Source organism: Cupressus sempervirens, chromosome 11 (genome assembly GCF_028749045.1).
Source record: "Cupressus sempervirens isolate cs-2001-9-10 chromosome 11, ASM2874904v1, whole genome shotgun sequence".
NCBI lineage: Eukaryota > Viridiplantae > Streptophyta > Pinopsida > Cupressales > Cupressaceae > Cupressus > Cupressus sempervirens.
The window spans coordinates 149,044,892-149,189,070 of NC_143128.1; positions in this window are offsets into that span (position 1 = coordinate 149,044,892).

A 144,179-nucleotide genomic window follows, 5' to 3' on the forward strand; every position below is an offset into this window, starting at 1 on the left:
AATTAACCAAAGAAATCAAATAAAGCTGGGAAAACTTAAATAGGGTAACCTTTGTCATCTGTATTGTTGTCTAACCAAGTACAAGCAAGAAATAAAGATATGTGAGGAAGACCAATAAATTGAAAAATACTTGTGATTCCAAAATGGTTGATGATGTTCTAGGTGAAAGTAGTAGCTAACTTTGTAGAATGTAAATCATTCATCCATGACACCCTTTATATAGTAGGCTACAATGATGAGCACAAATGGAAACCAACTCGGTGTCTACTCACAACCCAAGCTCAACAACTCCTATGTTCCCTACTAAGAAGCTCCATGGCCTATGTATACATGTTTGTGGAACAACCTAGAGTGGTTGCCACATAGGTGTTTTCAAACACAACAAGCAGTCATCTTGCATCCCTAAGACACAACTGCAACTATCGATGGGAAAACCAAGTGTACATAGTTGAGAAAAGGTACACCTTTAGCATAAATATATATGTTATCTTTTGTTTTTTAAATGAAAGAAAGAAATCATTATATTAAAATCAAGGTATTGTATAGTATGGAAGAGATAAAATTTACTATTTTTGTTATATATAATTGAGTGTTGAGAATTGTGTCTCCACCTTGCAAGCTTCTTCCATAAAACTCTAGAAATTTAATAGAAAAATCTAGAATTTGTTTGTGGAAGTTTTCCACATGTTTATGAGTTGGAAAAAGGTGTATGTGTTGTTAAAATGTGTCTAGTCTCTAGAACAATGTAGAAGGACTATTTTTAGAGTGTGAACAACTCATTATATGACTTTTAAGGGGGTCTAAACTAGAAGGCAAAATTATGGATGAAAATGGTATTCTTGGAGGTACAAATTACAAGTGGGTAACATGTGGCATGGTTGATTTGCCAATGGTTTTGGCCAATGGTTTTGTAAAACCACAAATGGTTTCCAAGTGGCAAATCACTATAAAAGGAGGGCTAGGGGAGATGTTTGAATCATCAAGTTTTTTTTGCAAGACGTGTGCTAGAAAGAGTATCTTTGAGTCTGAGTCTGAGTTTGAGTCATGGTGATACACTTCTGTAAGAACTTGCATTGAAAGTGTATTTTCATCTTCTAGATTTGAGAATACATTATGCGGGTTTTGGAGGGTGGGGTTTTTCTCCTACATTTTCCCATAGTAATCATTGTTTTATGAGTTCGTTGTTATTTTGATTATATTGTTATGCATTTGTAGATCTGTACAATAGTTGGTTGAATTTGCATAATCATCCCCTCAAAGATTAGTGTAGGAACCGATTTCACACATCTTAGCTTCCTTACAAGTGGTATCAGAGCCTGGACAATTTTAGTTCTATTTGTTGGTACAAGGTTTTTTGAGTTAATCAAGGTTTGAGTGGGAGTTTGTGCATAAGTTTTTTTATTTCTATGTTGTAGGATTGCAAAGATGGCAAGCACATGAGGGAGGATTGATGTAGAGAATTTTTCTAGCATAAACTTTGAGATGAGAAGCTAAAGATGGAAGATCTATTGATTGATCAAGATTTGTGGGATGTGATTGATGAGAAGAAGTTAAGGCCCATAGATCTGACTTTAGCCGCATAGTATGATGTGAGAGACAGAAAAGCTAAAAGTTTCATTAGATTGTGTCTTGTAGATACTATACTGATTAATGTCCATGAAGAACCTACCATGAAGAAGCTTTGGAAGAAGCTAAGAGAGATCTATCAAGGGGTAAAGGTACAAAGTTGTGTTACCTTTTAGGCCGACTTATCAAAATGACTGAATTTGAGTATTTCTATCTAAAATTCAATTTTGTTCAAACATATTATCTAGATAAATTCATTCTAACTAAGTGGTGAATATTTATAATTTTAGAAATTTTTTGCTAGTAATTTGGTTAATAATTTAAGATTTAATGCAACCTAAATTGCTACATTTTTATTAAATTTAATTCTAAAATATTTAAAATCAATCAATAATTTATTTTATTAAAAAAATGAAACTCAAATATTCACCACAATATTTGATACACGATTAGATTTGATTCACCTAAATATATATTACCGAAGAAATTAAAATTAATTCATCAATAGTAATCATAATTATTAGTTACTTTAGGGATATATTACCAATATTTAGTTTGCACCATTGATTTAAAATATAATGTAATTATCCTCAGAATTTCCATGAGATAAAACATGTTTAATTTTGATTTGTAATATTCCATGGCGATTAACAAACTTCCTATTATTAGTGAGATTCCCCAATATTTTCTACTCCAAAATTATGATTCCAAAATAATCACCAATGTAAATAATATTTAAAATTAAAAAATTTAGAGACTCGTTGATAAAAATAATTTGGTTTTTCAAAATAATGAAAGATTCAGCAATAATTTATATCTTTTTTTGGAGGGGGGTTTCTTAAAGTTTACCCTATTATATATGGTCTCACACTTTTCCAATTGGAAATGTCTATTAAATGCATGTTTTATATTAGTTTGTATCCAATTATCAGTGAAATAAAATTATTTCAAAAAACTAACATTTAAATAACTCTGATTCATTTTATGTTTTTTCTTTAATAACATATCAACACCATTTTATAGAGCTCAAAGTCAAGAATATTCTCATATAGAGTTTATGCCTAGTTTTTTTAGATATAGTATATTGTAATTAAAAATTTTCACAAGCACATATTTTTGTTGGAATGTTCAAATGGGAAGAGTACTTCTGAGAAGGGGGGTGAATTAGAAGTACAACACTTTAAACTTTTTTCAACCCTTTAAGCATAAAATTGAAAAGCAAACCTTTAAACATATAAGAAAACATGAAATGAAAGCATGCATCAACACATGACACAAGAGATTTGGTAACCCAGAAACCCTCCAAGAATAAGAAGGTAAAACTAGGGTGGGAATGACACTGTCATGCCCAAAAAGCAAGGGCAAGAGAAAGTAATGATAATTAGGTTCACTAAGGTTTAAAGGTTTGATTCGCAAGAGAAAGTATAGGTTCACTACAATTCATCTTAAGTTATAATCACAAGTAGGAGTAAATCATTAATATTTAAACTCTCGCTATTAAATTGATATTGACATTTGTTTCGTTATTACATTACTTTTACAAGAGTGCATTTAAAATTATTGAATAACAATGTAAATGAATACGAGTCTAATTAATTTGAAATATTAAATCAAAGAACTAATTAAAATAATTGTCATATCTAACCATTCACATAAATATACTTTATTTAACTTTATTCAAATCACAATTTAATATAAATCTATAAATCTATTAGGAATAAAAAATTTCTAAAGATAATAACAATATGTATTAGAAAACATAACATAACTAAAATAAATTTTTAAAAAACTAGATAAATAAATAAAATATTAACACTCCTAACTTATACAACAATTATAAACCAATGTAATTACTAATATATTTAAAACATTTAACATTAAACTTCATAACAAAAATATAATCTAAATTTTAAAATTTTAATTTAAATCTAAACTAACCTAAACATTTAACTACTAACTAACATTATTTAAACAACATTTTCTTTCATACAAAACAAACAACCTTTTTTTTTACTAAATATACTATTTTAAAAAAAAAACTAAATCTAATACTAAGACCATTTATTAATTTAACTAACTTTAATATAAAATTTTATAAAATTTAAAAAGAAAAATAATACTAAAAATTTTAATCTAAAACTATTACTAAACTAAACTTTTCTAACATCATTACTAACCTATACTAACCACCTACTAACTACCCTTAACCTTACACACCTATCCTATCCCCTAACTCCCAACCCCACCTAACACCCCCACACCACCATTCTCCACGTAGGCACACTGTCCCATGCACCCATGTAGACCTAGGGAAGCGGGTGTATGGGCAGCCCCTACTTTCTCCCCCCCTCAAAACTGCTGCCCAACACCCCCCCCCCCCCCCCCAAACTTTTAAAAAAAAATCCCTCTTCCCAATGCAAGCGTCAGTCAGCATGGGATACACAGGGGAGTACGTTGACAAGGGTCAAAATTCAATGCGCCAAAGGCTGGAAGGGACTGCACCTAGGTAAAGGCATGAGTATAGCAATATTCAAAGGTTAAGTGGTTAGCTTAGGGATAAGTTAGGATAGGAGTTATGCTAGAAAGTAAAGTATTTGGAAATTTTAGGATATTTAGGATATTAAAAGAAACTATTTTGATATATTTACTTTTCTAATTTTTGAATTATTAATCCTTTAATAAGTTCAATTATAATTAAAGAATCTTCTAAGATTCTCTGTCAAGGAAAGCACATAAAATTTTATCCCATACAAATTCCAGAGCATTATTGCTCTTGTGAAAACAATTTTTTTTTTAAAGGCCTTATTTTTTTCTAAGTATAAATTTCTTTTGCAAATTATTTTTTTAACAAGGGGGATTTTTTTAAATTTTTTTTAATCTAATAGGACTTACTACATACCTAGTTAAACCAAGAATTTGAATGATCCATTTAAACAACAATGTAAGATTGGTTTTAGTTTTTTCAATAATCACAAAAATGAATCTATGATCCAAACATAACATAAGTTTTTCCTTAACATATTTGAACTCAAAATTTCATAAATAAATAACACCATTTTATCTATTTTTCAATACACATACATATAACTTGAAAATACAATAAAAAACTCATAAAAATGATCATACTCAATCATCATTTTATTGACCACCTGATTCAAAGGCATCGCCGAGAAAGAACCAGTAAGAAAACACGACATTGTTGCCACTACAACAAAGGTTTAAATTACATTTCTACATAGGATTTTAATCCCGAACATAATTGAATTTCATCAATCAATTTAAATTTCCTTCATGGCCCTAATCGAAAGATCCATATCATTATGTGTAGTGCATCATTGAGATTGCGGAGAGAATGAAAACTAACTAGGTGACAAAACAACATATCAAAGAGACAAAATTTGACATTCATTTCCATACTGGGTTTTCACAACCAATATAAAAGTAGAGAGAAGGTAGATTTTTCCAACAGGAGATGTCAAACACAACACCAAAATAGGTACCCAATCAGGGCTATAACTCAAGAACTTTTGTTCTTCCATTCTTACATGCTAAAACTCATACGTGGTTTGTAGTGCCTGCCCCTAGTTCACATTTTGTTATCGTTACTGAAATCTTTTAGAACTAGTTTTATGTTGTTGGTTAGTAGCATTCTTTTGAGATTATTAGATATTGTGCTATGGATTCAGTTTATTATGTGATGAGATTACTTAGACTCTACATTTCATGTATGTATGATGATTATTTTTAGTGTTCACAATTATTGATGACGATTATTACATTGCTTTCAATTATTAATGATGATTAGTAAGATGATTTATTATCATATGTGCTTTCTTATGGATACTTACCCCATACTTGCATGTGTATGGTGTGCGTGTTCGCCTTGCGTGTTTTCTTTTGTATGGCGTGTCTGATGTGGTTAAGGAAGGGAGTCGTAGTCACCTGCTAGTTGGGATCTACATGATGCACCACTTCCTACCATTGTCTGTTTAGTTTAGTATATATTGTGTTTGTACATGCATGATTTTTATGCAGGATGCAGGTACCAGGTATCGACTTCCCTGAATTGCTAGGATGAGCGTACCCTATCACATTATCTCAATGATAAGAGAGGGGAGCTAAATTCTCAAGTTCAAATTCCAACTCTTTGAGCCATTTGTCCTAATTGGAAAATTAGGACAAGTATCTGAGTTGAATACCCACCGAATGTGTCGGATGACATATTTCGTGATTTTTAACCCTTTAGATTTATTTTGTATGATTTGTTCTATGATGGATTTTTCATATTTTATCTTGGAGGTCTATGGTGAATTGTTCATTAATTAAGTCTTAATAAATAGATTTAATTAATAAATTATTTATTTGAAAAAATTAATAAAATATCATGATCTTTGATATTTTGATTATAATTAATTAAATGTGAATTATTGGGAAAAAAAATTAAATAAAAGAAAACTAAAAATTAAAATTAATAATAATTATAAAATAATAATAAAGTAATAAATAAAATAATAATAATAAAAGTTATAAAAAATTAAAATGAAAGTTATAAAATAAAAATAGAGATTATTTAAAAAGTAAATTGGAGTTATAAGCTTGCATGGGAATTAACATGTGTCAACAACACGGGGGTTGGTGCATCAATTAAGCGCAAGGTGTGTACAACTCTATGACTCATCAAAAAAGTTGAAAAAGACCCTTGCTTAGTTGGTGACATCTTTCAGCAATTTTGAAAAGCAGTCCAAAGGTTTCCTGAGAGCTCTTTATATTCAGGTATTCATAGAAGCTTAGAGAGGGGGTGGAGAGCAATTGGAGCATTGGAGGACTCAAGAACTCTGAAGAAGGGAGCTTGCTCTACGGGTTTTACTGAAGAAGAGCGAATTAGCATCAGAATCTGGGTAGATTCTTGTGATTTTTCTTATGCTATTTTCACATCATGCATTCCGGTCTTCTTCGTGTCTTCCATATGTCTTCTGAGGAATTTCATATTTTTATTGTATGCATTTTCAATTTGGACAATTAAATTTATTTGAGAATTTTATATGCATGGATTTAAAAAAAAAAGAAACGGGTTTGGGTTCGAATTAGAATCAAATTGAAATAGATTTGAAAATAGTTTCAAGATTTATGGCCAAATCCATTAGTGAAATTATTGGATAAATTTAGAGAACAATTACCTTTTAAGAAAAAAAATTTAATTCATCACAAATTGTCCTGTCGCTGCCCCTTGGATAGATCCGAACTCAGTTATTCATAACTTTTTATCAGAATCAAATTTATTCGATCGCTCCAGTCATAATCGGCGCAACTTGGCCCTCTCCAACATATTTCAATTTCAGCCTGAACCAACGTTTCATTAGGGAGATATGGCCGTCATACTAGGACTATTTTATTCAAAGACAGATATTTCTCCATTTCCCATAACCAAGAGTTCTTTATGCTTAAACTTCACAAAAATAATATATCAAAGCATGGAATGAATTAAGATATTATTGCAATCTTCCCTTATTAGAATCTTATTAATATGCAATAGTTTTATATGATTTATTATCTAATCTAATTAAATCAAATTTAATTAAGATTAGTTAATAGTAGAAGAAGTGTAATTAATTATTAGTCAATTTAAGTAAATAGATTTTAAGTGAGGGAAAATTAAAACAAAAGAGATACTAATGATTTAGTTGTTATTCATTGATTGGTTCGAATATCAATCATTATAATTGAATATTGAAACTATTAGTGAGTTATTATTTATTAATAATTGTTAAGTTTAACAAATTATTAATGAAAGATAGTATATATAAGTTTATATAATTATTAATTGATTCGATTAAGTTCAATCTAATTGAAATTAGTTAATAATTGAAGTATAGTATTAAGAATTTAGTTGAGATCAAATTAAGGGGGGAAAAATACAATGGAAATGAATTCATGTTATCATGAATGAAATTGTGATTAATGAAGTAGGTAATCATTATACTTAGAATCATCAAAGATTATTTTAGACAAATGATTACCTATTGATTATTGGTAAATTTTATCTGGGGAATGATTCTTAAGGAAGTTATATTTAATTTACTAGTGACATCATTGTTAGCAAAAATAATAAAGAATCTGTTATCGTAGATTTATTTTAACTTGTTATTAGTTATTAAACTATTACTAATCCTAATGTTAATGAAATGGAATATAGTTGATTGATAATTAGTTGAATCAAATGAAGTTTAACTAAATGATTATCAATAATACGAGTTTATCAAAGAAAAGTTAGTTTTCATTGATAGAATGGAAAAGGTGGTCATTATAGATTTATTAATAAAAAATTTCACATAGCTTGTTATTAACAAGTTATTGAACTATTAATATGAATATTTGGATTGTAGATTACTTTTTACGTACAAACTATTATTAGTTATTAGTCAATTGAATTTGTAATTATTAATTGAATTAATTAGATTTAATTAGATTTAATTAATAATCAAGTTATGTAATAGTGTTTTAATTGATATGCTAATATCGATTCCTCTAGCAAAGTTGTGAAGTATTTACATCGAAGTTGATAAGTCGTACTCTCATGACTTGAATAACGACCTTAGATGTTTTAATGGTGAGACTTAATATTATTGAATTGGAAACTATTAGATGTTAATAGGTCATGGATGGTGTACCTATGTTAATTATTTGATTTAATTGATCATTTTAATAAAGTTATAATTCTTCTTAGTTTGATAATTGGTTCTTTTATAAATGAATAATGATCCTTGATTTATGAAAGAGAGTTAATCAATTAGAATATGGGTCTTAGTTAAATAAAGAAAGCAATTTAATTAAAGGTCAGTGATGATCAGTTTAATGAGTAAATAATTATCCTTAATTTATTCTTAGAATAATGCTATTGGGGAACAATTGGGTTGACTTGTAGGTCAAATGATGATAAATTTATACACTTGAAAGTATACTTACAAACGGAAAACTGAAAACCCCTACACATTATTCAACTATGTGAATTTAGTAAACCAAAACATGTGTTTATATCGTGTATTCTTTATGCTTCTTGTTTTGGGTTTTGGGTTGACTAGTGATGACCAGTTCTAAGTTGTTACCAGAGGCTTGGGGGTCATGAGATGTGATGGCATGTTGATTTTATTTGGTCTCAATCTTTATAAGCTCAATGATGGTAATGTGATCATATGCTCTATGAAATGTTTTAAATTACTGATTGTTATTGTTCATCAGTCTTCATGTGTGAAGCTGAGATGTATGTGAATGAGACACTTGAGCTAATCATTTTTGAGTCATTGATCAGTTATCCTTGGATTACTATCTAGTCACCATGATGGGACTGAAATGTTGATTTATTTCTTGATGATGTCATGTTGTGACATGTTTTGACTCAAGCATTTTGGAGTTTTCGATCAGTATGATTTTGAGATACTCTTGGTTGCTTGTTGAGAACCAATGGATATTGTGATCTATTTTGAGATATATTTTGGTTATTGAGAACCAATGATTATTATGATTATCAGTGATGCCTTCAGTTGCCAATAGAGAACTATTGTTGTTATGATTTTCTATGGATGTTTTTTCATATGCTCATGGAGATTTGATGATTCTTATCTTGGAGATTTGATGATTCTTATGGATATTTGATGCTTTTATGCATATTTAATGATTTTATTATGAATTATCTTTTGTGATTTTGAGATTTATGATTCCATGAGCTTAGGGTAGGTAATCTACTTGTAGTGTCGGGAAGTGGCTTGCAATGGGGGTTGGGGCCCTAAGTGGCTGCCAAAGTAACTCATTGTAAGTTTGGTTAATAAGTGATAACATTTACACATTAAATGGAGATTAAATGAACCTAAAAAGATAATTGTTTTGGTTCTCGCCCATGCCTTGAGCGCTTGTATAGGCTAGGATGGGAGTAGTGAGAACACATGGTTGCGACCATGCATTCCGTAGTATGCATCGTCAGTATGAGAGAATACTAGTGGTTGCATGAGATCAGTATGGACCTGTGAAGTTTAGCTAACTACCATGGTAACTTGTACGTGATAATTGCAATGACACTTTTCCACTTGCAGAGTAGATTTCCTACATGTCATTGTGTGCCTCTGGGAATTATATTTCAATTTTGTGTGTGATGGAAACCTTTGAATTAATATACTTTTAGAATTCCTGGACTTATAGAGATTTATGCTTTGTGGATTGATAGCCTATTTGAGACTTGAGATTATCTCCTCAGCACAGTGGGAGTGGACCACTTAGGTTCCACGCAGTCGGGTGGTAGTGTATTTTCCACTCTTATCATTTGAGATCCGTCGGAGACACCGTGGCTGGAGCATTCTTGGTTGGTATTTATCTTCATTATGTTCTTAGAGCATTATGATAGATGATATACCTTATGATGGATGTATTTGCTGGTATGTTTCATATATTGATGATTTGCATATGTTAGATGATGGTATCCTATGCTTTACTTTGCATGTTAGTAGGATGTTTTAGGAGTGACTTTCCTACTATGTTAATACCGATGATCTCTTCGGTGCTTTGGAATGTTACTCACGGAGGAATGGCTAGGATCCACGATGGTCTAATGATGCTATTTACGGTTGGGAGGAACCATGCACTTAGTTATTTATGTTTGTGATATATGGTTATCTTTTGTGATGGATGTTTATATCTTTTGTGATGATGTATCATGTATGATATGTGGTTTCATTTATGTCATTGCATCATGGATTAAAATTAGATGATGATGATGTACTTTATTTACTTGGATGTTTATTCTTTTAAGCTTTTCATACCCTGTGATATGTACAATAGATGATTGAGCTAAACTAAAATATAATTACAAAAGGACACTTGTATATTGTTTAAGTACATTGGATGTATCATTGTTATGGTATGTTAGATGAATAGTTAATTTAGATGTGATACTATGTTAAGGGATCTTTAAAGAATGTAGCATGTTATGTATATATGTTATGTTTATATTCATTTGAATTGTTGCTATTGCTTCCGCAAATGTTATGAATGGTTTTATCTTTCATGTTTAAAAAAAAAAAATTGTTTGACAAACTTAGTAAATTTTTTTGGATCCTTTGGCGGGGCATTACATTTGGTATCAGAGCCCAAGTTTCAACATTGAGAACTCTGGGTATATTGGAATGCTACTAGTTATTAACTAGTTGAATAAAACGAAAACTTAAAACTATCATGTGTATCTTTTTCAAACTAAAAACTTGAAACTAGGTGAGCTGAAACAGAACTTAAAACTGTTACTTGCATATTTTTTATATTTCAACACTTAGCTTTCAAAACTAAAAATTTTACTGAAAATCTAAACGAAGGCAAAACTAAAAATTAAAACTCATTCTAGCTGCAAGACATGTATCTTTTATCTATGTTGTAAGGTAGTAAACCTCTGTTTATCTTTGCAATCATTAAGTTGCTCTTGTTTAGAATGAATTAAGGGATCTATTTTAGTAGTTGTTAAAAGAATGAATGTTGGATCGATATGATTTTTGGTTTACCATTAAACCAGAATCATATTGCTCGAAAGGTGTTGTAATATCTTCAATGGAAACATGTTTCCTTACAGAGGGAAAGGGTTCAATGGGACCCATATAGTGGGTATCTTAGTTTCTCATTCTTGTAAGCTTCCAGGAGTAAGCCTAATCTCAGGGGGGGTGGATGTAGTGTTTGCCCCTAGTTCGCATTTTGTTATCGTTGCTGAACTCTTTTAGAACTAGTTTTATGTTATTAGTTAGCAACATTCTTTTAAGATTATCAGATATTGTGCTATGGATTCAGTTTATTATGTGATGAGATTACTTAGACTCTACATTTCATGTATGTATGATGATTATTTTTAGTGTTCACAATTATTGATGATGATTATTACATTGCTTTCAATTATTAATGATGATTAGTAAGATGATTTATTATCATATGTGCTTTCTTATGGATACTTACCCCATACTTGCATGTGTATGGTGTGCGTGTTTGCCTTGCGTGTTTTCTTTTGTATAGCATGTCTGATGTGGTTAAGGAAGGGAGTCGTAGTCACCTGCTAGTCAGGATCTACACGATGCACCACTTCTTAACATTGTCTGTTTAGTTTAGTATATATTGTGTTTGTACATGCATGATTTTTATGCAGGTTGCAGGTACCGGGTATCGATTTTTTTGAATTGCCAGGATGAGCGTACCCTATCACATTATCTCAATGATAAGAGAGGGGAGATAAATTCTCAAGTTCAAATCTCAACTCTTTGAGCCATTTGTCCCAATTGAAAAATTAGGACAAGTATCTGAGTTGAAAACCCATCGAATGTGTCGGATGACATATTTCGTGATTTTTAACCCTTTAGATTTATTTTTTATGATTTGTTCTATGATGGGTTTTTCATATTTTATCTTAGAGTTCTATGGTGAATTTTTCATTAATTAAGTCTTAATAAATAGATTTAATTAATAAATTATTTATTTGAGAAAATTAATAAAATATCATGATTTTTGATATTTTGATTGCAATTAATTAAATGTGAATTATTGGGGAAAAAGAATTAAATAAAAGAAAACTAGAAATTAAAATTAATAATAATTATAAAATAATAATAAAGTAATAAATAAAATAATAATAATAAAAGTTATAAAAATTTAAAATAAAAGTTATAAAATATAAATAGAGATTATTTAAAAAGTAAATTGGAGTTATAAGCTTGCATGGGAATTAACATGTGTCAACAACATGGGGGTTAGTGCATCAATTAAGCACAAGGTGTCTACAACTCTATGACTCATCAAAAAAGTTGAAAAAGACTCATGCTTAGTTGGTGACACCTTTCAGCGGTTTCAAGAAGCAATCCAAAGATTTCTTGAGAGCTCTTTATATTCAGGCATTCATAGAAGCTTAGGGAGGAGGTGGAGAGAAATTGTAGCATTGGAGGACTCAAGAACTCTGAAGAAGGGAGCTTGCTCTGCGGGTTTTTCTAAAGAAGAGCGAATTAGCATCAGAATCCGGGTAGATTCTTGTGATTTTTCTTATGCTATTTTCGTATCATGCATTCCTATCTTCTTCGTGTCTTCCATGTCTTCTAAGAAATTTCATATTTTTATTGTATGCATTTTCAATTTGGGCAATTAAATTTATTTGAGAATTCTATATGCATGGATTTAAAAAAAAAAGAAATGGGTTTGGGTTTGAATTAGAATCAAATTTAAATAGATTTGAAAATAGTTTCAAGATTTATGGCCAAATCCATTAGTGAAATTATTGGATAAATTTAGAGAACAATTACCTTTTAAGAGAAAATTTTTAATTCATCACAAATTGTCCTGTCGCTGCCCCCTAGATAGACCCGAATTCAGTTATTCATAACTTTTTATCGGGATCGAATTTATTCGATCGCTCTAGTCAGAATTGGCACAACTTGGCCATGTCCAACATATTTCAATTTCAGCCCGATCCAACAATTCATTAGGGAGATATGACCGTCATACTGTGACTGTTTTATTCAAGGACAGATATTTTTCCATTTCTCATAACCAAGAGTTCTTTATGCTTAAACTTCACAAAAATAATATATCAAAGCATGGAATGAATTAAGATATTATTGCAATCTTTCTTTATTAGAATCTTATTAATATGCATTAGTTTTATATGGTAGAAAAAGTGTAATTAATTATTAGTCAATTTAAGTAAATAAATTTTAAGTGAGGAAAAATTTAAAAAAAAGAGATACTAAAGATTTAGTTGTTATTCATTGATTGGTTCGAATATCAATCATTATAATTGAATATTGAAATTTTTAGTGAGTTATTATTTATTAATAATTGTTAAGTTTACCAAATTATTAATGAAAGATAGTATATAAGTTTATATAATTATTAATTGATTCAATTAAATTCAATCTAATTGAGATTAGTTAATAATTGAAGTATAGTATTAAGAATTTAGTTGAGATCAAATTAAGAGGGAAAAAATACAATGGAAATGAATTCATATTATCATGAGTGAAATTGTGATTAATGAAGTTGGTGATCATTATACTTCAAATCATCTTTTTGACAAATGATTACCTATTGATTATTGGTAAATCTTATCCGGACGAGGATTCTTAAGGAAGTTATATTTAATTTACTAGTGACATCATTGTTAGCAAAAATAATAAAGAATCTGTTATCGTAGATTTATTTTAACTTGTTATTAGTTATTAAACTATTACTAATCCTAATGTTAATGAAATGAAATATAGTTGATTGATAATTAGTTGAATCAAATGAGGTTTAACTAAATGATTATTAATAATACGGGTTTGTCAAAGAAAAGTTAGTTTTCATTGATAGAATGGCGAAGGTGGTCATTATAGATTTATTAATAAGATTTCCAACATAGCTTGTTATTAACAAGTTATTGAACTATTAATATGAATATTTGGATTGTAGATGACTTTTTACGTACAAACTATTGTTAGTTATTAGATAACTGAATTTGTAATTATTAATTGAATTAATTAGAGTTAATTAGATTTAATTAATAATCAAGTTATGTAATAGTGCTTTAATTGATATGCTAATATCGATTCCTCTAGCAAAGTTGTGAAGTATTTACATCGAAGTTGATAAGTCGTACTCTCATGACTTGAATAACAACCTTAGATGTTTTAATGGTGAGACTTAGTATTATTGAATTGGAAATTATTAGATGTTAATAGGTCATGGATGGTGTACCTATGTTAATTGTTTGATTTAATTAATCATTTTAATAAAGTTATAATTTTTCTTAGTTTGATAATTGGTTCTTTTATAAATGAATAATGATCCTTGATTTATGAAGGAGAGTTAATCAATTAGAATATGGATCTTAGTTAAATAAAGAAAGAAATTTAATTAAAGGTCAGCAATGATCAGTTTAATGAGTAAATAATTATCCTTAAGTTATTCTTAGAATAATGCTATCGGGGAACAATTGGGTTGACTTGTAGGTCAAATGATGATAACTTTATACACTTGAAAATATACTTGCAAATGGAAAATTGAAAACCCCTACACATTATTCAACTATGTGAATTTAGTAAACCAAAACATGTGTTTGCATCGTGTATTCTTTATGCTTCTTGTTTTGGGTTTTGGGTTGATTAGTGATGACCAATTCTAAGTTGTTACCAGAGGCTTGGGGGTCATGAGATGTGATGGCATGTTGATTTTATTTGGTCTTGATCTTTATAAGCCCAACAATGGTAATGTGATCATATGCTCTATGAAATGTTTGTATTTACTGATTGTTATTGTTCACCAGTCTTCATGTGTGAAGCTGAGATGTATGTGAATGAGACACTTGAGCTAATCATTTTTTAGTAATCGATCAGTTAGCCTTGGATTACTATCTAGTCACTTAGGTTCCACGTGGTTGGGTGGTAGTGTATTTTCCACTCTTATCATTTGAGATCCGTTAGAGACACCATGGCTGGAGCATTCTTGGTTGGTATTTATCTTCATTATGTTCTTGGAGCATTATAATAGATGATATACGTTATGATGGATGTATTTGCTGGTATGTTTCCTATATTGATGATTTGCATATGTTAGATGATGGTATCCTATGCTTTACTTTGCATGTTAGTAGGATGTTTTAGGAGTGACATTCCTACTATGTTAATATCAATGATCTCTTCAGTGCTTTGGAATGTTACGCATGGAGGGATGGCTAGGATCTACAATGGTCTAATGATGCTATTTATGGTTGGGAGGAACCGTGCACTTAGATATTTATGTTTGTGATATATGGTTATCTTTTGTGATGGATGTTTATATCTTTTGTGATGATGCATCATGTATGATATGTGGTTTCATTTATGTCATTGCATCATGGATTAATATTAGATGATAATGATGTACTTTATTTACTGGGATGTTTATTCTTTTAAGCTTTTTGTATCTTGTGATATGTACAGTGGATGATTGAGCTAAACTAAAATATAATTACAAAAGGACACTTGTATATTGTTTAAGTACATTGGATGTATCATTGTTATGGGATGTTAGATGAATAGTTAATTTAGATGTGATACTACGTTAAGGGATCTTTAAAGATTGTAGCCTGTTATGTTTATTTTCATTTGAATTGTTGCTATTGCTTCCGCAAATGTTATGAATGGTTTTATCTTTCATGTTTAAAAAAAAAAATTGTTTGGCAAACTTAGTAAAATTCTTTGGATCCCTTGGCGGGGCATTACATGGTTTGTGCTGACAGGTAGGGGCCCATAACACCCTACCCTCTCTCCCTCTTCTCATCCTGAGAAGAGACTCTACATTGTTGGAGTCCAACTGAATACCTTTCCCAAAATTGGCTACTTTTGCCCTATCTGATCATGAGTAGTGCCAAAACACCCATACAAGAAAACTTAGAAATTCAAGCAAAACATGAAAGAAAAGCATTCAAGAAAAAATGTTTTCAATCCTTCCCAAGCATACCCAGCATACATACAAGAATACCATTGAACAACACAATAACATAAGCATGAACCAAGCATGAAACAACATGAGCAACATGAAGAACATGAACAAAGGAGATTAAAAACTCCTACCTTCACAAAGAGGTTATGGTAAAATGAACAAATTGAGAAGAGCTTTTCCTTCTTTGCCTTCAATCTTCCAAGACTTGTCTCTAAAACTAGAGATTGGGTAACAACCAAAACTACTCAAAAATGTCTCTAAATAAGATCTAAACTCAACCACCTAAAAAAGGAAATAACTTCCCCCACTTGCCTAAAAATCTAGAGGTTTCTAACTCAACTAAACCTAAGGTTAACCTCTAAGTGGAGTTGAGGTTATTCAACCCATGGTAACAACTTTCAATTTTTGTACTAAGAAAAAAATAGACTTTTTGAGTGACCATAAAAGTCAAAAAAAGGGGCTAAGGGGTGGAAAATGCCTCCAACCCATACCCATAACCCTTGGGTATTAAGATTTCATGCTTTAAGGCCTAAGGGATTAATTTGGGACCAACCAAATGCTAAGAATTTTTAGGACTATCTAACAACTCCAAAAAGCATATTAAGTACTAATCAGAATTAGGGATAACTAAACTCGATTAAAAAAAAATTTGTGAAAAGGTCACAAATTTAGTTTGACTTAGGTCCAAAGGTTACATAGTTAACCCTAACTAGCATGCTAGAATTCATATACAATTCACGAGTGTCAAGTGACACTATAAGAACACAATTATGAAACATTAACATTTACTGATCATGAAAAGACACATTCATACATCTCACAATACAATTAAGACATGAACAACAAGGTTTCCACAATGGCACATAGGGTTCAGTTTTGTTCCCTCATTAAGTTCCTCGGCTAAAATATCCTGCACATTCATTGCACACATCAGTAGCTTTAGAAAATCACATGCATATATGAATATACGTATCAGGGAAATCACATAAATTCAAACATACATCTTTCAATTAATCAGGGTTTCTCTTGTTCTACTCATATTCTTAATCATTAAAATTTCATAATCAAAGTGTTAATTTTGCATTCACTTACTTCATCAATATATATATGTTCATAAATCATTAAATGATGAAATCAAATATCTAGAAGTAAAACATCACACAACATGAAATAACATAACATAATATGTTCAGTGTATCTGATAGTGTCTCAATTTATCGAGTCATAAGTATCAAAATAATAAGGTATCAACTATGCTACGAAGGGTTAGGGCAAGGCCTCACAGACACCAACAAAAATTACTGCAGAAATAAATGTTCAACCACTTCTTATGGTCTACCCTATTAAAGGCCTACCCTATTAAAGGCTTTACACCGTGTCAGTAGTGACTTGGTTAGAGGATTTACAAACACTTTACAAGAAGTGTCACCCTATTAAAGGATTTACAATAGGCTGTTAAACCCATCTAATTCAATTGGATTTTCATCACATTCTCCAAATATTTTCCCACCTACTTGTTAAGCTAACCTATTAACATAGGATTTTCATCATCTAATACAATGGTAAGACAGTATTAGAACATTTGACTTGATAGAGTGTAATCTTCAATTGTTGGGTTCAGGTACTAGATCTGCTCTTCCTATTTTGATCCTTGCTTGATCTGACCTCTATATGTGTCCCTTGTTTTGTTCTGATCAACTAGAAATGTAATTGCTTCTCCTTTCACTAAGTCCTTGGCACCCTTGCTAATTGCTTTGTTTTGCAACAATCTCTTGGCAACTTGATAACTTCAACATTATGGTGTCCAAGTCTCCTTATAAAGACATTGTAGACTTAGGATTAGGTATGGATCTATGATCGATATTGAATCTCAAGTTCTCACTCATACCTTTCATTTTTCTCATTGGTTGCATGCCTTCTCCATTTTTCTAATTGGCTGCATATAGATCATATAGGGAATGTAAAAGATTCGGCCTTATCCTTTTTCTCCTTTGAAATCTCTTTATGTTGGCTCCAAAAATGGTTTACATCTGAGTTTGTGAGGGCGCAAACTCATATGTTGATTCTGTGTTACTTGGCACATATTATATTACTGGTGCTCGGTACATGTTGCATTTTTGGATTGCTCGACACCTATTACACTCTGTGTTTCTTGGCACATGAATATTCCTAAATCACTCAGCACATACTACACTCTATCTTGCTTGACATGAACTATGACTTGACAACTGCATACTTCTCAGCATCTATTACTTGCTCGACACCTATTAAGATTCTAACTTGGCAACTACTATAACTCACTTGGCATTCATAGTGTACTCAACATATATGGTGGAATTGGTTAAGTGTGTTGACACTCGAATGTTAAGACCATTCTAAAACTAACAATCTCCCCCTTTGACATGAGTGTCAAAAACACTTAACTATGCATTAATGAACTAATCTAATTGAGTACATTCTTTATTCTTGCTCAACATACATGCAAAATTGCAAAAATTGTTCAAAATTTTCTGAGCAACAATATAGCTTATGACTCCCCCTAAGTTGATTATGCCTAGTCCATTCTTGAAACTGAAATTATGTGTTGATTTGCCTAATTCTCTCTATCCTTTGTCCTATTCCTGTTCCCTATGCCTATATATGGTATCTGATCTATTTTCCACATTCTTGTCGAAATTTTGCATCTCCCCCTCACTTTGTCTTATTTCTTATCTCCCCCTTTTTGGCTATCTACAAACTTTCCACTTTATTATCAAAATGAATGAAAGAATGTAATCAAAATTATCAAAATTTGATATTCTCCATATATTTTCATATATCTCCATATATACATATCTCCCCCTAATGTATATATTTCCCCTTATCTTATTATCTCCCCCTTTTTGATACTAATGTCAAAGGGTTCTAAGAATTAATACCATACTTAGCTAAAAATGGACTATTTATCTCCAAGAGTATCTTCAAAGTTGCATCCCAATTCTCCAATGCAATGTCTAGTGACTTGTGTTGGATTGCTGTCTTTGCAGTGAGGTGCACAAGTCCATCTAAGGTAGAAAGATTTGGATCTTTCTTTAGGACTATATCTATGTATGCTTGCTCCTTGTGGAGGACTTCTAAGTGTGGGGTTATGGAGGATTGGATTTGCATCAATTTTGCCTTTATGTTTGCCTCATCTACTATTAATACAGCTAATTCCCTTTGTGTGTGAAGCATCTATGCAAAATGTTTCTCACTTTGAGCTAGATTTGTTGGAAGTTGCATGCTAGAAATATTGAGATTTCTTTTCAAGCTCATTATTCTTTTGCTAGTCTCTTGTGTGAAGTTGGAAAAATCACATAGTTTGTTGTACAACGAGAAAGTGTTCCTAAGTACAATTTTAATTCTTTCTAGTTTCTTAGCCAATTCAACTTGTGCTAATGCTATATCATTTAATATTTTCTCATTTAATTTTCCATGGAATTTTCTTTCTAACCATTCCATTAATTTTACATTTGTATCATGGTCTACATTAGTCACCTGGTCAACTATATCTGATAGTTGTTCTATTATAGGCCTTGTTTCATCTGGTGACTAAAAGCTAAAGGCATCCATGAAGATGTCCTTTATCTCATTCAATGCTTGCCTATACCCGTATTCTCTTCTCAATACTTCTTGTCTCTTTCTCCTATCTAGTGCACCTTGTATTTCATTTATGTTTTCTATGGTGAGGGTGTTGAACTCATAGGAGGGAATGACGATCTCTTCATCAAGTTCAGGATCTCCATAGTGAAGTATCCTAGCTACCTTCCTAGAGCTCAAGCCTAGTGTTTGAACTTGTATTGATATCATATCAGTGTTGAACTTCTGAAGAGTCTAAGTGGGGGTACCAATTTTTGGTAATTCAACCAATGTTTGTATTGCAACTTGCTCCTCATCTTCTATTTCTTCCTTCTTTTCTTCTGATTTCCTTTTATCACTGACAATTGCTAGGGGTGAACTTGTTGACTATTCTTATTTTCCTATATCTTCCCCTATTGCTACACTCAGCATCTAAAGTGCATCACTTACTACTTTTGGTGGAGATGGTGGTGGAAGTAGTAGGAGTTTAGTAGCATCAAAGGTTGAAGGTGGTTCTTGCGTTTGCACCTTGACTTCTTTGGGATCTACTACTACCTTGTTTAATTCATCAACACTGATCAACATTGGGTTTGTACATAGGTGAGCTTATTGTGTAGATTGATCAAGGATCTTTGAGAGATCCTCTACAATTAAAGGATTGATGTTTTGACATGAAGTGTCAATAACATCCTTTATTTTTATTGTCTCTATAGGTGTGATGGTGGCATGAGGAGGGCTAGGAGGTGGCATTTGTGTGTCTTGCACACTTTGTTCTTCTTGTTCATCTAATGCCTTTTCCTCTCCTTCAGCTGTATTCTTTCTTCCTCCTTATTTACTTCCTCGTCTACTCTTCCTTCCTCACCTTTCTTCTCCTCTTCATCTTTCTTCTCTTCCACTTTCTCTGTTGTCTCTTTTGCTTCTTTTCTCTTTGAGCTAGCCTCTGCCTTATATTCCTTATCAAATGCATCATCAATTTTCTTGTATATTGACTTCCACAATTTTTTGGATTTATTTACAACATCCTCTATCTTATTTTGGAGGATGCAAAATGCACTATATTTTGGAGAAAATTTTCTATTATTCCTTTTATTTGCCTTAGCTATTTGACCTTTAGTCAAGTCTGGTAGCACTCTAGCTAAGGTTAATTCTCTTATCTCCTTTTCCATTTATAAACAAAAATGCCACTTATCTTCAACTATCTTGTATAGCTCCTTAGGCATTGTACTATCTAATTCTAGAGGTGTGTGTTTATATTTGGTCATCATTGCATACACTGATTCCTCTATTTTCTTTTTCTTTTCTTTATTGAGCTTATTAATGTCTATAGTCTTTAAACAATTCAAGTTTTCTTTTCTAATATTTACACATAACTTGTCAATGGAAGACTTGGAGGGATAACTTACCACTCTAAACTGGCTCTTGTCATTTGAATCTGGCTGGGCAACATATTTCCTTATCTTCCTTGGTTCTTCACTAGCCTATTTTGTGGCTTTTTTCTTCTCTTTGGCTTCATCTTTTTCCTTTCGAGTTGTAGCCCTAGTGGGAGCCCTTGTAGCAAGCTTCTTTGTTTTGATTGCAATGGGTTTTGTCTCCTTCTTTTCCTTGGGCTAGGATGCAGGCTAAGTTTTGTCTTTCCTTTTGTTGGCTTTGGCTTTAGTGGGTGTTTCCTTGGCTTCTTCTTCCTCAGCACCTTCTTCATTGTCCTCTCCTAGGCCCTGTTTCAATTCCAATGGCCCTTGCCTTGGTTCATCTTCTTCTTGTTCACTCTCATCTTCATCTTCATATGCTTCTTTTGCTACAGTGCCTACCTCTACTATATCAGCTCCAAATCTTATCTTGAGCTTTCTTATCATTTTGTCCTTCTTCTTCATTGTAGAGGCTATCTTCAAATTTGTTATCACCCTAGATTTGAGAATATCATAAGTCCCAAATTTTTTTGTAGCCTCGTCTATCTCCTTTGCAAATAAAGCAATTATTGTAGCTAAAGCTTGGTCTACATCAAGCTCATATCCAAGTGGCCTAAGTCATAGTCCTTCTTCTTCACTGTGGAGGCTTTCTTCAAATCTGTTACCACCCTCGATTTGACAATATCATAAGTCCCAATTTTTTTTTTAGCCTTATCTATCTCCTTTGCAAGTAAAGCAATGATTGTAGCTAAAGCTTGGTCTACATCAAGCTCATATCCAAGCGGCCTAAGTCATAGTCCTTCTTCTTCATTGTAGAGGCTATCTTCAAATCTATTACCATCTTGGATTTGATAATATCATAAGTCCCAAATTATTTTACAAGCTTGTCTATCTCCTCTGCAAGTAAAGAAATGATTGCAACTAAAGCTTGGTCTACATCAAGCTCATATCCAAGTGGCATAATTCATATTACTCTAGGTACAATGGCCTGGACGTAGGTGTAATCTATGTCAACCAAGAAAAAAATATCATTTACATGTTGCTCAACTAGTGATACTAGTATCCTCATCCTTTGTTTCATGGACTTCTTGAAGTCCTCAAAGTAGCTTGTCATATGAGCATCAAAATTTTCTCCCATTTGCTCAATAAACTCATTGACTTGTGCGACAATTGTCTTGTTAGGATCCCAATTTACCTTTCCAACTGATGGAAATTCTTTCATGACATAGAAAAATATGAAAACCAATACTGATCAAAATTTGCATTGAGCTCCTTTAGATTTCCTTATGGCTCCCAAATTTTCATTAATTTGTTGAAGCATGAGCTCTACTAGATCATAAGTGTGGTCCTTCTTCACAAGTTTGTATGCAACATCTACTGTTGTACATAGCATGCTATTCAATTTGCTTTATTGATAGAATTTTTGAGATATGACTCTCATGGAAAAATCAAGTAGGGGTTCAGTGATTGTGTTAATGGTCATTCCCTTATTGTTCCATTTGGCACCAGTATTTTTCTCTATGGCCTCCCTTTTGTCACTTCTTAGGGCCTGAGGCCGATCTAGGGTTGGGAATATAGTAACCCTATGAACAATTTTATTTGTGATCTTTATTGGCCCTGTTTCTAACCAAAATGGTCCATCATGAATTTGGCTCAACACTATATGAATCCATTTAGTGTTAAATATAATTGGGAAAACTAGGGCTTTAGTTAAACCCTTCTTCTCAACTACTAAGAACTCATCCTTCAATATACCTTTGTCACACAGCTTTTCAAAGGCATTGAAAATTTCTAGGTCACCTATGGCTCCAACCTTACAATCATAACATTTCCTGATGTCTTGGACCATTACTACTTTGTCTAGAATGAATGACAAAGCACTAGTTGGGTCATTTTTATACGTGACCTCAGGAATGGGTTTAAATTATGGTTGCTTAACCTCATTACTGACAAGTTGGACTTCATGACTATCCTTTCCCTTTATGGTTTTAGACCTAGATGCCATCTTGACCAAACTAGGGTTTAATATTTGAATAAACTTTCAAATGTTGTGTAGCTTGGCACTTGATGAAATAACTTTGAATCGAAGAATTTGTGTTGAAATGTTGTTGAGATTGGTGAAAATCGTTGTTAAATCATTGTTTGATTGCCTCTTCACTCTTCCTATTTTTTCTTTGTTTTTGAATGGCTTGAAAATGAGTGATTTTAAACTTTATTAGGCTCAAAACCTAGTATTTATTGCATAGTGCTTACAGTTGTACACTCGGCATCTACTATTTTATGTTTACTCAGTAGCCACTAACATATCTCATTTGGCATCAACTAGACTATCTAGCTTGGCATATACTAGGGTTTCACTCGGCATCCAAGGGTAGCTCAGCATCTTATACAAAATTTTCAATTTTTAACTTGACATCTTTTCTTATGCAAATTTCTTCTTGGCAACACTTCTTTGTTCTTTTGGGCTGATGTATGATACATCTTTATATATATCAGCCCCATGTACCTATCTTTTTTTAATTGGATGAAGTGTGATCACTTGACCTCTTAGGTGAAGTGATCTCTCCATTGGATGTACTTGATCCATCTCTTCTTTGCCATGTCTTTTTCATTTCTTCCCTGATGTGTTCCACATCAACTTTTTCTTTACACTTGTTGACTTCTGACTTGGGTACCTTGGCCTTTTTTGGGTAATACCTGCTGACATGTCCTATCTTCAAGCAACTAAAACTTGTGGTCTGGCTTAACCACCTACTATAATTTCCCTTGAAGTTTTTTCTTATGCAATTCTAAGGAGCATGACCATATTCCTAACAATAGTGGCAACTTTGCCTAGTATTGTAATCCCAATTGTAGTGGTGTGCATAGTTATTTCTTCTTGTGGGCTAATAAGGTGTCCACATAGGCTTTGATCTAAACTCAAAAGATCTATGTTCATACTTTTTGCAATTGTAGTAGTGACCGTCAAATCTTGGTGTCCTAATGGTCTTGGTTCTATAGTCTTGTGTTGAGTGTCCTTGCATGTTACACTTGCGACAATAACTTTTGTTTTTGGATGTATCCTACTGATTAGTCTTTCTACTCCTATAAACATTAGCAGTGTGCCCCTTTTTATTATAGAAATGACAAGTGGTTTTATAGTTCTTACCTTTGTCACTCCTTTTCTCAGCACTCTTTGATGTTTCACCTTCTTCAGTACTAGCGAACCCTAGTCCTGAAGTGTCATTGCTTGATCTTGGTGATTTTAGCAACTGCTCAAAGTGCTTGATGGCTTCACTTGACTTTTTGAAGCTCTCTACTATCTCTTTTTCTCTTTTCAACTCATTTTGCAATTGTTCATTCTGCATTTTCAAGGTAGAGATCTCAATTTCCTTCATGTTTAGCTCATGATGAGCATTCATCATCTAACTAAGTGTATCCAACTACATGTTGGATCTTAGTGAGTTCTGTGGACTTCTCCTCAAGTCTGTTTGCAAGATTTTTTTTGTCATCCTCAAGCATGGATCTATCCTCAATTGCTCTCTTCTTTTGTTTAGTTATTTCACATAGCATCATGGCTTGTGATTCTTGTTCCATTTTAAGAGATCTTATCTCTTCTTCTTGAGCTCTATTTTTCTCCATCAATTATGCTATTGCTGCATCAAGCTCCTTGGAATCTCCATTGGCAAACACTTGTGTGGTGTCAATCTCCTTGTAGTGTATGTTATTTTCAACTATGACTATGTCTTTTCTTCTTTTTAAGGATTTTCTTAGTTCCTCTTTGGATTCATCTACCTTTTGTAGAGTGAGGTGCACATCAATCACTTTATTGTCAATAATCTACCCAAGTTTGAAGACTTTCATCTTTAGACCTTTTCTCTAAGCTGTTAGGCTTCTTCCTTATGAGAACTAGATGCCTTAATACCAATTGTTGGAATGTTAAAATGGGAAGAGTACTTCTGAGAGGGTGTGTGTGGGGGGGGGGGGGGGGTTGTGAATCAAAAGTACAACACTTTTAACCTTTTTCAACCCTTTAAGCATAAAATTAAAAAGTAAATTGTAAACATATAAGCAAACATGAAATGAAAGCATGCATCAACATGTGACACAAGAGATTTGGTAACCTAGAAACCCTCCAAGAATAAGAAGGTAAAACTGGGGTGGGAATGACACTGACAAAAATTACTACAGTAATAAATGTTCAACCACTTATGATGGTCTTCCCTATTAAAGGCTTTACACTATGTCAATAGTGACTTGGTTAGAGGATTTACAAACACTTTACAAGAAGTGTCACCCTATTAAAGGATTTACAATAGGTTGTTGAACCCACCTAATTCAATAGCATTTTCATCACATTCTGCAAAGGTTTTCCCACCTAGCTATTAAGCTAACCTATCAAAATAGGATTTTCATCATCTAATACAATGGTAAGATAGTATTATAACATTTGACCTGATAGAGTGTAATCTTCAATTGTTGAGTTCAGGTACTAGATCTACTGTTCCTATTCTAATCCTTTCTTTATATAATCTCTATATGTGTCCCTTGTTCTATTATGATCAACTAGATATGTAATTGCTACTCTTTTCACTAAGTCCTTGACATCCCTATTGATTGCTTTATTCTGCAACAATCTCTTGGCAACTTGATAACTTCAACAACTTCAACATTATGGTGTCCAAGTCTCCTTATAAAGACATTATGGACATAGGGTTAGGTATGGATCTATGATCCATACTGAATGTCAAATTCTCACTCATACCTTGCATTTTTCTCATTGGTTGCATGTCTTCTCCATTTTTTTCATTGGCTGCATGTAGATCGTATAGGGAATGTAAAAGATTTGTCCTTATCCTTTTTCTCCTTTGAAATCTCTCTATTTCAGCTCCAAAAATGGTTTACATCTGAGTTTGTGAGGGCACAAACTCATATGTTGATTCTTTTTTACTCGACACATATTATATTACTAGTGCTCGGCACATGTTACATTTCTGGATTGCTCGACACTTATTACACTCTATGTTGCTCAACACATGAATATACCCTTGAATCACTCAACACATACTATGCTCTATCTTGCTTGGCATGAATTGTGACTTGACACCTGTATACTGCTCACCATCTATTACTTTCTCAGGACCTAAAGTCACTCGACACCTGTTAAGATTCTGACTCCACAACTACTATAACTCACTCAACATTCATAGTGTACTTGACATATATGGTGGAATTGGTTAAGTGTGTTGACACTCGAATGTCAAGACCATTCTAAGACCAACAATTTTAACACTTTAGATGTCAATTTTAAGAAAGAAAGAAATTAAATGATATAATTTTTTTATAAAAAATAAATGATGTTCTAGAGGAGAGAGTCCGCTTCTAGAATGTATAATTTTTCTTCTAGTTAGAATAGATTTATTTTGAAAAAATGTGGTAGGAGATGAAAACTATCGATTTCAAGTCATTTGAAATTTGAATCATTATAAAAGAAAAATGATAGATCTAAAGTCAATTCGTATTTTTTTATTGTTCTAGCCATATATGTTATCTATGACATATTTTGAGATGAAAGGGAAATAAGTTTATTTCTATATAGTTTTGTGGTGGGAACTAGACACCTAATTTTTAGCATTTTTCAACAACTACAAATTTATCTCTAAACATTAGGAAAATATATCAATACTTATTCCAAATAATTATTAAAACTTATAATCTTAAATTTCATCCATTTTTACACATTTCATTAGTTTACTACATTATTAGATTCTAAAGAATAATACTAGTTTTAGGTCATTGAAGGTGAACAATTATACTTTTGTTAGCCTTTTCCTTTACAAAAGGGTGACATAGGTTTGTGATTTTACCCCAAGAGAAATCACTTGTGAATAGGATTTTCTTGAGGAAGAGGTTGTATTCCTCAAGAATGGAAGAAGGTGGGCAGATTTCTAAGCATCTAGAAAGTTTTAATATGTTGGTGACTCAGTTAACCTCAATTGGGGTGTGGATGGATGAAGAAGAAAGGTGCCAAATATTGCTATTTTCATTGCCAGACTCATGGGACAGCCTTGTCATGGGCATAGGGAGAACTTTAGTTGTCTTAAAAATGGATGACATTGTTGGTTCTCTACTTTCTGAGGAGATGAGAAGGAAGGTCTCTCTGAATGCCAAGGAGGCTTTGAGTGTTTGAGGAAGACCAAAGGAAAGATGCAAGAATGAGAAGTATTATGGCCATTCTAAGTCCAAGAATAAGGGGAGATCAAAATATCATGGTAAGTCCAAGGTGATGTGTTGGAATTATGGCAAACCTAGACACTTCTGAAAGGATTGCAAAGAGAAAAAGAAAAAGAAGAAGAAGAAGTAAGATTATGATTCTGAGTCCAAGAAGGAAGATGGAGATGCTATCATTATAGCCTTAGCCACTCATGTAGGTGACAATGCATGTTTGATGAACTCAGGTGTATCTTTTCACATGACTCCTAATAGAAATTGAATTAGTAAATATGAAAAGTTTGATAGTGGTAAGGTCTATTTGGGTGATAACAAAGTTCTTGATATTGGTGGTCATGGAAGTATTCATGTGAAATTTTCTAATGGTAGAATTAGAAGATTTGATGGTGTCTTGCATATCCCAAGACTAGTGAGGAATTTGTTATCTGTTAGTATACTAATAGATGTGAGTGTGTATGTAGAATTTTCTAAAGCAGGTGTGAAAATGGTGAGAGTATGGCAATAGCAAGAGGAAGTAGATTGGGTACATTGTACCAACTTGATGCATGCATGGTTGAATGCACTAGTAATTCTGATAAGATTTTGAAGAGGACTACTTTGTTGGAGAGGGAGAGGGTTTCTCTTTCAATAGATGGTCATGGTTTCTAGGTATCCAAGGGTGCTCTATCTACTGAATCAAAGTTACCTGCAAGGACGACTATGTTATGGCACGAGAGACTCGGCCACATACATGAGAAAGGTCTACAAATCTTAAAGAATAAAAACCTTGTTGATGGATTGAATGACTACAATCTTGATTTTGATTTTTGTGAGCATTATATCTATGGTAAACAAAATTGTGTTTAGTTTTACTCAAGTTCTCATAAGTCCTCATGTATTTTGGATCTAATCCATTCGAATGTATTTGGTCCAGTTGATGTTTCTTCTATTGGTAGATTAGTTTATTATGTTTCTTTCATTGATGATTTTAGTAGAAGAACATGGGTTTATTTTCTTAAAAGTAAAGTTGAAATTTTCAGTCATTTTAAAGAATTTAAACCAATTGTTTGGTTGTAGAACAGAAAGAAGATAAAGCATTTGAGAACTGATAATGGTGGTGAATATTTCTCCAATGATTTTGACATATGTTGTAAAGATTGTAGTATTAAAAAAGAGAAGACAGCTCTATATTCTCCACAGTAGATGGAGTTGTAGAAAGAATGAACAGGACCTTGATGGAGAAGGTTAGGGGTATGCTAAGTGGAGCTAGACTAGAACAAAATTTTTGGGTGAAAGCTATAGCCACTACCTACTAACTGATAAATAAGTCTCCTACATCATCTGTTGTTGATAAGACACCAATGGAAGGATGGTCAAGCCACAAGCCTTTACTTAGACTTCTGAGAATTTTTGGTTGTGAGACATATACTCATGTGCCAAAGGAGAAGTGCACAAAATTGGACAACAAAGTTGTCAAATGTATCTTCATCAAATATAGTTATGGTGTGAAAGGAAACAAGCTTTTCAATCCTGTTGCACACAATGTATTTTATTCTAGAAGTATTATTTTTAGAGAAACTAAGTCTTCTTCCATTACAATGCAACTAGAATAGATAAAAGAAAAGAAAGATGTGATTCAACTTCTTGCTACACCTAAGACAGTTGAATCTAGGTGTTTAGAAAGGAAATTTGTTGAAGAGAGCTCTACAAGTTCTAAATCATTAGAGGAAGAGGGAGAACCTGAACTTGAACTAGCTCTAGTTCAAAGGTCTAGTAGACAGAGGAAAGCACTAGAAAGGTATGGATATCCTCTTGATGATTGGAGGTGTATATTTTCTCTGAATGCTAATATTGATGAACTGAAATCTGCAGAAGAGGCTTTTGGTATGAATGATTTAGAGTCTTGGAAAATAGCCATGGAAGAAGAGATGACAATGCTTAAGAGGAATGAAACATGGGACCTTGTACCATTGCCTAAAGGACATAAGCATGTTGATTTTAAGTGGATGTTCAAAAGGAAGATGGATTCAAATGGAAGCATTGAGAAGTATAAAGCACAATTCATTGTAAAAGGACATTGCCAGACTGCAAGAGTTGATTATGGTGAATGTTTTTCTCCTCTAGAAAAAATGACATCCATTCAATTTTTACTTTCTGTTGTAGCAGCTTATGATCTAGAAGTTGAGTAGATGGATGTGAAGATAGCTTTCCTTCATGGAGATTTCGAGGAAGAAATTTATATGACATAGCTAGAGCACTTTATGGTGAAAGGTAAAATTCATTTTGTCTATAAATTGAAGAAATCCTTGTATGGGTTAAAAAAAAGTCCAAAGATGTGTTAGTAATAGTTTTATACATATGTACTAAGTTTGGGATTTGTGCAATCCAAAATTGATCAATGTATATACTACAAGTTTGATGGTGATTATTTCTTGGTTATTGCCTTATATGTTGATGACATGTTGTTTACTGGCAATGAAAAGTTTTGATTATAGAATTAAAATCTTAGCTCTTAGCAAAGTTTGAAATCAAAGATCTTGGTGCAGCAAGGTACATTCTGGGAATGGAAATTATAAGAGATAGGAAAAATAGAAAGCTTCGACTAGGACAAAGTAAGTATGTTGGTACTATTCTAAGAAGATTCAATATCCAAGATTTCAGACTATTGAGTGTTTCTATTACTATGGGAACAAATCTTTTTAGCTCAAAGTGTTCTTCATCCCCATTGGAGATGGAATAGATGAGTCAAGTATCGTATCATAGTGTTGTTGGAAGTTTGATGTATGCTATGGTCTTTACAAGACCAAACATTTTCCAAGCAGTGGGACTACTTTCCCATTATATATGTAATCCAGAAAGAGCACATTGGGATGTGGTAAAAAGAGTTTTTAGATACTTGTGGGGTACCTAAGAGTACTCTATATGTTTTTATGGAATAGGATATGATAATTCCCTAGATATTCGAGGCTATGTGGATTCAGACTGGGCCAGTGATGTTGATAGAAGAAGATGCACCAATGTATATGTGTTTACATTATTTGGTGGTGATATCAGTTGGATGTACAAGTGACAAGTTGTAGTCACTTTGTCCACTACAGATGCAAAGTATATGACAGCTACTCATGCCTGTAAGGAAGCTATCTAGCTTAAGAGAATGTGTTCAGATATAGAATTCAAGTAGGGTGCAATGAAAATTTATAGTGATAGTCAGAGTGCAATTAGCCTAGTGAACAACTTGACATTTCATGCCATGACCAATTACATTGATGTATAATATAATTTTGTGAGAGATGTGGTCAAGGATGGCAAGGTGAAGTTGGAAAAGGTGGAAACTTTGGTTAATGTTGCTAATGCATTAACTAAGTCCATGAGCATAGAGAAGTTTAGATGACATTCAAAGTATATGGGCCTCTTAGCCCCTAGCAATAAAGTTCATCAAACTTTGGATCCCCTAACACTTGCAAGGTGTTCAACAAGTGGGAGAATTTTGAGAATTGTGTCTCAACCTTGTAAGATTTTTCCAAAAAACTCTACAATTTTTTTAGAAAATTCTAGAATTTGTTTGTGGAAGTTTTCCACATGTTTATGAGTTGGAAAAAGGTGTATGAGTTGTTAAAAATGTGTCTAGTCTCTAGAAAAATTTAGAAGGGCTATTTTTAGAGTGTAAACAACTCATTATATGAATTTTAAGGGGCTCTAAACCAGAGGACAAAATTATGGATGAAAATGGTATTCTTGGAGTTACAATTACAAGTGGGTAACATATGGCATGGTTGTTTTTACCATGGTTTTGACCCATGGTTTTGTAACACCACAAATAGTTTCCAAGTGGAAATTCACAATAAAGAGGTGGGGGGGGGTTGAATCATCAAGTTTAGTTTGGAAGACTGGTGCTAGAAGGAGCATCTCTAAATTTGAGTCTAAGTTTGAGTTGTGGTGATACACACCTGTAAGAACTTGCATTTCAAGTGTATTGTAATCTTCCAAATTTGAGAATACATTGTTCAAGTTTTGGAGGGTGGGGTTTTCCTCCCAGAAGGGTTTCCCCATGGTAATCATTATGTTATGAGTTCATTTTTTTTTTAAATTATATTGTTATGCATTTTAGATCTTTGCAATAGTTAGTTGAATTTGTATAATCATCCCCTCAAAGATTAGTATAGGAAGCAATTTCGCACACCTTTCTTCATTACATTGAGAAAAGTCATTAATTTATGATTGAGAGAAGATTCTTACATAATTAGGGAAGGCTATTTAATTATTAGATTGAGGGAAGACTAGATCTATATGAATTTATATTAAAACAATCAACCATCTAGATTGACTATTGATAAGTTTTCATAAGAGTAAATTAAAAATGAATTTTAGAATATATATAGGATTGATATTAGATTTAAGGATGGTTGTTATGGTCTAATATATTTAGATTATATCAAAAAATTAAAATATTAGTTAAATATAATATGAGTCATAAATATTATGTTGTCATATTTCTTCAATGCAATGATGATTTCATGTTGATTACAAGGTTTATTCAAAAGCTACTACAATAGTTGAATGTTGTAAGTCATGTTTACTAAGAGATTAATATCCATGTTAACATTAACAATATAACATAATTTTTTCAAGGAGGAAAAAATTCAATATAAAATTTATTTGAAAAGATGTCACCGGTAAAAGAAGTTACATAGGATACATATCTTTTGATATATTTCAACATACTTAGTTAGATAACTTGTACAAACAAGATACCAACATTAGAAGCTAGAAGTAGAGAGCTTAGTGGTCAAATAGTCATTAATTTCAATAGTTTAATTGAGATGTGAATCATTAGTATTTTGTAAAAAAAATAAAAAGAACTAAAGAAATAAAAGTGTGTAATTACTATTTAAAAAAGTATCAAATCCTTTTTATGATTCTTCTAATAAAAATAGACAACTTCTCTATTGAATTAATTGATTTGATAGATTGTTTAAGATATTTCTAAATTAAATTAACTTCCTATAAATAAATGGACCTAAGATTGTTGTTAGATAATTTGAAAGGGACTATCTAATCTCTCAATAAATCAATTATCTATGCATGTTATAAGACACACTAACATGTCATGCCATCCCACATTAAATATGGTAACGGGCAAGATAGAAACAAAAGTTTTGATTTTTTAAATATCTATTTTACTACCCAATTCTAACATAATTTTAAATTCCACTCAAAATTTTAAATAAATATCATTGTTTTCATTTAGTTTTGATGAACCAAAATTAGAAACGGGATAGTCAATGGATGATATAGAGCAATCAGGAAAGCGGGATATAAAATCTTCACAGGAGAGATTGTATGAGTATCTCTGCAATTTCATTGATTTTATTTATTTGATTAGATTTTTTAGATCTCTCCATGTAATCTATTGAATGTGTATTTTCATTTTGAGAAAATTCTTTCTAATGAAAAATAATTGGTTTTGATCACTAAATCTTAGTCGAGGATAGGCTCTTTGCAAGAGGGGGTCACAGATCTATGTTAAGTCAACTTAGAGTTGTGACTATTCACTCAAATGCTCTAATAGGATGGGCTAGAGAAGATGGTTTGATGTATCATTGGGACCCAATGCCATGACTTTGAAAACCTCCAATGTTTCTTTTTTGGACCTAGCTTTCCATTCATGTTTTGTGTGTTGTGGATCATCTACTTTCCTATCATTTTTTTTCTTGACATAGAATGGGCAATTGTGATGAGTCTGGATTCACTATGCATGAATATTTCTTCTGCTAAATATTTTTGAAAAAAAAATTGTAAGAAAATGTTTGGAAATTTTGATATCCATTAAAAAGACAAACCAGAAGAGGGTTGATGCATTTATATATCTTTTTTCTTGATATGCACAATCAAAATTTCTTTTATGATATGTCACTTTCTACTTCTTTAGTGTTTATTTTTAAATATCTGCAAAAAAAATGATAATAAAATTTATATATTTGGCCTTGATTGTGGTTCAAAAAACTTTTAGAGGAAAAATGGTTATTGATGATTGAAAAATCAAGTTTTCTTTTTTCTTTCTTTTGTCTATATTTTATTAATATAATATTATGATATCTTTTTAAAAACAAATAAATCTCACCTATATGTCATTGAATTTATAAAAATAAATAAAAATTATTGTAGGTTACAAAGAAGTAGTGAAGGCCAACAAAATAAATATAGTTTTTTTTTCTTTAGCTTATAAGGATAAAATCTTGTAAAGAATTTACTGAGTGTGGAGTTAAATTAACTTATGCAATTGATGTCAAAATTAACCTATATGGAAAATCTCTCTACTAACAATTTTATTAAAAAAATGAATTTGTTATAGTTTGTTATGCATTCAACCAGTTTATGTCATTTTAATCAAGTTCAAAATGATTAAGGTTCAATCTTAATGAATATAATTATTTGATGTTTTTAATGATAAAGATTCTAAATTGAAAGAGAGATTTAAAAAATTAAAGTGACTCTTTTGGTTGCAGGGAAATTATGTTTCTATCGTAGATTATTTCAACACAATTTTTATGTATCTTATTTTATTAACAAATTAAAACTATGTTTACCAAGTTACTTTGCATTCTTTATTAGATTTTTGACATTTTAGTATAGTTTGTTAAAATATATTTGTGAGAAGTTATGTGATGTCAATAAAAAAATCAATATAATGTTAAATCATTATTCTTCTTTATAGAGACTATGAACTTCTCTATTTCTTTTTCTTATAAATAATTTCAGTTTCTTTTGTTTTAGATTTTAGAAAATAAATAATATTCTTTCAAATTTGTCTATGATTGAACATGTTAAATGTTTATTTGTTGAAAATCATATTTATACATTAAGAATATGTATTTAAATTAATGTATATCAATATTTTCTTTCTCTATATACAACATGTAAAAATATATTAGCATAAAAATACCTCAAATCGCAATACTTATCTGAAGAGCAAATGACATATTTTAAGAGAAATAGATGCTTCAAAAATAATAACTCTTTTTTTAACATTTTTTTTTAATATAAGTATGATATATGTTGAGTGGAGACTTGATTATCTATTTCATTCATATATCTTGGATGTCATTGACAATGTGGAATACACGTGGAACTATGCAATTGTTGCCTTTCTCAAGCTTGATTGGAACCTCTTTAATACATTCTTAGTACGGTTTTCAAGTCCAATGCTTTTAGTTAATATTTTAAGGGGATTGGGAGATATATATTGTAACATGTCTCTATAATAATTTTCTTATTAATAGAAATAGATTGTATCTATTTTGTGATCTCCAAGTTTAAATATGTCTTTTTTCAATGGGTGATTTATATAACTCATCTGTAGATGTGTTGTATATGAAGATTCCTTTGTTTAGTTTTGAAGAATATTTTTATTCATTTTTTTCCTTTGGAATCAATCAATAATTTATTCTCATATTATGCATTAGAATGACATTATACTCATAAGAGGAAGAAAAGATACTTCAACTTTTTTCTTTTTCAATTATGTACTTCTCCTTTTTACTATTCTTCACTAAATAATATAATATAATTCTAAATAATGTTATTCATTCTTTTTTCCATGTTTAGATGCTCACAAAACTACTTTTTTCATGAATGTAATTGTTGACATTTTTTGTCATCATTTATCCCATTATAACAATTGATTAGAGACATCTTTCATAGGATAAGTTTTGTAGTTTTCAACTAGATATAATTGTGCAGTTTTAGGCACTATTGTGTGCACCAAAATTGTGTAGTTTTGTGTGTCAAAGAAGCTATATTGAATGAATATCTTTCTTCTAATTCAAAATTCAGAGGCAAAAAATTGTGTTACATTTTTGTGTCAGTGTAGAATCACACGACTACATTTCAAGAAAATGGACTCCTTGTTGCTATCTCGTAATATTCTATTGTTTCATATGTCAAAGGAACTTCACCAAATGAGTTGGCATATTGAAGGAATAATTTTTTACTCATTCAATACCATGAAGTTTATGCCTTATGATTTTTGATTTTTTGATCTTGCGATGCATGACATCGCAATCATTTTCTCTGGGATATTTTCAGTTTGCAATCTTGCAATGCAAGTTGTTCCCTACGATTGCAGTTCAAAATTACAAAGGGAAATTGAGGTTGTGGTGTTGCACTACAATATGATTTCCAATTTCACAACATCCTAAGAGCTTGTTGAATTAGTTTGTCTTATCGTAGGAAGCCTTTTCACTCATTCGATGTTGCGATGTTATGCATGACAAAGATGTAGCATATTTTTTACATGCATGTCATCGCAGGTCACTGTACAAGAAGGAATTTCATGTTGCAATATTGCACATGTCAAAAATGTTATGCATATTTGGACATTGTTAGAGCTTGTCAAATGCATTTGGGTCATTATAAGAGGCCTTTTTTGCTTATTCGATGTCATGATGTTACACAAGCTAAAACTCTAATGCATTTTCATTTTTGCACACCATCTCATGTCATTTTTTCATGAAAGTATGTTGCAAGATTGCACCAATATTTTCTCTCTTTAGACCCACTTGTGATCATGTGAAAAGTAAAAAATTATGCAAATTTAGGGTGTAATCATGTTGAATGAGAAATAAAATCTTCCTACAATAAGTTGAACTCATTCGATGTTGAAAAACCACTATGTTTTAAAAACCACTATGTTTTTTATTGCCTCAAAGAAATTTTAGCCTGTGATCATGTTGAACAAACAATAAAATCTTCATACCAATAGTCACTCCATTGATGTTGAGCCACAAAATTCAAGAAAATAATTTTAAAATGAGAAAGTAATTGTAATATAAAATAATAACAATTAAACAATAATAATATAATTATAAAAGAAGGACTATCTTTTAAAACTAAGTTATGAATTTTGTGTGTAATGAATTTCCATTAATCAAATTGTATAGGATGTAGTCAAGTCTTCTTTCACTGACAAGGTATTCTTCGTTTACTCTATTTATTATGTCAGAGATGGATGATATGTATGCATAATGGGGTGATCCCACAATAGTGGGTGCCCCCTTTTGACCAATTTTGACACTGAAATCAACATTTTTAAAACAAACCTCACAATTGAGTGACTATATCTCTAAAACTCTAAATAATTTGAAGATGACATAAACTATTGATTTCTATTACTTTGTTCCTAGTAACCATTTTTTTAATTTAAAAAATAAATTATTTAAGTCAAATTTTTCTTCTCCCCTGAGAAGTGGTACATATGAAAAATCATTTTTTTTAAAGAGTGATAGCCTACTTGACAAGCATAACTTTTTTTTCTACAAATGATAATGAGGTAATTATTTTGATGTTAGATTTGTCACATCAATATCTAGAGGATCCATTTCATTTTATTTCATTTGGCTAAATATTGTATAGTTTATGAATTTTTAAAGTGACATCAATCATAATTCAGACATATCTTCATTTTGATAGCATAACTTGAACTCAATGATCATAAATGGAATTTTCCTTTTTCAATAGAAAGCTAACTCAGTAACCTATTTCCTAGAGACTTTTCAAACAAAAATTGACCTAATTTACAATTTTTTTGACAAATGTTTGAAAGTGAAGGAAAATTTAATAAAGAAGATGCAAATTTTGGAAAGTAACAATAATTTTTTGATTTTTTGAAGGCAAAGGCAAGTTTTTGATATTTTGATGGGAAACAAGAAAGGAAGATAAAGCAAACATGCAAGGAACATATCTAATGAAGCGAAACAAAGAAATCTCCATAAAACTTTGGCACATTATCATAGAAATAAACAAGGTATGTATATGTATATATTCATGATCTTGAATTTAATTATGTATCAATCTTATTTATTTTCTAATTTGATTCATTTATAAATGTGTTGCAGACAATCAAGTTGAAGTTGAAGAAAATGTTTAAGGAGGCTCAAAACAAGTAGAAGAAGTACATGTGGGAGAAGGGTCAAGATCACTCCCTATAGATCTCAAAAAATGAATGTTGAAGAAGGTTCAAGCTCACTCCTTACAAAAGTTCAAGTAATGGAAGTCAAATAAGGGTCAGAATCACTCTCTGTAGAATCTCAAACAATGAATGTTGGAGAAGGCTCAAGATTGCTCCCTATAGAAATTCAAGTAATGGAAGTCAAAGAAGGATTGGGATTAGGTGCTCCTACTAGTATGGATGAAATCATAAATATTACACTCAAATTGTAAAGAATGGAATTTTGGATAAAAACTTAGATCATTTACTTAAAATGGATGTGGATAAATTGAGAACACTTGCAGTCTTTGTTCAACACTTAAGTCTGTCTAAGAAAAGGTCAATGATTAAGACAATAAGAGAAATAATGACTAAATTTGACAACATTGAAATACTTGAACAAGCTTAGTTCCTTTTAATTTTACTTACATAAAATAAGTTGCAAGAGGCATTGAAATTGTTAGGTGTAGAGAAAATATCAAAGAAGATAAAATTTTCTAACATACAAACTTATGTGATTAAAAATATTAAACAAAGTTTGAGAAACATAGGAAATCGGTCTTGAACTAAAGATATATCCATGGCAAGAAAAGTGATGTTAGAGTTAGGGTTAGAATTAAGGTTGGGGTTAGGATTATAGTTATAACTAGAGTTATAGTTAGGGTTCGAGTTAGATTTAGAGTTAGAATTAGATCTAGAGTTAGGATTAGGGTTAGGGTTAGAATTAGGGTTAGGGTTAGGGTTAGGGTTAGGGTTAGAATTAGAGTTTGAGTTTGAGTTAAAGTTAGAGTTAGAATTAGAGCTAGAGTTAGGGTTAAAATTAAAGTTAGGGTTAGAGTTAGAATTCGAGTTAGGGTTAAGAATATGGCTATAGTTAAAGTTTGGATTAACATTAGAGTTAGGGTTACAATAAGAATTTGAGTTAGCATTAGTGTTATAATTAGGGCTAGGGTTAGGATTAGAGTTAAGGCTTGAATCAAAATTAGAGCTAGTGTTAGAGTTAGAGTTAGGGTTTGGCTTAGGGTTAGTGTTAATATTAGGGTTAGGGTTATAATTAGAGTTAGAGTTACAATTAAAGTTAGAGTTAGGGTTATGATTAGAGTTAGAGTTAGGGTTTTTTTTTATCATTATAGCTAAGGTTATTTTTGGGGATACTACTCCTATAAGAGTTGACATTAGTGCCATTATTACACTTTAAGTTAGTGTTAAGGTAAAATTGTTAGGTTAATTTTTAATGTGGATTAGTTCTATTAAAATGCTCATGATTAGTGCTATTGTGACACATGTTGTTATATTTTTTGAAAATATTATACTCACTCCTTCTCCTATCCCTTCTCACTCTCTCTAGAGATTTCCTTTAATCATTGCTCTCTCTCCGTCTCTAATCTCTAGATACGCCCCCTAATCTCTCTCCCTCTCCCTCATTACTCACTAGATACAACCCCATCTCTCTCTCTCTCTAATATTTTTCTAATATTTTTTTAATATTTTCTAATATTTTTAATGTTTTTTAAATATTTTCTAATATTTTAAAATATTTTCTAAAATATTTTCTAATATTTTCTAATAACACTAACATGTACTTAACCAATAAAAAATAATTATGATCTTTATCACTCAAAGATAATCAATTTTACTTCCTCCAATGTTATAATAATATTTTTGTTATACATTTTACCAATGTTTTCCAAATGTTTTGTTATGACTTTTTTATATTATTTTGTTTCCTCTAATGTTACACTAATATTTTTCTAAAAAGATTTCCTAATGTTATATACTAATATTTTTCTAATATTCTAGACTAATGTTTTTTAATATTTACTAATATTTTTCTAATATATATATATTTTTTTTAATAACCCTAACATGTAATTAACCGATAAAAAATAAGTATGACCTTTAGCACTCAAAGAAAATCAGTTTGTTTTTCTAATGTTATACTAATATTTTTGTTATAAATTTTACCAACATTTTCCTAATGTTTTGTAATGACTTTTAAATTATTAGTTTGTGTTTTCTAATGTTATACTAATATTTTTCTAAACTTTTTCCCTAATGTTATTACTAATTTTTTTTAATATTCTAGACTATTATTTTTTAATATTTCTAATGTTTTTTACTAATATGTTCTAATATTTTTCTAATAATAATAATATATAACCAACCAATAAAAAATTATAAATGAAAAGTTAATATAATTAACTAACATTAATAAGCAATAAAAATATTAAATTAACACTAAAATACTTATTGAAAACATAAAATATTAAAAATATTAAAATAATCGCATATAAACATACCCAAAATAATGCAACAACCAAAAACTTGACAAAAAGGATGTAACTCACTCGCACCCACAACACGCTCGCTCCAACCTAGCATATTTTTGTTACCGTACAAGTGAAAATAAAAATGGAAAACAACAAATAAAAGGTGAAAATCATAGTTTTTATATGTTTGTACAAACATTATTTATTTATATTTTTGCATGAACGTATTTAATTATGCTCAAGCAAACATTCATCATGGTAGTGTTTGCTTGAACAATTAAATAATGTTCACACAAACATATAGAGTTAGTGCAAACAATTGAACCATGAAGTTTTTCCCTCATTTGCAACTTTGTTCATGTCACAAAAGTGGGACCCACTATTGTGGGCTCACTCAATGCTTATTTTTTAGTATAGATGAACAATTCATTGGGAGGATAGGTGCATCTAATTTGAATCTTTTTAAAATTTGGACATGCAAATTTACTTGAAGAATTTAAATTCACCAAAAATGAACCAAATAAAGTTGAATTAGATGAGTTCAAAGTGATGTCACAAAAAAGCTTAGGAGTGACATTTAACGAGTCCCCCAATGATATTTCGTGCAAAAGAAACATGAATTCACCATCTATGTTAGATAAGGTTCATGTGTTGTGGATAACAAGAATTACTAGCCATTCAAAAATTATTTCCACTTTTTCATGTGTGTAAGGAGAACTCTCACCTAATTAGAGACAAATAATTATTATTAAGGTGGACTAAGATTCTCTTAAGAGTGGAATCTAATCGGTGCCTTGCCCTATAAAGTATAGGGGTCAGTGCATAAAGTTGGGTCTCACTTTTGGCCAAAAAGTGGAAGTGTTTTTTCTGTTTTTGAATTTTTTTGTCAATTGATGTCAAAATTTGAGGTATTTAGAGATTGAATATAAAAAAAATCTAGAACTAAAATTTTTAGTGTTAGGAATCTAGTTTTTGAATATGTAATTTATTTGTGTACCCATATGATAGATTTTTTTTTTGGTATGGATATTTAAAAACCACTTTTTTAAAATGTTTGTTTTAGGACCATACCACACTCCTATACATACACCATAATTTGACACAAATAAATGAACTTTTGCAAATCCTTTTAAAGGGAGTTACCTAATACACCTAAGATTGATGACAATATTTTTTCTTAATTTTTTATTTAATAATTTTATTATTATTAATTATTAATTGGCTATAAAGGTAAATTTTAAAACCTCTCGTGTATGGACCACATAATTTGATCAAAATCTCACTTTTTTCAATTTTTTTTTAACATCAAAAGAATTGTATGTAGATTGATGGCATATAAATTAATTTAAGAAAAATTATAAAATAAAAAAGTTATCAAAGTTTTAGTGAATGTCACTTTTCAACATTCAGGAGATAGTTTTGATTAATAAATAATGGAAAAATAGAAAATAAACCAATAACACTATAAAATTTACATTTTTAAAATCAAAACAGTAAGACCTATAATGGGTTTTTGTCTCATCAAAAAATTCAATGGGAACGACTATAAAAAAATTACGACAATATCAAAAATTGTCAATTAAATGCCTTAGAAAAAAAAGGATCATAAAGTCATGGCTTGGTGGGACAAAGCCTATGCTATGCCTTTCCCCAAGGCAAAACCCCATGAAAAATTCAAGAGCCATACCAAAATCCCGCTCATGTCTCAAGAATCGAGCACCCGATTTGTACTTCAAAAATTGGGTGTCGATCGCTTTCAACCATTGTACCCAATTGCTTACAAATCGAGCACCCGATTCTTTTTAAAGTTGGGTGCTCGATTTTTAAAGAATTGGGTGCCCAATTTGTAAGAAATTGGGTACCCATTTCTAATGTACCTATTGGGCCCCAAATGTTGTCCCACAGACCGAGTTTCAATGATTGAAATGATTGAATAACAGTTTCGATCTGCAACAACAAATTATGTCATGCTTATTCTATTTTCTTGTCCTCTTATACAACTTGAAAGCTACTAATTCAAATTCAAAATTAGTGCAAACATGGGATGAAAAATGAAGAAAGAAGAAAGCAAAAGTTTTGACAGATGAGGAGATTGCAGCAAATAAAGAGAATGAAGCACGACATCAACAAGAGAGAACACAGAGAATTAGAGACTTGAACAATGTTTGAAAGGAGAAAGACATTGAGGATACCACGATGGATGAAGAGGTCAAAGAAGAGAACCTAGTACAAGAAATTTCAAGTGCACATTCTAATCATTCATTCAATATAGGTGTGTCTCCAAACCCTCAAATTCTCTCCCATGATGAAATTGGTGATTTTTTAGAAGCAGGTTACGGTTTAAATGATTTAGATTTTCTTCATGAGAAGCATTTGTCAAATGATCATGCAAAAAACACTCCAATTGAAATGCCTGCCCTGAAAGAAATACCAAGAAAATTTGAAAATGATATTCAAATTCCAAATAACAGTGAAAATAGTAAAGTGTCTGAAAATAAAAATTGCGTGAATGTAGACATAGAAACACCAACTACTGAACAAACATGTCAGGATGATAGTAAAGTGTCTGAACATAATTTTCATATTCCTAATTATGTGTTACATAATCTTGAGGGATAGGTTTCATGGAGACAAATTAGCACACATGCTAATAGATTGTATAGACATTTTTTTTATAATAAGAAATTTGGATTTCAATGTCAGCTAATGTTGCAACTAGTTAAAATGTCTAAAATGTGAAAAGTAATGAGAAGGTTGGGAATGTATCCAAAACTAAAGAATAAAAATGAGTCTTTAAAACAAGTTGTATCCATTGTTGCTAGTGCCTTTGATGTTATCGGAAAGAGAAGTTGGTCTAAAGATAAGAATGCAACACAACAAGCAATAATAACAGCTTTAGTTAACAAATAAACATTTGACAAAATATTGATTAGCAACATAAGTGGATATCTTAATGTGGATTGTAAGACTTTAGAAAGAGCTATAAAGAGAAGGGTTAACTTTGAATGTGATCCAACAAATATTTTATGGACTTCTAGTGGTAGACTCTCGAGATGTGATATGAAACTTACTAGTGAAGTCAAAAGTTTGATTGAAAATTTTTGGCATGATAATACAAGAGTATCACCTAATTCAAGAGATGTTCTTAAATTGAGAATTGGGTCAAAAATACGTGACCCACATCCTAAACACCTTTTGGACATGACTCAAACTGAATTGTTTGAAAAAATTGTAGATGGTAAGGTATTAAATATTACCATTAGTCAAAGATATTTTGAAAAGTGTAAACCATGGTATTTAAGAATTAACAAGGAAAGAATCACATGTTGTTGTAAAACTCATATTCAATTTCATTACCATTATGATGTATTTCGATCTATACGTGGTACCATGCATAGTAAAGAAATGTTGCAGGAATGTGGTATAAAAATACCACCTCAAACTATAAAAGATTTCATATCAAGTTTGTTTTGTAAGCCACCTAATGATCAATACTTTCTTTTCAATGCATGTCTTTCTACTAGTACATGTGATATGTGCGGTAATCTTTCTTTGTTAGATGAATGTTTACATGAAAATGCTTTGACTACTTTTGGACAAAAATTAGTTGAGGTAAAAAGATTCAAAACTATTGAATATTCATTGAAGGATGGGAAGATTGGAAGAAGGTGTGATCTAGTCACAAATAAAGTTAGTTTTCATGCATTTATGGATGAGTTTAAGAGTGTGATCATACAAAAATATGTTAAACACTCTCAATATTCTAGATGGCTTGATGGACAATTTCGCATATGTAAGAATACATTTCCAATTGGTACTATACTTTCAATTGTTGACTTTGTAGAGAACTACATGCTTGCACCGCGAGAAAAGGTACAACCACAATATTAGAATTTAGTGCAAGTAACAATTTATGTTCATATAGTTTATAGGCATGCACTTGATAGTATAGAGGAGGATCGAAAAATATTGAGTACCATTTTTATTTAAGTGATAATAAACTCCATTCATCTGAGTTTGTCCACTATTTTTTCAAGGTGTTTTATGATAATTTAAAAGAGAGACAAATTCAAATGACACAACATTGGATATGGTCAGATAATTGTACAAGACAATTCAAGAATGCTAGAATGTTCTATTGGTTGAGTGGGACACATAGGCAAACTAACATCCAACATGTGTGGAGTTTTTTTGAGGTTGGACATGGTAAAGGAGAACATTATGGTGCTAGTGCATGCGTGAAGAGAGCCCTTAGTAAAGAGCTATGAAAATTTGAGGTAAAAGCTAAATTCAAAAATGCACATGATATTGTTGAATGGTGTAACAAATATTTATACATGGGATCAAGTCAGAACTCTACAATCAAATGTTTCTTCTACCTAGTTGAAGAAAATAATATCCCTTCAAGGTATGATTGTGATACAATTAGTGGGTCAGCTAAATGGAATTCATTTAGGAGTTCAGATTCTAACACTTGGACTATATGGACTAGGGAGCTTGCTTGGTTTTGTCAATTTTGTCTTGCAAGTGAATGGGAAGAATGTGAGAATATAGAATGGGTTGAAGATTGGAAACAAAGATCATTAGCACCTACTAACATGCATTTTGAAGATGATATAGTAAATGAAGGCTAGAATGTTACTTTTGCATGAGAAGACTATGATCGTATTTCAGACCTCATAGAACCTAGTATGTACAATTTAATTAGATGTTTTTGTGATCTCATGATTCAATTTATATAATTTTCATATGTACACGCATGTGATTAAAGTGTTTCTATACTTTATCTTATCTTGTAGGACATGTTTATGTTGTTATTGCACCTAGTGATAATGATGAACAAACTGAGTATTGGCTAGCTAGATGTGTGGAACCTAAGAAAAAATTGACATGTCATCAAGTAGACGATGATGGTTTTGAGTATCCAATTGGGTCTGTCGTTGTAGCTGGTACCTGGCTACATAGATACCTAACAAGAGGAAATGGTTTGCCAGAATTTGAAGACTACCAAACCGAAAAGAAGATTTTACACTATTTTCATTTGGTTGTGGCAACAAATATCAAATTAGAAAGATCCAAAGGGAGACCCGCCAATAATGTATTATAGACAATTTCAATGGACGAGCACGAGAAAATCATAGATGCATTTCAAAAGAGAGAGGAAGTAGATGATACAGTGGGATGACTACATTTAAATCAAAAACATGTAAGTTTTCTCATTATTGTATTATTTTTATATATATGTACTTATATAATTTAATTACATCTATGTTTGTGTTGTCAATACCAATTTAGAGAAATTATATACCTCTTATTTAGGTCTCAATTACAATTTATACAAATTTAAATGTTAAAGTGGATCGAACATCAACATCTTGTGCAATTTCACATAGTAAATACATACAAATTACACATATATTTACATAGTTCAGATACCTTGAATATTAATTTATGTGTTTATTAACATGTGTGTTTTTGTTTTACATTTTTATTTTATAGGACCTCATTTGAAGAGATGTGTTGAACCAATTTTATGTTTTGAGTTCATTGAACTATAAATATATCATTGACATTGTCTTACATATATTGTGAAATATGTTGTACAAACTAATTCAAAAATGAGAGTTTACTTCTATTTGAAAGTTAAAGGTATGCACTTGATAAATTATAAATTAATTGTCAATTTAAGTAATGACCTCCTATTTTGTTCCATTACTTTTACATTCAAGAATGTTTAAATTAATGTTTGTTTGAAGTTTCAAATTACTATTGATTGTAATATTAAAAACAAGTCACTTGCATATGATAATTTAAAGATCACTACTTATTGTATTGATTATATGTTAGATCATTACTTATTGTATTTGTTGTATTGATTATATCTTACATTACCAAACAATACATTAAGATCACTTATGATACATTGTTAGGTACGTTATCCATACATGTGTGTCTTAAGGGGACATGGGAGTCCTAATAGGTCATAACAATTTCTATACATTTTAATAAGTCTTAATATGTTTACTAGCACATAATAGGTATTATTAGGTGATAATGAGTCTTACATTACCAAACAACACATTAAGATCACTTATGATACATTGTTAGTTACATTATCCATACATGTGTGTCTTAAGGGGACATGGGAGTCCTAATAGGTCATTATGTCTATTATAGGTTATGATAGGTATTCATATGTTTACTACCACATAATAGGCCTTATTATGTGATAATGAGTCTTACATTACCAAACAACACATTAAGATCACTTATGATACATGTTTAGGTACGTTATCCATACATGCATGTCTTAAGGGGTCATAGGAGTCCTAATAGGTCATTATGTCTGTTATAGGTTATGATAGGTATTCATATGTTTACTACCACATAATAGGTCTTATTAGGTGATAATGAGTCTTACATTACCAAACAACACATTAAGATCACTTATGATATATTGTTAGGTACGTTATCAATACATTTTTTAATCTAGTAGGTCAATTTTATTTGTATGAATCTCAATGCATAAATTTGATGTGATATTTATCCAATAATGCTCTATAGATAGTTTAAATTATTTTTCATCTTGCATATATACTTACAAAATGTGTCATATGTTCATGAATAAAATATGTCAAAATAAAGAAAATGGTTTGAATATACTTAAAACATGGTGAAACATAATAATATATACTACATACACAAGCATGATAAGAAGTCATAAAAAAATAGTACATGGTCTAACATACATCATAACATGATCTATGAAGTGAAAAATACATGGTCTAACATACAGTTTTAACTATCCTGACACAAAGTGTATACATCATAAATAATATACATCATAAAAAAACAATCTATAAGTGCCAAAAAGACCTAATCTATCTGATCAAATGTCCTCTTTACTCCATGTAAAGAGGACTCAGATGGATCATCATGTGTAATATGAGTCATCTCGTCATGTCGAACACCCTGTGAGGTAGATAGATCACCTTGTGTAACATGCGGCATGTCTCATCATGTACATGCTTAATTGAAATGGGTCTCAAAATCTAGCTTGCAATTAAATTAAATATTCACTACATAATAAAATAAATACCATATGAGTTGGGTGTCCCTCAGTAATAGGAGGAGGCACACTATCAAAACTACCAAATGCAGCAGTGGTGAGGTCTTGTAATTTACAATACATACATTTTTTAAATTTGATTTTAGAGCATAATGAACTATACATTATGTACATAAATCACAATACTGACCTCAAATGATGACGTAGGTACCTCCATCTGGCTAAGTCCTATGCTCTCAGCAAAACTCATGGTGACATAGTCCTAAAATTATGGATACATAAATGTTTAGTTAAAATTAAATATACATGAATAATTACAAAGTACATAATTTGTACACTACATTTTTTATACACTATAAATTTAACATGTATATATAATATATATATCATACCTGAGTGGTAGCCAATGTCACAGATGTGTCTACACATATGCTAGCACGATAATCATAAGATGGAGTTCCAAAAAGACTATACCGAGGTCTGTATGGATGAGTATGATATGGCTCCTATTCGTAAAATCAAAACACATAAAATATATATACATGTGAGTCAAAATTGTTTAGATTATAAGTTAATAATAATGTACATACATAAAAATAATACAAACTATTTGTCTTCAGTAAAAATTTCAAACCACATGTATTTGAGGTTGTGCCTCAGTGGTAACTGGAGTAGGACTTGTACTAACATCAATCTGTGTAGATGCAGACAATCCCTACAAAATTAGATAAAAAGAACATATGAGCACATGTTATTACATTCAAATTTGCATTTACATGTTTACCATGTAATTCAAAGTGCATAATGTATAAGGGATGCCAACGTCTGTAGGTCTCAGAAAAAGACTATACTGCCTCCTAGGAGGAACAATATCATCCATCCTCTGTTATTTCAAAAGTACAAATTAATATAGTTAATACAATTACACATGTATGTAGAAAATAAATAATTATGTGTACTTTATATTTACATTAAAATTAAAATTTTATCTTCTGCTCTTGACTCTCTCTAGTCTCTCCCTTCTGCATGAGGTCAACAAATGATGACACGTCTATCTCGTCACTACCATCACCACAGGCAGCGTATACATCATCATCAAAATCTGCACTCTCATCATAATGGCTATCATGTGCTACACCAGGATCACTCTGGGGGCCTATGCATATGCCCCCACAGCTAGTACAAACATGTCCAAGTGGAAGAGCATGTACCACCTACTTCCACTGCTATACTAAATTGCCCAAAAGGGCACTCAAATGGGTAAAAGCAGATGAAACTCCTTGATGATGGTGAGGAGCAGGCACCCCAGGCATAGGAAGAGGTACAAGGGGCTCAGCTTGCCTATGATTTCTCATTCTATTACTCAGCTTTGCCCCAGGCCTATCCTGAGGCATCCCTCTACTAACCCCTTGAAATTCTTTCATATCAAAATAGTTGGGTTTCAAACCCAACTCAAACTCAGCCCATAAATTCCTAAGGAATTACATGGGCACCTCATGGTTAGCGTGTGGTGGATGGTCAAATACCATCCACCACTACTCCCAAAAATGTGCTACTATACATGGATGTGTACACAACCTAATGGAAATGTGAGGCTTCTTATCACTAATTGCTTCACCTATCTTAGGGTTTACAAAATAATGTTGAAAATTCCCTTTACCTATATGCAAGTTATAAACCTCTCTATATGATAAGCCATCAGAGTAGAAGCCACACATGCTTTCCCTCCATGATCTAAATGAATCAATGTCTAAATCAAAATGATGGATGGAATCAATCATGCCTTGCATGCTATCTGCAAGATGTAGTAGGTGGGGGGCCTGGTGGTGGGGGGCAAGTTATAAACCTCTCTGTAAGATAAGCCATTAGAGTAGAAGGCACACATGCTTTCCCTCCACGATCTAAATGAATCAATGTCTGAATCAAAATGATGGATGGAGTCAATCATGCCTTGCATGCTATCTACAAGATGAAGACATAGTAGGTTCGGAGGGGGGGGGTGCCTCTCACATTGGATAGACTCTATATCACGCATGAGGTCATTGAGGTTGAGCCTCATGGTCTCCCAGAGCTCATCTGCAGTTGGAGGTGTGGGTGGAGGTGGAGGTGGAGGTGGAGTGGAGGTGGAGATTCGGGGGGTGGAGGTAGGGGTATGGGAGGGGGAGGGGGTGGTGGTGGGTCCATCAAATATAATCTGCATATATGTTTTAAACAACATAAAACATAAAACATGAAAAAAATACATCACAACATAAAACATGACAAAATTACTGTTTAATAAAATTTAAATCTAAAATTTATCAACTAGATCTATATAAATGTGCATATCTTTATTAAAATCATATCAATTAAATAAATAAACTTAAACACTTAAGTCAAATTAAACATTAAATACTGAATTTTTAAGTCTAATCATAAAATAATAGTCCAAAAAAATATATCTAGGTTACTTCAAGGTTTCTTTTTTAAAACAGGAGCCACCAAGCTAATTTTTCTTTCATGTGCACTTATTTTGTGACACTGGGGGATTGTATGAACTCATTATGGATTATATGTTCATCTGAGGATGAAACAAAGTTAAGATTATGAAAATGTTATGGTTTACAATTTTGTTATGTCAATGGTTTTCATGATGGCTAAGCTTACGATTATTATAATGATTATGGTCCTTTAATGTTAGGGAACTTTCCTAGGATTATGGTTTTAGTTAGAATTATATTTAGGTTTCAGATATTTATTAAGGTCCTATTGTTTATAGGATATATAATAGATGGCGTTAGGATGAGAGTTAAGGTTACAATTAGAATGAAAGCTTAGAGATAGAATTATGACTTGATTAAAAAATATTTATGATTGTAGTTTGAATCCTAAATATTATCCGCTTTTTAATGCAAACTATAAGTGTAGATCATGTCAGGTAATGAACTAATACATGTGAACCCTATCCCTAACCATATAAAAATCCTAATTCTAATCATAATCCATAATTCATTACCTTATGAAGATTTGGCTATCCATTTTATTGCTAGAGTAATCCCTTGAACTTTCTTAAAGTTTTCATTCCAACTTACTAATCTCCTTTCTTTATGTGAACTACTCCTGGTAGCACGACTCTTCATATTTCCTTTTCCATGTGACCACAAAATGTTCCTAATAGATTTATATAGAAGACCAAAGTGATTTAAATAAAATGAGTAGGAAGAAGAGAAACTTACACCCAATATGAGGAGAGAATCTTTTATCATACTTGAATTCTACCAACCAAAGTGTGATAATTAGAGTTCTAGTTGTTGAGTTTTCCAAAGATTTTCTTATTGATATAAAGACACATTTCATTTACATGTTAGGGTTTACTACAAATGGAATCCCTAGGTACCTAGCCACTTAATTATGAAATCTCCATCCAATACCATATTTAATACAAAAGGTAGGGGACTCAATATTTAGCCCCAATAAGATAAATGTAGAGACATAAATCTTCCTACCCGATACAAAGAAAAGAGGTCCAATTTGATCTTTAAATGACTCGTGTTGCATTCTTCTAGCTTAAAAGGAATACAAATATTATCAAAAAACTATACATTAGATACTTACTAATTATTTGGAGAGTAGATCCTCTAACTTTAAGAGACAATTGGTTATCTCTAAGGAGATAATGTAATGAGTCAACAATAATAAAAAAATAAAGAGGATGCAAGAGAACACCCTTTCATAATTGATCTAGAGAGTCCTAAAAATTATGATCTAACCCCATTAATTTCTTTACTAAAACCCTGACACCAATCATAAGAGAGGACACCATTTGACATAATATTGGATGGAATCTTGGGCTTGCAACATCATCATAGTGAAACTCCATTCCACCCTTTTGTAGACATTTTCATAATCAATTACTTGAGTATGCCTACACTCTATCCTGGAAATGTTTCCCAATCCAAAGTCTTCCAATAGGTTATCAAATTCTCCAATATGCATAAATATCCTTAACAAAACACTTTTGTGTAGGGTTAATGATCTTGGGTAGGATATCTTCTAGTATAGAGGCTAAGAACTTGGAAATAACTTTGTATGATATGTATTCAGGAGTGTCATGTCTCTAATTTTTAATGAGATTTTTATCTCCCCTTGGGGATCAATTTTATGAGCCCTCCATTGATTACTTGACCTAGGGATTTTATGAGCCCTCCATTGATCACTTGATCAATTTTATGAGCCCTTCATTGATTACTTGATATAGGGATTTCTCATTACTAATTTTTTGGATGGAGGAGTTGATTTATGATAGAAATGGGTTTATCAAGGAATAATGCATCTTCATTCTAGGAATGATGGTTCTCATTTTATCCCTATCTTCTAAATCATTTTGAATTATCATCGTCTTCTAACCAAAAAAAATGATAGTAAAATTAGGAAAAAGATCTTACTATATATCACTAGGGGGTGCGTATTTCTTTTTATAGAATAAGGCAATATTTTGTTATGTGGCAATCTCTAGGGGAATCTCCAGTCTCCAAAAAAAACTTTTAGGCACTTCCAACCCAAGATAAATAGAAATTAGTCCACCCTAACATAATTATCTAGTTAGGGATTGGTGTGTTAGAGTGCTTCAATACCCTCCTAATTAGATATTACATGATGAATACTCACTTAGGATATAAACATTTAGGCATCTAGTGGAAAGACAAGTTATTCACTTCTTTAAATATATTCTTAGGCATCCAAGGGTGTAGTTCAAGCTCCTACTCACACTAATGTGGACACCTCCACCTCTTGATGGTGAGGGAGGGTTACTTAATTAGATGCCTGATTCGTTCAAGTCTCTTCTAATTTTTTTATGATGTATCATTTTGAGACCTTGATATCAATATTTAATTAGTTTTAGGATTAGGGTTCAATTTGGTTTGTATTGTTTGATTAGGTTTACATGCTTAGGTTTCAATTAGGACAAGAGTTAATAAATTGAATTATGTTTTAAAGTGCTAAATTTGGTTTTAGATATAGAATTATAGTTAGAGCTTTTAGATTAAAAACCAACATTAATTTTAAAAAGTTAGGTTTGAATTTTTTTTTAAAGTGTTGAATATATTATTGAGTTTTAGTTTAGGGTTATTTGGTTTAGTCTTAAGGTCAACGTTTAACTTGGTTTAATCTTAGGGTAACGGTTCAATTTGGTTAATTTTTGGGGAAAGGATTTAAGGTTAAATTCAAGGTTTCTACTATTAAGTTGGGATATATAATTAGGTTTATGATCATGGTTTATTTCAATTTGGTTTATAAGTATAATATTAATTAGTTAAGGGCCAGGGTTACCTTTCAATCTAGTTTGATATATTCAATTTGGTTTAGGGTAAACCTAGGGGTTAGTTTATTTTAGTGTTAAATATTAAGATATAATGCTTTGATATCATTCATTTTTTGATATTTTGATTATATCACCCCTATACATGTTGATAACTTATATGCGATAAATCTTACAAATATTATTTGATCTCATTACATGTGTCATGGTAATTTTTTTTAGTTTATGTACATGAGATGCTCCTATATATGGTGTTTTTCTTTTCTTATAATATATAGTGTTAAATATATATAAATTTACCTATATACCCTTCTTGAGTATCTATGATGGATATGTCGTAAATGACATATCTCTATATGATTCTTTTGATATGATATGCATGGATAATATATATAATGAAAATTTTAAATCCTTCCTTTGCAATAAATGATGTAATTAGATATGTACAAATGTTTTTAGATTCACATGTAAATGACATGTAGATGTAGTTATGATGTTCCTCTAGGATAATTTAGTTTAAATCATAAATAAGGTTACAATTTTAGGGTTTGACATTTATAAAATTAGTACTCAAGGTAAGATAGGAAAGTTATTTAATTATTTATATATTACCTGGTGTAGGTTTTAGAAAATTAAGATTAAGGTTAAGATGATAGTAAGGGTTACGATTAGAGTTAAATTCAATACAAATTGACATTATAGTTAATCCTAAATGACATCTAGCCAAGGGATCCAAAGAACTAATCAAAAGTTTTACTAAGAAAGCAATAACATACATATAATAATTTACATTTATAAAAATCATAAGAGATTGCATTCCTTAATGAGCACATTTACATTTCATTTTTAAATAATTATAAGTACTAAAAGTAAAATAAATAACACATCCACATGAAAGAATATTAACTACTTTAGTTCAATCCATTTAAATAATTTATATAGATTTGTTCTGAGTGCCACTTGATGCACAATCATCCACTATACATGTCAGAGGGTATGAAAGGTTGAAAGAATATACATTTATAAAATAGTTTACATCATCCATTTTCGATCCATGAAAAAATGTACAATACAATTTAAGTAAAATCATTTTAAAAACTAAAAGTTTTTTGTTTGGATCCCTTGGTGGGCTCTTATGTGATTAAGTACTTAGTTATATATGTTTAGAGTTTTATTGTACATAACTATATGGTTAGGTTGAGATTATAGTTTAAATAATGAATTTAGGTTGAGGTTATATGGTTCTAGGTCGAGGTTATATTTATTTGTAAAATTACATGTTTAAACAATGAATTTACATCTAATCTAATCATTCAACATTGTAATAAATACATAAATTAAATACATTTCAAAACATCTAAAATAATAATTTTTTAAATAAACATTTACAAAACTATATTTTAATTAACAAATACAAAAATTTAAACATCTACTCATTAACAATGTAAATTTACAATTTTACATATATTAAAAATGAAAAAAAATAATAAATTAACATACATATTAAATTTAAAATTGAAAAAAATAAAGTAAAATAGTACAAAACATATTAAAATACTTAGTATATCAAAAACTAGCAGCAAGGGGGTGGTCCGTAGGGCTGAAAATTGGGCTCCTGTATGCGTCTCTAATCAGGCTCCCATTTTTGAGGTCATGAAAATGACTTCAAAAATGCCAAAAAATGGGGTTAAATAAAGTCTTCCAAATTGGGTACTCGATTTTTAAAAGTAATCGGGCACCCGATATTTGAACGCCTCGGGCACCCGATCCTCTTTTGAATATTAGGTACCCAATTTTTGAAATTAGGCTCGAGTGCCCGGAGCTTAATTTTAGAAACAAGTACCCAATTTTTTAAAAATCAGGTACTCATTTTTGAGAAGTATGATTCCATGGATCTGACTTTCACAAACTTGCAACCCAACTTCTTGTGGTCACCCATAGCAAAGAGCAAGTTGATTTAACACACAAAAGAAGTACTTGTGATCAGTTAGTTTGCAATGGTTTTCCATAGCTCAACATTTCCTCTCTTATTATTGATTGGATTTCCATTACTTTATCATGTAGAAATTGTAGATGAGGTTTTTACAAAGATAAATCTTATCAATTCCAGGGGACCATATTGCACTCTTGTGGTTGCCCATCAAGTAGAACTCAAAGCTTTTCTAGGTTAGGGATGGTTTCATACAGACAAGGACATGCCTCTTGTTGATATCTCTAGTTTTAGTTCTCACTAAATACTTCCTTTTCTCTTTTACTATTTACTCTAATCTCACAATATTAGTCCTTTTCTTCCCTAGAATCAATAGAGTAGTGTTAATGAGTGTTGTGTTAGTTGTGTGATATTCCCTCTCTCATGAAAGAAGTCAAGGGTAAACCACATAAGATAAATGGGGATATGAAGGCAAGTGTAGATGAGTTGAAATCATATCCAAGTACATCATCCCTATACTAAAAATGAGTGAGATTTGTCACAAGTCTTCAACACGAGCTATTACAAGAAGAAATCAATCTATGAACTGACATTAATGAAATCTAAGAATTTCTATTACCTCATCTTGAGGTTATGCAAAATTATAGTAAAGATGTTAATAGTCACTCTGATTCTTTCCATTGATCATCACATAATCAATATCATAGCAAAAATATGAATTGAGAAGCAGATTATAGAGTTGATTAAGTCCAACTAAGACAATACATTGGAGATTGTATAGAAGAATTATAAGGATTTTATTCACCAAGTTTGGATTACATCCAAAGTAAGTAGTTTCTATGTTATGAGTTATTTTTGACACCAATTTCAAAAAAAGGGACATATATTTTTTTGATATACATATTTGTTTTTATTTGGAGTCATAAGGAGATAATATATATTACTGAAGAAAAAAATTATACCAAGGAAGCACTTGTATAGGGGGAGTTTGTATAAAATTCAAGGTATTTGTGCACATAATATTTTTGACACTAATGTTAAAGTAGGAGAATGTTACTCCTACAAGTAATCATATTTCCATGTAGTGTCAAAATTCCATGTGAAAGAGTGCATAGAAACTCAATCACCATTTGTTGATGTAAGATTGTTTTGAAGTGAAAACCTATAATGGAACAATCATTCTTTTTTCAATGGTGTCAAAATTTCTACCTATTGGTGATATAATTTCTTTTCAGTCACAAAAGATATCATTTAGTTGACTAATGAATTGGATTTATAAAGAGTAGATAACAATAGCACCTAGAGAAAGGTTGAGTTATTTGGTATGTAAAAGAAGTCCTAAGACTAAGTAAGACATTGATACTATAGTGTATTGTTTATCTACTTAAAGTATAAAATGAAATATTACTCAAATTAATATTGAGAAAAGATCAAGTATGAAAAATGGTGCTAAGAAAGATGAAAAGTAGTGCAAGCCGAGTGATTGTCAGTATATGCCGAGTAAAGTTTAGTTGATGTCAAGCATCAGTAAACTTTAGTGTTCACTTAGTAAACTAGTGTTGGCTAAGTGGAAGAACAATATTGAAGTCAAATGACAACATATTGATGTCAAGTGCCAGTATTTATGTTTATTCAAAGATTTGATGAATCTGATCTGACTATTTTATTTTCTTGAATTGTGTGAAGCATGTGGAAGATAACTATGATGAGTTGGTGGCACATAATTTGAAAAGTAAACCATTTTGAGAAAAACTTAAGGAAGATTGAGGAAGAAGTTTCTGGAGGAAGCAAATGGAAAATTGGTAAGATTCATTGTATCCTATCTAACCCTAAAATGGATGATTGTGGTTAAGCGACAAAAGATCTTAATTCTCTATTTATAGAGATGGTTGGTCTAAAGAGAAGGTTGTCATGTAAGAGAACCTACTTGTATGACAAGGGATCTAGGGTATTTCCTCATTCAGTGGTAGAATAGAAGTGACTACAGTTGAAATCAAAAGCAAGATGGCTTAAGAGTATGAATCCTTAAAGGGTGAACAAGCTATCAGACCTAAAGTATGTAAATGCCAAGTAGAATAGAGGACTGAAATAAACATCTATAGTATACAAATGAGTTGTAATTTTTTACTAGATCAAGCTTTTCTATTACTTTCTAACCATTCTATTAGTCTAGGATAAATCCTTTAAATTAAGCTTGACCTAACAGTCATTTGTAAATCCTTTAACTGGGTGACATTCTAGTGGAATGTTTAAATTTCTCTAGCAAGGCTAACTCCTAATAGGGTGATTGAAATCTTCTTACCAAATCACAATTAACAATGTGTATTGTGACCTTTAAGATGGTTGACCTTTAATAGGGCATCATTTCAAAAGAGTGAGAATTAGTAGCATGTTATTAGTGATTTTCTCCAAACTGGGTTTCCATGTAAAATCCTTATGTCAAATGTATTATTGAATCTATTATGTTTCATGTTTACATTTCTACAAAGTTGTTTTGACCTAGGATAGTAACCTAAAAAATTTAAGTATTGTATAATCTAATGGATGCATGCATAATAAGGTTTTATGGATATGGGTCTACTAAGCATTAAAAAATTGTATTTGTACATTTGGACATTGGATAGTTGATTCACAACCCTCTTAGTTATTCTAAAGAATTTCAACAATTGTTATCAAAAGGTCATAGTGCTTAAGAGGAGTACTTTGAAGGTACTAGAAGTAGAAGATCAAGATGCCTAAAAGAGAGATACCCAAGCTCAATTAGGAGAACTACCCTGCGTAGAAAAGTCTAATGAAGCTACACCTTGGAGGTCTTGGAGACCATGCACAATCTACCATCACCACTAAGAATTTTGACCCTAGTGGAACCCTAACTGTTAAGGATCTCAAAAAGAGGAAAGAACACAATTAGGCAATGTTGGAGATCTCCTCTACCCTAATTCATTCTAAGTTCTATGACATCAAGGGTTGTGACAATGTAGAGAAGATGTGGGATGCTCTTCACACCATTTATGGAGGAGATACAAATGTTTTGAGAGCCAAATATGAAAGTCTTAGAGGTAAATTTGATGACATGAGGATGTAAGAAGGCGAGAACATTTCTCAATATTTCTTTGGAATAAAAGATTTTTTTTAATGCTATAAGAGGAGCTAATGGTAAAATTAATGATAATACTCTATTAAGAAAAGTATTGAGAACATTTCCCATCTATGCTATTAGATTTTTTTCCATATAAGTATTGCGATGTATACCAAGTTCTAATCTAGCTCTTGAAGGTTTGGTTGGTAGGCTCACTGCTTTTGAACTCTCTAATTTTGATAATTTCAAATCTGAGAATATTGAATCTTCTTTCAAAGCTAAACTATCATTAAAGAAACCTAAAGAGAAGAAGAAAAGGTAAAATATATTTCTAGTGATAGTGATATAGATGAGGAGGATGTAGAATAGCTTGAAGCACTACTAGCAAGGAGATTTCATAGAGGCAAAGGCAAATTCAAGTACTAGTTACCTATCGTGTGTTTTAATTGTAGGGTAAGTGCACCAAGATGATGTACAAAAAGGGGGGTATTAAGTGGACACCTTTTTTTTTCTAAAATTAGGTAAACCTAAACTTGGATGAGACACTTGAGGGTCATCCACTAAAAGTGACAAGATGTGTAAAAAATATAAATTATAGTACTCTAAATCTACTTTCTAAACTACTAGAGTTCTTACAAAATGGATAAGATTAGGTGGGTCAAAACTTGCACACACTAAAAATAGTTCCTAATTTTTTTAGAAAACATAACATAGTTATTTTTATGTGTAGCACAAAAGGGTATGTGTAGGATCATGGTGTCCCAAAAAGTGGCGATCTGAAAAATCTATAGTTCTGAAATATCTCAAACCATTTCAAAATCTATTCCAACTTTTTTCCCACCCACCTTGATACTAAATGAAAACAAATAATATCTTTATAAGGTCTACTATATCTTTTGATACCAAACCTATATGGTCACTTTAAAAACATCCTTAAAATGTGCTTTTGGCCTGTTTTTATGTGATTTTTACTTCAAACATGTAGCTAATGACTTTTTTTCCCCAAAAATTGATGAAATGAAAAGGGTTTCTTAAGAATTTTCTTATCTTTCCATAAATGTAAGGTTTGTCGAATTGTGAGTTTAGTAATTATTACTTATTTTCTAATGGAGCTACGTATAAAGTGTTGACTAACACAATACTTGAAAAACAAATATAACTTTCAAATGGCACAACATTTTTTTAAATCCAAAAGATGCATCACATTCTATGTTTCTTCAACTATAAGGGGAAAAAATGAAAAATTGAATTTTGTAGAGTTTCAAATTAGTTAAGGTGGTCAGACAAGAGAGTTTTTTTATTCCAAAGATACTAAAGTCAAAACTTAATTATTAATTATTTATGTAGAGTAAAAATACCCAAAAATATGTATCACATAGAGGCATGAGTCTACTACTTATATCTAGAATATTATTTAAAAATATTATCATTTGATTTTGATTAAGGTGGTTAGACATATGTCTACTTCTTATTTTTGTAATATCACATTAAAATTCAAAATTTTGACCAAACAATTTTTATTTTTTTGAGATAAGTCCTAGTAGTTTAGAAACTAGATTTAATTTTCTAGAGATTCTTTTCTCTCAACTATTTGATATAAAGTTAATAACAAGTAGAAAATTTCACATCAAGTTGACATAACCCTGATTTATTTATTTTTTATTGCCACTTAAGAGCATACTTTGGTTGATCATAATCCTACACATACCCAAAAGGCCAAGTTATATTTAATATCTTGCATATCCCTTTGAAACTAAAATAAAATGACATGAAATTGAAATCCTAAATGGACATAAGCTATAGAAAACAACACACTGTAAGTTAAACTTTCAAAGAAATTGGTAGGAAACCAATGAAAATAGGAGCAACACTTCCTAGAATCCACTGATGCAATCATTAGTCAGAAACTTTTAACAATCGTATGATATTACACCTTTCATCAAATTGCAAGGCCATGAAAAGTGTGCTCATGCGATACAAAAGGCTATGCAGAAACAATTTGATGATTCCTTCTCAAGCTAGTTATATCAATAGAATTCGTAAATATGTAGCAAACACCAAAACTAAAAGATTGCACAACTAGAAACAATGCAATAAACCTTTGGCTCAATCGCAATCTCATGAACAAAATTCCCAAAATAATGACACATTCAAGTAAGTCACTACACTCCAAATGCGAGCACCAAAAGCATAATTTTATTGCATAATAATGGCAGCCTTTGTTATATTTTACAATGGGGTATTTATAAGAAATCTTCTCCTCAATTTGTGTTGAGAATAAGAGATATTTTCATGCAATAAAATGCTTTTAAAATATTAAAAATAACTAAATATATATAGACTAATAATTAATCTGGTACTTACGGGGACTCCATCCATAGTTTATTCATTAATTGGATGCATTAGCCCTTTACGTGTCAAAAATAAAGAAAGCATGAGAGAGAAAGTAGGATGAAGCCTTCAGTCAAAGTAGGAGCATTTATAGGTGCCAAAAATAGAAGTTGGTCCTTTACTAGGCACATGTTGAAGTTAAAATCTTGTCAGAATGCATTCATGTTGCATGGAAAGGGCTATTTTTGGAACTAGCAGTTAACTATTGGTGCACCTCTGAATTGCAGAGCTATGGACTTGTGTACCTACAGAGCTACAAATAGAGTCAAAATCTCAAAATTTTGCTAAGGGTCAAAATTGAAATTCTAGCATCTAAGTTTTTCTCTTCTTCATCCCAAAACTATGTTTGGATGTTTTCCCTTGAATTTCTCTATCATCTCAATTATCTTAGTCACATCCAAAAGATCTAAAGCTTCATACTTATCCTTGACCTTCTATCTATAGTTGTACACCTCAATTCAAGTATCTACAAAATCTTTGAGTTTGGTGTCTAACTCTAACAAGGCTTTTTCTATCCTGAAGGCTTATCAGATGTCCTCATCATCAGCAACTTCCACAAAAATCTTCTTGAAATTCTCCACTACTGTCTCTACAAATAAAAACCTCTCTAGTTCCTCATCTTCAAAAATATCAAAGCATGCATCACTATAGTGTCTCTCTGCTTCCAAAATCCACTCTTAGGCTTGGTTCTTAAGCCGATGGATCTCCTCATGTAATGTCTCCATTGCTTTATTGCTATCCACTATTTTCTCTATCCAGTCATCAATAATGTCTAATTCTTCCCCAACATATACATTAATCAAAATCCAATATCTTTGGCCCTTTATGGCTTGTAGAGTCTGCAAATCCTTAGTCTAGGCTCGTACCTCATCCATGATACTAAAGTCCTACTTCAAAATTGCTACGATCTTATTCATATTCTCTTGTGTAGCATGCAATAACTTAAAATTCCCTATGATTATAGTAACACCTTTCTCCTCAAAACTCTCTTGCCATTCCTAACAAGCTCTCAAAAATGGGTCAAGTTGCACACCTCCCCCTTCTCTAGGTACAGTGTTCAAAGTATGCTCCGAGTGTTCAAGATCAAGAGGACCAACGACCTCAACTAGATATCTATTTAGAATCTTAACTTGTCTTCAAAGTACATGAAGTTCAATCTCCTTTTGTTCCATGTACTTGAGGACCTCTTTGACCCCCATAGTCATCACTTGTCATGTTCAATCTTATGTAGGCCTTCTCAACATAACATCCTTCAATTCATGATCTTAGAGACTAAGGCCTTCTGCATCTATGCCTTTAGGAGGGAGAGCCACTTGTGCAAATAAATCTTGGTTCCATATGGTAGTAACAAACACCAATGGTGCTGCCTCATGTGATGGAGACTCAGGTTTGTTCAAGATCTTTGTAATGTCACAAATGTCCTCCTCTGAAAGTTGGAATTGAGGCTTAGTACTCCTCATTATCTCCTTTTGGATTCATCTAGAGATACATCCTACTGAGGACCTAGCTCTTGATGACGAATGAGTATGTTCAACTACTTCCTTCCCTTTATCACTCTTTCTTGGAGTCATCTCCTATTGTGAGGGTTCCTCTTCTATAGTCTCAGTCTTAGTAGACCATGTAGCCTGAACCTTGGTGTCATGGGAAAGTGGTTGAAAATATTCTACCATTTGTCCTTCTAACACTTCACTAGTCGCCATTTGTTCTAGTCTCTCCTCTGATAATGGTTCATTTTGGACCTATTCCTCTTTTGAATTCTAAGGTGGGGGAGTCACCAAACCCTATTCTACCACTATAACCCTATTGAGGTTCACCTATAAGGTTATCCCTAATTTAATCCCTAATCAACTTTGTACCTATGGGCATGAAATCAAAATCTGACATTGAGAAAACATCATCACTCCCTTCACTCTACTCATCCACCCACTACTTTTCATCTTTCAAAGAAGAGATCTCAAAAGGTTCTGCTTGAGTGGATGGCAGGGTACCTGTGGCACTCTTTCTCCTTTGTAACTCTGTGGCTCTTGCTAGACAAGTTCTTCCCTATAGGGCACTTTTTCTTCCTCTTCCTCTTCTAATTTTATTTCTTCTTCTTCTTCCTCTCCCTTCGGAATGCTTTCAAGAATAGAAGGATTAGGCACTAATCTCCTACTATCCTTTTCCATTTCTTCACCCAAATCTTAATCCTCTTCTATTTCTTGGAGGTAGAAGGAGAAGCCAGCTCATCTTGCATAGGAGGAATGAGGACTTTCGGAATCTCTCCCTCTTCTGGTTGGCTAGGTATAATGGGAGGCAACTGTAGTTCATCCTAGACTTGGGTAGCTCCAGTATCTTGGAACCTTGGTGGACTCTGTTCCTACTACTGGGGAGGTGCCTATTCTGTCAAAATCCTCTAAGAAAAGGTCCTCTTTCTTTTGTTCTTTCCCTTCCTTTTAGGAGGGTGATAATATCCAACAAGCAATCAAGTCGGTACACTATTTCTAGCCTAATAGGAGTCTAGAGCACAAAGGTAGGAATTGTTACTTTCCTTCATCTACCTCTTTATGGGTGAGTATGTGCATGAGAGATCACTATGTTAGGAATTGGATCAAGTGGAAAAGGTTTCTTGATCCAATCCTTTGTTATTCTGATAACATGTCTTGCTTGATGATTAACATCATTGGCCTCCTCCCTATCAACTTCTGCATTCAGAATAGGTCATTCACTAATTTTATCTATGTTGAATAAGGGGTCGAGTAACTCCTTTTAGTTTTGTAGCCTTATCCCATTAGGGATGTTCAATTGGAGAGCCTTTTCTACTAAATATAAAGTCATCCTACAATAGTCCCTAATGTGGACATCATAGTCATTTGTGGCATTCATCTAGTGATCTTCAATAGCACCTCATGATGGAAGTCTCTTCTTGCTAGACTCTCCACTTTCTTGACATTATCAAAATATGGCCAGGGAGAGTTGTATTCTTCAAGAGGATAGTTCTCCCACTCCCATTCAAAGGAAAAAATATCATGTTTCCTCTTCACCTGATATGGTCTAGTGACCAATGGCCATGCCTAGCAAGGTCTCTGTTGCCTCTTTATCTTCTTATAGGCTGACTCAATTTTTCAAGAGATCTCCAACAGTACTAGTTTGTACTTAGGTATCTCAAGAGCTTCTTAGGATTGATAGAGGCTCCAACTACTCGTAGATATGTGAACAGTTTGAACTGAATGAAGTAGGCTCCGAGAGCTGTGACTTGTGCTTTGGATTTGTTAGATAACCTCTTTCCATAATCACCCTTGATGAATTGAATGATCGCAAAGATGAATGCATCATTCACAATTATGTATTATTTTCTCTACCTTGAGAGCTTCTTCTTCACCAACTGAGGATAAACTATGTATGGCCAGGCATTGGGGTCTTGCATACTACCTTTCTTGTATAAACTAGGATAGTTAGGATAGTTGGTTACCCTTGCTACAAGTAGGTACACCATGTAAGAAGTCATGTAAAACTTCTTCTTTTCCTTCACTTTCCTTAGTTTCTCACACAAGTTTTCACTTAGTTTCGTGGCCCAATCCAGTGGTATCTTTGCCTATCCGATGGTCTCAATAAAATTGACCATGAAGGTACTAAGGTGACCCACTATGGGTAAGCCCATGAATCTACTTAGGAGAATGATAGAGTATCCAATTTCTTCCTTCATATATCCCCAAGTCATATCTACTTTGTTGGTTATCTTTCCCCAAGGAGGCTTCTCAATGAGGTATGAGGATTGTATTATGTCAATGGCCTCTTGCTAATGCTCTTTGTACCATCTCTCAGCCAGTTCATAGGAAAGATGAATGAATAGGTCTGCTCTTGGTAGGTGGAAAACACTCTCAATTTTTTTAGGTTGTAGATCCAATACTACTTCCCCTGTGACGCTCTTAACCACCCTCTCATCAGGCATGAAGTGTTGTGACAGGGCCATGATTAGTTTTGCTGATTGTATTGACACAAGATGTGACGCTATGTGTACCAATCCAGAATGGATCAATGCAGATATCATAGCTGACCTCTCTATTGGCGTGTTGGAAATTTTTAAGAATTTGCCTAGATTTGTGTGTCTAAGGTCTGCATCTCTGATCTCAGCATAATCATCATGGAATCTTGACTTTAAAGGTACACCTTAGAATTTGAATATGACAGGTTTGGGTGCTACTCTAGATGTGGACGCCATTTGATTACCTACACATTATGATAGAACAAAATAAACATTAGTTACTTAGTACACCAAAAACTAAATGCAAAAGAAACAATGTTTAATTAAACTCTAAAAAAAGTCCCCTTTGGTTTATTTTATTTACTTTTTTTTTAATGTTTTCTATATTTTTTAAATTTCTTTTTTTTTTTTTTATATTAATTTTATTAATTTTATTATTTTTTTAAATTATTATTTTTATTTATTTTTTTATTTTTTTAAAGTTCAAAATTTCAAAAAAAATCAAATTAAAAAAAATGGGTGTGGGCATGCACCACTGGCACAAGAGGCGCACCGCGATCGTGACTAGGATTTACTAGGCCCGGTGCCAAGTTGTAAGAGCAGCACGGGAGGCAACGGAGGATGCAAGATGGCACAAGTGCTGCAGTGCTTGGTGCAACTAAAGATATAAAATAGACATTGATGTTGCTTAGGCACGAGCGTGGTGAAATGGACACCGCAGCCAGTTGGGCACAAGTAAATATGAAATGGGCACTGCAATTGCTTGCATACGAGCATGAAAATGAGATCAGCACCACCACCACTTAGGCACAAGCATGAATATGAAATGGGCACCGCAGCCACTTAGGCATGGGCACGAATATGAGAAGGACATCACTGTTTCTTGGGCACATGCATGAAAATGAGATGGGCATCACCGCCACTTGGGCGCGGGCATGAATATGAAATGGGCACCATAGCCACTTGGGTGCAGGCGTGGATATGAGAAGGGCACCACCACCACTTGGGCATGGGTGTGAATATGAAATGGGCACCACAACCACTTGAGCATGGGTGCAAATATGAAATGGGTGCCATAGCCACTTGGGCGCGAGCGCGGATATGAGGAGGCACCGCCACCACTTAGGCATGGGCACGAATATGAAATGGGTGTCGCAACCTCACCTTAGCAGGGAGGAACTACCAAAAGCAGTAAACTTTGTCATAATAATGGTGCAAAAATAAGGTTTTTGGGGGGTTTTATAACCCCCACACTGGGTCGGGTGCACGGCATTCCTTGGTGCCAGCACCAATGCGCGGCGCCCATGTGCATGATTATCATCTCTCTTTTTTTGCAATTTTGCTACTATTTTTGCTAAAAAAAATTCAAATTTTCTAATCTTTTTGTGTTTTTTTTTAAAATCAAAAATTCTAATTCTAATAAAAAAATTCTTCTCTGACTCTCGAACTGTGAGTCTAGGAGAGGGAAAAAGTGGGGGGTCCCCATTCCTAGCGAGGAATGGGGCATGTGTTGTGGACACCACAACAAATAGCCCCAAAAAAAGGAAGAAATGACTAAGGAATTTCTTCATTAGAAAAATTCCTGCAATGCATGTCAAACACCAACCAATCTTTAAAATATCTTGAGCATCTTTCGGATGACTTTACAGTCAAAATCTCAGAATTTGAAACCTTCAAACTCGGTGTATGCATTGTGTATTTATTCCCTTTGATGTTTCAAGATGCAGTCTATCAAATTTTTCTGATAACTCAAAACAATCTTTCACTCCTCCCAACTCATTCATTCAGAATCTCCATGAAGGCTTTTTATCAATCAATTGCTTGACTAGATGAGAGAATCAGTTTGAAGGCTCTTGGTGGGATGCCACGTTCTTTTAAATTTTTGGCTATTTGAATAATTGCTCCATGTCATTCAAAACATTACTTTTATGGAAACAATACTTTGAATACAAGATACTTTGTTTTGAAGACGCGTCTTTTACCATTTCAAATCTTTCAGAATCTTTTAGACTTAACACCGTATTTTTCTCTCTTTTCTTCTTTTTCTTTTTTGTTTATCCCAACTATGCTTAGACTGTGTAGCCAAGACATTAGTGTCATTTCTTGGATTTGATCTCTTGTGAACACCCCTTTCATTCCTCTTTAAGAACTTTTTAAGAAACTCTCATGCCAAATCAATGATCTTAGCAACCTCTCAAGGAGACCCCTCTTGTTTGAAGCAGTTGAAGTTTGGATTGTCTTTCATCATCTTTGACTTTAATTCAACAATACCCAAAATAAAAAAAAATTTAAATTTGCAAAGTGTCAAGAACTTTTTGGTCTAGGCTTCTGATTTCCAAACTGACAATCCCTTATTTCCACAAGAAATGTCTATTGTTTGGTTGGTATAAGACACACAATCATACAAATGTTTTGACAAAGAAATACCTCTTCTTGAAATCAAAACCAAAGAGTGGTTAGTGAAAACTTAAGAGAAAAATCTCAAGTTCACCTTACCCCCTAGGACTGACACAAATTTGAAAGGAAACACACGATTAAAAGAAAACACACAACTTGAAAACAAACACACTTGCAAGAATGAAAATCTAAGCTAAATTCAGAAATGAAATCTAACTACTTTTTTTTTGTCTTTAAGGCTTCAAAATAATGCTTTAGAAATTGGCAATTTACAAGAAAGGGGAGAAATTTCCCCCATAAGGAATTGAGTCTAAAAGTGCTTTCTCCTAGAATTTCCACAATTTGATAAGGGCCCATCCACAAGCATTGGAACTTGGTATGGCGACCCAGCTTTTCTTTTTCCTTGTCCCAAAGTAGAACAAGGTTAGAAATCCTAAATGATTTAATCGTGGCTCTCTTGTCAAACCATCTTTTCACAACAACTTGATGTTTAGCCATGTGCTCCAATGCAACTATTCATTTTTCATCCATCTCTAAAAGATTCATCAATCTGATTTGCACTTTGTCAACATCTTTGGTATATGCACTCATGAACTTCAAAATAGGAATCTTGAGATTAAGTGCAAACATTGGTTCTTGTCCATAGACAAGCAAATAGGAAGAAGTTCGCAAAGCATTTTTGGCTCTCACTCAATCTATCCATAAGGCATATTTGAGTTGTGTATGCCAATCCCTAAGATTCTCTTTCAACAATCATCTTATTACTGTGATTAAGTTCTTGTTTGTAGATTCTGCTACCCAATTTCCTTACAAGTAGTAATTTGAAGAGAACTTGATAATGACTTGATCTTCAAATGCCCCCTAGGTCAAGAATTTAGATGCAAATGCAAACCCATTATCACACTTTAGGGAAAATGACATTCCAAACTTAGTAACAATATGTTCTTCCAAAAAGTCAGTCACCACCTTAGCAGTGCAATTTTTGAATGTTTATGCTTCTGTCCATCATGTGCAGTAGTCAGTAGCTGTGAGAATAAATTCATGTCGAGTTAATGATGGTCAGTTGACTAGACCAATGAAGTCCAAAACCCACTTGGAAAAGGGGAATATCTCATACACATGTTGTAAGGGCATTGCTAGATTCCTTTCTCTGTTGGTACTAGTTTGGCAGATATGGCAAGAGCATACATTCTCGAAAGTGTCTTTAAATATCAAGGGCCAAAAATAACCTGATCGTAGAATCATGTGGGCCATTGCTTCTACCGAACCATGTCCTATACCATACTTATCATGAAAGTGTTCCAAGATTTCTTTTGCTTCCTCATGGCCTAAATATTTCAGATAAATCCCTTCATAGTTTCTCTTGTACAACCTATTATCATGTAGCATATAAGATTCACGCTTCATCTTAAGTCCCCTATGTTGTGAACTATTCATCCACTTTGAGCATTGGTCTTGTAGGAGATAATAAATAATTTCTTGATACCAAACATCTGTCACCACTCTTTGATTAATGTCAACTTGTGATAAAATCATCTTCTTTTGATCATCCTCATTCGTTTCATTGTCAAACTTGAATTCCTTTTCATTTCCATCATGGTTATTAGCTATCACCTTTGACAACCCTTGACTTCTAACTAATCTCATGGATTGAATTTCAATATTGAATCCTTGAAGTATGGCCATCCTCTTTCCTCTCCTTTCACCATGTTCATTCTACATCAAAAGCATTTTTACTACTGGATTAGCTACAATTGCATACACCTTACTTCTTAGTATGTAGTGATAGAACTTCTTTACTGCCTTGATTAACGCAAAGGATTGTTTATCAAGGTTTGAATAATTCAACTCTACATTCTTCAAAGGAAAACTCATAAAATCAATTGGTCTCTTATCTTCCTTTTCCCTTTTCTATGTCAAGATCCCTGCACAAGAATGTTCTGAAGCAAATGAATAGATCTTAAAAGGTAACTCGTAGTCAGGACTCACCAAGACTAGAGCTGTAGAAATGACCACCTTGATATCTTCAAATGACTTCTTTATCTCAGGCACCAATTCTATCTTAGTCCCCTTTTTGAGTAAATCATTAAGGGGATGAACTATCTCTGCAAATCCATTTATGAATTTTGGTACAAAATTTATCTTCCTGAAGAAAGACTTTAGTTCCTTCCAACTATGTGGAAGTGGTAACTTCATAATGGAGTCAACTCTATCTAGATCAATGGAGATTTTGGCTTCAAAAATAACATGTCCTAGTAGTTTTCCTTTAGTAATGCCAAATGAACATTTTTTGGGATTGAGAGATATGTCGTACTTATGACATCTATTGAATACCTATCTTAGATCAGCAATGTGGGTACTTTGATCTTTTGAAAAGATAGTCAAGTCATCCATGTAAATGACTATACATATATTAATCAATACTTTGAAAGCTTCATTTTTCGCTCGTTGAAATGTAGCTCCCACATTAATCAATCCAAAGGGCATTCTTCTGTAGGAAAAAGTTCCCCACTTAGTCATGAAAGCAAACTTTAGATGATCTTCTTGATCAACCATCACTTGATTATATCTCAAGTAACCATCCAAGAATGACATCATTTTTGAACCATTTACAGTTTGTAGGACCTCATCAAGTGAGGGTAGAGGATAATTGTCTTTCTGGGATACCAGGTTCAAGTTGCAAAAGTCAACACAAAGATGAATCTCTTCAATCTTCTTCCACACAGGAACCAAATTGGCCACCCATGTGGAATGGTGAATAGGAAATATGATCTTAGCATCTAGTAACTTCTTTACTTCTTTCATGATTAGTGGTTCAATGAGAGGATTTATAGGTTTTTGTCTTTGTCAGAATGGTTTGGCATCGGGCTTCAGCCGAATGTCATGTGTAATAATCTTAGGATCATAAGTCTTCAACTCTTCATAGCTCCAAGCAATGAGAACCATATACTTGGTGAGTAATTTGAGCAAGTCTTCCCTTTCCTATAAGTTGCATGCTTTTCCAATCTATACCATGTTGAGATAATGGGTGTTGCACACATTGCATAATATTGTTATTTTATTATTTTATTTTATTATGTAATGTTGTACCTAGATGGACGTGCAACATGTAAAGATTCCCATGGAATATTCTTGATGAGTTGTATTGTAACATTGTGAAAATATTTCATGTAATTATTTAATATTGGGGAAAAGAATTAAATGCCCAATATTAAATGTGGGGTCACTGGGTTAGGTAGCACATGGTTTTAGCACATGGTTTATGGAATACCACTTGGTGGTTTTGTGAGACTTGCTACTATATAAGCAGCCACAAGGGTAGTTGTTGTATACAGAGAAAGAGTGACAAGGAGAAGACAAAAGGCAAGAGTTGAGCAGGACAAGGCTTGACAGGTTAGCCAAGGGAGCATTTGTGAAGGTTGAAAGCATGGCATGGGATGTGTGGATTCATGCTTATTCACATAGTTTGCTCGGTTGTGGCTATGGCAATGAAGGCTTCCATGGTTGTATGGCAATGGTTATTTTGCTGAATAATACATGGTGATGGATGCTTTTGGAGGCTGGGTTTTTTCCCTCAATGAGGGTTTCCCAGGGTATATCTTGTGTCACATTTTCTGGGTATGTCATCTATTTTCTTGCATGTGAATTTTAATTCCGTGTTTATTTTAGATCTATTATGGGTTATGTGGAAACGGTTATATTCTTTATTGCCAAGTTTCCTTACAAGTGGTATCAGAGCTATGGTTTTATTATTGTAACCCTAGAATGAATCGATGGGAATGCATAAGAGGATAAAAGAAAAGGACAAGATATATGAATGTTTTATTGCAGATCTGAGGGTTTTGGGTTTGCTGTTATGATGGGATGTTAAAAGATTTGGGCATGTGAAATTGTTGGAGAAAAAGATTTTTCGGATGTTTCATTTAAAATGAGGGTTTTTTGTGGGTAGCATGTAGAAATGACCTCCTGGGCAAAAACAGACCTCACCATTGGATCCGGGTCGACATTTCCATAAAATTTGATATATAATATGCCCTAGTTTGGCCATGTTCAGAGGAAATGAAAGAGTTTTTTGGTTTCAGCCCATGATGGCTGTCAAATTTAATCCCGTCGGAATTTTCGTCACTGAAAAAATGAAAAATGAAAAATCGTACTGAAAATGGTAAAAAGACTGTCTTAGTAAAACAGCCATAACTTTCTCTCAAAATATCGAATTTCAGAGTTCTTATAGGCGTTGGAAAGCTAATTCAGAGCACTACAAGATGGTGTAGGTTTGGTTCTATGATTTTAAAATTTTGTCAAGTTTTCAGAGCCCTAAAGTCAGATGTTATTTATTTTGAGCACAGATTAGGGCATAACTTGGGCATACGGAGTCGGATTTTAGACTTCAAGTAGTCAACAGAAAGCTCTTGGAGAGCTCTACACATTGGTTCAAATTTGGTGCAGGTTTGGCATGATTTATTTGTTGATATATTGATCTAAATAGTTTATAGGTATATTTTGACTATGGTAACATTGTGAGTTTATGGCATTGGAGATCTAAGTTTTGATGTCATTTGTATACTCAGTTCATATTTCAGATTGGACTCATGATGATATGGTTATCAGTGTTTGGTTTGGATATGCATTATGACTTGTTGGGTCTACAAGTTGTGTAGTGTTGTAAGCGGTCTATACATACATTTTGCATTTATAGCTTGGTTATGGGTTGTCTTTGCCCATTGATCTTTCATTATTGATGCATATTCAGATTGGTGGCTTCGATTTGGGTTGTCTATGCCCTAAGTCACATGATTTTATCTTCATGTAGAAGGGATGAGATGTCGTTACCAGGTACAATCATGGCAGAGGATTGTGGTTGACTATACTGGCAGGTTGGACATATTGAGAGCTAGATGCTCGGTTCATGGATGTGATCATGGTGCCATAGATTTTGGCATGACATGATTGGTTATACAGATACATCTTTGATGTTCATTAGCTTGGATTTTTTTTTATTCAGTTATGGTGGTATACCTTCTTGGTTGAGGATAATGGTTATTTGGTTTCTTTTGAGGAGCTCATGATGTGCACTTTGAGTTCTTTGATGATTTGATGCCTTGGTTGATTCTCATGGTTAGAGGATGGTATTTTCATCATGATGTCATTGATAGCTTGGAGACACGGTTTAGTGGGAGCTTGTGACAGTGATGGGGTGACAGTGCAGGATTAGTTCCTGGTTTGATTTATATCTTCTTGGTTTGGAAAGGATGGATTTTATGATGCCATAGGTGACTTGGTACCACAGTTGAGTGGGAGTTGTTGGCATTGATATATTTATTGAGTGTTTGTAGATGTTGGAGGTTTGTCTTAGATCCTGTTGCTGCAGAAGCGTCTTTGACATTTGCGTGGTGCACTTGTTATCTTCATGGTGTGTGAAGATGGTTAGATCTTGAGGACTCATGGAGTTCTTGGTTATCTTCATGGTATGTGGAGATGGTTCTTCCTGGTATGTGGAGATGGTTTTCTTCATGGTGTGTGGAGATGGTTGCATCTTGAGGACTTATAGGGTTCTTGGCAAAGGTGTGGTTTATGCTTTTATTTGGCATGTTATCCTTGGTGTGAGGATAGTTTCATTATAATGTCATGGTATACTCTTGATACGCGTTTAGAGTTGTGACATGTTATGGTATGTTCATGTGGAGCACGTTATCTCTTTGGTTGAGATGGTTAGATCATATTGTGATGTTTATGTTCCTGAGGCCATGGTTGGAACTTTGACATTGATCTTGGTTTAGTTTCTTGGTATTGAGTACACTAATCATAAGCTGGATACTTCATGATATTACTATGTTGCATTTGGAGTTGGCATGGATTGATTGGTTACAGGTGCTCATGGATACTTAGAGACGGTGGTCATGCTGATTTCTCTTGGATTAGAGAAGTATTTGTTGGGACGGTTGATGGTTTCAGCAGGAAGTCCGAGGGGCAGTCACCTAATATGGACTTGAGAGGAGATTGTTCTTAGATGAGTCTTGGTTGGAGACTTGGGTATCTTGATGAGCATTCTCATTCCCCACACTTGGTCTACTCGGTGGTTTGCTACTTCAGAGGTATAGCCCATTGTTTCTCTCAGTTGCATTATATGTATGCTTATCTTTCATGGATAAGGATCTTGAGCTATGGTACATGAGTTAGTTCTGGAGGGTTCATTTGAGAGATGGTTTAGCATTGGTTATATCCATATGCATATGTTGCTATGCTAGTTGAGTTTGGGAGATGGTTTTATATTGGGCATTTTCTTTGGATTAGGAATGGTTTTATTGAGTTTGATCTTCTTGTGAGAGGCTTACATCCATGATTAGCTATATGTTATGGTTTGGGTGTTGTTGAGGCTTCTTGTTGGGGTTTTATGGAAGAGATCATACTTGCACAGTTTACATCTAGAGGTGTGTGTAGAAGGACATGATATAGGTTATGATTTGCATGGTTTCTCTGGTCTTGGTTATCTTCCTGGATGTTTAGTTTTTTCCTACATTGGATTTGAGATTGGTTAGAGATTGTGATCACCGGTTTTTGCTCATGTATGTCATGTGAGAGATGACATGCTTATTCCTTTATCTCTTTCCTTTGTTGGTTGTGGAGAATTTGGGAGACTATTGGAGACTTGTTATGAGAGTTATTCTTGTAGGATATTGGATTATGTATTGTGGATGTCCTTGATACTACATGGATTCACTTCTTTGAGATGTTGTGAGTGGATTGGTTATAGATTTGACATTATCTTTTGTAGTGGGAGCTTCTTGGTATATATGTGGCAGGTATTGCTCTTGAGGCTTGTGATTGTAGGTTGTAGATTGGATATGTCAGTGATATGAGATTCACTTGTTATACCTTTGAGGTATGGATAGTTGGATGGGTTTGGCACTTTGCTGTGGGTGCTATTTCAGCTATGGATATTTTGACAACTAGGGATACATGTGATTACCTTTGGATCGGGTTATTTGTGCTTGGCATTTTCAGTTGGTACAGGATTTTATGATCTTCTAATGTGACAGGTTGGGTGGCTTTCTCTTTGGATGGCTTCTATGTATGTCTAGTGGGAGTGGCATAATAGGAGGTGAGATCATTCATGTTTGAGATGTTGGATACTTTGATTTTGTTGTGAGTACCAGGATGGAGCACTTGGTGTATTTTTGATCCATGATGGTGGATGTGCTGGGAGGGATTGTTCTCTTGTTCATTTTGTGTGGCTACGGATTGAGCCTATGCAATGTATACAACAAGTGGGAGATTGTTGAGATAATGGGTGTTGCACACATTGCATAATATTGTTATTTTATTATTTTATTTTATTATTTTATTTTATTATGTAATGTTGTACCTAGATGGACATGCAACATGTAAAGATTCCCATGGAATATTCTTGATGAGTTGTATTGTAACATTGTGAAAATATTTCATGTAATTATTTAATATTGGGGAAAAGAATTAAATGCCCAATATTAAATGTGGGGTCAGTGGGTTAGGTAGCACATGGTTTTAGCACATGGTTTATGTAATACCACTTGGTGGTTTTGTGGGACTTGCTACTATATAAGCAGCCACAAGGGTAGTTTTTGTATAGAGAGAAAGAGTGACAAGGAGAAGACAAAAGCCAAGAGTCGAGCAGGACAAGGCTTGACATGTTAGCCAAGGGAGCATTTGTGAAGGTTGAAAGCATGGCATGGGATGTGTGGATTCATGCTTATTCACATAGTTTTCTCGGTTGTGGCTATGGCCATGAAGGCTTCCATGGTTGTATGGCAATGGTTATTTTGCTGAATAATACATGGTGATGGATGTTTTTGGAGGCTGGGTTTTTTCCCTCAATGAGGGTTTCCCAAGGTATATCTTGTGTCACATTTTCTGGGTATGTCATCTATTTTCTTGCATGTGGATTTTAATTCCGTATTTATTTTAGATCTATTATGGGTTATGTGGAAATGGTTATATTCTTTATTGCCAAGTTTCCTTACATACCATTCTTGGTTCTTCATCAGTACCCAAATTGTACAAGTCACATTCTTTCATTATTTTTTCTTGAGTTTCCCTTCTATTAAGTGTTGATTCATCATGATCAAAGATACGTTCAAGTTCAACCATTCCATTTGGAATAGTGTTAGTTTTTAAATTTAGAATCCCATCTTCATCTTCAAGCCCATCATCTTCAAGTTTGTCATCTGGTGTATCATCAATTTCTTGTCCCTCAAAATGGTGACTGCACATGATAAACTCAAGTATATGTTAATCATCTTGAAATACCTAAAAGTTTGTGATATTATCTGGAATGAATGGAACAGCAACCAATTCCACTGAAAATCTTTTCAACTTGGTTCTTTCAACTGGTTACAAAGCACTTGCTAAGATGGTGAGAGCATCTGCTACCATGTTCTTTCTTCTTGGGATGGATTTGATGTTTAAAGCTTCAAAATCATCCAATATATCCCATACCCATTTTTTGTAAACAAGTAATCTTTTATCATTGCAAGAGTATATGGATTTTACTCGTCGTATAACCAATTGAGAATCCCCTTCAATTATGAGAGCTGTGGCTACTTTCTCCAATGTAAAGAGAAGTCCTCAAATTAACACCTCATATTCTACAACATTATTAGTACATGTAAACTATACTCAATATGTGGCATAGAAAGAACTTCCCTTTGGGTTGACCAATTCGATACCTGCACTGGCTCCCATCTTGCACCTACAACCATCAAAGTAGAGTGTCTAAATTGCATTTTCCTTGGGTTTTCTAACTTTATGCTTATTCACCCTTAACTTCTCTTTCACTTGAGCCTTGAATGACTGACTCTTAAGAACCCATTGTAACTTTCCTTTTGTAGGACTTGATGAGTCCTCTTCATAATCTATAGATAAAGAAAGTGCATGCTCTTCTTTTTTATCTTGAATTTCCCCTATCAACTCTTTGATTTCCTCAACTTTAGGTTTAGGATGAATGACAACTAAATTCCATCCTTTACCTTTTACATATCATCTTCTTCTTTGCACGTTAATCATCCTTAGAGGAGGAGAAGACAAACCTCCACCATCTAAAGAGGTATCACTATATGACACATTTAAATCTCCACTTTCCTCTTCAATCTTTTCAACAAGGTTGGATGAATTCACCAGATTTTGGTTTTCTGTGAATTCATCTATTGAGGTGTTTTTATCCTTGTTTTCCATCATGTGGGTCAATACCTTTGCAATTGCTTCTTGACATGATGAACATTCAAATTCAGAATGACTAACTTTTTGTAACCAATAGAATCTTGGAAAGAGGAGGATGTTGGGATCAGCTTCCTCTCCTAAATATTGTAAATTAGTCACCATATTGTTTATGAACTATGTTATGGTTTCACTTTTGGGTACTAGCACCTTAGGTTCTTCTTTTTGATCTTGAGGTGTATTCTTTGGAACCATATCCAATACCATCACTTTGTAAGAACCCAAATCCCATTGTAAGAATGCTATCTCATTTGGGGCATTGTAATCTATGATCATTGTTTTCAATTTGGGCTTAGTATCTATCTTGATTTAATTGTTCGATCCTTTTCATGGTAAACACAATTGAGTGAAGTCTGTAGAAAACCATCCTCTCAAACATTTCATCCATTCTTTGCTTAGGAGTAACCCATATGTTTCTAGAATATCAACCACATGTATGTCAATAACATCCTTAATCCTAGGGTCAAGTGTCAACTATATCTGCACATCTTTTAGTATACCAATGACTTTTATCTCTATTTTATCCAACTATATCACCACTCAATTAGAGGGTTGAGGACTAACTCCTAGCCTTTGAGCTATTGATAATGGCATTACATTACATGAAGCCCCTGAATTAATGAGGCAATTGTGAATATTCTTCCCATATATCCTGATTCTAAGCAAAAATGGTGGTACCTCAACTTTGTCTTTGAACATAGTGGGCATCGCTTCTGCAACATTCACTTATTGAGATACTATTTTTTGAGGAACAGTATTCATATTGTGGGAAACCTTTGTATGATCCAATGTCTTCATGAGAGCTTGTCATTATTGTAGAAAATTTTGTAACATGTCAAACATGGACATATTGGCTTTAGTTCTCTTCAAATCTTCTATTGCATTGTACTTTTCAGTGGACCAAGCAGGATTCTTCAATATTGTCAGTACGTTCACTAGGTTTCGATTCAATTGCCCTCCATACACTAGTCTTACTAGTGGCAGATTATTACTTGCCCTTGGATTAGGTGGAGTTGGTTGTAAACCTGGAGGAATCCCATCCATCAAGGGGTCCTTTCTATTTCTGAGATTGTATGTATTTTGATTATCATTGCGAAAAGAAAACATCTCATCATGTTGAATATCGGGTTCCTGACTAAATGGGAATGAGAATTCCTCACTTGTTGGTAGTTCCATTTGTGTATTCTATGCAAAATCTTAGGATGCCAATAGCATAGCATTGAATTGTACAGGAGGAGGATTGTCATTTACCTATGAATTTTTATTCATCTCCTGATTGCCATTATAGGAGGAACCATCATTGCTAAGTGCATTTTGGCTATCATCATACTGATTGATATCAACATATTGAACATTGTTTTTGTTATCGTCAGGAATGCTTCCATTGTTTGAATGGGTGTTGCATTATTAGTTCTATCTTTGGAAGCCATTATTTTGATCAGGGGGATTGAAGTTGTTTCCCCCATTGTTGTTTCCTTCATTGTTGTTGTTATTGTTACCATTGAAGATTCTGTTGTAATTCTAACCAAAATTTTTATTGTAGGGACCAACATTATTTCTTTGGAAGTTTTTATTTTGTCCTTGTGACAATCTAAGATGTGTCAATTCATTGTTCATCTATGACATAGTCTTCTTCATTTGAACAACTTCCAAAATGAGGTTATTGTCTCTTTCCACAGGAATTGTGGCCTTTTGTTCAAAGAAAGCTTTTTTTGAAGGCTCATACCCTCGATATGTTATCGCTTGATTTTGTGGAACGAGTGCCTAGTGTAATGGAACTGGATTCATATGTATGAACTGGCTAGGCACCATAGGTGCTCCCATGGGGTATGTTGGTATCGTAGTGACTTCTTGTGTTGGAAGCATCATTCCTCCTCCATTAGGATTTGCTTGCTTCATAAATGTGATCTCTTCTGCAAAGACTTTATCCAATGTGTCAATATTTGTTGTAGGAAGTCTTCTTAGAAAAATCAATGTAAGATGGTCCATAGCATTTAGATAAATCTGAATGGTGGCTTCAACTTGTATAGTGTATGACATTTCCAACTTTTGGTAGGCCATGTGAAACCAATGGTTGAAGCAAGAAACTATCTCAATTGGGTCCCTTTTGATTGATATGAATTATTGATGTATCACAACTAGATTTATGAATGTTTTGAATTATTCCAAGAACAATTTTTCGAATGTATCCCAATCTCCAATGCATCTGGGTGGTAAATTAATGTACCAATTAAAGGAAATTTCTCCCAAAGAGTAGGGAAATAAACAAAGAACCACATCCTCATTAGAAACTTACTTATGATTGCAAATTTCCTTGAATACCTTGACATGATCTTTGGTAGTTTGAGTCTCAGCATAGATGAATTAGGGGGCAAAACTTCTTGGGATTCTTAGGGAGGTCATGGAGTGCACCTCTCAAGTTTATTGGTGAGTCTATGGTGTCTATGAAAAACACCACTGGAGGGTTTGGTAGACCTAATTGTGGTTGTTGAGGAGTAGCTATTGGAACATGTGTTGGTCCACCAAGTGGTTGGAGTGGAGGTGGAGTTGAAGAAGATGATGAAAGTTCAAATGGAAGTGGTTGAAATCAAGATGTGCCCTTATCACTACATGGTTTGCGGAAGTGGGTGAGCTTGAGAAACTCATGTGCATTTGGCATAGACCTTAATGCTTGCTAAAATGGGGATTTTGGATCAATATCCTCTAGCTTGCATCAATCTTGGAAAAAGTGCACATCTCTATAGAAATACACTTTCTCACCTTTCTAAATTTTTTGCACCACAGAGTTTTGCACACCTACACACCTGCAAAGCTATGGATTTGTGGACTTGCACAGCTACAAACCTATGGACTTGCATATCTGCAAAGTTGCAGACCTAAATTTGTCAAAAATCTCAAGAAAATTTCTAAACTTTTGTGAAGCATAGATTATTGTAGAAGTGCAAAATTCTAAAACTTTGACAAATTTTCTTCCTTTCCGAGAGTCAAAAGAAGCCCTCCTTCTAGCGCCACTTCTATTGGGTGGTCATTTTGAATGAGGTCAATGGTAGGAATCCATCGCGTAATTCTTCTCTTGAAAACCTAATCTTTTGGGATCAACTCCAAGGTTCAGTATTTATCTTGCAACGTACTAAAATCCGCTCAGTTGAAGATAAATGAGATTGTTCACAAGGAGGCCTTTGTTGGTTCTACTATGATCTTAGAGTGAAGTGAATTTTTTCACTATCTCAAAATAACACACAAAAGAACAATATTTTTGTATTTTTTGATTTTTCAATGAATGCAATTCTAAAAGTGCAACTAAAATGAGTTCCCATTCTAACAAGGGGTTAGCAAAACAAATAAAAATACTAAAAACAAATGATATGAAATTTAAATAACTTGAAATTGAAATCCTAAATGGGCATAAGCTACAGAAAACAACACGCTACGAGTTAAACTTTTGAAGAAGTTGGTAGGAAACCAATGAAAACAGGAGCAACTTTTCCTAGATTCCACTGATGCAATAGTCGGTGAGAAACTTTTAACAATTGTATGATATTTAACCTTTCATAAAATAGAAAGGCCATTGAAAGTGTGCTCATGCAAGACAAAAGGCTATGCAAACACAATTTGATGATTCCTTCTCAAGCTAGTTACGTTTGCAAAATTTGTAAATCTATAAAAAAATACCATAACTAAAAGATCACACAACCAGAAACAATGCAATAAACCTTTGGCTCAATCACAATCTCATGAAAAAAATTCACAAAACAATGACACATTCAGGCAAGAATCACTACACTCCAAATGCAAGCACCAAAAGCATAATTTTATTGCGTAATAACAGCAGCCTTTGTTACATTTTACAATGGGATATTTATAAGAGATCATCTCCTTAATTCGTGTTGAGAGTGAGAGATATCTTCATGCAATAAAATGATTTTAAAACATTAAAACAAACTAAATATATACAGACTAACAATTAATCTAGTACTTAGAGGGACTTCATCCATATTTTAATCATTAATTGGATGCAAGAGCCCTTTACATGTCAAAAATAGAGAAAACATGAGAGAGAAAGTGGGATGAAGCCTTCAATCAAAGTAGGAGCATCTAGAGGTGCAAAAAATAGAAGTTGTTCCTTTACTAGGCAAGTGTTGAAGTTAAACTATCACCAGAATGTGTTCTTGATGCATGAAAAGTGTTATTTTTGGAACTAGCAATAAACTCTTAGCACACCTCTGAATTGTGGACCTGCGGACCTACGCACCTATGGAGTTGTGCACCTATAGGGTTGTAGACCTCGACAGGGTCAAAATTGAAATTCTAGCATCTAGGTTTTGTTCTTCTTCATCCCAAAACTATGTTTGGATGTTTGCCCTTGAATTTCTCTATCATCTTAGTTATCTTAGTTGCATCCAGAAGATCTAAAGCCTCATACATATCCTTGACCTTCTATTTATAGTTGTCCACCTCAATTCGAGTCTCTACAAAATCTTTGAGTTTGGTGTCCAACTCTAACAGGGCTTCTTCTATCCTGAAGGCTTGTCTAATGTCCTCATCATTAGCAACCTCCAAAAAAATCCTCTTGAAATTATCCACTACTATCTCTATAGGTAACAACCTCTCTCATTCCTCATCTTCAAAAATATCCAAGCATGCATCAATGTAGTGTCTCTTTGCTTCAAAAATCTACTCTCGGGCTTGGTCCTTGAGCCGATGGAACTCCTCATGTAATGTCTCTATTACTTTATTTCTATCCACTATTTTCTCTATCCAGTCATCAATCATGTCTAATTCTTCCCTGGTATATACATCAATCAAAATCTAACATCTTTGGTCATTTATGGCTTGTAGAGTCTGCAAATCCTTACTCCAGGCTAGTACCTCATCCATGATACTGAAGTCTTGCTTCAAAATTGCTATGATCTTATTCACGTTCTCCTATGTAGCATGCAATAGCTTCAAATTCCCTATGATGATCGTAACACCTTTCTCCTCAAAACTCTCTCACCATTCCTAAAAAGCTCTCAAAAATGGGTCAAGTTACACACCTCCCCCTTCTCTAAGTACAGTGTTCAAAGTATGATCTAGGTGTTCAGGATCAAGAGGACCAACAACCTCAACTAGATATCCCTATAGGATCTCAACTTGTCTTCGAAGTGCATGAAGTTCAATCTGTTCTTGTTCCATGTACTTGAGGACCTCTTTGAATCTCATAGTCATCATTTGTCAGTCTGAATCTCGTGTAGGCCTTCCCAACATAACATCTTTCCATTCATAATCTTCACGACTAAGGCCTTCTACATCCGTTCCTTCATGAAGGAGAGCCACTTGTGCAAATAAATCATGGTTATGTATGGTGGTAACAAATGCCAATGGTACTACCTCATGTGATGGAGACTCAAGTTTGTTCAAGATCTCTACAATGTCACAAATGTCCTCCTCTAAAGCACAGAATTGAGGCTTAGTACTCCTCATTATCTCCTTTTGGATCCATCTATAGATACGTCCTACTGAGGACCTAGCTCTTGATGACAGAGTATGTTCAACTACTTCCCTTTATCACTCTTGCTTGGAATTGTCTCCTGTTGTGAGGGTTCCCCTTCTGTAGTCTTAGTCTCAGTAGACCCTGTAGCCTAAACCTCAGTGTCATGGGAAAGTGGTTGAGAATATTCTACTATTTTTCCTTCTAACACTTCATAGGTTGCCATTTGTTCCAGTCTCTCCTTTGATAATGGTTCCTTCTGAACATGTTCCTCTTTTGAACTCTGAGGTGGGGGAGTCACCGAACCCTGTTCTACCACTATAACTCATGATGGAGATGGAGGAGTAACATCAGGACCCTATGTATCTGGGGGCATTTGCATCTAGTCTTGCTATTGAGGTTCACTTTTAAGGTTATCCCTAATCTTATCCCCAATCAACTCTATACCTATGGGCATGAAATCAAAATTTGACATTGAGAAAACATCATCACTCCCTTCATTATGCTCATCCACCCACTATTATACTTCATCTTTTGAAGAAGATAACTCTAAAGGTTGTACTTGAGTGGATGGCGGGGTACCTATGGCACTCTTTCTCCTTTGTAACTTTGTGGCTCTTGGTAAGCAAGTTCTTCCCTATAGGGGCACTTGTTCTTCCTCTTCCTCTTCTAATTTTGTTTCTTCTTCTACTTCATCTCCCTCTAGAATTCTTTCAAGAATAGAAGGATTAGGCACTAATCTTCTACTAATCCTTTGCCTTTTCTTCATCTAAATCTTAATCCTCTTTTGTTTCTTGGAGGTAGAAGGAGAAGCTAGCTCACCTTGCATAGGAGGAATGATGACTTGTAGAATCTCTCCCTCTTTTGGTTGGCTAGGTACAACAAGAGGCAACTATAGTTCATCTTGGACTTGGGTAGCTCTAGTATCTTGGAACCCCACTACACTCTATTCCTGCTAGTGGGGAGGCACCTATTCTATCTGAATCCTCTGAGGAGACGTCCTCTTTCTTTTGTTCTTCCCCTTCCTTTCAAGGGGGTGATAATATCCAACCAAGTGATCAAATGAGTACACTATTTCTGGCCTAATAAGAGATTGGAGTGCAAAGGTAGGAATTGTTACTTTCCTTCCTCTACCTCTTTTTGGGCAAGCATGTGCATGAAAATAATTATGTCAAGAAATAGATCAAGTGGAAAAGGTTTCTTGATCCAATCCTTTGTCATTCTAATAACATGTCTCGCTCGATAATTAATATCATCGGCATCCTCCCTGTCAACTTCTACATTCAGAATAGGTCTTTCACCAATTTTATCCACATTCAAGAGGGGGTCAAGTAACTCCTTTGAGTCTTGTAGCCTTATCCTATCAGGGATGTTCAACTGGAGAGCATTTTCTGCTAAATACAAAGCCATCCTACAATATTCCCTAATGCAGACATCATAGTCATTTGTGGCATTCATCTAGTGATCTTCAACAGCATCCTCATGATGGAAGTCTCTTCCTGCCAGACTCTTCACTTTCTCGACATTGTCAAAATATGGCTGGGGAGAGTTGTATTCTTCAAGAGGATAGTTCTCCTACTCCCATTCAAAGAACAAAGTATCTTATTTCCTCTTCACCTGATATAGTCCAATGACCAATGGTTATGCCCAGCAAGGTCTCTGTTGCCTCTTTATCTTCTCATAGGCTGACTCAATTTGCCGAGAGATCTCCAACAGTATGATTTTGTCACTTGGGTATCTTGGAGGCTTCTTAGGAATGATAGAGGCACCAACTACCCATAGATATGTGAAAATTTTGAGCTAGATGAAGTAGGCTCTGAGAGTTGTGACTTGTGTTTTTGCTTCATTGGATAACCTCTTTCCATAATCACCCTCAATGAATCAAATGATCACAAAGATGAATGCATCATTCACAATTTTGTATTCTTTTCTCTGCCTTGAGAGCTTCTTCTTCACCAACTGAGGATAAACTATGTATGACCAAGCATTGGGGTCCTACATACTACCTTTCCTATACAAACCAGGATAGTTGGTTGCCCTCACTGCAAGTAAGTACACCATGTAATAAGTCATATAAAACTTCTTCTTGTCCTTTACTATCCGCAGTTGCTCACACAAGTTTTCAATTACTGTGGTGTCCCAATCTAGTGCTATCTTTGCCTATCTGATGGTCTTAATAAAATTGACCATGAAGGTACTAAGGTGACCTACTACGGGTAAGCCCATGACTCTCCTTAGGAGAATGTTAAAGTATACAATGTCTTCCTTCATGTTTCCCCGAGTCATATCTACTTTGTCGGTTATCTTTCCCTGAGGAGGCCTCTTAATGAGGTACAAGGATTGTATTATGTCAATGGCCTCTTGTTGATGCTCCATGTACCATCTCTCAGCTACTTCATAGGATAGTCAGATGAATTGACTTGCTCTTGGTAGGTGGAAAATCCTCTCAATGTTGTCAAGTTTCAGATCCAATATGACTTCCCCAATGATGCTCTTGACCACCCTCTCATTAGGCACAAAGTGTTGTGACAGGGCCATGATTATTTTTGTTGATTGTATTGACACAGGATGTGACACTACATTTACCAATCCGAAATGGATCAGTGTAGACATCATTGCTTACCTCTCTATTGGCTTGTTGCAATTTCTTAGGAATTCACCTAGATCTATGTGTCCAAGGTCGGTATCTCTGGTCTTAGCATAATTTTTTTGGAATGTTGACTTTGAAGGTACACCTTAGAATTTGAATATGACAGGTTTGGGTGCTACTCCAGATGTGGACACCATTTGATTTCCTGCACATTACGATAGAACAAAATAAACATTAGTTACTTAATAGACCAAAAACTAAATGCAAAAGAAAAAATGTTTAATTAAAGTCTTTAAAAAATGTCCCCTTTGGTTTATTTTATTTACTTTCTTTTTTTTGTGTTTTCTGCATTTTTTTAAAATTTATTTTATTTTATTTTTTAAATTATATATATATATATATATATATATGTTTTAAATTTTGTTTTAATTTTAAATTTTTTTAAGTTTAAAATTTCAAAAAAAATCAAATTAAAAAAATGGGTGTGTGCATGTGTTGGGGGCACAAGAGGCACACCACTTGCATGACTAGGGTTTTACTATGCTAGATGTCGAGTTGTAAGAGCGACGTGGGAGGCAGCAGAAGCATGAGATAGCATGAGTGTCACAGCGCTTGGCACGATCGAAGATATGAAATGGGTGTTGCTGCCACTTGAGCACATGCATGGTGAAATGGACACCGCAGCCACTTGGGTGCAGACAGACATGAAATGGGCACCCCAACTGCTTGGGCACGAGTGTGAAAATGAGATGAGCACCACTGTCGCTTGGGCACAAGCATGAATATGAGAAGGGCTTCACCACCCCTTGGGCATGAGTGTGAAGATGAGATGGGCATTATCGCTTAGGCATGGGCATGAATAGAAATGGGCACTATAGCCACTTGGCTGCAGGCATGGATATGAGAAGGGCGCCACTGCTACCTGGGCATGGGTGCAAATAGGAAATGGGCACCGTAGCCACTTGAGTGCTGGTGTGAATATGAAATGGGTACCACAGCCACTTGTGTGCAGGCACAGATATGAGAAGGGCACCACTGCCACTTAGGTGCGGGCACAAATGTGAAACAAGTGCCGCAGTGCTTACCTCACCTTAGCATGGAGGAACTACCAAAGGTGCCAAACTTTGTCAAAAAAATGGTGCAAAAATAGGATTTTTGGGGGTTTTATAACCCCTACACTGGGCCGAGTGTGCAGCATGCCTCGGTGCGTGTGTCGACATGCAATGCACATCCCGCCCATGCACGTGACTATTGTCTTTTCTTATTTTTTGCAATTTTGCTAATGTTTTTGCAATTTTTTTTCAAATTTTCTAATGTTTTTGGCTTTTTTAATTTTTTTTATTTTTTTAAATTTTCGACTCAAAAACTCTAATTCTAATTAAAAAATTTCTTCTCTGACTCTCAAACTATGAGTCCACGAGAGGAAAAAAGTAGGGGCTCCTCATTCCTAGTGAGGAATGGGGCATGTGTTGTGGACACCACAACACTTGGTAACCAAGCCTGACCGCTTTTTGAAATTTTAAACAACTCGATCGGGTTAATAACATTTTTGGGTTTTTTTATGTTGTGTCCACTAAATTGTACACCATCTTAGTGCACACACTACAATGAGGTTGGTTAGATTTCTGAGGGATGTAGAATAGAAGAAAAATAGAACTAGAGACAAATAAAGAAGCAAAAGAGATGATGATGAAAAATATTATAAAGATAAAGGCAAGAAGTCTTGCTACATTGTAGAAGAGGAAACCAAAGATGGATCTGATGACCATGATGATGAAGTGGTATATGTTGCAATGAAGGATGATTTTGATGAGGCAACTTCACTAGTGTCTTATATGAACAAGAGTGACAGATGGATCATTGATAGTGGGTGTCCACATCACTTGACTGGACATAAAAGTAAGTTTATTACCCTAAATTATTATGATGGAAATAGTGTAAGTTTTGGTAATGATACACTCTATCTAATAAAATGAAAAGAATCTATCAAACTCAAGGAAAAGTTCATGTGTGACAATGCTTATTATGTTGAAGGAAAAATACCTATAATTTATTAAGTGTGTTACAACTGAATAGTTTAGGTTGCAAGGTTGACTTTGAGAACAAGATAGAAAAGATCTATGACACTAATAGGAAACTAATTGGGAAAGGTGATCAAATGAGAGGTAATCTATCTTATCTTGATGTGAATTATGCTTCTTGTCTTATTGTATAATTTGATGATGTTTGGTTATGGCATAAGAGGTTATTTCATGTTATCTTTGATAACTTGGTCAGTGTTAGTAATATGAAAAGAGTCAAATGTCTACCTAAATTGAAGAAACCTGAAAATTTAATTTGTAAACAATGTCATTTAGGCAAGATGAAAAAATATATTTTTATAAGTAAGAGTCACACCTTTGAATAAATTCTTGAGATTGTTCATACTAACTTGTGTGTACCAATTGATGTGCAAAACTACAAGGGTGACAAGTACACTATCCTATTTGTTGATGATTATTCTAGGATGATGATAGTTATGCTTTTTAAACAAAAATTTGATGCTTTTCAAATGTTTAAGTGGTACTTAGCTAAACTTGAGAAGGAGACAGACAAAATCTTGAAATATCGAAGATCTGACAGAGGTAGAGAATTTACATCAAACGAGTTTGAGATGTTCTGTAATGATAGAGGAATGAAAAGATAGATATCAACACCTAGGATCCCTCCACAAAATGGGATTGCTGAAAGAAGGAATAGGTCTATAATAGAGTGTGCTAGGACAATAATGATGGAGAAGAATGTTGCTTTGAAATATTGGAGAGAGGCTATAATTATAGTTGTCTATACCTTGAACTATGTGCAAGTCAAGAAAGGTACTCATTCAACACTTTTTGAATTATGGTATGGATACTCACCCAATGTAAAATATTTTAAGGTATTTGGAAGCAAGTGCTACATTCTTAAGGATTTCAGGAATGGTAAATTAGATGCTAAAAGTGAAGAAGGTATACTCCTAGGCTATTTCACTAGAAGTAAAGCTTATAAGTGTTTAAATACTAACAATAACAAAGTTGTGGAAAGTGCAAATATGAAGTTTCATGAATATATAGAGGGGCATGAAGTTGAACCTATGAAGGAACCCCAGGAGTAAAAATCTTTTGTATACATTTATGAAGGTATGCCTACTGATGAAGATGTTGTAAACCAAGTTGAAAATAAACAAGTTTCAATGACTGTCGAGTTGAATCCAGGAACTGAGCTATAGTCAAGAGCCAAGTTGTAGATAAAAGCTAGGGCACATTTTGATTATGAGATTAGTGTACAAGAAAGAGATTTTTAATTAAAGGATAGAGAAGTGCATAGGGATTTAGAATTTAATAGACCTAATGAGGAAAGAAGAGTAGAACCAAGATTCTCAAAGTATGTCAAAAGAATTCACCCTATTGTACAAATTATTGCAGACAAATATTCTAGACCAATGACAAGAAATAGGCTAAGAAGTGATACATGTTTGTTGAGCATGCATGAGCCTAAGATAGTGAAAGATGCCTTAGAAAATGAGGACTAGAGTAAAGCCATAAAACAAGAGATTGAGTAGATTCAAAAGAATAAGACACGGACTATAGTTCCCAAACTAGAGGACAAGAATGTGATTGGAACCAAGTCGGTGTACAGAAACAAGTTAGATGAAAATGGTGGAGTCACAAGAAATAAGGAAAGATTAGTTTGCAAGGGGTATGCATGAGAAGAAGGAATAGACTATGGAGAAACATTTGCCCCTATTGCAAGATTGGAAAGAGTACGAACTATACTTGCTTACTCTACATACATAAGTTCCAAAGTTTATCAAATGGATGTGAAGTCAACATTTCTAAATGGTATATTGGAATGCCACTAGTTGTTAACTAGTTAACTTAAAATAAAACTTAAATTGTTATATGTATCTATTAAAAACTTGAACACTCAAAATAGTTAAACTAAAATGAAACTTAAACAATGTTATGTATCTTTTACAACTTTAAAACTTTAAACTTCAAAGTCGATTTCTTGAAACATAGAAAAAGGTAAAATTGTAAAACTCTTGAGTTGGATTTCAAACATATTTTCTTATGATTTTACTTTATGGTGGTATACCTTTGTTGACTTATGAGCATTTTTATTGTTCTCTCTTGGGTTTTTTCAATGGATTCTTATCCTTATATAGTGGGAAAGGGTCCAATTGGACTTGCAAACTGCATTCTTTATTTTTGACTTTCTTGTATGCTTCTTGAAGTAAGCCTAAATCTAGGGGGAGTGGATGTAATTCCCACCCCTAATTTACTTTTCAAATTGTACCGTCAAATTCTTGTAGATTTCCAAGAGTAAGCCTAAGTTAGGGGGAGTGGATGTAATGCCTACCCCTAGTTGACTTTTCTATTAGATTGCCAGATTCTTTTAGAATTATTTTATGATTAGTAGTACTTGGTTACCGGATTTGATTAAATGTTATTTCATACTCAATTGATTTATGTGATGAGTTGGTTATTTCATGTGTTTAGGATTATTTCTATGATGATACATGTATGTTCATTTAGTCATTTTCAGTTAAATCATGATGATAGTAGATGGATTATTCATATGTAATTCTAAGGTTACTTATCTCATACTTGCATGTGTATGGTGTACTTTTTTTTAACTTAATGATTGATGTTCCTGATGTGATTGAGGGAGAGAGTAATAGTCACTTGCTAGTCAGGATCTATACGATGCACCACTTCACGTTGTTGCCTATTTAATTTAAATTATATGTGTATATACATGCATAAATTTTATGCAAATTGCAAGTACCAAGTATCGGCTTCCTTGAATTGCCAGGATGAGCATACCCTATCACAGTATCTTAATGGTATAAGTGGGGAGATAATTCTTGAGTCCAAATCCTAACCTAAGCCAATTGTCCTAGAAAGTAGGACAAGTATTTGCATTGTTTACTCGTCTGAATTTGTCAAGTGATGTGAATTCATGATATTGACCCTAGAGTTTGATTATGTGTTTTGTCTTCCAATTGTGTTTTTCGTAATTAGTCTTGTGGGTTTGTGATGATTTTCTATTATAATTAAATCAAATTAAAAGATAATCTAATTATTTCATTTAATGGAAATTTTAGGAAAAAAAATAGTATTTAATTATATTTAATTATTTGAGAAATTAGTTAAATAAAAGAAATGAATTTAAAGATATAGTTAAAGTTTGAATTTTGGCATATTTATATTTATTTAATTTAATAATAATTTATTTAGGAATATTATTTTAATAATAAACTCTAAATAATATTATTTTTTAAATTAATAAATATTATATCAAAAGTGTCTCATGATTTAACAAGAGACAGAAAGCATTAATTTAATAAAGTTTATTTTACTTAAATTGCATAAAGCTTGTGCATGAAATTAAACTAATAAAATAATAAAGGAAAAAAGGTTGTTCACGTGATTGCACAATCAAAGCCCTAAATTGGTTAACCTCTTTATTAGAAAATTTGAGTTCATTTCTCCATACACTGGTTTTGGGGAGTTGATTTTCGAGAAGAGGGTTTCCAGAAGAAAAAGGATTGTTTGCAAATTCTGCATGTTTGGTGTGTTTGTTAGCATAAGATCTAGGTAGGATCTCATGAGTTTTGCGTAGTAGTTCTCGCATTGAAAATATCCATCTACTTTGTGTTTGTTGTGTTTCTATTATCAAAATTTCTTTGGGTTGAAACCCTTTTTTTTATCTTTATTGTTCTCTGTTTTTGAAAACTTCTTGTTGTGGTTTCACAATGCACACCCCATTTCTTCCAAAAATGGGGACCCGCTAGTAATTTTTTTGCTTTTCAAGACCCCAATTCTGGGTTTGAGTCTTTTCTAGGTCTCTATCTAGAGTTTATGTCTTGCCTGGTACCTTGCCAGAAAAACCCAATTGTCAGATTTGAATGTTTCTGACCTAAAAAGTGATTAAGAGGTAAAGGTTTGGACTATCATAGGGTAAAAGCACAAACCTGTGTCACCCTTTTGTAAAGGAAAAGATTAACAAAAGTATAACTATTCACCTTTAATGACATAAAATTGGTATTATTATTTTGACATTGAAAATGAAGTAAACTAATGAAATATGTAGAAATGGATGAAGTTTAGGATTATAATTTTTAATAATTATTTGGAATAGAATTGATAAATTTTCATAATTTTTATACATAATTTTTTACCTGTTGAAAAATGTTGAAAATTAGGGGTCTAGTTCCAACCACAAAATTATATGGAAATTAACTTATTTAACTTTGATCTTAGACTATGTAATAGATAACATATATAGGTAGAACATTCAAGAATAAAAATTGGCTTTAGACCTATATTTTCTCTTTTATAATGATTCAAATTTAACCTCACCTGAAATTGATAGTTTTCATCTCCCACCACATTTTTCAAAACAAATCTATTCTAATTGGCACAAAAATCATATATTCTAGAAAAGGACTCTCTCCTCTAGAACGTCATATAATTTTTTTTAAAAATTAATAAGATTTAATATTTTTTCTTTGTCAAAATTGACATCTTTTTGAGTATTAAAATACATGCTCATAGAGTTTTGTAATTACAATATACTATATCTAATTAAAGCACTATAAAATCTATATGAGAATGCTCTTGAATCTGAGCTCTATAAAATGGTATTTATATGTTATTAAAAAAATATCATAAAAAATAGTAAGATTTATTGAAATGCCACTATTTTGAAATAATTTTATTTTTTTAGTAATTGGATACAAACTGCTATAAAACATGCATTTAATAGATATTTCTAATTGGAAATGTGTGAGACCATATATAACTTAGCTAGAATGAATTTATCTAGATCATATGTTTGAAAAAAATTGATTTTTAGATATAAATACTTAAATTCCATTAAAATAAGTTAACCTGAAAGGTGACGTAGCTTTGAACTTTTACCCCACACCAAGCACACATACACACCTATCATGGGTGCGCAAGTGCACATGTGCACCCTTTAGAGGTGCGCACCTATGTAGATGAATACATCCTAAAGGTGTACATGGTCTTGGGTCTATAAATATGTGAGAGTTCCCCTCCCCTTATTCATTTCTTCCCACATAGCAATCACAATCGCACCTCTACATCCATAGGAGGTGCATTGAAACTCCTCTTGTGCACAAAAAGCACTAAAGTTAACAAAAGAAAGGTGTGCACCTATGCACCTATCCCACATGTGTAGGTTCACACCATTATTTACCATTTAAAAACTTAAAACACTAACATCTCCTAAGGGAAAGGTGGGCACTTTTACACCTATCCAAGGTGCACAGGTGCAAAACTTTCATTCAAAACTTAACTAGAGAGCTTGGTCAAGGTGTGCATATGCGCACCATTTCTAAACCTTCAACCTAAACATAAGTAAGGGTGTGCACATGTGCACCACATTAAGGTGTATAGGTGTGCACACTTAATCTCATAAAGCTAGCAAAGTCCCATCACACATGAAATGTGTGCAGTACTGCACATGTGCATGTGTGCACCCTATCTAGATGCACACTTGCACAGGTGCACAATTGCACTTAATGACTATTGTTGAGTCATTTAGTGCACCTAGCGCAGATAGTTGTGCTAGGTGTGCTAAATTTCTTAAACAAAGATTAAAGGGGGAAATTTAACTAGTTTTGTGAGGGTTTTGGGGTTCTGGGTCTAGTTTTTTAGCAATTAAGGTTTTATTAGGGTTTAATTTTCACCTCTCCAAACTAATGTATTTACATTTTTTGCAGATAAAATGCCTTTCTCATCATCCTCACTTGTAGAGAAGATGGCTTCAAAACCAATTGTTTTCAAGTTTTAAGGTGCACCAAAAAAAACATGCTTTCAGGATGCTCATTCAGAGATTAGAGATAAGAAATTGGGACATATAGATTGGAACATGTTCTTGGTACTTTGCAACAAGAAAAAGGAGAGGTCCCCAATGGTATTAGCACTTATTAGATCAGGCTTGGTTAATGTGGCCTCACATCCCACATTAGTGCAATCTTCAAAACTAATCATGGCCTTGGTGGAGAATTATGTTTTAAAATAAATAGTTGTGAAGAGTATATCAAGGGAGATAGTGCTAGACTTAAGACCAAGGAACATTGAGAAAGTCTTCCATCTTCTGAGAACGGGTCAATATGTGAAAATTACTTATGATCAAGTCAAAATATTGTATAGGGAACATGAAAAGGAAGATAAAAAGTGTTGGAAATATTAGATAGGCAAGGTTACTAAGAGGGGAGGGGTGAATCAAGAACCAATAAAACTTCAACTTATTTCACAAATTAATCCTTCATATAATATTCTGGTCTAATTGCATGCATGAAATAATGAAAGTAGTAAAAAATTCATAACACTTTGACACAAGATATGGTGACCTAGAAACCTACCAAATAGAAAGTAAAACTAGGGTGGGGATAATACCTACAAGCTTTAGTACTGTAGTTTGAAGTTGGCCGGTTAAGGCTTACAATTGATCACTTCTGATGATCTGCCCTATTAGGAGCAATAAGGACTTCTAGGTCCACCCTATTAAAGGATTTACAAAGCATATAATTACGTATGCAATTGGTAAAGATATTTTACAAAGACTATTAAGTCTACACTACTAAAGGACTTTTTTGATACACATATTAGGATGAACTAGTGGTTGATCCTCAATCTGCAACTCTAATTTTCTGGTTGTAAAGACCACCTTGCTATGATAGATAAATCTTTATTATCCTTTATATTGTTTGTATCCTTCTTAATTCCCACTTTTTCTCTTTATATTTGCATCATATGTACTTCATTTCTTACATCTTTAGATATGATACAAGTCATTACTTATGTATCAATCCAAATCATAATTCATCAAAGTCAACTATAACATAGATTTCCATTAAAGATCACAAAGTCAACCCAACTACTAGCACTCAGGTTTTGAAGACAAACTTGGTGAGGTTTTGATACTCGGCAACCATTGTCAACACTTAGAATCATCATGCACTTGATAGACATAGAAGCTCGGTTCATACTAATCACTTCCAAGTAGCTTGAACTTGATCAACACTTGTGTGACTTAGTGAACACTATGAAACTTAGCATATAAATTGAATCACTTGGTTGACACTCCATAGCTCAATCAACATTGACATTGTAAGCTTGGTATAAACTGAATCACTTGGTTGACACTCCTTGGCTCAGTCAACACTAGATTCACATCATTGACACTACAAGCTTAGTAGACACTAGAGAACATGGTTAATACTATAAATCTTAGTTAGCACTGTCACTGATCAACTCGGTAGATACTACTTGGCATGAATTGAATATAGATTTTGAACTCGGTAGCAACTATAGAACTCAGTAACAACTATGTTACTTGGTAGTAACTATAGCACTTGGTTAACACTACAAACTAAAAGATAATCTTGGTAGTAGCTTAACCAATTGACTAATTGTGAGTCACTAATATAAAAAATTGACCTTAACATCAACAAAGAGATCATACAATCATCATTCTTGATTGATAGAATATTGGTAGGACAAAGACCTAGCAAGGTAGATATGACTAGAGGATACATTAAAGATGATATCGAATACTCTATTGTGCTTCTGAGCAAGGTTATGGGTTTATCGATAGCTGGGCACTTGAATATCTTGATGATACATTTCATTGAGACCATCACAATAGCTAAAATGCCAATTGATTAGGTTACAATACTAAGTGAAAACTTAGATGAGTAGTTGGTAGGAGTTAAATTTGACCCCAAGTTTTACATGACATCATACTCGATGTATTTATTGGTGGCAAGAAAAATTGACTATCCAAGATTGTATAAGAAGGGAAGCATGCAATATGCTAATTCTTGGCCTTATGTGGTATATCCCCAACTGGTAAAGAAGAATCTCTTGGATCAAAACAAAGAATGCAAAGTAGTCAATGATGCTTCTATTTTTGCAATCATCCAGTTCATTGAAGTTGATTATGCCAAGAGGATGTCAGTAGAGGCAAAAGAAAGGATTGTAGAGATGGGTGCCTATTACATCTAGTTCAAGACATTCACCTACCTAAGGGTAGTGGGCACAACTGTGAATTGGAAGAAACTTCTGAGATATCCATTAGATAGGCTCATTTTATTGGAGATTATGAGACAACTCACATCTTCATATGACAGAGTGAGGAAAGAACATAAGAAGACCTCAATATGCTCCATCACTATCAGTCAATTTGAAGTTGAGTAGAAATAGGATATCATGACCTTTGATGTAGAATGGGATCAATATCCCTTGGTAGATTACAACTCCCCTTGTCTGTTTTTTGACAATATTGGCAAAGTTCAACTTTTGGCAAGGAAATAATTTGTTCATGAAGATGCAGTAAAGAATCATTGGATGAACATGATAGATGACTATGATATTCAAATTAGGGATTATTGTAGGATGACTCTATATCTCACAGGTAGCACCTTGAAGATGAATATCCCACTTAAGGATGTCCAACAAGACACTTAAGATTTCTTAGATCCCTTTTACAATCATGACAAGATATTTGAGTGATCAATCATGAATGCAAAGGTTAATAGGGAAGAGAATACAAATATCAATCATAGTGTGAGACATATAATCAAATTGATAAAGAACTAGATTAAGAATTTATTTAAGTTGGACCTAGTTCCTCAAACAATAACCTTCCAAGCTATAGTACTTCTAGTTAAGGGTAAAGGTGCAAAATTAATAATAACGAAATTCCCTACATAGTCTCCAATCAGGCCATAAATGGTATATAAGCATGACAAAGATGTTGGATATTTTACAGCTGACCAAGGGAAGAATAAGAGGAAAAGAGCTTCTCCCAAGAAAGTTGAGCAAGAAGATGAACAACCTCAACAAGAAGAGTTGACTTAGGATAAAGAGGTAGCTCAAGCACCTAAGAACTACAAGCCTCAAAATGGAGGGGAAACTCAAGTTTTGGATATTCCATAGGTGCCTCCACTAGAACAAGAATATGAACAAGCACTAGAATAGGAAGCACAAGAGGTGTAACCACCTACTCTAGAGGAAGAAGCCTCTCCCTCAACTGCTAAGAAAGCTAAAGTTAGACCTATGATAGAAACGACTAGAAAGTAGAAGATACAAAGTAGGGTTATGCCTTTTCCTCTAGTCCCAAACACCATCTGTGAAGAGGATGAAGATTATGAAGAAAATAATATTCTTTTGAGTCAAAGGACACACTTGGCAAGGGCCACTTAGGAAGAGAAAAGGAGAAGCTCCACCATCATGCTACCATCTATTCCTAGGAAACTTATTGAGGTTACAACTTCAGAGGATGAGCAACAACAGTGGATGGATGAAGAAGAGGGGGAAGGATCAGATATTTTTAGGATGTTTGATTTTTAATTTATGCCAATAGGGACTGAAATGGTGGATGATAAAATATAAGATACACCCACAAACCAAGCTTTGCATGAGGTTTGGAATAAAATTCCACCTCTACCACAAGGATCTCCAGGTACCTCACCACCACCATTATAGGATTTGTCATTTTTGGACAAATGATCAGCCACTCCCCTCCCTCTTGTCACTAAAGAAGAGAGAGAATTTCTTGAAAAAGAGCCTAAGCAAAGACCAACCAATGAAGTATCTGAGGAAGGACATATACTTGAAGAACCTTAGAAAACTTCTTAGGATATAAAGCCTAGGAATTTTGATACAATAGATGTAGTGAAACCAAATTTAGATCTCTCACAAAAGGAGAACACTCCAGAAAGGAGGGATAAGGGAAAAGCACTTGCAAGGCAATCTTTCTTTTCAACCAAGTATATGTCTCCTATGGGTACTGTACCAACTTGGTTCAAAAGGGAAGTCATGGTTCGAAAAAAGAGACATTTGAACCTCAATGAAGAGGAGAGTATGGATGCACTAGTAGAAGCCATCAAGTGGCCTGAACCACCTACGACAACAATTGACCTTCATAATGAAAAATAGAGATCAGGACATATTTTCTCACATAGCCATTCCTCCTCCACATGTTGAAACTAAAGATTTGACTCCTAAGGACTATTAGATTATAGAAGTCCTATTAGGAAAGCCCATAGTAGATGCAGCTAAAGTAGTGATCACTACGGTCATCAGGGAGGTGTTCAGGCATTTTGATGATAATGAGAATGGATTAATAAAGTTGTGCAAAGAAAATAAGCTACTAAGAGGATATTTAGATGAAATTGTAGGTCCATTGAATCAAGACCATCTAGATGTTACTCTCGTTGTGGTACTAGAAAGGATAGATAAGGGGAGTGTCCAAGTTGATTCATTTTTGGGAGCACGTAAGCAATGGTGTGACAATTTTGAGTAGAAAGGTGTAGAGATAATACAAACCAATTTGAACCCTTTGCATAATATTCATTTTAGTGTAGAGAAATAGGTATCTATAGTAGACTAGGACTTTGGGCTTATGGATGAGGCACACACCTAGGGAAAAGACCTTCAGGCACTCCAAACAGTAAAAGGTCAAATGTATCGTACACTCACGGAAGTGTATAGAATAGATGAGATTAATAAAATTGAGGTTTGGATTGAGAAGATCACTGCTGGAAATAAGGTCATGGAAGGACTTCATGAAGATATTTAGAAGTTAAAGGGCTTGTCTTAAGAGAAAATTTTGGATGAAAATATGTGTTATGATGTCATTTCCCTTAAGATTTTTGACGATGAGTTGAAGATGAAGCTCAAGTCACTACAAGTAGTAGTTGAAAAATTTTGAAGAATTTTTGAGAATGCTTCATCTAATGAAGATATTAGACAAGCATTCAAGAATGAAGAGGTATTGTTGAGACTTAATGGTAGACTTGACAATTTTGCAGAAACTTAAATGGACATCAGTAACTATCAGCAAATAGTTAGGCATAATTATGAGGCATAATATTTTTTGGAAGCTTCCCAAGTAATGGAAATTATATAGAAATTAAAGAGAAAAAATCCAAACATCGCTCTGGTATAAAGGGGAAGAAAACCCATAAGCTAGAAATTTAGTTTTGACACTTGGGAAAATTTTGGATTTTTTGAACCAGATGCATAGGTGCACTGATAGTTAACTGCCAGTTCCAAATTTAGGGCTTTCAATGTACCAAAAACACATTCTAATGGAAATTTAACTCCCAGAAATATTCAAAGAAGGACAAGCTTCCATTTTTAGAGCTCCCAGTGACTCCTAGATCCTCTTACAGTTTTCATCTTCTTATCTACTTCTTTCTTTTTTTTAACACATGTAAAGCGTCATGCACCCATTAATTGATATAAACAAGGGTGGAGTCCTAATTAGCACCATTTAGAGAGTCAATTTGTACATAAATAGATTTATTTTATTAGTTTAGAAACATATGTTTGGATAAAGAGATGTCTCACTCTCAAAATAAATTGAGGAGATGATTTCTTATAAATGCAAGAATGTAATATGAATTCCACATCGTTATTTTGATGCAGTAATACATGTTTTTGGTGCTCTCATTCTAAGTGTAGTTATTCTTGCCAAAGTGTGTTATTTTTGTGGATTCTTGTTGATGATAATAATGAAGCCAATAGTTTTTTGTGTTGATTTGATTATGTGATATTTTAGTTCTAGTGTTTGCCATGTGTTGACAAATTTCCTTGACAAATAGATTTGGAGAAGAGATCACCCCTTTTTGTTCCTACATAGCTTCTTGTCTCACATGAGCACACTTTCTGTGGCCTTGCAATTTGATAAAAAGTGAAACATCTTTTGGTTTTACTAAATTCCCATCAACAATTGTGTCAGTGGATTTGAAGAAGCGTTGGCCCTATTTTTGTTAGTTTCCTACCCAATTTTTTCAACAATTTAACTTGCAAATGTGTTGTTATAGTGGTTTATGTCTATTAGGAACTTCCATTTTATGCTATTTACTTTCATCTCTCGTTACCTTATCTTTTTTATTTTCTTTGCTAACCCTTGGTTTAATTAGGAATTCACATAGTAGTATTGTTAGATTTCATTCATTTAAAAACCAAAAAGTACCAAAAACATCTCTTTTTTGTCTTTAGTTTTGAAACAACAAGCAGATTGATCATCTTATCTAAAATTGGTAAGAACTGTAAAAGGTCTCTTTGTGAACAAATACATTTATCTTCAATCGAGCAGATTCTAGTGGGTCGCAAGATCACCCAGAACCTTGGAGCTAGTCCTAGATCAGTTTTTTTTTTTATGAATAGACCTTTTCCATTAATTTAAAATTTTAAAGATACATATTCACAAAAAAAGGGTCAGGGGATATAGGATCACCCCGTGAGTTCAAACAACCCAAGGCTAGAGATCAACTATTCATCAAAAAACAAAAAAAAAATGAAAAACTTTAGCCTGCAAGAGTAGTGCTAGCCAAAGGAGGGTCTTTGTCATAAGAAACCCAAAAATCCTCATGGTTATTGGTTGGCTTAGGAGGAGCCCAACCATCAACAATAGCAACATCTTTGTCATTGTCTTTATCTTCCTTAGCCATGGGAGGATAAATGGCTAAATCCAACTGGGGGAAATCCCACTTGAGGTCATAGTGAGTAGATGACCAACTCGCACCAACATCAGTAGGGGAAGTCACCAGGGACCAACCCAAGCCTAACCTCTAAGGAGGTGAGGCCGAGTGGTGATGACTAGGAAAGCCACCATTGGGAGAGTAGTGACGAGGTTGCAACCTAGGGGTCATAAAGTGACGAGTAGAACTACTTCAACCTCTCTGAAAATCATGAGGAGTACGACCAATAGATAAAGCATTTAGAGGCACTTGGACAAATATACAAGCAACATTTCCCCAATGAGCAAGTAGCTCCTATAGGTGACCCACTTCCACTGTGACTTTCTCTATTTGTACTTGAACCTGCATCATGACATTATTACATATATGTGCTTCAAAGTACATTACAACATAAATATCAAGAAAGTTGTGAGACAATAAAACAACATTGCTATCTTTCATGATTGTGAACAATATCTCCACTTTAAAAGCATGCCAAATATGAGCATATCTAAAAGGGAGTCTAGGAGCATCACCCAAAACCACCATATGCCAAGTGAAGGCCTCTAGATGAAAAGGCCTGAAGAAATAAAAAATCTAGAACCAGTAATTCTGAGCTCTTCTAAAAAACCAAAAAATATGCAAAAGGCTTTTAGTTTGGCCACAAAAAAGGCATCTAGGATCAGGAACTCCTAGATGCTAAAGTTGATGACCTGAAGGCAAGCCCTGGAAGAGGAGACAACATGCCAAGTGAGCAATCTTTGGCTCTATGATGCTATTCTAGATAGTGGAAAATCTAAGACTCCAGGTATTATGAGAAGAATGCAAATGCCAATGCTAATTAGGGGTATCAATTATTGGAAGATGGAGCACTAGCCACTGATACCCTAGCTTGAGCTTTAACTGGTCATTGGAGTGGCAAGGTAACACTTCCAATCTTTCCATCAAGGATGGGATGAGTGAATTCCAAGCTTGTTTAACAAATTGGGAGGAACTGTAGAAACTAGAAGATCAATTATTTGTCAATCTAGATGGATAATCCTAAACTACACCTACAAATCCTCCCATGAGCAAAGGCTCATTGTAACCCTGGAGAATAAATCTTTGGGTTTTTTGATACCCTTGCAAAATAAACACAAAGAACTAACTCCTTGAATATTGGCTAAAGGCACACCTTGAGTGGCAAGCAATGGCAACCACCAAAGGTTTTGTTGATTCATCAAGAGCCCATCTCTCAATCCATTACCAACCTAGTGAGGCCAAGGTTTAATAACTTCCCAAGATTTCCAAATGCTCTTAGCAACAAAAGTTACCTAAATTTGAATAGGTTCAAAAGTCACAAGAAGGGTTTGAAAACCAATCCCCTTCCAAGCCGATCAGTTAACTAGAAAACCTAAATAAATGCAATGATGTAACAATATATTTCAGGCCTCATCATTGGTGAGAGCCTGTATGACCCATTTGGTATAGAAGGCTATCCCCTACTTGCAGGTGCAAAGCAATCCAAGACCACCAAAATCCTTGGGCAAATAATAGAAGTCCCAAACCACTCTATGAAATCCATGACACACGACATCAAAGGCCTAGAGAAATTTCCCAAGAAGATGTTCAAGCTTAAGGTATGAGTCTTTGAAGGGAGCCCAACAAGAAGAATAATTGGCATGAGTAGCAGCAAGCATTTTGGAGCATATTTAAAACTTTCCCACAAGTGAAAAGGGTTTAGTGATCAAATATTCCAACTTCTTCTCAATTTGAGCAAGCACAACGTTCCACAACTCCATAGGAGATGCTTGAAAAGAAAAGGGAATGCCCAAAAATTAAAAAGTTTCACCATGTTGGACCCATTCCATCCATATTGCTACAACTAGTGAGGGGATGGCAAAAAAATTGTTGGTAGCAAAGGGTTTTATTCCATTGGATAGACAACCCTAAAGTAAGACAAAAAGTATCTAAACACTACAAAGCATTGGCAATATTCTCCTCATCCTCAATCAATGTGAGGAAATCTAATCATCTACAAAATGGCCATTAACCAGCTACATGGTCGACTCTAGTAAAGAAATACCATGCACAAGACCTCATTAGATGGCATTGGCCAGTAGATAACCAAAGCCCTCGGCTACCAAAACATAGAGACAAGGTGCAAGAGGACAACATTGGCGAATAGATCTGAAGAGCCCAAAAGCTTTAGACTAACGACCATTTATGGTGATGCAAGTAGAGGCATCACAAAAAAGCATCTACACTAATTGACAAAATACTAGGCCAAAACCCAGAGCTTGAAGCATACCCAGAATAAAGTGTCATTCCATTCGGTCATATACTTTGGTGAAATCAATCTTCAAGAAAAGGGCATACTTATTGGATTTCCTGATCCATTCCATTCCTTCCCAGACAACAATGATGTTGTCCAAGATATAATAGGACTTAATGAAACCAATTTGTTCAATTCAAACAATACGAGGGAGCAAATGCCAAATTTTAAGAGAGAGGGCTTTGGCAGTCATCTTGTAGGAGACATTAAACAAAGTGATGGGCCTCCAATTGCCAATTTCTTTAGGATCTCTAACTTTAGGTATGAATTTAATATTCCCTTTATTGATGATGTTGCCCAATGAATTAGAGTTATAAGCTTCAAGATAAACTTGAAGCAAATTAGAGCCAATGTCATTCCAAATCGTCTTGTAGAACTCACAAGGGAAGCCATTACATCCACTGGCTTTTTCATCCATCATGGATAAGATAGCTTCCTTTAAGTCTACAAGACTAAGCTTTTTCTCACAAAAGGCATAATGTTAAGGAGCAATCCTATTGGGAGTAACATCAAGGAAGGCTTGCAGCACTTGATCAGGCGTAATAGAGGGCCCCTAAGCTATAAAAACTTGCTCATAATGATGCACAAAAGCCTAAAGAATATTTGGCAAGTCGGTGAAAACTTGCTGATCTTCTCGAATGCATTTAATACCCACAGTAGAGTGGCAAGTACTCAAAGCACTAAAAAATTCCTCGGAAGCCTGATCATTGACCTCCAACCAATGGAGATGGGCTTTGATTTGAGCTCCCCTAGCAACATAACTATCTACAACCTACTTTTGATGCTAAAGGCTAGCAAGCTGAACCTAGAGATTTATATCAAATGGATTCATGGAAAGAGCCGCAAAGGGTGTAGGCAGATTGAGAGTAGTAGCTTCATAAGATCTCCTACAATACATAACTAGTTGTTTGTCATAAATGCGAAGAAATCTCGTAGTATGAAAAATAGTAGCATTTCACCATTTAATCCATCCAAGGTGATTGTAGGTCAAGGCTCAAGATTCTAGACACATAGGATGTGAGCAACAATTGGCGAATGGGACAGTAAATAAATGTTGAGGTAAAACTAGGTTTTATTCGGGCGAGGTTGAGCTATCTTCCATGGGTTGGAAAAGAGGATGGGGGACTGATCTAACAATGTAACATCAGGAAGAGGAGTGACAGGCAAGGCATGATTTTGAGAAAAGCAAAAAAAAAAGGACTATATAGAAATCATAGCCCTGTCAAGTCTTTTAAAAACTCTATTAGATCTAGATCAAAAATTGGACTAGGTGTGCCAAATTCCATCAAGTCAGTGACAAGTTGTAAGGAAACTTGGCAACAAAGAAAATAACCATTTCCACATAACCCATAATAGATCTGAAATAAACACAAAATTAAAATCCACATGCAAGAGAATAGAAAACATACCCACAAAATTGTGACACAAGATATACCCTGGGAAACCCTCATTGAGGGAAAAACCCAGCCTCCAAAAGCATCCATCACCACGTATTATTCAAAAAAAATACCATTGCCATACAACCATGGAAGCCTTCATGGCCATAGCCACAACCGAGCAAACTATGTGAACAAGCATGAATCCACACATCCCATGCCATGCTTCCAACCTTCACAAATGCTCCCTTGGCTAACCTGTCAAGGCTTGTCCCAGCTGACTCTTGCCTTTTGTCTTCTCCTTGTCACTCTCTCTCTCTCTTTACAACAACTACCCTTTTGGCTGCTTATATAGTAGCAAGTCCCACAAAACCACCAAGTGGTATTACATAAATCATGTGCTAAAACCATGTGCTACCTAACCCACTGACCCCACATTTAATATTGGGCATTTAATTCTTTTCCCCAATATTAAATAATTACATAAAATATTTTCACAATGTTACAATACAACTCATCAAGAATATTCCATGGTAATCTTTACATGTTGCACGTCCACCTAGGCACAACATTACATAATAAAATAATAATATTATGCAATGTGTGCAACACCCATTATCTCAACAATCTCCCACTTGTTGTATACATTGCATAGGGTCAATCCGTGGCCACACAAAATGAACAAGGGAACAATCCCTCCAAGCACATCCACCATCATGGATCAAAATACACCAAGTGCTCCATCCTGGTGCCTGCGACAAAATCAAAGTATCCAGCATCTCAAACATGAATGATCTCACCTCCTATTATGCCACTCCCACTGGACATACATAGAAGCCATCCAAAGAGAAAACCACCCAACCTGTCACATTAGAACATCATAAAATCCTGTACCAACTGAAATTCCAAGCACAAATAACCTGATCCAAAGGTAATCACATGTATTCATGGTTGTCAAAATATCCATAGCTGAAATAGCACCCACAGCAAAGTGCCAAACCCATCCAACTATCCATACCTCAAAGGTATAACAAGTGAATCTTATATCACCGACATATCCAATCTACAACCTGCAATCACAAGCCTCAAGAGCAATACCTACCACATATATACCAAGAAGCTCCCACTACAAAAGATAATGTCAAATCTATAACCAATCCACTCAACACATCTCAAAGAAGTGAATCCATGTAGTATCAAGGACATCCACAATACATAAACTAATATCCTGCAAGAACAACTCTCATAACAAGTCTCCAATGCTCTCCCAAGTTCACCACAACCAACAAAGGAAAGAGAAAGATATAACCATGTCATCTCTCACATGACATATATGAGCACAAACCAGTGATCACAATCTCCAACCAATCTTAAATCCAATGTAGGCAAAATTGAACATCCAAGAAGATAATCAAGATCGAAGAAACCATGCAAATCAAACCTGTATCATGTCCTTCTACACACACCTCTAGATGTAAATTGTTCAAGTATGATCTCTTCCATAAAACCCCAACAAGAAGCCTCAACAACACCCAAACCATACCATATAACTAATCATGGATGTAAGCCTCTCACAAGAAGATCAAACTCAATAAACCCATTCCTAAACCAAGGAATAACCTTTCCTAATCCAAGGAAAATGCCCAATATAAAACCATCTCCCAAACTCAACCACCATAAAAACATATGCACATGGAGATAACCAATGCTAAACCATCTCTCAAATGAACCCTCTAGAACTAACTCATGTACCATAGCTCAAGATCTATATCCATGAAAAACAATCATAAATATAATGCAACTGAGAGAAACAATGGGCTATACCTCTCAAGTAGCAAACCACCGAGTAGACCAAGAGTGGGGAATGAGAATGCTCATCAAGATACCCAAGTCTCCAACCAAGACTCATCTAAGAACAATCTCCTCTCAAGTCCATATCAGGTGACTGCCCCTCGGACTTCCTGCTGAAACTATCAACCGTCCCAACAAATACTTCTCTAATCCAAGAGAAATCAGCATCACCACCGTCTCTAAGTATCCATGAGCACCTGTAACCAATCAATCGATGCCAACTCCAAATGCAACATAGCAATATCATGAAGTATCCAGCTTATGATCAGTGTACTCAATACCAAGAAACTAAACCAAGGTCAATGTCAAAGTTCCAACCATGGCCTCAGGAACATAAACATGACAACATGATCTTACCATCTCAAACAAAGAGATAACATGCTCCACATGAACATACTATAACATGTCACAACTCTAAACGTGTATCAAGAGTATACCATGACATAATAATAAAACCATCCTCATACTAAGGATAACATGCCAAATAAAAGCATAAACCACACCTTTGCCAAGAACCTTGTAAGTCCTCAAGATGCAACCATCTCCATACACCATGAAGAAAACCAAGAACTCCATGAGTCCTCAAGATCTAACTATCTTCACACACCATGAAGATAACAAGTGCACCATGCAAATGTCAAAGACGCTTCTGCAGCAACAGGATCTAAGACAAACCTCCAACATCTGCAAACACTCAATAAATATATCAATGCCAACAAAAATCTCACTCAACCGTGGTACCAAGTCACCTATGGCATCATAAAATCCATCCTCTCCAAACTAAGAAGATATAAACCAAACCAGGAACTAATCCTGCACTGTCACCCCATCACTGTCACAAGCTCCCACTAAACCGTGTATCCAAGCTATCCATGACATCATGAAGAAAACTCATCCTCTAACCATGAGAATCAACCAAGGCATCAAACCGTCAAAGAAATCAAAGTGCACATCATGAGCTCCTCAAAAGAAACTAAATAACTATGATTCTCAACCAAGAAGATATACCACCATAACTGAATCAGAAATCCAAGCTAATGAACATCAAGGATGTACCTTTATATCCAATCATGTCATGCCAAAATCCATGACACCATGATCACATCCATGAACTGAGCATCTGGCTCTCAATATGTCCAACCTGTCAGCATAGTCAACCACAATCCTCCACCATGATTGTACCTGGTAACAACATCTCATCCCTTCTAAATGAAGAAAATAGTAAATCATGTGACTTAGGGCATAGACAACCCAAATCCAAGCCACCAATCTGAATATGCATCAATAATGAAAGATCAATGGGCAAAGACAACCCATAATCAAGCCATAAATGTAACCTGTAAGTATAGACCGCTTACAAAACTGCACAACTTGTAGACCCAACAAGTCATCATGCATACCCAAACCAAATACTGATAACCATATCATCATGAGACCAAACTTGAGTATACAATGACATCAAAACTTAAATCTCCAATGTCATAAACTCACAAGTTACCATAGTCAAAATATATACTATAAACTATTCAGATAAATATATCAACAAATAAATCATGTCAAACCTGTACCAAATCTAAACCAATGTGTAGAGCTCTCCAAGAGCTTTCCGTTGACTACTCGAAGTCCAAAATCCGACTCCGTATGCCCAAGTTATGCCCTAATTCGTGCTCAAAATAAATAACATCTGACTTTAGGGCTCTTAAAACCTGAAAAAATTTCAAAATCATAGAACCAAACCTACACCATCTTGTAGTGCTCTAAATTAGCTTTCCAACGCCTATAAGAAATCTGAAATCTGATATTCTGAGAGAAAGTTATGGCCATTTTACTAAGATAGTCTTTTTACCATTTTCAGTACGATTTTTCATTTTTTATTTTTTCAGTGACAAAAATTCCGACGGGATTAAATTTGACGGCCATCATGGGCCGAAACCAAAAAACTCTTTCATTTCCTCTGAACATGGCCAAACTAGGGCATATTATATATCAAATTTTATGTAAATGTCAACCCGGATCCAATGGTGAGGTCTGTTTTTACGTAGGAGGTCATTTCTGCATGCTACCCCCCAAAACCCTCATTTAAATGAAACATCCGAAAAAATCTTTTTGTCCAACAATTTCACATGCCCAAATATTTTAACATCCCATCATAACAGCAAATCCAAAACTCTCAGATCTATAATAAATCATTCATATATCTTGCCCTTTTTTTTTATTTATCCTCTCATGCATTCCCATGGATTCAATCTAGGGTTACAATAATAAAATCATAGCTCTGATACCACTTGTAAGAAAACTTGGCAACAAAGAATATAACCATTTTCACATAACCCATAATAAATCTGGAATAAACACGGAATTAAAATCTACATGCAAGAGAATAGAAAACATACTCACAAAATTATGACACAAGATATACCCTGGAAAACCCTCATTGAGGGAAAAACCCAGCCTCCAAAAGCATCCATCACCATGTATTATTCAGCAAAAATACCATTGCCATACAACCATGGAAGCCTTCATGGCCATAGCCACAACCGAGCAAACTATGTGAACAAGCATGAATCCACACATCCCATGCCATGCTTCCAACCTTCACAAATGCTCCCTTGGCTAACCTGTCAAGGCTTGTCCCGCTTGACTCTTGCCTTTTGTCTTCTCCTTGTCACTCTCTCTCTCTCTTTACAACAACTACCCTTGTGGCTGCTTATATAGTAGCAAGTCCCACAAAACCACCAAGTGGTATTACATAAACCATGTGCTAAAACCATGTGCTACCTAACCCACTGACCCCACATTTAATATTGGGTATTTAATTCTTTTCCCCAATATTAAATAATTACATAAAATATTTTCACAATGTTACAATACAACTCATCAAGAATATTCCATGGGAATCTTTACATGTTGCACGTCCACCTAGGCACAACATTACATAATAAAATAAAATAATAAAATAACAATATTATGCAATGTGTGCAACACCCATTATCTCAACACAAGTAACTTTAGAATCAAAAAGTCCTAATTTGTTCCATATGTAAAACTAGGCCTCTCGTTTACCAACTGCCCACCTAAAAGGTAGAAGGCCTTCCTTGTTAGAGGCTAGCTCAACCATATTGAAGTCCCCAGAAAAAACCCATGTCGTAGGTGGAAAATGATGCACCAACAAATGCCATAGGTGTGAATGTTCAACAACATCATTGGGAGCATAAGTGTTAACAATACCAAAAGAATGATTCTAAAAAAATAGCAAAATCCAACCCACCTTGTGCGAAGGGTCATAACCATACGAAATAATAGAGGAAATTAAACAAAGGGATAGAAGAGTAACAACACCACCTCAACCAACTTCATGTTGAGAAGCAAAAATGACACTATCTATCCAAATAACATGATAGGATCAGGTAAGAAGAAACCCAACAACTTTAACTTTCTAGAGGCAAAGCACATCAAGATCAAATTGACGCTTGGTACCACATACAAAATATTTTCTAGGGAGGTTTGTTAGCCCCTGTACATTCCATGACAAGCAATTCATGGTAACCTAGCTTGCATGTCATCTTCATCCCCAAGAGAGGAGAAACTGTTGTGCAAAAAAGAGGAAGGCTCAAAAGAGGGGTCATCAATAGAAATGACCCTTCGAAGCTTCTCCCCATTCTCAAAAAACTCATCATGGCCATCTAAGCTATGAGACCAGCGTAACTTTTTTTGGGCAATCATTGATGCTTCTTGAGGCACTTGAGTCCAAAGAGGGCACGGATCCAAGGTATGAACACTAACTATCCCCTGGCCTCCAAGGTTTGAAATAGGAGATAGAGGGAGCAATGGAATTGGGGATTATATGGGTATTTGGCTTGAGCTATATTTACCATGATCCATAGGCACAAAGCTCACCTTAGTTATAGCCAAACCTTTCCCTTTTTTCACCGCTATAGTCCATTTATCTTTATTGTTAGTCAGAGTGGGCTTGGTTTATGAAGTAGAGGGATAGTTACAATCCAAAAAGGGACAATCCCTCATCTTATGCTTAGGTGACTGGCACCAGTAGTAGGTATTGATAAGGTTAAGGTAAAGAACCTTCTAAGTAAAGGTGGTACCACCTATCTAGATATCCACTATATGTTTGAGGTCCCTAAATAGGTCAACCTCAACAAAAACCCTACATTGAGGATGAGCATTGAAAAACTTGTCTAGTTCAAGGAAAACAACCTTGCTGACAGTTTGCACAATAGTAGGTAAAAAAGACTAGCAAGAAATGGGAAGCCCAAGGAACTCCACCCAAATGGGTACCTTGAATTTTTTATCATCAAAAATAACAAAATATCATGACCAATGTTGAAAAACTAGGAGGGAGGACCTTACAGTCCAGGGGCCTCACACAAAAACATATTGAGCTTGGCTTGCATTGCCAAAGTGAAAAAGAAAAAGGCCTTTGGTAAGGCTTTGAACACCTTCAAGGTGAAAAACCTGAGGTGTCTAAACCTTGGAAACCCATTCTTGTAGCATGCTTTTAGAACAAGTATAACCAAAAAAATTCCTAATCAGGGTTTTTTGTTCTAACTAGGTGCATGCACTATCAAACTCCTTGGCATTGAAAATAATATCAGGAGAGGAATTACCTCGTGGAACACTTTAGGAACAAACTTGAGTGGGAATTTGGTCAGTGGAGCCATTATCTCTAGTAGCAGTAGCAACTCTAGGACAAGCATCAACTGTTGGGCCAGAGAAGGTAGAACTCATTATAAATGAAAATATTCCTACACTAAATGTGGTATGACAAACAGTGGAGCTCATTTTCTCCTTCTTCATAATATCTCTACTTTCATTTCCAAATTAGCTTTTCAAAAGAGGAGTTTGAAAGGATTCCTATTGTTAAGCATCATGGAAAATGACAACTAAACACTATTGGCATTAAAGATATGTTTTTCATTAGTGACAACACTTATTGATAATTTTGCATGGTTACTGAGTTCATCATTCAGTCTCTAGTTCATACCGAGCATTTAGTGGTTGCCAAGTAAGTTCAGGAGTTTAGCAGTTCACACCGAGCATTCCAGAAGCTACTTTTACTAAGCTTCACAGTTTCTACTAAGTCATCAATTTCTGTGATGTGAAGCTAGTGTCAACCGAGTGATGGATGAGTATTATTTACTGAGTGCAAGCAAGGTAAACATAGAATTTAGTTTCTACCGAGTTGCACTATATCTACTGAGTCTCCAATGTTCACCAAGTTCAAAGCTACATTGAGTGATTAGTATGGACTGAGCTTCTACTTCTACCGAATGCATGATGATGCTAAGTAATGTAGTGGACATTGAGTATCAGAAGGTCACCAAGTCAACTATTCAGAACTTGAGTTTCTACATTTGGGTCAACTCCATAATATTTGTGTTTTGGTCAACCTTGTAAATATGAGAATTGGAATGATATATATGTAATGCATTGTATCATTCCTAAGCATGATGATGAAGAAATAAAAGGTAATGTAATGAGAAGATCAGCATGTGAATGTGAATCAGTAGTAGAGAAAGGTATTCAGCAAGGTCAAATTAAAAGTAGTAAAGGTATTCAGCAAGGTCAAATTAAAAGATTATGTTGATTAAGTGTTGAATTTGTTAAATGTTTTTGAGGATACTAATTCACCCCTCCCCTCTCAGTAACCTAGCTAGTCTTGATTATTTCCAACAAACACTTCTATAAATGAATTGACAATTAAGACCTTGTTTATAAATTTATTGTTCTTTAGTTCTTGAAAGACATTTTTGAATGAAATTAGTTTTGAAAACCTTGATTGTTAATTTGAGGATTTGTATACAGATTGGTAACATTGGGTTATGGGTTTTGAATAGAAAAAACTAGATTTGTTATTTTATTTTGGTTGCTTATCCTAGGTTTCTATATAAGATATAATTGAGAGAATCATTAAAAAAATCTATATAAATATAATTATCATAGTAATTTGTAATTACTGTGATAGTTATAAATGCATATATATATATTAAGTTGCAAAATTTATATTGTACAGGGGGTTGTGACTAATTTTTTTATTAATAAATAAATAAATAATTATTGTTTTGGGAAGTTAGGCTAGCAATCCCACGTCCCTCCTCCTCCCTTCATGTTCTTACCAGTGGCTCTAGTTTTAAAAAAATAAAACAAAATAAAAAAATGTTTGGTGGGCAAAGGTCATTGTCCCCCCACCCCTCGTTCTCCTTCATTTTCCCTATGACCACAAGCCAAGGCTATCAAGGACAGCTATAGCTATCTTGGTAGCATTACAACTGCCTTGGGTAGCATAGCAGCTACCAAGCCTTTAAGGCTTAAGTTTTTTTCTTCTTAAAAATAAATATGTTTTATGCGATTTTGTTATTTTAATTTTTTCTTAAAATGTTTTAATTTTATATTATAAAATATTATTAATGGTTTTTAAATAAATTTTATTATAATATTAAATTTTGTAATCAAGAAATACTATTATTTTATTCTTAATCTAATAAGTTATTATTTTTAATAATTTAATAATTATTTTACATTAATAATGATTATTAAAATATTTTAATATAAGGTTATTCTTAAAATTTGAAAATATAAGAATATTTTTTTAATTTGGAAAATTTTTAATGGCTATTGGTGTTGTTAAATTGATAGTTCATTTTTTTAATAAAATACTAGGGTTTTATAATTGAATGATTTCTAAATGAATTGTTAAGTCTTCTTTAGATTTTTGTAAACTTGAAAACCCTTAACATATATAATACTTTAAAAAGATGAAAATTGTAACGTGTATGTTTATTTAATATTGTGTTTTGATAACGAATTGGACTATGAAATAATTTTTAAACAACTTTTTATGATTTGATGAGTGTTCAGACACATGTGGACTCAAGAACTTTAGTGAATCTGTAATACTCAAAAATAAAAATAAAAACTTGAAACCATAGTGAAAATTAAACTTTTGTGTTCTCAAAGGCTAATGAATTATGAAAGTTACTTTTGTACACATACTTTGTGTGACATGTGCTTTAGTGTTGTGGGTTTTAGGTTTGACTTAGTGCTTTGACCAATTTGGATGTTTACTAGAGGTTTGGAGAGCTTTTTGTATGATGATGTTGTGTATACGATCTTTTATACCTAACCATTCTGATGTAGTCACATGTCTTCTGTGATGAGTTTGATCTATTGGTTGTTATTGCTTTCTAATTTCTCTTGTGTAGAACTGAAGTGAATGGTGTGATTTTTCTAGTGTAACCATTAAGTCTTTGATCAGTTATATTTGGATTTCTTCCAAGTTTCTTGTATAAGACTGAGGTGATTTTTTTATTTATTTTTGGTGATGTCATATTATGCCATGGCTTGGTATATGTGTACTTGATTTTTGGTCAGTCCTATTAGGATGAGTATTGGTGAATTCTATGATTTTGATCAATGATATTTCAGTACTTTCTAGTTGCTTTTTTAAGAATTGTTGTGTGGTTTATGGTCGTATGAGACCTCCTATTTTTGCTAAGCTTAGGGAAAGTTATCTATATGTCATGTTGGGAAGTGGCTTGCAATGGAGGTTGAAGCCCTCAGTGATTTCTTGGGTAACCTATTATAGGTTGTTTTAATAAGCGATAGCATTTCATTAAATAGGTTTAAAATGAATTAATAAGATATTGGTACCACATAAAGTCACTAGGGGGGTGGAGTCTTTAGAGACTACCAAGATAACCTTAGAGTTGACTCGTTAGTATGCCTTGTTTGTAGGAAAGGCTATTGATGCCACATAGAGACACTAGGGGGCTGAAGTACAATGAGGTTTCCAGGGTAACCTTAGAGTTGGCTCATGCGATGACACTTGCCCACTTACATAGTAGATTTCCTATGTGTCTTATTGCCTATGAGAATAGTTGATACTTGTGTCTTGGTACCATTGAGATAATTTTCTTTCAGGTGTTTCCTTGACCAATGAGGTTTCCAGGGTAACCTTAGAGTTGGCTCATGCGATGACACTTGCCCACTTACATAGTAGATTTCCTATGTGTCTTATTGCCTATGAGAATAGTTGATACTTGTGTCTTGGTACCATTGAGATAATTTTCTTTCAGGTGTTTCCTTGACCTAGATGTTGGTTATGACTTGTGTTTTGATATTTGTATGAGACTTTTGTTTATCTCCTCAATGTAGTGGGAATGATTCATTGAGGTTCCATGAGGTCGGGTGGTAGTTTTTTTTCTTATACTATTGAGATCTAACTAATGGATGTCATTGTTGGATGTGCTTGTGTAGATGTTCTTTTCTTTTTTATCTTATATTTTTTTTGGATGGTTATTCTCTATTGTATTGTACTTGACTATCAAAGATCTTATGAGACAATGTATTTAGTATATGTTGTATATTCTTTGAGCTTAGCATACCCTGTGACTTGTACAACAAATGATTAAGCATTTCTAATTATTTCCAACTGGCATCCTATAATTGTATATTATTTAAATGGATTTGTACTTATGATTATCCATTGATGTGGATTTGTTATGTATCAGATTTAGTATTAATTAAACTTAAATGTGATTCAATGTCACGAAACCTTAAGAGATGTAATCTATTTATGATGGATGAATGTATGTAAGTTATTGCTTCTGCTATATATATTATATTTTGTTGTTTATTATCTTTAAAAAAATGTTTGACAGACTTAGTAAAACTTTAAGTTAATTTTTTTTGGGTTCCCTGGCAGTGTGTTACAAGAGGTTTATATAAAACAACTATAAGAATTTGTTGATGCTAACAACAAGAACATGGTATGTAGAATACACAAATCTTTATATGGTTTAAAGCAAGCCCCAAGAGCATGGTATGAAAGGCTTCACAATTATCTTGGAAGATTGGTTTTGAGAAGAATAGTGATAACAACAATTTGTACTTGAAAATAGAAGGAGGTAAAGATATTTTACTAGCTGAATTTTTTTTTGATGATATCACATTTGGAGGTCAAGATACTTTATGTAAGGCATTTGCAAATGAAATGAATAAATAATTTGAGATGTCTATGTTTGGAGAGATCAAGTTCTTTGTTGGTTTGTAAGTATATTAGATGAAATATGATGTATACATCACTTAATCTAAGTATGTGAAGTAAATATTAAAAACTTTAGGATTGGAGGATTAAAAACCAATTAGCACACCTATGGTGACAAGACACAAGTTGTCAAAGAATGATGATTCAGGTGATGTGAATCAAACATTGTACAGGTCTATGATTGGAAAATTGCAATATGTAGTGCATAGCATACCTAAGATTGCATTATTTTTTGGGATTATTGAAAGATTATTTGCTAGTCCTAAGGAGAATTATTTGATGATTGTTAAGAGAATAATTATATATCTAAAAGGAAAATAAGACTATGGTCTATACTACAAGAAAAATGAAAAAATTGAGTTAAGAGCCTACGTTGATGTTGATTGGGTTGGAACCATTGATGACAAAAAGAGCACAAGAAATTTTTCATAGGAAAGAGGTTGGTCACCTAGACCAGTAGTAAACAAAATTGCATATCTCAATCTACTACTAAAGCTGAATATTTGGATGTTCTAGTAAATTTTACAAACATTGTATGGATCAAACAACTACTCAAAGGTATGAAGGATGAAATCATTGAACCTGTGGTACCTTAATGTGATAATAAAATTGCTATAAATATATCAAAGAAACCTATGATGCACACAAAAACTAAGCACATTGGAATCAAGTACCAATACTTGAGAGAGTTAGTTCAAGAAAAAGAATTGAGGATGGAATATGTGAATACAAAAGTGCAAATAGTTGATATCTTCACAAAATCTTTACCTAAGGATTCTCATGAGTACTTAAGAGGTAAACTAGGGGTGATGCCCCTACCCAAAGCTACTTAAGAAGCATAAGTAGTGCCCTACATCAGCTAGAGCTAAATGGTGTATCTTACAACTTGATGCAGTAGACATTACTTTAGAAGCTGCCTAAAGTAATGAGTGAACTAAATTAGAAGATTTACAATCACATGAAAGGTTACAGAGGGAGAATTTATATTTGACTATATCTACCTACAAAGATGACAATTCTTTGGTGTTGTTGTCATAGAGGGAGAAATGGCCTATTGAGGGAGAAATGACTAAAATAAATATACATATACCTAGTACAAGGGAGAAAGTACTAAGGGAGATATATGAACAGATCAAAGATACATACCTGAATATTAGAAAGAGGGAGATATAATTTGGAAGGAGAAGATTCATTAAAGGAACTGGACAAAGATCACATTACCCTACACAAAGGAAGGACATATACTACACTGATAGAGAGAGAAATTTCAAAGATTTATTTTATTTTGGTATTGTTGTTGGTATTGGTTTGTCATCAATGCCAAAGAGGGGGATTGTTGATGTAAGATTATTTTAAAGTGAAGAACCTATAATGGAACAATCATTATTTTGTCAATCATGTCAAACCTACTACCTACTAGTGAGACAATTTCGTTTTGGTCTGAAAGTTATCATTTAGTTGATTGGTGAAGAGAATTTGAAAAGAGGAGATAACAATAGCACCTAGAGAAAGGTTGAGTTATTTGTTATGTAAAAGAAACCCTAGGACCAAGTAAGAAATTTATATTATAGTGTATTTTTTATCTACTTAAAGTCTGAAATGAGAGATTACTCGAGTTAATATTGGAAGAAGATCAAGTATGAAAAATGGTTCTGAGAAAAGATGAAAAATAGTGCAATTTGAGTGCTTTTCAATATATACCAAGTAAAGTTTAGTTGATGCCAAGCATCAGTAAACTTCAGTGTTCACTGAGTAAACTAGTGTTGGCCGAGTGGAAGAATAATATAGAAGCCGAGTGGCAACATTTTGATGGCGAGTGCAAGTATTTATGTTAAATCCAAGGTTTGACAGATCTAAGCCAACTATTTTACTTTCTTGAATTATGTGAAGTGTGTGGAAGATAGTTCTATGATGAATTGGTGGCACAAAATTCAAGGTAAACCATTTTGAGGCAAATTCAAGGAAGATGAAGAAGAAGTTTCTAGAGGAAGCAAATGGAAATGTGGGTATATTCATTGTATCCTACATAATCCTACCTAACCCTAAAATGGGAGATTGTGATTAAGAGAAAAAAAGATCTTAATTCTCTTTTTTATAGAGATAGCTAGTTAGAAGAAAAGTCTATCATGTGCGAGAACCTAAGAAAGACAAGGACTATAGGGTATTGCTTCATTCAGTGGCCAGATAGAAGTTATTGTACTTAGTATGCAAAGAAAGAAGAATTAAGAGTATGAATGCTTGAAGGGTGAACAAGCTATTGGAGCTAAACTATGTGAATGCCAAGAAGAATGAAGGACTAAAATAGAGATCTATAATCTGCAAGTGAGTTGTAATTTGTTATCAAATCAAGCTTTATTGTTACTTTCTAACCATTGTATCAATCTAGGGTAAATACTTTGGATTAAGGTTGACCTAATGCTCATTTGCAAATCCTTTAACTAGGTGACATTCCAATGGAATGGTCTAAAGCACTCTAACAAGGATCACTCCTAATAGGGTGATTAAAATCCTCTAACCAGGTCACATTTAATAGTGTGTAGTGTAACCTTTAATAGGGTTGGCCTTACATAGGACATCACTTCAGAAGAGTGAGAATTAATAGCATGTTACTAGTGGTTTTCCCAAATTGGGTTTCCATGTAAAATCCTTGTACCAAATGTGTTAATTAATTTGCTATGTTTCATGTTTACATTTTTGCAAATTTTTTTTGACCTGGGACAATAACCTACAAAGTTTTAAGTTTTTTATGATCTAATGGATGCATGCACATAATAAGGTTTTATGGATATAGGACTACTAAGCATTAAAAAATTTTCTTTCTACATCTGGACCTTGGATAACTAATTCACCTTGCTCTCAATTATTCTAAAGAATTCCAACAATTTCCCAAGCAATAAAAGAGGAGATGCATGACTTTAAATATTATACCTCAGTTCAAGTGCTCACTAAGTGATTCTATATATACCAAGTAGAAGTCATAGTCAAGTCAAGAAAAGACAAAATTGAGAAAGTCAAAGTATAAAAAGCTTCACAGTTGTAATCGATCAAAGATTATATCGAGTAACATTATATAAGAACACTACATCTAGTGAGTGATACAAAGGCTACATCAAAGTTTGAATTGGCACACAATCTAATGAGACATTGTCACACTGAGTTGGAGAAATGATATACACTAGTCAAAATAAAGATTTAAAATAATTTCTTGAAGAATGTGAATTGATTGTTTGAAGATTACAAGATAGAGAGGACCAATGAAAATGAGGAATAGAAGGGAATAAAATGATGAACAATTCTTGATTGTTGATTATGATCAAAGAAGAAATCTAGAAAATTCCTAAACCCTAATTAGCTTACACATCGCAAAGGAAAAAGAAAACTATATATCAATCTATTAAGAATAGTTTTAAAGTTGATGTTTTGAGAAGATTGCGAAACTATTATTGCTGCTAGGAAAAAATATTGAAGCAAGAAAGGAAGATCAAAGGTTAGAGAAGAGTATAGAGGATATAAAAGGTCAAAGATTATAAATAAGACAAAATAGAGAGGAACTACATATATATCTCAGAAGGTGATAACTAGTGAGTAGAAGAGGGATATAATCAGGAAAAGTAAGTTGTCATTGTAAAGATCATTTGTTGCTACTTTCTAATCATTGTAGTGGTTCTAAATCCTTGAAAAGGTGGATCAAATAGTGTTTTATGTAAGTATCTTAATAGAGTACACACTTGAAGAGTGTTGTAAAATCCTTGAGAAATGTAGATACTTGTGGGTCTTATTGTATACTACTAATAGAGTATGTCACTAGAAGTGAAAAAACATTGTAGCCCTAACAAGGCACCCTCTTATTGCAATAGTGATGGATTTGTGGGTACCATCCCAACTGCAATTTTTCTTCTGACCAAGGGTTTTTCTGATACCAAATGATTGTGTTATATGCTATGCTTTATGAGCTGATGATTTTATAGTTGGTGAATGGTGAATTAGTTATGTTACTTTCATTTACAAAGTATTGTGATGAATGTTATGTGATTATCAAGCTATAGAAGGAAAATGGAAAGTACTAAATTTTCTTAAAGATAAAAGTTTTTGAGTATACTGATTCAACCCCCCCCCCCCCCCCCCCCCCCCTCTACATCCAATCTCTCCTAATAATGCTTATATATATATATATATGGCTTCCCAAATATTGAGCAAAATGATGTTTGAGTTCCAATAAATAGTTGAACATGTATTAAATACTCTTTGAAAGAGATGAGAAAATAAATCCAAGGCATATTATCTCTTTTGAACAAATTCAAGAATCCATATAAGATTTTGAGTAAAGTCTACACATGTTAATGATCACTTCCTTTTCTCATGTAATCTTTTACAAATAAGTTCATTTCCAAAATCACGTGTCTATGTAAAATTTATATTGCATTATTAAATTATAGTAATGTATTATGTATTAATGCAAATTTCAAATATAATAAATATCACTTAAAGATATCTACAAAATACTATATTGAATAGTATAAATGGTAAATATAATAAATGTTGATTTTATTTATGTTTTTGTTTTTCAATTGAACTCATGTTGACTATTCTAATTATTTTTAAGTGAAAATTTTACATATTGAATCTACAACTTATTATCTTATTTTATCATAATAATTCATGACAACCACTACTTATAAAATTATATGTTTCAATCCTTATATAGCAATAATTGTATCTGTTTTTTTCTCTTAAAGATGTATGATTAATCTATTTTGAATGTACCACTATTTTAAAACATGAACATATATCTTTCTATTTCATTTAATTAAGTTCAAAGGCTTTGACCATATTTAAAAAGATACATCAATTTTTATCATAAATATTACTTTTAAATATTATTGATATTTAAAATTTAAATCAAATCTTATTTCTTGTTTCATACAAATTTTCATTTAACTACACTAGAAATTTTAATATAAAAATAATTACATTATTAAATTTTATATGTATCAATATTTTTAATTTTCTACAATTCTTAAACCCCTGAATGCACATTAAAAACTTATTTTCAGTTGGATCATACAACTTGAATAGTAATGACTTCGTATTGACCAACATTCTTGTGCACCTTTTTTTTTTAATATTTAACCTAAGTGGCTATTTGATGGCACCGACTACGGTGCAACTTATTTGCACCATCTGGCTGCCCAAACTCTACCCAACTCTGTTGCTGCCCCAACGCTGCCAGAATGTACTGCTTTAGTTAATTGGAAATTCGCATTGCCAGAGCTCTGTCAGGCATGGCATGTCAGGTTTGCCCTGAAGGAATGCAAGGAACGATGACATATTCTCCTGCCTTATCCTCTACCTACCATCATAAATGTCAATGGCACCAATTTTCTTTCAGCCCATTCTATAAATCAAGAATTTCACTCAAGAAATGTTTAGCTCTACGGGAAGTATGAAAGTAGAACAGGACCTTCCTGAGAACAACGTAGCTTAGAACACATTTGAAGCCATTGTTGAGGTGAAGAAAGTTGTGGAGCATGTGTGCCCTAGCATTGTGTCTTGTGTTGATATCATCACCATGGTAGCAAAGAGATGTTGTTAAACTAGTAAGAATGAGTATAAGTTATAGTATTATCATGAAAAAGGTTAATTTAGTTAGATGGTGGAGTTAGAAGGTAGAGTTTTAAAATAGTTATTTTTTAATTTCATAGTTTAAGAGGAGTTTTAATTCTGAGCAAGACTGAAATGTAATATATTTGTTTCATTTTGTCTATCTATTTGTTGGTTTGTTGTTACATTGGCAACATATATTGCACAAGGTGTGACAATTTCATTGCGTTGGATGACCTGCAAGCAGGCAAGACACTTCTCCAAATTTAACACAGACTTTTGAAATAATAAACGACATTTTGGCAGCTCGCAAATATCCCATCTCACAGATAAATTTATTACAATTAATTTAAGCTATTTAAATTAGTATTTTGATTTATTTCACATTCTTTAATAAGAATACACAAGAGGAATTGTTAACAAAAGTTAGGATTTAAAAATTGATGTTACAATAGCTGTTACAATAATTGGTAGTAATGTTGGTAATAATGCTTATATATTTTTAAATAGTAGATTTTAAATATTAATAGTTTTTTTTCCATTTTAGTTAAATTTCTATATTTTCTTAAAGTGTAGATTTTTAATATCAATAGTTTTTTTTTTTTTTAGTGAAATTTTTATATTATCTTTAAATTGTTTTAATAAATATCATTGTGTATCAACCCTACATATTGTTGTTCATGTGTATCATACCCTACATATTGCTATAACTCTTGTATTTCTTTTTATATTTATTAAAGTTTGAATTCTATTATTTAATATTATAGTATTTTATTTGAGATAAATTTTTAAAATTATTGTTATAGAATGAGTTGGATGTTAGATTTGACATTTTACAATCAATATTTAATTATATATTAACAAATTCTCATAACAAAAATAAATAGATGGTTATATTTTTGTTCTCTTTAATATTATATTATATAAATTAGAGAAAAAAATCAAAGTAATACTCAATTTGGTAAATATTTTAAAACATATAATAATATTTATATTTTGCAAATAAATATTAAAAAATAATATTATTAAAATATTAGTAATCATGTTTCAAATTATCTTTTAAAATTTAGTTTCTATACGAATGCAAAAATGTGTACCTATTCAAAATCAAAATAATTTAAAAAATAAACAAAATTATTAAATACATAATTTTTAATTTTACATCTCATGTTGTTCAATGAATTCTCTACAATGGGTTATAAGTTAAATGATATCTATCTTCTAATTGAAATAGAAATTCTCATTATTTTCTTCAAATTAGACTTGACAAAATTTAAAAACTACATAACATAAGCTATGTCATTATGTTACCAACATACATACAAAATCAAACTATTCTAAATTATAAACAAAACTTGTCAAACACTTCTATTTGTTTTGATTTCTATTTTCTATTATGGAAGACTTTATATGTAGTATATAACTTAATTAAATTAACTTTTATTAATTTTAAATAATTAGAATATAATCTAAAATGTTCATTGAAAAATATACGTTTAATTTAATTTGAAAATTCTTTCTAATTATCCCCTTATTTTTTTCACTTTGATAAATTTATGCATGTTCGTAATATTTTTAAAAATTCTAAAATTGCATCATTTTTTACATCTCTTATACTATATTCTAGGACCACTAAGCTTGAATTGACTAATGTTTTTTTTTTTGATGAATAGTCCTTTTCAATTAATAAAATTTACTAAGATTACAATTCACAAAAAAGGGTCGGGGGATACAGGATCACCCCGCGAATGAGTTCAATCGGCCAAAGCCAGAGTAAACAACATGGCCGCAGCCAGCAACTATAAACTATTCATCAAAAAAAAATATAACAACCTCATGTTGTCAAGGCAGTACCAGCAGAGGGAGGAGGATCATCTTTATCTAGAAATCCCCATGCATCAGTGGAATTGTAAGGCGGACTAGGAACAGTCCAGCCATCAGCAGCATCTGCAGGATCTGGGGTAGTTGCAGTCTCCGCATCCTTCTTGTCTAGCCGCGGAGGAGAAATTGCCAAGGCCAGCCAGGGAAACTTTCTAGAGTGCGCCCGTCCAGGGGGAGGAGCCTGAGACCAGCCAGAAGCCCGCCCAGGGGGGGAGTCGGGGACTAGCCAGCACCACCACGTGGTGGGGAAGCGGAGTGGCACCTCCAACCACCATGACCACCGCTGGGAGAGTGATGGCGGGGAAAAAGGGAGCACGACATGTGAGAATGGTGGCCAAAGGACTGGTGTCTGGAACGGCGACCGCGGGATGAGGAAGCATCAGCTGAGACCTCCAGAGGCACTTTGGCAATGGTACAAGGAGCATTGCCCCAGTGGTTTAACAATTCTTGTAAGTGGGCAACCTCCAGTGCAACTTTATTAGCTTGCACCTGTATCTGCATAATGACATTGTTACAAATGCATGCCTTAGTGTACATTGCAATGTTAACATCCAAAAAATTGTGAGTGAATAAAACTGCATTCCTATCTTTCCATAGAGAAAAAAAAATTTCCATTGACTAATGTTTGAAAAACTATCTAATTAAATTTTGTGATTAATGTTATCCACATATATAAAATCAAACTATTCCAAATAATGTAGAGAAATCAATCAAATACACTTGTATTTATATTAATTTTTAATTATTTATTATAAGATCATTTTTTCATTATATAAGTTTTTAAAATCTATTTTATATTTGTTTAAATAATTAGAGCTTAATAATAAAAAACATGAAATGAAAAATATACAAAGTGCAATTAAATTTTTTATTTCAATTATCTAGGTTTTGACACATGGTAATATGTATTTTTTAAATATATTCCACTTTCATAAGATTTTACATCCATAAAGTAGCAAAAAAATTGTATTTGAGCACCAATATTTGCATGAAGTGTTAGTATTTTATTCTTGAATCTTCAACTACATTTACTTCATATTTCAAAAATTTCATGTTTTAACTTAAAAGAAGTTTAATTTTTTGTGAACAATATGATAATTAGTTATTTATTTTAGTATACCTAAAAAATGTGGTAGCTTGTTTGGTAGAGCCATACTAGGAGTCACTACCACTTGAATAATTATAGAGTTGTTTTTTTGGTTTGTCATGTTAAATTGCAACTACCTTACTTGAAGCCAAATAGGGGCTTCAAGATTTTTTATTTTTGTCTCTCTTTTTAGTCCATACTTATAGTAAGAAAATTATTCTTTTATAGAAACTTTATTTAAGTAATATAAAGGGTCATTAAGAATATTCATATTTTTTAGGATGGGTAGAAAGAATTAGGGAGAATCACTTATTAAGTTAGACTTGCAAGACATCCCAAATGATGGAAGTCATTTCTCAAGTTATGAACTTGAATGGACACCTATTGGAGATGACAGTAAACAACAAATAGACCGGTGTGCTGCTATCCCTCTTGAGAGACTCCCTCACTTTGTCAAAGGAGAAGGTTTATTGGAAAGTACTAAAACAACATTTATACATAAAAAAAAATTAGAGACTAATTTGGTAAAGCCTACTAAACATGCCACAAAGATGTATTCAAGGTTTGTCTAGATTTAATAAATTGATTAAGCATGTCACTTATTTATTTTTTTTTTTTATTATATTAATTAATAAATTTTTAACGTGTATAAATAGTTATCATTGTGCTTTTGGGCTGCTAGATAAAAGAAATTCACCAACAAGGAAGGAAAGAAAACACAATTCTATTCAAAAAAGGGGTTGTCAAACACACTTTCATGTTAGGGTTATGTATGGTAGACCAGATATTGCAATAATTACATATAATGAATTTAGCCATTAGGATGTTAATTGTAGTGCCTACCCTCGTTCACATCTTTTCTAGACTTATTGTTACTATTATTATCAAACTATGTAGACTAGTTTTATGTTAATGGTTTAGTGGTGTTGTTTTCACACTATCAGATATTATGATAGGGATTCAGTTGATATATGATGAGATCATTTAGACTTTACATTTCATGTATGTATGATGATCATTACATTGTTTTCAGTTATTAATGATGATTAGTTCGATGGTTTATTATCTCATGTGTTTTATTATGGTTACTTACCCCATACTTGCATGTGTATGGTGTGCGTGTTTTCTTATTGTATGGCATTTCTGATGTGGTTAAGGAAGGGAGTCATAGTCACCTACTTAGTCAGGATCTACAGGATGCACCACTTCCTGCCATTGTATGTTTAGCTTAACATTAAATATTGTATGTACATGCATGGTTTTTTTGTAGGTTGCAGGTACCGGGTATCGACTTCCTTGAATTGCCAGGATGAGCGTACCCTATTATACTATCTCAATGATAAGAGAAGGGATTTAAATTCTCAAGTCCAAATCCCAAACCTAAAAACCATTTGTCCTAGTGAATTAGGACAAGTATCAAAGTTGAATACCCACCGAATGTGTCGAATGACATATTTCGTGATTTTTAACCCTTTAGATTTATTTTTTATGATTTGTTCTATGATGGGTTTTCATATTTTATCTTGGAGGTCTATGGTGAATTTTCTATTAATTAAGTCTTAATAAATAGATTTAATCAATAAATTAATTATTTGAAAAAATTAATAAAATATCATGGTCTTTGATATTTTGATTGTGATTAATTAAATGTGAATTATTGAGGAAAGGAATTAAATAAAAGAAAATTAGAAATTAAAATTAATAATAATTATAAAATAATAACAAAGTAATAAATAAAATAATAATAATAAAAGTTATAAAAATTAAAATGGAAGTTATAAAATTTAAATAGAAATTATTTAAAATGTAAATTGGAGTTATAAGCTTGCATGGGAATTAACATGTGTCAACAACACGGGGGTTAGTGCATCAATTAAGCACAAGGTGTCTACAATTCTATGACTCATCAAAAAGAATTGGAAAAGATCCATGCTTAGTTGGTGACACCTTTCAGCGGTTTCAAGAAGCATTCTAAAGGTTTCTTGAGAGCTATTTATATTCAGGCATTCATAGAAGCTTAGGGAGAGAGCATGGAGAGCAATTGGAGCATTGGACGACTCAAGAACTTTGAAGAAGGGAGCTTGCTTTGCGGGTTTTCTGAGGAAAAGCGAATTAGCATCAGAATCCGGGTAGATTCTTGTGATTTTTTTTATGCTATTTTCGCATCATGCATTCCTGTCTTCTTCGTGTCTTCCATATTTCTTCTGAGGAATTTCATATTTTTATTGTATGCATTCTCAATATGGGCAATTGAATTTATGTGGAAATCTTTATATGCATAGATCTGAAAAAAATAATGGGGCTAGGGTTTAAATTCATAGCCAAGCCCATTAGATTATTTATTGAAAAAAAATTTGGGATTAAAAGTTTATAAGAAAATTCTGAGAATTAGAATTTATATATATTGTGTATATGTATGTTTATATCTGCATACATATATATATATATATATATATATGCATTATTTATATGTATGTATATATATATATATATATATATATATATATATGTATATGTATATATGTATATATGTATATGTATATGTATATATGTATATGTATATATATATATGTATATATGTATATGTATATATATATATGTATATATATATATGTATATATATATGTATATATATATGTATATATATATATGTATATATATATATATGTATATATATATATGTATATATATATATGTATATATATATATATACATACATATATGTATACATGTGTATATATTTAATTGAGGAATCGAATTTAATAATCGCAGTGAAAATATATATATATACAAAATCGCATTGCGATTTGTATTTGCGTTTTTGAAAAACTCCATAAAACTAAACATTATATGTATTGACCATGGGTCGGGCGGACGCACCAACCCGTCTGTCCATCGTATGCAGACCCGTGCGCACGGCACCTGCATTTGGCAGAGTGTCGGCGCTGCAGGCCGCACGGCTTATGTGTGGCGACAGTGTATTAACCATTGAGTATGGTCACCGCCGGTTGTAATATGTGAAGCGCTTAACTTATAATATATGTCATCCATCGAATTTGTATAATTCAATTTTTATATTTCATTTTTTTTTTTAATGCGATAATAATTATTACTTATATATGTACATATGTATGTATATATATATATATATATTTAAATGTAAATATATATATATGTGTATATATGTAATATGTAAATATGTAATTAATAAATTGAAATTATTATTATTTGATAAAGGATTTAAGAATTCATCTTTTATAATGATGAATAATTTTATAATTTTATAATTTAACTATTAAGATTTAATTAATAGTTTTAAATTATAAAATATATAAAGTATATGAAATTTAATTAAAAGATTGGTGGAGAACGATTTCAATAAAATATTGTAATTGGAAATCGGATTTATAAAAGAAAACTTTTTATCCATCCAAAAACAATACATGAAAAAACGTACAAAATGTTCCTTCAAATTCTTTCTCTAAACTTGGAAACGTAAACCGTGACTTTTGCATTTAAATTCAAGTTGTAAACTTAGCAAAACAAAAACATGTGTTTACATTGTGTATTCCTTATGCTATTGTTTTGGGTTTTGGGTTGACTAGTGTTGACCAGTATAGGACGTCTACCAGAGGCTTGGGGGTTATGTGATTGTGATGTCATGATGATGTTTTAATCTTGATCTTTATAAACCCAACCATGGTTATGTGATGGAATGCTCTATGTATTGGTTGTGATTACTGATTATTATAGTTGAAATTCTTATGTATGAGACACTTGACTTAACCATTATTTTGGTCATTGATCAGTTATCCTTGGTTATTTTCTAGTCGCCATGATGGAACTGAGATGTGGATTTATTCTTGATGATGTCATGTTGTGACATGTTTGACTCAACCATTTTTGGAGTCTTCGATTAGTGTTTTTGAGATATATTTTGGTTATTGAGAACCATTAGATACTTTGATTATCAGTGATACTTCAATTGCCAATAGAGAGCTGTTGTGTTCATGATTTTCTATGGATGTTTGCTCATGGAGATTTGATGCTTTTATGCATATTTGATGATTTTATATGGATTATCTTTTGTAATTTTGAGATTTATGAGTCCATGAGCATTAGGGTAAGATATCTGCATGTAGTGTCGGGAAGTGGCTTGCAATGGGGGTCGGGGCCCTAAGAGGCTACCAGGGTAACTCATTGTAAGTTGGATTAATAAGTGATAACATTCACACCTAATACTAACTAAACGAACCTAAAAAAATAAGTGTTTTGTTCACCCCCATGCCTTGAGTGCTTGTACAGGCTAGGATGGGAGTAGTGAGACGCATGGTTATGACCTTGCATTCCATAGTATGCCTCGTCTATATGAGAGGATACTAGTGGCCGCATGAAATCAGTATGGACCCATGGAGTTTAGCTAACTGCCAGGGTAACTTGTACGTGATAATTGCAATGACACTTTCCCGCTTGCATAGTAAGTTCCTACATGTCATTGTGTGCCTCTGGGATTAGATGTCAGTTTTGTGATTGGAACCTTTGAGTTAGTATACTTTTAGGATTCCTGAACTATAGAGATTTATGCTATGATATTTTGACAACTTGTTTGGGACTTGAGATTATCTCCTCAGCACGGTGGGAGTGGACCACTTAGGTACCACGCGGTCGGGTGGTAGTGTATTTTCCACTCTTATCATTTGAGATTCATTAAGACATCGTGGCTGATGTGTCCTTCATGATGGTGGGTATGTATCCTTTCATTTGATGATTAGCATATGTTAGATGATGTTATCTTATGCTTATATTTGCATGTTAGATTACTTTCTGCATATGATGTTGTATATGTTAGGAGTGACATTCCTACTATGTTAATATCGATGATCTCTTCGGTAATTTGGGATGTTACGCATGGAGGGATGGCTAGGGCCCACGATGGTCTAATGATGCTATTAACGGTTGGGAGGAACCGTGCACTTAGTTAATTATGTTTGATCTTTATGATAGATGTATATGTATTCTATGATGATGTATCATGTGTATCATGTGATTGTCTTTGATGTATCATGGATTAGAATAGGATGATGTACCTTATTTCACATATGTATATTCTTTTAAGCCTTCATACCTTGTGACATGTACAGTGGATGAATGAGCATTTGAAATGTAATATTTAAACATTGGACTTATCATTATTATTTCATGTGGATGTTGTATTAGATGGACTCATGTATGTTAGTTAATTTAGATGTAACTCAACATTAAAGGATTCTTAAAGAATGAAATCAGTTGTGTATGTTATGTTTACTTTCAGATGGACATTGCTATTGCTTCTGTTATTATGTACAAGTTATATGTGGTATTTACTTTCATGTTTTTTTTTTTTTTTTTTTAAATGTTACCAAACTTAGTGAAATTTTAGGTTAATTCTTTGGATCCCTTAGTGGGGCATTACATTAATGGTGAATATTGTCATGGAAACGATGACCCTTCTGGTGATCCAAGGAGTAGTTTTGCACCAAGGTTGTCAAGTGAATGAAAATCATACATTGAATCCTTACTATTGATGGGTGTCAGGATTGACACAATATGTGAAAAATAATACTTAGATCCTGGTCTCAAAAAGTTGATGAATAGGAGGGACACATGCTTGTTAAGAAAGGATGTGTTAAATGCATGGAAACGAGTACGTTCCCTACATTCTCAAAAACATGAAGATGATGCAAAAAGTGTATGCTTGTGGCATTTAGAGGAGAAAGATAACTTCTTCTTCTATAAAACACCAAAAAATGTGAAAAATATTCTATTTATTATAGGCATCCAAACACCATGGATGCAAGAGATGATAGTAAAGCATTCACATGAGTTTCTTATTGCAATGGATTCCACGTTTTCAACAAATAAATATTGTGTAAGTAGAAAAATGCTAATTTTATTTATGGATTTTAATTTAATCATCAACATTATTTGAATAAAAAACTAATTTATTAATAATTTGTTAAACGCAGTATCAACTATATACCTTGTGTGTATTTGATGAGCAAGAAGCTGGTGTACCCATTGCATGGGCTATATCCTCTAGAAATAAAGTTGAGGATATAAATGAATGGCTAACTGAAATTTACAAAAGAGGGAAACAATGTAGAGAAGATTGGAATGTCAATGCATTCATGATGAATGATGCTAGCTCTATAGTTATAAGAGTGTAATTTATTTATTTTTAGTTTGCAAATATATTTTTCCCCAATTTTGGAATTAACTAGTTTTAATTTAAGAATCATTTTAGTAGAATTTTAATTATGAACTTTGATAATGTATTTTCTTGTAGATTATCCTTTAATTGTCGGGTGTTGTTATGCATTTGGCATGTACGTAGGGCATGGTTGGAAAATGTGTACAAGTAAGTTAATATGTCATTAGAATATATGGAAAAACACATACATCACATAATAACTCCATATTGTGTGATATAATTCAAGTTTGTTAAAAATAAAGATGTTGGAACAAGAATAGTTGATAGATTGGGTGAGCTAATGTATTTAATGAGTGAGAATGAAAATGTCATTACTCATTTGATAATAAAGTTCATGGAGGAATTCAAAGAAAAGAAGGAATTCATTAATTACTTTCAGAAGTATTTGTGTCATGATCAAAGTCACATTGGTAAGGTTACAAAATTATTCTTTATAGTTTTTATGTATTTTTAGAATTTAAATTGCTCATTCTATATGCTAAGATATAATGTTTATTTGTATAGAAATGTGGGCAAAAAAATTTCGAAGCTTCCCTCATTCAAATCAAGAAAGTAATGCCTCAATTGAATCATATCACTCTCACATCAAGAGTCAACATTTAAGTGATCATTCTAGGAAATGCACAAGAAGAATGGATTGGCTCATTTATACACTTCTCCATAAGGTAGAGCCATAGTATAAAAATAAAAGATATTTGCAGCTATCTGGATTTTTAACCAACTTCAAAAAGGAAAGATATTATAGAACTACTTTAGAGAGATCAAAAATAATTTCAGATGCAGATTGCTATCTAGATGGTCACCTACCAAACACATATAAAGTTAGAAGTCAAACTATTCCAACAAAATGGTATTATGTTAAGAATTTTGGACCAAATTTGCATGTGTGTGATTGTGAGTGGGTGAAATGTCCCTTTCTAATTTTATATGATATTTAAAACCTCTGATAGGATTATAAAATCAAACAACTAAATATTTCAAAGATCCACCAATTTCTCAATAAAACCCAAATCGGGTATGCCCGGAATAGGGCCAAAAACTTCACGGCTTCACATATGATTAATAAATCTGAAAGTGAAAATTTTTACAGAAATTTCACCACCATAACAGCCTAAAAAATTTCATTTCCAAATCTTTATAGCATTTACACAACAGCTCCTAAATGGAGGACAAAAACAATGCTCATCGGGCTCCCGAAATTAACACAAAATAGTCCAAAAACACCACAAAAACACTAATAATCTATCACATAAGTATAATCATGATCAAATACATATATTCAGCTTTATATTAACATCTAAATGTCTGAAATATAGCAGCAACCCAAACTGATATGAAATACTCAACCGGAAATACCAAACTCTTACAAAAACACACCCGAAAAATCCACAAATTTGCACTATTCAGCACAAGGGAAAACTCTGCATGAGCTTGCACATGGAATGGCTTTAAAATCCCATCCTTAGCCTTCTTTTAAACCTAAAAAATCTCATTTTTGGGTCTCCTTCTCCACAGGTTTGGCAGCGTCTGAAGAACAACAAAATAATGAGCAAAAATCAAGTTCTGAAATAAGCCCAAAATGCCTCCAAATCCTTTAAAAGAGGGCATAACCCTAATTCACATCCAAGAGGGGTTAATAAAACATATTTTAATAATAATTTTCATTTATTAGTCCATTGGTTTCCAAAGATTAGCCCCCTTTTTCCGAAACTTTACCTTTTTGAGCCTGCCTGCCTTAGCCACGATTATTATTTTTAATTATTTGAAAAGGGGACATGAAAAGTCCTCCCCTCCCAAATATTTCTTGTCCTCAAGCAATGAAGGTTGAAATTCTCAAGAATATGTGCTCCTTCCCAAGGTGCATCCTACAGTGGTAATCCTTTCCATTTGACCAAATGCTCTATGATGCTCTTATTTCTCGATCTTTTCTCTCTTGTATCCAAAATCTCTTCTAGTATCAAAACTAATTTCCCTTCATCATAAAGAGGTGGTAATTCTGTAGATACTATGGTTTGCTAGACTAGAACCTTTTTGAAGCAAGATACATGGAAAACACTATGTATTTTGCTGTTTGGTGGGAGCTCCAATTCATAAGCTACCTCTCCTATCTTCTTGATGATCTTATAAGGCCCAAAGAACCTTGGCTTGAGTTTCTCTGCCCCACTCCTCTTCAAGGTGATTTTCTTATATGGCTACAACTTAAAAAATACCAAATCTCCCACCTCAAAAGATCTTTTAGTCATTTTTCTATCAGCATACAACTTTTGTTGGTTCTGTGCATGTTGTAGATTATCTTTGAGGGACCTTATTATGTCTTGGCTTTGCTTAACGAAATCACTTGCTACAAGTACTCTTCTATCTAAAAGTACTAGATCAAAAAAGGAAAGGGCATCATAACCATAAAGAGCATGAAAAGGAGGCATACCAATAGACATGTGATGAGATGTATTGTAACAATACTCCCCTAGGTGCAACCATTTCACCCAAGCATGTTGTTGATTTGAAACATAGTTCCTCAAATATCCCTCTATCCATTTATTAACTATCTTTGTTTTTCGATCTGTTTGAGGGTGATAGCTAGTGCTGGGAGTGAGTTTAGTTCCTGCCAAATGAAAGAGCTCTTTCCAAAAAGAGCTGAGGAATCTACAATCCCGGTCACTGACAATGTTTCTAGGCAAGCCATGTAATCTAAAAATTTCTTTGAAAAACAATTAGGCCACTTGTGATGCCTTAAAATCAGATGTGATAGGAAAGAAATGTACATACTTAGTTAGTCTATCTACCACCACATATATGCAATCCTTACCTTGAACCTTGGGCAACCCAGTAATGAAGTCCATGGAAATACTTTCCTATTTTTGTTTAGGAATAGAAAGTGGCTACAACAACCCTATAGGAAAATTTTGCTCACTCTTGCTTTGTTGGCATACCATACATTCCTTAATGTGTTTAAGGACATCCTCCTTCATACCCTTCCATGAAAACCACTCTCAAATTTTCCTGTATGTCTTGAAGTATCCCTGATGAGCAGCCAAAGGTGTGTCATGAAAGGCCCTCAATATCCTCTCCTTAGTTTTTGATCTTGGCACTAAGAAGATCCTGTTCTTGTAATAAATCAATTCATCAACAACCTTGTACCTATCATCATCCACTAACTTATCCAAAATCTTGGTGGCAAAGGAATCTTTAGCATACTCTAAAATTATGGAGACTTTCCAATCAGCAGAGATAGATATTAAGGAACACAAAGTGGGCTTTCTTGAGAGAGCATCAGCAACCACATTATTCTTTCCTTTCATGTATTCAATATCAAAATCATAAGCTTGCAATTTTCTTACCCATTTTTGTTGACGATCATTCAAATCCCTTTGGTTCAAGAAGAACCTGAGGCTATTATGGTCTGTCTTTACAATGAATATCCCACATACCAAATATTGTCTAAACTTATGAAGTGCATGCATGATTGCCAACATTTCCTTATCATATATGGAGTAACCTTTCTCTGATTGATTTAATTTTCTACTCTCAAATGCTATTGGATGTCCCCTTTGAGTTATGACAGCCCCTATACCTTCTCCAAAAGCATCACATTCAACAACAAAAGGTAAAGAGAAATCTAGAATTGCAAGCACAGGGCATGAACTCATTACCTCCTTAAGCTTATCAAATATTTTTTGTGCCTCTTCTGTCCAAACAAAAGCTCCTTTCTTTGTCAAATCAGTCAAGGGGGCAGCAAGCTAAGAAAATCCCTTGGAAAATCTATTATAGTAGCTACACAACCCAAAGAAACCTCTCAACTGTGTAAGATTAGTGGGTGGAGACCAATCCAAAATTGCCTGGATTTTTTGTTGATCAACCTGTACTCCTTTAGAACTTATAATATGTCCCAAATATAGGATCTCTGTCAAATCAAACTCACATTTAGATAGCTTAGCATAGAAGCATTGCTACTCCAAGATTCCCAAAACAATGTCTATGTTCTTTAGATGCTCTTCCCATGTTTTACTATAAATCAAGATATCATCAAAAAATATCAAAACAAATTTTCGAAGATGCTAGCTAAATACCTTATTCATACAAGATTGGAATGTTGTAGGTGCATTAGTGAGGCCAAATGGCATAACAAGAAATTCAAAGTGCCCATAGTGACATCTGAAAGCAGTCTTTTCCACATCTTCACTCCTCATTCAAATTTGATGGTACCCTGATCTTAAGTCAATTTTTGAGAAGTATACAGCACCATGTAACTCATCAATGAGTTCATCTATGCATGGTATGGGATACCTATTTTTTATGATCTTCTTGTTTAGAGCCTATAGTCTATACGCATTCTCATTGTAGCATCCTTTTTCTTGACAAGTACCATAGATGATGCAAATGGACTAGAGCTAGGCCTTATGAATCCCATGTCCAAGAATTCTTTCATAGATTTTTCAATTTCTTCCTTATAACCTCTTGGATGGTGGTATGGAGTTGTTATAACTAGTTTAGCACCTTGTTCTAACTCTATAACATGCTCAAAACCTCTATCTAGTTGTAATCCTAGAGGCAAGTCATTGAAAACTATACTATGCTTATCAAGAATATTTTGAATTTCAAAATGGAAATTACCTTGATTCTTTGGAGAGCTTGTTGGATGGATTATGACTCCTGCTGCCCATGCTACTTGTCCTCTTCAAAAAGTCCTCTCCATCCTCTTTGTAGAGACTGCCTTAGGTGCTCCATTCGATAAGCCTCTCAATAAGACTTCTTTCCCAATGGAATGAAATTTAAACTCCATAGTTTGATGGTTCATGTAATAGCCTCCAATAGAGTGCAACCATTGAACACCCAATACAAGATCTATCTCCCCAATGCCAACCACATAGAAGTCATCACAGAACTCATAATCTACTAAGGTCATCTTGAGTTGTTTCACCACTCGTGTGCAAGGCATAGTGAATCCATCAGCTACAATAACATTGAATCCCTCAAAATCTTCTTCTTTAAGCCCTCTTTTCATGACAAATCCCTCATCAATAAAATTGTGAGTTGCCTCACTATCAAGAAGAACTGTCAACCGTTGCCCTGTGTAGTGCCTGCCCCTAGTTCGCATTTTGTTATCGTTGATGAACTCTTTTAGGGCTAGTTTTATGTTGATGGTTAGCAGCATTGTTTTGAGATTATCAGATATTCTGCTATGGATTCAGTTTATTATGTGATGAGATTACTTAGACTTTACATTTCATGTATGTATGATGGTTATTTTTAGTGTTCGCAATTGTTGATGATGATTATTACATTGCTTTCAGTTATTAATGATGATTAGTAAGATGATTTATTATCATATGTGTTTTATTATGGATACTTACCCCATACTTGCATGTGTATGGTGTGCGTGTTTGCTTTGCATGTTTGCTTTTGTATGGCGTGTCTGATGTGGTTAAGGAAGGGAGTCGTAGTCACCTGCTAGTCAAGATCTACACGATGCACCACTTCCTGCCATTGCATGTTTTGTTTAGTATATATTGTGCTTTTACATGCGTGGTTTTTATGCAGGTTGCAGGTACCGGGTGTCGACTTCCCTGAATTGCCAGGATGAGCATACCCTATCACATTATCTCAATGATAAGAGAGGGGAGATAAATTCTCAAGTCCAAATCCCAACCCTCTTAAGCCATTTGTTCTAATTGAAAAATTAGGACAAGTATCTGAGTTGAGTACCCTCCGAATATGTCGGATGACATAATTCGTGATATAAACCCTTGGTTTGATTTTGTATGTATTTTGGCTATGATGGATTTTCATATTTTTACCTTATGAGTATTTGAAGTATTTTTTATTAATTAAGCTTAATTAAAAGATTTCATTAATGGTTTAATTAAATGGAAAATTAATATGATATTTTAATGTTTATTTTATTTAATTAATTGAGAAATTAATTAAATAAAATAATTAAATTTGGAGATAAAAAGTTAAAAGTTTAAATTTGGAATGTGACAATATTTATTTTAATAATAATATATTTGGAGTTCATTTTTAAATAAATGACTAAATAATATTATTATTAAAGCTAATAAATATTTTAGCAATTAAGTTTTGGAAAATGAAATTTAAAAGTGGAAGATATATTTAAATTAATAATAGATTCTAAGTTTCATGTGATTAAAATATAAATATATTAAGATTGAAAAGTGGAATTATTAAAGTTAGTGCATGAGATCTAATAAATTAATTAACTAAATTAGAAAGAGTAAATTAAATATTATATTAATTAATGTGCATTATTTTAATATTTTCTCACATACGAGTTGGTGAATTCTCGAGAGTTGTCATGTAGACAACATTGGAGTTTGCACTCTAAGTTTGCACAAGTTGTCTACACTTAGAAGTTAGTATTTTTATTTGAGCACATGGTGTCTACAACCTTAAGACTTATCTAGAAGGTTGGAGAAGGCCTATGCTTGGTTGTCATGCTTATCTTCTAGTTGTTCTAGAGACACTCTAGATGCATCTTAGAGGCCTTTAAATTTGAGGCTCTCCTAGTGTGGTTGGACAAGCAAAAATGAAAACTTAAATGTAAGCGGAATGGAAGCTACGAGCTACAAGCTTAAATGGAAGCTTCAAAGCTTACATGCATTGGAGAAGTTCATATGCTCATATATTTTCTACATGCTTCTATGTTCCTTCTAGAATTTTTAGTCACTTGGAGATTCTCGGTTGGCTTGGATCATGAAGGAATTGCGAATGATGGAGAAGGATAGGATTTTCTATGGATTTCTGAGGCATGGCAAATTAGCATCAGTGTCCAGATGCACTCATGATAATCACATATTCTCTTTGCACTATTTCCCTTCTTGTCTTCATCATGTCTATTTTATGTGTCTGAATACTCTTGTGTTAGAATCTACAATTAAATTGGAATCTAGATATTTTATTTGGTTAAGAAGTAAACAATAGAAAACCCTAGATCCAATTAAGGAAGTGATTAGATCTAAACGGGTTTGGGTTCAAATTAGAATTAAATTGAGGAAGATGATTTCAAATCTGTAGTTAAACCTATTGGAGTGAACTAATGGATACATTTCGAAAATAATTATTTAAAAAGGAAAATTCTTGTTTAGAAAAGCCTTTTTAATTCTAAGTATATATTTTCTTTTGTAAATCAGTATATATATATAAGTTTATATATATATATATATATATATATATATACTTTTAAATATAGTAATAAGTAATTATATATATATACATATACATATACATATACATATACATATATATACACACACACCTATACATATATACATATATACATATATGTATATATATTTGTGTAAGTCGAAACAAGAAACTCTATTTACAAATTTGTATTTGCAAATCGTATATTTTAAAATGCAATGGGAAAACCTTAGTTAAAAATCCGAACGCATTTGTTAAGAAAATGTTTATAATGCTAATGTTTTTGGGGAAGGGTGGATATATCCACCCCTGCCCGCACCTGCCTTTATGGCGCCGACGGTCACCAGTACCCGCTGACACAGGTACTGCGACTGCCGTCGCAGGCCCTGCATCAAAGGGCAGGGCCGCACGGCCTCATAATGCATTAGCAATTTCAAAATCGCATATAATTTTATGCCAGCGATAATGAATCGCTTAATATATTTTATTATTATTATATGTGTTAATCAATTTTCATAAGTTTTCACAATAGTTCATATTTGATAATATATATTTATCACATATTAATATATGTTATTTAGTTAATACGAAAATACTATTTAACATGTATTAATCAGTTGTAAAATGTTATTATTATTAATAATTTGATTTAAATTATTATTAAAGTAATTTATTTAGTATAGTTTTGAATGGATCTTATTTATAAATATTTATTTAAATATAGTTTATTTTAATTAATAAAATTGATTACTAAGAAGTTGTTATGGATATTATATAATTAATTTAATTAATTGTGATTAATTAAATTAATCGAGTTGTAATGGAATGTTAATTGATGTGAATAACAATGATACCGATGATTATTATTATTATTGATAGTTCCATTAAGTGCTTCAAATTTTGATAATATTTTATCAAGTCTTAATTGAGTCAATAATATAATAATCTGATCGTAAATGGTGAGCTACATGTTTATTAATTAACTTAAATGTGAATTAACTTAGGTTAAACAATAAAGGGAGTCATTGTTATAGCATAGCAATGCTATGAATTGAGTTAATATGTTATTCTTAATTCGATTAATACACCTTAATGGTGTTAAGAGTTAGATATTAACTGACGAAGTTTATGTAAAGATTCTCTAACTTGATTAATAATAGTTTTGATAAGTTATTATTTATTAATGTTTGTTGGGTCTAACAAACTATTAATAAATAATAGTATAAATGGTTAATCCGATAGAGTTAACCTAGAAGAGGTTAAAGATTAAAGTTTTGCAAAAGATATTAATTCTCGGATTTGGGTTATAATTGATTTTAATCAATTGATGAGTTGTCAATATAATTATATGCGATAGAGTTTTAACTTGAAATAATTATCAAGATGAATGTAGTCATTATGGATAAGATTTCCAAAATAACTTGTTAATATTATTATTATTAAAATATTAATATTTGTGTATTGGATTGAAGTTGACTTTTTACGTACAAACTATTGTTAGTCAACTAATACTCATTGAGTTGATGGTTTGAAATTATTTATTAAATCAATTAATGAGAGTTAATTAGATTTAATTAATAATTAAGTTATGTAATAGAGATTCAATTGATATAATTCTTTTAACGAGATTGTAGATTATCTATATTGAAGTTGATAAGTTTTATGACTTGAATTATGACCTTAGATATTATATGGTTGTCAACGGTGATAACAATTAAATTAAAAGACTCAAACTTAAGTAATACTTAACCAAGTTTCTAATTGAAAACTATTAGAATTTTGAAAGGTCATGGATTGTGCACTTATGAGAATTGATTGATTTAATTGATCATTCTAATTAAGTTATGATATCTTATTCGAAGATTGATAATTGGTTCTCTTATAATTTAATGATTAATGATCCTTGATTTATTTTGGAAGTTGAAGTAACCTTAAAAGAAGAGTTAATCAATTATAATATGGATCATAGTTAAATAAAGAGAACAATTGAATTTAAGGTCAATGATGATCAATTTAGTAAATACTTACCCTTAAGTTATTCTTAGGATAATGCTACCAGGAACAAATGGGTTGACTTGTAGGTCAAATGATAAAACTTAGACACTTGAGTATACTTGAAAGTGGAAATTGGAAACCCCTACACTTGATTCAACTATGAGATTTTAGTAAACCAAAACATGTGTTTGCATCGTGTATTCTATATGCTTCTTGTTTTGGGTTTTTGGCTTGACTAGTGTTGACCAGTCCTAGGTTGTTACCAGAGGCTCGGGGGTTATGAGATGTCTTGGCATGTTGATTTTATTTGGTCTCGATCTTTATAAGCCCAACCATGGTTATGTGATCATATGCTCTATGAAATGTTTGTATTTGTTCATCAGTCTTCATGTGTGAAGCTGAAATGTATATGTATTTGAGACACCTAAGCTAATTATTTTTGAGTCATCGATTAGTTATCTTTGGATTATTTTCTAGTCGCCATGATGGGACTATGATGTGGATTTATTTCTTGATGATGTCATGTTGTGACATGTTTGACTCAAACATTTTGGAGTCTTCGATCAGTATGATTTTGAGATATTCTTGGTTGCTTGTTGAGAACCAATGGATGTGATGATTTATTTTGGTTATTGAGAACCAATGGATACTTATGATTATCAGCGATGCCTTCAGTTGCCAATAGAGAACTGTTGTGGTCATGATTTTCTATGGATGTTGCTCATGGAGATTTGATGCTTTTATGCATATTTGATGATTTTATCATGGATATTTGATGATTCTTATTGTGGATATTTGATGATTCTTTTTATGGATTATCTTTTGGATTTCTTTACAGTCGCTTATATAGGACTGTGGTGATTTATGATTCCATGAGCATTAGGGTAGGTAATCTACTTGTAGTGTCGGGAAGTGGCTTGCAATGGGGGCCGGGGCCCTAAGTGGATGCCACGATAACTCATTGTAAGTTTGGTTAATAAGTGATAACATTTACACATTAAATGGGGATTAAATGAACCTAAAAAGATAATTATTTTGGATGTTCTTGCCCATGCCTTGAGTGCTTGTACAGGCTAGGATGGGAGTAGTGAGACGCATGGTTGCGACCATTGCATTCCATAGTATGCCTCGTCAGTATGAGAGGATACTAGTGGCCGCATGAGATCTGTATGGACCCGTGGAGTTTAGCTAACTGCTAGGGTAACTTGTACGAGACAAATGCGATGACACTTTCCCACTTGCAGAGTAGGTTTCCTACATGTCATTGTGTGCCTTTGGGAATTAGATGTTGGTTTTGTGTGTGTTGGAACCTATGAGTCAGTATACTTTTAGGATTCCTGGACTTAAGAGATTTATGCTTTGTCGTTTTGATAGCCTGTTTGGGACTTGAGATTATCTCCTCAGCACGGTGGGAGTGGATGACTTAGGTTCCACGTGGTCGGGTGGTAGTGTTTTATCACTCTTATCATTTGAGATCCGTCCGAGACACCATGGCTGGAGCATTCTTGGTTGGTATTTATCTTCATTCTGTTCTTGGAGCATTATGATAGATGATATACCTTATGATGGATGTATTTACTGGTATGTTCTTACATTGATGATTTGTATATGTTAGATGATGGTATCCTATGCTTTACTTTGCATGTTAGTAGGATGTTTTAGGAGTGACATTCCTACTATGTTTATAGCCGATGATCTCTTCGGTGCTTTGGAATGTTACGCACGGAGGGATGGCTAGGATCCACGATGGTCTAATGATGCTATTTATGGTTGGGAGGAACCATGCATTTAGTTAGTTATGTTTGTGATATATGGTTATCTTTTATGATGGATGTTTATATCTTATGATGATGATGTATCATGTATGGTTATGGTTTCATTATGTTATTACATCATGGATTAATATTGGATGATGATGTACTTTATTTACATGGATGTTTATTCTTTTAAGTTTTTCATACCTTGTGATATGTATGGTGGATGATTGAAAAATCTAAAATGTAGTTACAAAAAGGACACTTGTATATGGTTTAAGAACATTGGATGTATCCTTGTTATTTCATTGTTAAGGATATAATGTTAGATGAATAAGTTATGATTAAAAGTAATTCAACGTTAAGGGATCTTTAAAGAATGTAATCTATTATGTTATGTTATTTTCAGTTGGATGTTACTATTGCTTCCGCAAATGTTATGAATGGTTTATCTTTCATGTTTAAAAAAAAAAAAAAAAAATTGTTTGGATAACTTAGTGAAATTCTTTGGATTCCTTGGTGGGGCATTACATTTGGTATCAGAGCCTAAGTTTCAACATTGGGAGCTCTGGGTATATTTGAATGCTACTAGTTATCAACTAGTTAAACAAAACGAAACTTTGAACTATCATGTGTATCTCTTTCAAAACGGGAAACTTGAAACTAGGTGAATTGAAACAGAACTTGAAACTGTTACTTGCATATTTTTCATACTTCAACACTTAGCTTTTAAAACTAAAAATTCTACTTAAACCTAAACATAGGCAAAACTTGAAAATTGAAACTTATTCTAGTTGTAAAACATGTATCATTCTATCTATGTTTCAAGGTAGTATACCTTTGTTTATCTTTGCAAACATTAAGTTGCTCTTGTTTAGAATGTATTAGGGGATATATTTCAGCAGTTGTTAAAGGAATGATGTTGGATTGATATTATTTTCGGTTTACCATTAAACCAGAATCATATTGCTCTAAAGGTGTTGTAATATCTTCAATGGAATCATGCCTCCCTACAGAGGAAAAAGGTTCAATGGGACCCGCATAGTGAGTATCTTAATTTTTCATTCTTGCAGGCTTCTAGGAGTAAGCCTAATCCTAGGGAGGGTGGATGTAGTGCCTGCCCCTAGTTCGCATTTTGTTATCGTTGATGAACTCTTTTAGGGCTAGTTTTATGTTGATGGTTAGCAGCATTGTTTTGAGATTATCAGATATTCTGCTATGGATTCAATTTATTATGTGATGAGATTACTTAGACTTTACATTTCATGTATGTATGATGGTTATTTTTAGTGTTCGCAATTGTTGATGATGATTATTACATTGCTTTCAGGGTAAAAGCACAAACCTGTGTCACCTTTTATAAAGAAACGTGATATCAGAATGTGACAGTTCAACATTAATGACAAAAAAAATGGTATTTGCATTTAAAATATGAAGATGATGTAAACTGATGAAATGTGTAGAATTGTATGAATTTTATGCCTATAATTTTTATTATTTTTTTGACTAAGAATTTATTCATTTTATTTTATTTTGAAGTCCCTTTTTTAACTGTAAAAAATATAGGATGTAGTTCCCGTCAAACAAGTATGTGCAAATCATCTTTTTTTGTTATGATTTGAAAATATTTTATAGATGACATGTATAGCTAGTGCACAAAAAAAAGAAATAATTATTTTTGATGTATATTTTCTTTGTTATAAGTACTCAAGTTCGACCTTGTCAGAATCCAAAAGTTTTTTCCTCCCGTCAAAACTTCCCTATCAAATCTATACCTTCTTGAAAAAAAATTACATATTCGTGAAGAGGATTCTCTCCTCTAGTGATAAATATATTTTTTTAATTTTTTTGATATGATTTACTATTTTTTTTCATTTTTTGAGAGAGCATCTTCTAAAATGTTGAAATATCGACTTATAATATTTTTAGATTATAACATATTATAACTAATCAAAACACTCAAAAATTTATATAATGATGATATTGAATCTGAAATCTATAAAAGGGTATTTTTAGTTTTTTTTTTAAATTGAGTTTTGATAGAGAAATGAGATTTGACCTAAACAGGTTTTTGTATCACAAACGGTGACACAGATCTATGCTTTTACCCTTCAGTTATTAATGATGATTAGTAAGATGATTTATTATCATATGTGTTTTATTATGGATACTTACCCCATACTTGCATGTGTATGGTGTGCGTGTTTGCTTTGCGTGTTTGCTTTTGTATGGCGTGTCTGATGTGGTTAAGGAAGGGAGTCGTAGTCACCTGCTAGTCGGGATCCACATGATGCACCACTTCCTGCCATTGCCTATTTAGTTTAGTATATATTGTTCTTGTACATGCATGGTTTTTATGCAGGTTGCAAGTATCAGGTATCGACTTCCCTGAATTGTCAGGATGAGCGTACCCTATCACATTATCTCAATGATAAGAGAGGGGAGATAAATTCTCAAGTCCAAATCCCAACCCTTTTAAGCCATTTGTTCTAATTGGAAAATTAAGACAAGTATCTGAGTTGAGTACCCTCCGAATATGTCGGATGACATAATTCGTGATATAAACCCTTGGTTTGATTTTGTATGTATTTTGGCTATGATGGATTTTCATATTTTTACCAAATGAAAAATTAATATGATATTTTAATATTTATTTTATTTAATTAATTGGGAAATTAATTAAATAAAATAATTAAATTTGGAGATAAAAAGTTAAAAGTTTAAATTTGGAATGTGACAATATTTATTTTAATAATAATATATTTGGAGTTCATTTTTAAATAAATGACTAAATAATATTATTATTAAAGCTAATAAATATTTTAGCAATTAAGTTTTGGAAAATGAAATTTAAAAGTGGAAGATATATATGCTTTACTTTGCATGTTAGTAGGATGTTTTAGGAGTGACATTCCTACTATGTTTATAGCCGATGATCTCTTCGGTGCTTTGGAATGTTACGCACGAAGGGATGGCTAGGATCCACGATGGTCTAATGATGCTATTTATGGTTGGGAGGAACCATGCATTTAGTTAGTTATGTTTGTGATATATGGTTATCTTTTATGATGGATGTTTATATCTTATGATGATGATGTATCATGTATGGTTATGGTTTCATTATGTTATTACATCATGGATTAATATTGGATGATGATGTACTTTATTTACATGGATGTTTATTCTTTTAAGTTTTTCATACCTTGTGATATGTATGGTGGATGATTGAGAAATCTAAAATGTAGTTACAAAAAGGACACTTGTATATGGTTTAAGAACATTGGATGTATCCTTGTTATTTCATTGTTAAGGATATAATGTTAGATAAATAAGTTATGATTAGAAGTAATTCAACATTAAGGGATCTTTAAAGAATGTAATCTATTATGTTATGTTATTTTCAGTTGGATGTTACTATTGCTTCCGCAAATGTTATGAATGGTTTATCTTTCATGTTTTAAAAAAAAATAAATAAATAAATAAAATTGTTTGGATAACTTAGTGAAATTCTTTGGATTCTTTGGCGGGGCATTACACCCTGCTAGTACCCCTCGAATTCGAAAGGGATGGTATCTTGGGACTCTTGATAATACTACTAAAGTGTCATCCTTGTTGATTTCTTTTTCTTTCTCTTCTTCTTCCTCCTCGTCAGTGTCATGAAATTCTTCATGCTCATCTGAATCAAATTCTGAAGCAACTTCAATATAGTGCACTTGACCTTTCCTCAAACATCTATGTCCCAGAACCTATGGTTCTCTACAAGTGAAACAAAGCTTTTTCCTTCATAATTCACTCCTAGTCTCCTCATCTACCTTCTTTTTTGCCACATTTATCACATCTTTTGGTGGAAGTGTTGAAAAAGACTTTTTATGAAAATTCCCCTTATGTTGCCCAAGATTTGGGGGTTTTTGATTAGTGACTGGTTTCATAGGCACCCAAGTTTCAAGTTGCAAGCTTCTTTTGATAGCTTCTGTAAGGTTGAGGGTGAGAAAGCCTTAACCAAACCCTTAATAGAATCTTCCAAACCATCAAGAAAAAGATAAACAATCCTCTTTTCACTCATATCAGGTACCATAACAACCACTTTTTGAAACTCTTCTATATACTCATTAACTGATTTGGTTTGCTTCAACTTTGACAATTCTTTAAAGTACTCTTCATCATCCTTGAGGTCAAATCTATCTATCACTCTTTGACTGAAATCATCAAATGTAGTTACCTGATCATGACCTTGAGTAGTCATTCCATGATACCACTAATCATAAGCTACATCTTCCAAGTGTAGACTTTCAAATTGAACAACATCACTCTCCTTCATGGGGTTAAGTGTGGAGAAGGTCTGTAATTTTTGTAGCCATGATCTAGCTAAAATTTTATTTGTTCCATCAAAAGTAGGTGCTATAAACTTGCTTATTTTATTTTTGAGCTCTCTTCCACTTATGTCATGCTCCCTCCTGTACTCTTTCTTAGGCATCAAATTGTTCATCATATCCACATATTCTCTAAAAGGAACCAAACTGCAAAAGTCATCATCTAAGCCATTGTAAGTAGCTCTTAATGCAATCAAGTTACCTGTAACCTCTTCCATGGGATTAAGGGCTGGATTTGGTACTGGTGGCTGATCTGCAGGTAGGAAAATAGTTTTTGTTGATTTAGATGGTGTGGGTTTCAGATTTCTTGGCTCCTCTGAAGTGCTCCCTTTCTCATTAATAGATGGAACTCCTTGCAGTTTTTCTGTCAATATCCGCAAAGCCTCTCTAGTTTCTGCCAAACTATCCACTGCATGCTTCTGAGTATTTTGGATGTCTTGGAAAAATTTCTTTGCCATCTCATCTTGATTAGCAGTAATTTTTCCTTCCTTGGATTTTGTACGTTTACTTTTAATTGGAGGTTTGATCAAAATTTCTTTATTCTTTTCTCGCTACAAATATCTCTTTTCTCTTTCACTTGGTTGCATGCAAACTTCTACAAACCTTTAGGCTAGCAAGATCATAGCTCTGATACCATTGAAATGTACCTTTCTAATTGTATATGATATTTAAAACCTCTAATCATATTTTAAAATCAAACAACCAAATATTTCAAAGATCCACCAATTTCTCAATAAAACCCAAATCGGGTATGCCCGGAATAGGGCCAAAAACTTCACAGCTTCACATATGATTAATAAATCTGAAAGTGGAAATTTTTACAGAAATTTCACCAGAATAACAGCCTAAAAAATGAAATTTTCAAATCTATATAGCATTTACACAACAGATCCCAAATGGAGAAAAAAAACAATGCTCATCGGGCTCTCAAAATTAACACAAAATAGCTCAGAAACACCACAAAAACACTAATAATCTATCACAAAAGTATAATCATGACCAAATACATATATTCAGCTTTATATTAACATCAAAATGTCTGAAATACAGCAGCAACCCAAACTGATATGAAATACTCAACTGGAAATACCAAACTCTTACAAAAACACACTCGAAAAACTTACAAATTTGCACTGTTCAGCACAAGGGCAAATTCTGCATGAGCTTGCACATGGAATGGCTTTAAACTCCCATCCTTAGCCTTCTTGAAAACCTACAAACTCCCATTCTTGGGTCTCCTTCTCCACAGGTTTGGCATCCTCTGAAGAACAACAAAACAATGAGCAAAAATCAAGTTCTAGAATAAGCCCAAAATGCCTCCAAATCCCTTAAAAGAGGGCATAACCCTAACTCACATCCAGGAGGGGTTAATTAAACATATTTTAATAATAATTTTCATTTATTAGTCCATTGGTTTCCAAAGATTAGCCCCCTTTTTCTGAAACTTCACCTTTTTGAGCCTGCCTGCCTTAGCAAAGATTATTATTTTTAATTATTTGAAAAGGGGACATGACAGTGGGCAAAAAGAGGAAACACGTGCAAACATGTGTTGAAGGTCTTATATATTCTAAAGAGGGACACACATAATGAAGTTGTCGGTAAGTATCTTTTAAGATTTAAGATTAACTTATCTATATTTTAATAACTTTTTTTTAATTAACTATATTAGTTATCTTAAATGACAAAAGTTTGTAATCCATTGGTTGTAGATGATGAGAAAGTGAGAGGAAGTTCCAATTTGGAAATTAATGTCATTTGTAATGATGATATGTTTTTTTAATTAAATATTAAATGGTTTTATGATTCTCAACATTAATTACTTCATATTTTAATTATAGATGGTTGTATACTTTCAGAGAATCAAGATGTTCTTGAGGTTGTTAATGTTGGTGAAGGTGAGACAACTACTAAATTTCAAAAACATTATTCTTAACAAAATTTTGATTTTTCACAATATTATTAACTTTTACATTGTTATTAATATTGCAAATGGTCAAAATTCATCTAGCATTATCAATGATAAGTTTCAAAAATTAG